The sequence below is a fragment of the Hyla sarda genome, chromosome 9 (genome assembly GCF_029499605.1).
Source record: "Hyla sarda isolate aHylSar1 chromosome 9, aHylSar1.hap1, whole genome shotgun sequence".
Lineage (NCBI taxonomy): Eukaryota > Metazoa > Chordata > Amphibia > Anura > Hylidae > Hyla > Hyla sarda.
Genome location: NC_079197.1, coordinates 11,143,183 through 11,269,606, shown reverse-complemented (window position 1 = coordinate 11,269,606; position 126,424 = coordinate 11,143,183). Strand labels below are relative to the sequence as shown.

Sequence of the window (126,424 nt, the reverse complement as noted above, 5' to 3'; positions counted from 1 at the left end):
AAGAGGAGAAGAGAACTGTCTGAGGACTTGAGAACCAAAATCCTTCTGGGAAAACGTCTTGTGGACAGATGAGACCAAGATAGAGCTTTTTGGTAAAGCAAATCATTCTCCTGTTTACCGAAAACGGAATGAGGCCTACAAAGAAAAGAGCACAGAACCTACAGTGGAATATGGTGGAGGTCAGTGATGTTTTGGGTTGTTTTGCTGCCTCTGGCACTGGGGGCCATGAATGTGTACAAGACATCATGAAATCTGAGGATTACCAGTGGATTTTGGGTCGCACTGTACAGCGACCCGAGATCTTGGGTCTTCCAGCAGGACAATGACCCCAAACATACGTCAAAAAGCCCCCAGAAATGGACGACAACAAAGCGCTGGAGAGTTCTGAAGTGTCAGCAATGAGTCCAGATCTAAATCCCATTGATCACCTGTGGAGAGATCTTATAATTACTGTTGGGAAAAGGCGCCTTCCAATAAGAGACCGGGAGCAGTTTGTAAAGGAAGAGTGGTCCAACATTCCGACTGAGAGGTGTAAGAAGCTTATTGATGGTTATAGGAAGAGTGGTCCAACATTCCGGCTGAGAGGTGTAAGAAGCTTATTGATGCTTATAGGAAGAGTGGTCCAACATTCCGGCTGAGAGGTGTAAGAAGCTTATTGATAGTTATAGGAAGAGTGGTCCAACATTCCGGCTGAGAGGTGTAAGAAGCTTATTGATGGTTATAGGAAGAGTGGTCCAACATTCCGGCTGAGAGGTGTAAGAAGCTTATTGATGCTTATAGGAAGAGTGGTCCAACATTCCGGCTGAGAGGTGTAAGAAGCTTATTGATAGTTATAGGAAGAGTGGTCCAACATTCCGGCTGAGAGGTGTAAGAAGCTTATTGATGGTTATAGGAAGAGTGGTCCAACATTCCGGCTGAGAGGTGTAAGAAGCTTATTGATGGTTATCGGAAGAGTGGTCCAACATTCCGGCTGAGAGGTGTAAGAAGCTTATTGATGTTTATAGGAAGACACTGATTTCACTTATTTTTTCCAAAGGGTGTGCAACCAAATATTAAGTTAAGGGTGACAATAATTTTGTCCGGACCATTTTTGGAGTTTGGTGACATTATGTCCAATTTGCTTTTTTTCCTCCTTTTTGGTTTAGTTCCAATATAAAGGGAATAAACATGTGTATAGGAAAACATGTGTTACTGCAATCCTTTCCTGTGAGAAATACTTCATTTTCTAGAACAATTTTCAGGGGTGCCAACATTTACGGCCATGACTGTAGATTTCGGACCTCCCCTCTCTATGTTGTACCTGGTTGCTGATCTGTGACATCTGTTTGCACAATGTGGTATTCACTGAGATTTCAGCGGTTTTCCGCCATGCTGGGCGGGGAATAAGCAGCCATGCACCTGCGAGGAATGTTTCGCTCAGTCGCTGCTTGGTCGGTCATGCGTTCCGTCTTCTACTTATTCCATAGACCACAGAAGACTTGGTGAGTCAAATGAGGCATGACACAAAGCGAGAAGATGAAGAAATCCATTTTTAGAAAAAAAAAAACTAACAAAACTGCAGTACCAATGGTGGCCAGTATGTGATGCTGTTCGAGAGTCAGACAGGAATGTTACTGCAATGTAAGTGAACAGTTTTGGTCGCTCTCTGTGGCCCTTCAGAGCAGTGTTCCCCGACCTGTAGATCTCCAGCTGTTGCAAAACTACAACTCCCAGCATGCCCGGACAGCCAACGGCTGTCCGGGCATGCTGGGAATTGTAGTTTTGCAACATCTGTAGGGCCACAGTTTGGAGACTATTAGTCTTGAGCAATTATGGAGCTCATGATATAATCCCTGGTGGTCTAGGGCAGTTGATGATATAGTTTCTGGTAGCCAAGGGCAATAAGAGACTTCATGATATAGTCCCTGGTAGTCTAGGGCAATAAGGGAGTTCATGATATAGTCCATGGTGGTCTAGGGCAATAAGGGAGTTCATAATATAGTCCCTGGTGGTCTAGGGCAGTTGATGATATAGTTCCTGGTAGCCAAGGGCAATAAGAGACTTCATGATATAGTCCCTGGTAGTCTAGGGCAATAAGAGAGTTCATGATATAGTCCCTGGTGGTCTAGGGCAATAAGGGAGTTCATGATATAGTCCCTGGTGGTCTAGGGCAATAAGGGAGTTCATGATATAGTCCCTGGTGGTCTTGGGCAGTTGATGATATAGTTCCTGGTAGCCAAGGGCAATAAGAGACTTCATGATATAGTCCCTGGTAGTCTAGGGCAATAAGAGAGTTCATGATATAGTCCCTGGTGGTCTAGGGCAATAAGGGAGTTCATGATATAGTTCGTGGTAGTCAAGGGCTATTTAAGGATCTCAGGATATAGTCCATAGTGGTCTTTGACAATAAAGGATTTCACGATATAGTCCCTGGTGGTCTAGGGTAATAAGAGATGTCATGATATAGTCCCTGGTACTCTAAGAAAATGAAGGACTTCATGATTTAGTCCCCGGTGGTCTAGGATAATAAGGGGCTTTATGATCTAGTCCCTGGTGGTCTAGGAAAATAAGGGAGTTCATGATATAGTCCCTAGTGGTCTAGGGCAATAAGGGAGTTCATGATAGAGTCTCTGGTGGTGTATGGCAAAATGGAAGTTTATGATATAGTCCCTGGCAGTCTAGGGCAATAAGGGAGTGCATTAAATAGTCCCTGGTGGTCCATGATATAGTCCCTGGCAGTCTAGGGCAATAAGGGAGTGCATTAAATAGTCCCTGGTGGTCCATGGCAATAAGGTAGTTTATGATATAGTCTCTGGCAGTCTAGGACAATAAGGTAGTGCATTATATAGTCCCTGGTGGTCCATGGCAATAAGGTAGTTTATGATATAGTCCCTGGCAGTCTAGGACAATAGGGTAGTGCATTATATAGTCCCTGGTGGTCCATGGCAGTAAGGTAGTTTATGATATAGTCTCTGGCAGTCTAGGGCAATAAGGGAGTGCATTAAATAGTCCCTGGTGGTCCATGGCAATAAGGTAGTTTATGATGTAGTCCCTGGCAGTCTAGGGCAATAAGGGAGTGCATTAAATAGTCCCTGGTGGTCCATGGCAATAAGGTAGTTTATGATATAGTCTCTGGAAGTCTAGGACAATAGGGTAGTGCATTATATAGTCCCTGGTGGGTCAGGGCAGTAAAAGTTTTAACTTCGAATGTGGAGGCCCTAATCCATCTTGGGAGCCAATACAGCCACAATTACTGATCCCAAGGAGGCTGTCACCCAGCTTTCCCAAATTCTTCCCGTCATGCAGAGATGTAGAGGTTTACAGTACATACAGATGGGGGATGGGTTCAGGACACAGTTTATAGGGGTTTCTATACTATACAATTATGTTTATGACTCGAAAGCGTAAAATCTACAAACTGATCTTGTGGCCGCCCTCCGACTGCTGTCAACAGGAAGAGCAGTGATCGGGAGACTTCCTCACCTCCATAATACCGCAGAACGTACATCACACTGTCACATGATCATTGTGCACACCCTAGAAGGTACTTTTATTCTTATTGTACTGGACAGAGGATGAACACATCATACAGGGTCCCACCAGGGGGGCCAGAGACTGTCAGGAGACTGTGGCCCTCCAGATGAATATACCATGAACTCCCTTATTGTCCTAGACGACCAGGGACTATATTATGAACTCCCTTATTGTCCTAGACCACCAGGGACTATATTATGAACTCCCTTATTGTCCTAGACCACCAGGGACTATATTATGAACTCACTTATTGTCCTAGACCACCAGGGACTATATTATGAACTCCCTTATTGTCCTAGACCACCAGGGACTATATCATTAACTCCCTTATTACCCTAGACCACGAGGGACTATATCATGCACTTTTTTTTATTACCCTAGACCACCATAGACTGTATCATGATTAGTGTTGCTCGCAATGAGAATTTTATTCGCGAATATTCGCCCTAGACCATGAGGGACTAACACCCTTTTTCACCAGACCATGAGGGACTATATCATGGACTCTCTTATTGCCCTAAACCACCATGGACAATATCATGAACTCCCTTATTGCCCTAGACCAACAGGAACTATATCACAAACTCCTTTATTGCCCTAGACCACCGGGGACTATAAAATAAACTCCCTTATCGCACTAGACCATGAGGGACTATATCATGCACTCTTTTGTTACCCTAGACCACCATAGACTGTATCATGAACTCCCTTATTGCCCTAAACCACCGGGTACTATATCATTGACTCTGTTTTCACCCTAGATCACTAGGAACTATATCATAAACTCCCTTATTACACTAGACCATGAGGGACTGTATCATGGACTCTTTTATTGCCCTAGACCACCAGGGACTATATCATGAACTCCCTTAGTGCCCTAGACCACCATGGACTACATCATGAACTCCCTTAGTACCCTAGACCACCAGGGACTATTTCATGAACTCCCTTATTACTCTAGACCACCAGGGACTATATCATGAACTTCTAATTGCCCTAAACCACCGGGAACTATATATTTGACTCCATTTTTGCTCTACACCACCAGGAACTATATAATAGACTCCCTTATTGCACTAGACCATGAGGGACTATATCATGGATTCTTTTATTGCCCTAGACCACCAGGGACTATATCATTGACTCCCTTTTTGCCCCCCCCCCCCCCAAGATTTTTTTATGAACTCCCTTATTGCCCTAGACCACCAGGAACAATATCATGAACTCACTTACTGCCCTAGATCAGTGGTCTCGACACTGCTAGCCCCCCAGCTGTTACAAAACTGCAACTTCCAGCATGCCCGGACAGCCGTTTGGGCATGCTGGGAGATGTAGTTTTGCAACAGCTGGAGGCACCCTGGTTGGGAAACACAGGTCTGAGAGACGAGGGTCTACTGTGACTCCAGGTCGTGACGGATTCAATTATTGCGCAGCCTTCGCCGCCGTCCTTTCGTCATGATATAGTGCACAGGTTGCGCCGTGTCTTCCGCCCACTGTGTCATTGACTTCTCTTTCATTGACAACAGGAACCAACAGGCTCAGAAAGAAAGGAAGCAGACGTGAGCATCGCTGGCAGCTACCGAGATCCTGGCAGCCGCCCAGGCAGCATCTCCGTCCTCAGCATCTCTACCAGGGACAAGCAAGGTCAGGCTGCACCTACACCATACAAAACCCCCAGACATCACCGGAGAGGGCAGAGCAAGCCTTGTATGATGGGTGGGCAGTAGACCCAGGTGGGCCCTCACCACTGACTATATAGCGGTACTATGCTGCATGCGACATCAAAGACACAGATGACATGGAGGCAGTATAGGGGCTCTGCTGGTGCCAATGGTTGTGATTCCCGTCACTTCCCCAGTTGCCGAGATACCGATCACTTACAAGAAGCATCTATTTCTTCCTGCGCAACTTCGCCTTCCTCGCTTTACTGCGGAAGCTTATAGCTTTAACACTTTCATTGCCATATATTTTTTTTTGTTATTTATTCTCTTACAATAATATCTCTATATCTATCTATCTATCTATCTATCTATCTATATATCTCCTGTTTCCACATTTCATCTGTTGTACGGATGTATTTTCAGTGCAAGATGAAGCATTTTATGTATTGAAAGGGTTAAGACATTACTCTTACCGAATGGGCAAGAGTATGCATAATATGCATAATATAACCACTATAATACTGCTCCTATATACAAGAATATAACCACTATAATACTGCTCCTATATACAAGAATATAACCACTATAATACTGCTCCTATATACAAGAATATAACTACTATAATACTGCTCCTGTATACAAGAATATAACTACAATACTGCCTCCCATATACAAGAATATAACTACTATAATACTGCCTCCTATATACAAGAATATAACTACTATAATACTGCTCCTATATACAAGAATATAACTACAATACTGCCTCCCATATACAAGAATATAACTACTATAATACTGCCTCCTATATACAAGAATATAACTACTATAATACTGCTCCTATATACAAGAATATAACTACTATAATACTGCCTCCTATATACAAGAATATAACTACTATAATACTGCTCATATATACAAGAATATAACTACTATAATACTGCTCCTATATACAAGAACATAACTACTATAATACTGCTCCTATATACAAGAATATAACTACTATAATACTGCTCCTATATACAAGAATATAACTACTATAATACTGCTCCTATCTACAAGAATATAACTACTATACTACTGCTCCTATATACGAGAATATAACTACTATAATACTGCCAACTATATACAGGAATATAACTACTATAATACTGCTCCTATATACAAGAATATAACTACTATAATACTGCTCCTATATACAAGAATATAACCACTATAATACTGCTCCTATATACAAGAATATAACCACTATAATACTGCTCCTATATACAAGAATATAACCACTATAATACTGCTCCTATATACAAGAATATAACCACTATAATACTGCTCCTATATACAAGAATATAACTACTATAATACTGCCAACTATATACAGGAATATAACTACTATAATACTGCTCCTATATACAAGAATATAACTACTATAATACTGCCCCTATATACAAGAATATAACTACTATAATACTGTTCCCTATATACAAGAATATATCTACTATAATACTGTTCCTATATACAAGAATATAACCACTATAATACTGCTCCTATATACAAGAATATAACTACTATAATACTGCCTCCTATATACAAGAATATAACTACTATAATACTGCCTCCTATATACAAGAATATAACTACTATAATACTGCTCCTATATACAAGAATATAACTACTATAATACTGCCTCCTATATACAAGAATATAACTACTATAATACTGTCTCCTATATACAAGAATATAACTACTATAATACTGCTCCTATGTACAAGAATATAACTACTATAATACTGCTCCTATATACAAGAATATAACTACTATAATACTGCCCCTATATACAAGAATATAACTACTATAATACTGCCTCCTATATACAAGAATATAACTACTATAATACTGCTCCTATGTACAAGAATATAACTACTATAATACTGCTCCTATGTACAAGAATATAACTACTATAATACTGCTCCTATATACAAGAATATAACTACTATAATACTGCTCCTATATACAAGAATATAACCACTACAATACTGCTCCTATATACAAGAATATAACTACTATAATACTGCTCCTATATACAAGAATATAACTACTATTATACTGCTCCTATATACAAGAATAAAACTACTATAATACTGCTCCTATATACAAGAATATAACTACTATAATACTGCTCCTATATACAAGAATATATCTACTATAATACTGCTCCTATATACAAGAATATAACTACTACAATACTATCTCCTACATACAAGAATATAACTACTATAATACTGCTCCTATATACAAGAATATAACTACTATAATACTGCTCCTATATACAAGAATATAACTACTATAATACTGCTCCAATATACAAGAATATAACTTCTATAATACTGCTCCTATATACAAGAATATAACTACTATAATACTGCTCCTATATACAAGAATATAACTACTATAATACTGCTCCTATATACAAGAATATAACTACTATAATACTGCTCCAATATACAAGAATATAACTTCTATAATACTGCTCCTATATACAAGAATATAACTTCTATAATACTGCTCCTATATACAAGAATATAACTACTATAATACTGCTCCTCTATACAAGAATATAACTACTATAATACTGCTCCTATATACAAGAATATAACTACTATAATACTGCTCCTATATACAAGAATATAACTTCTATAATACTGCTCCTATATACAGGAATATAACTACTATAATACTGCTCCAATATACAAGAATATAACTACTATAATACTGCCCCCTATGTATAAGAATATGTATACTGGTGTACATTCGCGGTCCCGGCAGACAATGGGGATTTCATGCACCTTCTCTGTATTTGGTCCACGTGATGATTCCAGGAATAGTACAGAAGGAAGGAAACATCAATACACAATGGGACACATACATAGTGCCGCCATATCTAGGGGCGGAGAGCAGGCCGTGAGTACAGCAGAGCTGTGTGTGCAGTCTATGAGGACATTATAGCCTGGACTGGGATAGTCACCTGTGGGATGAGAGTCATGGTGAGCAGCCAATGGGGTATGGAGGGACCTTATCTCTTATACAGGTCTGGGGGGGGGTCTGTATTTCCTAATATTTCTACCACCAGCAGAGAACAGACCAGAACCCTCATCTATTAGTCGGTGCGGTTACAAAGAGCGTCTCTCACTCTGGAGGACCTGTCCAGTCCTACATTACACCTGCAGCCCATTGACTTCAGTGGGCACTGTGCAATGCTTCATTTCACCTGTGGTGGCACTGCAGGGGAATTGAACACTTACCGCTGGAATTTCCTACAGCATTTAGTCCGGTGGGGAAAATAGCGACTTGGCACGATAGGACCCCTCACCGCCATAGGGGTCGTACCGCATCCAAGCTGTGTGCCTACAACTACTAGCAGGCATAAACAAGCAAAGTTCTCCTAGGGTGGTCTCCAAATGATGGACCTTCAGCTGTTGCAAAACTACAACTCCCAGCATGGCCGGACAGCCATTGGCTGTCCGGGCATGCTGGGAGTTGTAGTTTTGCAACAGCTGGAGGTCCGCAGTTTGAAGACAACTATTCTAGGGCAATAATGGAGTTCAAGATATAGTCCCTGGTGGTCTAGGGCAGTAATAGAATTCATGATATAGTCCCTGTTGGTCTAGGGCAATACAAGAGGCCATGATATGCAGTAGTTCCTGATAGCCTAGCCTAATAAGAAAGTTTATGATATAGTTCCTGGTGCTCTAGAGTAATAAAGAGTTCATTATATAGTTCCTGTAAGCCTAGGGCAATAAGGGACTTTATGATATAGTCCCTGGTGGTTTGGGAAATATAAGAGTTGATGATATAGTCCCTGGGGGTCTAGGGCATTAATAGAGTTCTTTATATAGTTTCTGGTAGCCTAGGACAATAAGGGACTTTATGATATAGTCCCTGGTGGTCTAGGGCAATATAAGAGTTGATGATATAGTCCCTGGTGGTCTAGGGCATTAATAGAGTTCATTATATAGTTTCTGGTAGCCTAGGACAATAAGGGACTTTATGATATAGTCCCTGGTGGTCTAGGGCAATATAAGAGTTGATGATATAGTCCCTGGTGGTCTAGGGCAGTAATAGAGTTCATGATATAGTCCCTGCTGGTCAATGGCAATACAATAGGCCATGATATACAGTAGTTCCTGATAGCCTAGGGCAATAAGAAAGTTTATGTATAGTTACTGGTGCTCTAGAGTAATAAAGAGTTCATTATATAGTTCCTGGTAGCCTAGGACAATAAGGGACTTTATGATAAAGTCCCTGGTGGTCTAGGGCAATATAAGAGTTGATTATATTGTCCCTGGTGGTCTAGGGCATTAATAGTGTTCATTATATAGTTTCTGGTAGCCCAGGACAATAAGTGTCTTTATGATATAGTTCCTGGTGGTCTAGGGCAATATAAGAGTCAATGATATAGTCCCTGGTGGCCTGGGGGCAATAAGGGAGTTCATTATATAGTCCCTGGTGGTCTAGGACATTAATAGAGTTCATGATATAATTCCTAGTGGTCCAGGGCAATAAAAGGGTCAACAATATAGTCCTTAGTGATCTAGGGCAATTAGGGAGTTCATAATATAATCCCTGGTGGTCTGGGGCATTAAGAGAGTTCATAATATGATTCCTAGTGTTCTGGGGCAATAAAGGAGTCAACAATATAGTCCTTAGTGATCTAGGGCAATAAGGGAGTTCATAATATAATCCCTGGTGGTCTGGGGCATTTAGAGAGTTCATAATATGATTCCTAGTGGTCTGGGGCAATAAAGGAGTCAACAATATAGTACCTGGTGGTCTAGGGCAATAATATAGTCCTTGGTGTAGTTTTGCAACAGCTGAAGGTCCACAGTTTGGAAACCACTGATCTCTGCTCATAGGCTCAGGACTGATGGCAATACAGCCAGCCTCAGTGCTGCCCCCCATTGGACAAAACGCCTCACGCAGTGCACCAGCCCGTTACGAATGTATGGGGTGTCAGTACATAGGGCACACACAGTATATACACATTGCAGCGTATACTCAGTAACATGGCATACAATAGAATAACATTTTGTATTTGTTTCCAAACCCATAACTGCGCGCAGAGATGACTAGTTGGCGTCAGGTGCCAGCGCTGCCCGGTGTACCCGCAGCTATTACCTGTGTGCGCACTACTATTACTATTGACATGTGATTGGGCGGTGTGCAGGGCGCTGTTTACATTGTGATTAGCTGCCTTGGATAAGCACAGTCCTGACCCGGTGCCACCTACCTCGCCCACCGGATAAGTCCAGAGAATGCCACGAGGGCACGCGCCATCACTCTGCAGCGCCTTCAGGGGACTTGAAAGACGTTGGCTCATACAGGTGTGCGGGAAGCATTGCAGACTACGAAACTGCGGACTGCATTGCCGTCAATGGGGATGGCGCACTTTTGCGAAATGTCCAACTGGACATTCCATCCGGAGCAGGTGCCATCTACATTGAAGGCAAAGCAGTCCGTACGAAATTCTGCAGTGTGCACGGTGTGGCGGAATCCCATTGAAAATAATGGAAGGCTGCTGCAATGGGTTTTTCTGCGTGGAAATTCCGTAGTGTGAATGGGGTCCATGTCAATTCTTTCTGTGGAAAGATCAGAATTTGAATTCCCGCAGCAGGCGTTGGCGGCACGGAAAATCTGCCGTGTGCATGGTGCAACAGAATCAATGAAATCAATGAGACTCTGCTGCGACGGAATTTCTGAGTGGAATTTTTCCGCCGGATTCCGCATTGAAATTCTGTCTTGTGAACAAGTCCTTAGAGCAGTGTTTTTCTACTAGGGGGCTTCCAGCTGTTGCAAAACTACAACTCCCAGCATGCCCGGACAGCCGTTGGCTGTCCGGACATGATGGGAGTTGTAGTTTTAGATACAGGTTTAGATACAGCAGAAGCTAGACAGTATCACAAATGATAGGCTTAGATACCCCAGCTCAGCAGACAGTATCACATATGATAGGCTTAGATACACTGGGTCAGTAAACAGTATCACATATAATAGGCCTAGATACACTGGCTTAGCAGACAATATCATTCATAAAATGCTTAGATACACCATCTCATCAGACAGTATCATATACTGTATGATAGGCTTAGAAACACTGGCTCAGCAGACAGTATCACACATAGAATGCCTAGATCCACGGCTTAGCAGACAGTATTACATATGATAGGCCAAGATACGCCATCTTAGTGTACAGTATCACATATGATAGGTCTAGATACACCATCTTAGTGGAAAGTATCACATCTGATAGGCCTAGATACACTGGTTCAGCATACAGTATCACACATAATAGGCTTAGATACACCAGCTCAGTAGACAGTATCAAATATAATAAGCCTAGATACACTGGTTCAACAGACAGTATCACACATAATAGGCTTAGATACACCAGCTCAGTAGACAGTATCACACATGATAGGTCTAGATACACTGGTTCAACAGACAGTATCAAATATGATAAACCTAGATACACTGGTTCAGCAGACAGTATCACACATAATAGGCTTAGATACACCATCTCAGCAAACAGTATCACACACATGATACACGGGTTCAACAGACAGTATCAAATATGATAAGCCTAGAAACGCTGGTTCAGCAGCCAGTATCACACATAATAGGCTTAGATACACCAGTTCAGCAGACAGCTTAGTAGCACAGCACATAATATCTCACATGACAGCCTTAGATATAGCAGAAGCTAGACCAGTGTTTTCCAAACAGTGTGGCTCCAGCTGTAGGAAAACTACAACTCCCAGCATGCCCGGACAGCCAACGGCTGTCCGGGCATGCTGGGAGTTGTAGTTTTGCAACAGCTGGAGCCACACTGTGTGGAAAACACTGAGCTAGACAGTATCACAAATGATAGGCTTAGATACAGCAGCTCGGTAGCGCAGTGGCTCACATGATTAGATACAGCAGAAGCTAGACAGTATCACAAATGATAGGCTTAGATACAGCAGCTCGGTAGCGCAGTGGCTCACATGATTAGATACAGCAGAAGCTAGACAGTATCACAAATGATAGGCTTAGATACCCCAGCAGCACTGTCCTGGAGATGATATGATAACATTATAAAGCCCAGCAGCGTTTTTGTTATCTTGGTTAATCGTATAAAAGTTTGCGGAGGACATATTTCACCTTTCACCAGCTCGGCGGCGGCGGCGGTGACTAACGCTGTGGTTACCGGAGGAAGAAGTTAGATACATGAGGACGGAGCCTAGAAAAGTGAAGCTGCCGGAACGTTCTAGATACAAGGATAAGAAAAGCAGAAGAATCTAATATTAAAACAGAATCATGACAACCCAGAGCAGGGGAGAAGTGAAAGCGTTGCCCCTAGCAACCAATCAGCCTCCATTTTGGAAAGCACTAAGAAATGAAAGCTAGAAGCTGATTGGTTGCTATGGACGACGGCTCTATTTTCCCTCCTGCTTTAGTTCTGATAAATCTCTTCATGGTGTATCTCCTCATGGTGTATCTAAGCTCCCGCCGCCTCATTTGGAGTGGAATTATCTTAATGTTCCTTTCTTTGTCTTTTAGGTCAGACATGGCGTTCAGTAGGAGATTTGCCGGCCTGCAGCTTCAAGAACAAGGTGAACAGGAGCTACTACATTCTTATGCAATGGCTGTAAAAACTACAACTCCCAGCATGCTGTGAAGGCATGCTGGGATCTGTAGTTGCAGATCGCTGGTATAAACAGATTGCATGCCGGATTTTTCCTTAAAGGGGTACTCCGGTGGAAACCTTTTTTTTATATCAACTGGTGCCAGAAAGTTAAACATATTTGTAAATGACTTCTATTAAGAAATCTTAATCCTTCCAGTACTTATTAGCTGCTGAATACTACAGAGGAAATTCTTTTCTTTTTGGAACTTGGAGCTCTCTGCTGACATCACGAGCGCAGTGCTCTCTGCTGGCATCTCTGTCCATTTTAAGAACTGTCCAGAGTAGGAGAAAATCCCCATAGAAAACATATGCTGCTCTGGACAGTTCCTAAAATGGACAGAGATGTCAGCAGAGAGCACTGTGCTCGTGATGGCAGCAGACAGCTCTGTGTTCCAAAAAGAAAAGAATTTCATCTGTAGTATTCAGCAGCTAATAAATACTGGAAGGATCAAGATTTATTAATAGAAGTCATTTACAAATCTGTTTAACTTTGTGGCACCAGTTGATAAAAATAAAAGAAAGTTTTCCACCGGAGCACCCCTTTAAAGAGGTTCTCCGGTGCTTACACATCTTATCCCCTATCCAAAGGATAGGGGATAAGATGCCTGATCGCAGGAGTCCCGCCGCTGGGGACCCCCGTGATCTTGCACGCGGCACCCCGTTTTTAATCAGTCCCCGGAGCGTGTTCGCTCCGGATCTGATTACTGACGACCACAAGGCCGGCGGCGTGTGACGTCACGCCTCCGCCCCCGTGTGACGTCACACTCCGCCCCTCAATGCAAGCCTAGGCTTGCATTGAGGGGCGGATTGTGATGTCACACGGGGGGTGATTAAAAACGGGGTGCCGCGTGCAAGATCACGGGGGTCCCCAGCTGTGGGACTCCCGCGATCAGGCATTCTTTCCCCTATCCTTTGGATAGGGGATAAGATGTCTAAGCACCGGAGTACCCCTTTAAACGGGTTGCTATTGATAGATAGGGGTCCGTTGCTGGGACCTCCAGTGACTAGCTGTAATCTGTGAGGACCAGCTGCCACAGCTCTCTCCCTGCAGCACCCCCCAAAGGAGAAATTAAAGGGGTGCTCTGGTGGAAAACTTTTTTTTTTTTTTTTAAATCAACTGGTTCCAGAAAGTTAAACAGATTTGTAAATTACTTCTATTAAAAAATCTTAATCCTTCCAGTACTTATTAGCGGCTGTACACTACAGAGAAAATGCTTTTCATTTTGAATTTCTCTTCTGTCACGACCACAGTGCTCTCTGCTGACCTCTGCTGTCCATTTTAGGAACTGTCCAGACCAGGAGAAAATCCTGATAGTAAACATATGCTGCTCTGGACAGTTCCTAAAATGGACAGCAGAGGTCAGCAGAGAGCACTGTGGTCGTGACAGAAGAGAAATCCAAAATGAAAAGCATTTCCTCTGTAGTATAAAGCCCCCAAAAATTACTGGAAGGATTAAGATTTTTTAATAGAAGTAATTTACAAATTTGTTTACTTTCTGGGAATAATTGATCTAAATAAAAAGGAAAAGTTTTTTTTAAGTATTATACAGTCCTCATTGAAAGCAATGGGCGGATTGTGGTGAGGGGCACCATTGCAGGGTGGTGCACTCCATACATTCTGGGGACAATTTTTCTCCAATCTTTGGCTCGGTGGGGGTCCCAGCAGTTGGGCCCCCACACATCAGCGTTGTACCCCCCCTTCCCCCACCATGTGAATAAGGGATAACATCTTGATATAGGAATATCTATTTAGGGCAGTGTTTTACAAGCAATGTGCCTCCAGCTGTTGCAAAACTACAGTCTTTGGCTGTCCGGGCATGCTTGTAGTTGTAGTTTTGCAACAGCTGGAGGCACACTGTTTGGGAAACACGGATTTAGGGTATGTTCATACTTAAAATACATATCTTTCAGATTTTCTGCAGCAGATTTAAGGGTGAATTCACACACACCGTAACCACTGAAAAGTTGTGGATCTGCAATTGTCAATTTTACAAGGCGATTATTGTGTATTTTTTTATGTCAATGTCAATAAAGTTATTGCCTTGCAAAATCCCCATCTGGTGGATCTGGTGTGTGTGTAAATACGCCCTAAGGATACGATCATACATTAAAGGGTAACTTTCATCAAAAAAACTTTTGATATATTATAGATTAATGTATGAAGAATAACTTTACAATTGCATGTTATTAAAAAATCTGCTTCTTTCTATTTAATTTTTCACTTTGAATAAATTACCACTAGGGGTCTCCCTGCCAGTCCTTTTTTTTTATAGATTTCAGACTCATGCTGGAGTCCTAAATCTCAGACTGCAGCCGGGACATAGACAAACTCAGCACTGCTCCCTGTCAGGGAGTTTGTCTGTGTCCCGGCTGCAGTCTGAGATTTAGGACTCCAGCATGAGTCTGAAATCTATAAAAAAAAGGACTGGTAGGGAGACCTCTAGTGGTCATTTTTTCAAAGTGGAAAATTAAATAGAAAGAAGCATATTTTTAAATAACATGCAATTGGAAAGTTATTCTGCATACAGTAATCTATAATATATCAAACTTTTTTTTGATGAAAGGTGCCCTTTATAATTCGCAGGATCTGCTGCCATTCATTTCAATGGGTCCGCATAGTCAGGGCGCAGACGGTCAGGTCCTGCATATCCTGCACCGGCCTCCATGACTTAGGTCCCACCGCTCACCCTGCATCGTGTTTGATTGGTGGCTGCTGCAGTAATCAATGCGCAGCCTGTATCCCCCTCCCCCGACTGGACTCCGGTCACTAGAGGCGGGACACTGTTAGGTTTAAATGATTTTTATTGAGGATTTTTAAGAAATTCCAACATGAAAATCAGGTCATTATAAAGTAGGACAAGGACGGTTCCGGACTCCCAGCATGCCAGTGTGGTGCAGTAACTTTTTAACGACAGGTCTTCCTGGGTTCCTCATTTACTCTATAACTACAACTCCCAGCATGCCTTATATAAGAATGTACAGACACTGAAGGGCATTTTTCTGCACCCTCATATGTGTGCAGAGCCTTGCACCCCATTATACAGTGATCCCTCAACATACAATAGGTTCAACAAACAATGGTCTTGTAACTTGAAACCAGACTCAACACACAATGCTATGGAATCTGCAAAACCTGTCAATGACTGGAAGAACTGACCAATCAGAATGGATATTTCACTGGTAAAACCCCTGTATTCCTAAAGTGCATGCACTGACTGCTGTCTGGTAACGCCCCCTACAGTACAGGGAGCACATGTTCTGTACTACTCTTTACCTGTATTACTGAAGTGTATGCACTGACTGGTGTCTGGTAGCGCCCCCTACAGTACAGGGAGGTATTACATGTTCTGTACTACTCTTTACCTGTATTACTGAAGTGTATGCACTGACTGGTGTCTGGTAGCGCCCCCTACAGTACAGGGAGGTATTACATGTTCTGTACTCTTTACCTGTATTATTGAAGTGTATGCACTGACTGGTGTCTGGTAGCGCCCCCTACAGTACAGAGAGGTATTACATGTTCTGTACTCTTTACCTGTATTACTGAAGTGTATGCACTGACTGGTGTCTGGTAGCGCCCCCTACAGTACAGGGAGGTATTACATGTTCTGTACTAATCTTTACCTTTATTTCTGAAGTGTATGCACTGACTGGTGTCTGGTAGCGCCCCCTACAGTACAGGGAGGTATTACATGTTCTGTACTCTTTACTTGTACCAGGGTTACCTGCTCCTTTGGACACCAGGTGGTGGTGGCGGCTCCATTTTCCTTTTTTTAGGACGTTGCGTGTAATGTACCGGACCCTGAAGACGCTTCTGTCCTCTACATAGAACAGTGTTTCCCAAGAGGGTGCCCCCAGCTGTTGCAAAACTACAACTCCCAGCATGCCCGGACAGCCTTTGGCTGTCCGGGCATGCTGGGAGTTGTAGTTTTGCAACAGCTGGAGGCACCCTGGTTGGGAAACACTGACATAGACCGTGATTACAGCTCCCAGCAGATCTTTATTACTTTTATATGTAAGGATTTGCTTTATCTATATTAGTTATCTACTTTAATCCTCACTTTTTCCTATTTTTGGATGACATTTTGGGGCTTCAGAACCAATTACCAAGTTTCCATAGAGTTCTGGTCTCAACATACAATGGTCGTCCCAGAACCAATTAATATTGTAACTTGAGGGACCATTGTACATTCCTATACACATGGGGGCTATGAATGGTGCATTATTGCACTACAATGCTCTGCTCATACCCCCATGTGTATAGGATGTACAGACACTATGGTGCAATGCTCTGCACTATATGCACTCTAGTGTCTGTACATTCCTATATGAGGGTGCAGAGCATTGCACTCTACTGTCTGTACATTCCTATATGAGGGTGCAGAGCATTGCACTACTTTATAGTGTCTGTACATTCCTATATGAGGGTGCAGAGCATTGTACTCTACTGTCTGTACATTCCTATATGAGGGTGCAGAGCATTGCACTACTTTATAGTGTCTGTACATTCCTATATGAGGGTGCAGAGCATTGCACTCTACTGTCTGTACATTCCCATATGAGGGTGCAGAGCATTGCACTCTACTGTCTGTACATTCCTATATGAGGGTGCAGAGCATTGCACTACTTTATAGTGTCTGTTCATTCCTATATGAGGGTGCAGAGCATTGCACTCTACTGTCTGTACATTCCTATTTGAGGGTGCAGAGCATTGCACTACTTTATAGTGTCTGTACATTCCTATATGAGGGTGCAGAGCATTGCACTCTACTGTCTGTACATTCCTATATGAGGGTGCAGAGCATTGCACTACTTTATAGTGTCTGTACATTCCTATATGAGGGTGCAGAGCATTGCACTCTACTGTCTGTACATTCCTATATGAGGGTGCAGAGCATTGCACTCTACTGTCTGTACATTCCTATATGAGGGTGCAGAGCATTGCACTCTACTGTCTGTACATTCCTATATGAGGGTGCAGAGCATTGCACTACTGTATAGTGTCTGTACATTCCTATATGAGGGTGCAGAGCATTGCACTCTACTGTCTGTACATTCCTATATGAGGGTGCAGAGCATTGCACTCTACTGTCTGTACATTCCTATATGAGGGTGCAGAGCATTGCACTCTACTGTCTGTACATTCCTATATGAGGGTGCAGAGCATTGCACTCTACTGTCTGTACATTCCTATATGAGGGTGCAGAGCATTGCACTACTGTATAGTGTCTGTACATTCCTATATGAGGGTGCAGAGCATTGCACTCTACTGTCTGTACATTCCTATATGAGGGTGCAGAGCATTGCACTCTACTGTCTGTACATTCCTATATGAGGGTGCAGAGCATTGCACTCTACTGTCTGTACATTCCTATATGAGGGTGCAGAGCATTGCACTCTACTGTCTGTACTTTCCTATATGAGGGTGCAGAGCATTGCACTACTTTAGTGTCTGTTCATTCCTATATGAGGGTGCAGAGCATTGCACTCTACTGTCTGTACATTCCTATATGAGGGTGCAGAGCATTGTACTCTACTGTCTGTACATTCCTATATGAGGGTGCAGAGCATTGTACTCTACTGTCTGTACATTCCTATATGAGGGTGCAGAGCATTGCACTACTTTATAGTGTCTGTACATTCCTATATGAGGGTGCAGAGCATTGCACTCTACTGTCTGTACATTCCTATATGAGGGTGCAGAGCATTGCACTACTGTATAGTGTCTGTACATTCCTATATGAGGGTGCAGAGCATTGCACTCTACTGTCTGTACATTCCTATATGAGGGTGCAGAGCATTGGACTCTACTGTCTGTACATTCCTATATGAGGGTGCAGAGCATTGCACTCTACTGTCTGTACATTCCTATATGAGGGTGCAGAGCATTGCACTACTGTATAGTGTCTGTACATTCCTATATGAGGGTGCAGAGCATTGCACTCTACTGTCTGTACATTCCTATATGAGGGTGCAGAGCATTGCACTCTACTGTCTGTACATTCCTATATGAGGGTGCAGAGCATTGCACTCTACTGTCTGTACATTCCTATATGAGGGTGCAGAGCATTGCACTCTACTGTCTGTACATTCCTATATGAGGGTGCAGAGCATTGCACTACTGTATAGTGTCTGTACATTCCTATATGAGGGTGCAGAGCATTGCACTCTACTGTCTGTACATTCCTATATGAGGGTGCAGAGCATTGCACTCTACTGTCTGTACATTCCTATATGAGGGTGCAGAGCATTGCACTCTACTGTCTGTACATTCCTATATGAGGGTGCAGAGCATTGCACTCTACTGTCTGTACTTTCCTATATGAGGGTGCAGAGCATTGCACTACTTTAGTGTCTGTTCATTCCTATATGAGGGTGCAGAGCATTGCACTCTACTGTCTGTACATTCCTATATGAGGGTGCAGAGCATTGTACTCTACTGTCTGTACATTCCTATATGAGGGTGCAGAGCATTGTACTCTACTGTCTGTACATTCCTATATGAGGGTGCAGAGCATTGCACTACTTTATAGTGTCTGTACATTCCTATATGAGGGTGCAGAGCATTGCACTCTACTGTCTGTACATTCCTATATGAGGGTGCAGAGCATTGCACTACTGTATAGTGTCTGTACATTCCTATATGAGGGTGCAGAGCATTGGACTCTACTGTCTGTACATTCCTATATGAGGGTGCAGAGCATTGCACTCTACTGTCTGTACATTCCTATATGAGGGTGCAGAGCATTGCACTACTGTATAGTGTCTGTACATTCCTATATGAGGGTGCAGAGCATTGCACTCTACTGTCTGTACATTCCTATATGAGGGTGCAGAGCATTGCACTCTAGTGTCTGTACATTTTTATGTTAGCCAAAGCGGGCAATGATCAAAAATGAATCGGGAGCGCGTGGAAGCGTGATCAGTAATACACTCCTGCACAGGACTCTAGTGGGAAACCGGCTGCGAGTTATGAACTTGTGAACATACCCTTAAAGGGGTTCTCTGCCCCTAGACAGGTCGCAGGGTTCTGATCGCAGGGTTCTGGCTGCAGGGACCCTCCGCAATCTCTCGGCCGGCGCTACGGTCACAGATGCCTGGGGCTTCTGTGATTGTGACCTCACGCCACGCCCCCTCCATTCATTTCTATGGGAGGGGGCGTGACGGCTGAGGTTCGCCAGTCATCTGGCTCGGAGTGGAGTTCGCTATGTGCATCGGATGACTGGGGGGCACATATCCTTTGGATAGGGGATAACATAGCAGGGGAGTACCCCTTTAAGGCGCATTCACAGACACACTGAATCCAGTGCGGATTTTACAAGGCAACCTCTTTATTGACATGCCAATCAAACATACATAAGAACCGCCTTGTAAAATCCACAAATACTATGTGTGAACACAGCCTTACGGTATGTTCACACGCGCGGATTTACAGCGTATTTTACACTGCGGATCCGCTGGTGAAGGCCCCGCTCTATGCTGGCTTTACATGTGCCTGCTCATAGTGGCAATACGCCGCTACCAGCAGGCACACTGTGATGTACGAGTCGCCGTATACTCGCACATCGCGGGAGATCTCTGCCTAGCTCAGAGCAGGGAGAGCGGCCGCGATGTGCCAGTACGCCGCGCACATCGCTGCAGTGTGTCTGCTCGTATCGGTGTATTGCCGCTACCAGCAGGCACATGTAAAGCCAACATAGAGGGGGCCTTCACCAGCGGATCCGCAGCTAAATATGCTGCGAAAATCCGCGCGTGTGAACCTACCCTTAGGGTCCGTTCACGTGCTTATTTGTGCTGCAGATTTGCTGCTGCCGACTTTGATGCCCATTGACTGTCACGGGGCAGAAAAATCTGCAGAAGATCAGCAGCAAAAATAAGCACATGTGAACAGACCCTTAGGTTACATTCATACGTGCAGATTTTGCAGCAGATTTTCTACTGCGGATTTTATCATTGACTTACCAGGCGAAAATCCGTAGCGAATTACTCGCGTGTGAACGTAATCACAGGGCCACATCACAGGGCAGGATATCCGTCTGGACATTCTATGCACAGCAGGCGCCGATGGAATAATCACCATTGGCTTCAATGCACATTTAGGGTCTATTCACACGTACAATATGCTGCGCTGCGTTCAGTCATTTAGTTTACATTGAAATCTGCAGCATCAAATCGGCGCACAATACTGTACATGTGAAGCAGGTTCCCTGAAAAAATGACCACGTGGACTGCATTACCGTCAAGAGGTGCGGCATGGTCATAGTACCGATTCGTTCGGCTGCACCACCTACGCACCGAATTCTGTAGTGTGCACGGGTTCTTTGGCTGCAAATTTGCTGCATAAAATCTGCAGCATATATAGTATGTGTGAACATACCCTTAATGAGAGGGTCTGGGTGGGATTTAGGGGTCTGGTCTAGGGTCTGAATCTACTTTGGATTGTGTTCTGGGGTTTGATGTCTCATCCCCCGTGCGTATTTCCTACGTAACTGGCTAATATCACGTGTGGCGCCATTGTTCCCCCCCCCCCCCCCCTACTGTGATCATGAATCAGGTCATGGATCTACAGTCACATAAAGTTGGTAGACATTTGGGAGGGGTAGAGCATTGAAAGTTTTGGCACGGGGCCTGGCTCTTTATAGTTACACCCCTGGTGGCAAACAAAATCTTTGCCCCAGATACAGGAAAGCCAACAACAATGCTGCTTAGAATTGAGGTCCGTAAAATTGTAATGTGGTTAGTGACCACTAGAGGGAGCTATGTATCTATAGTTAATAATAACGCTGCCGAATCTATCTTTGTCCATGTCCAATATCCGGGTGCCTCCAGCTGTTGCAAAACTACAACTCTCAGCATGCCCGGACAGCCGTTGGCTGTCCGGGCATGCTGGGAGTTGTAGTTTTGCAACAGCTGTGGGGCCAAAGTTTCGAGACCACTGATCTAGGGCAATAAGGGAGTTCATGATATTGTTCCTGGTGGTCTAGGGCAATAAGCGAGTTCATCATATTGTTCCTGGTGGTCTAGGGCAATAAGCGAGTTCATTATATTGTTCCTGGTGGTCTAGGGCAATAAGCAAGTTCATCATATTGTTCCTGGTGGTCTAGGGCAATAAGGGAGTTCATAATATTGTTCCTGGTGGTCTAGGGCAATAAGGGAGTTGATAAAAAATCCTCGGGGGTCAGGGGCAATAAGAGAGTCCATAAAATAGTCCCTCATGGTCTAGGGCAATAAGGGAGTTTATTATATAGTTCCTGGTGGTCTAGGGCAAAAACTGTGTCAATGATATAGTCTCTGGTGGTTTAGGGCAATAAGGAGTTTATGATATAGTCTATGGTGTTCTAGGGTAATAAGAGAGTCCATGATATAGTCCCTCGTGGTCCAGGGCAATAAGGGAGTTCATGATATAGTCTATGGTGGTCTAGGGCAATAAGTGAGTTTATTTTATAGTCTCTGGTGGTCTAGGGCAATAAGGGAGTTCATTATATAGTCTATGGTGGTCTAGGGTAATAAAGGAATGCATTATGGGTGCTTTGAAACAGCGGGAGATCAGGGTATGCTGAGAGTTATAAATTTGCAACAGCTGGAGGCACCTTGGTTGGGAAACACTGATCAATGTAATAACATGGTTCATCTTTACTGTCCGTCAGGTATTGATATCAAGCAGTTTGAGGATGATTTCCTGACGGCTCATAATAAATATCGGAAGCTGCACGGATCGCCTCCTCTGCAGCTGAACAGGGACCTCTGCAAGTCCGCGCAGAAGTGGGCCGACCATCTGCTCTCCATCCGGACCCTGCAACACAGCGACAGCGACCATGGAGAAAACTTATACTACAAGAGCAGCTCCAGCCCCAAAGACCTGGCAGGTATGAGGTTAATGATTAATCCACCGGCTGAGAAGATTTAAAGGGGTACTCTGGTGGAAAACATTTTTAAAAAATTTATTTTTAAATCAACTGATGCCAGAAAGTTAAACAGATTTGTAAATTACTTCTATTAAAAAATCTTAATCCTTCCAGTACTTATTAGCTGCTGAATACTACAAAGGAAATGGTTTTCTTTTTGGAACACAGAGCTCTCTGCTGACATCATGACCACAGTGCTCTCTGCTGACATCTCTGTCCATTTTAAGAACTGTCCAGAGTAGGAGAAAATCCGCATAGAAAACATATGCTGCTCTGGACAGTTCCAAAAATGGACAGAGATGTCAGCAGAGAGCACTGTGCTCGTAATGTCAGCAGAGAGCACTGTGTTCCAAAAAGAAAACCATTTCCTCTGTAGTATTAAGCAGCTAATAAATACTGGAAGGATTAAGATTTTTTTATAGAAATAATTTACAAATCTGTTTAATTTTCTTGCACTAGTTGATTAAAAAAATTTTTTTTTTTAAGTTTTCCACGGGAGTACCCCTTTAATCCTTCCAGTACTTATCAGCTGCTTTATACTACAGAGGAAGTTCTTTTCTTTTTGAATTTCCTGTCTGTCTGTCCACAGTGCTCTCTGCTGACACCTCTGCCCATTTTAGGAACTGTCCGGAGTAGGAGCAATTCCCCATAGCAAACCTCTCCTGCTCTGGACAGTTCCTGACATGGACAGAGGTGTCAGCAGAGAGCACTGTGGTTAGACAGAAAAGAAAAGTACTTCCTGTGGAGCATACAGCAGCTGATAAGTACTGGAAGGATTACGATTTTTTAATAGAAGTAATTTACAAATCTGTTTAACTTTCTGGCACCAGTTGATAAAAAAAAAAAAAAAAAAAAGTTTTCCACCAGAGTACCCCTTTAAAGGGGTACTCCTACCTCAGGCGTTCATGAAACATCCACAGGATACTCCATGAGTTTCTAATAGATGAAGGGCCACCATCCCGCCTAGTAACGCCTTAACTAGTCTCCACATCTAGGCACAGAATGCATGGACAGGGGGCTGCGCAATTTGCACGTGTGCGTGACTTTCCAACCTCCCATAGAAGTCTATGGGAGAAAAAAAAGGCACAATTCGCTGGAAAAAAAACACCATAGTCTCATGGGGCAGTTTTTCAAAATTCGCAGGGACTGAGCCAAAAAATGTCACAAAAACACCAAACGGTGGACAAAAAGAATAAAGGGAAACCCAGCCTCATACTGAGTGACATTCAGAATTAGTCACATCCACAGACTGTTATCTTCCTGGCTGCAGAACCTCATATCTCATGGCTGCAGGTTCAGTGTCTGCACCCAGAATGCTCTGCTGTAGTGCATTGTGGGAGATGTAATGTTCACTCTAGGCTGGTGTTTCCTAACAAAGGTGCCTCTAGCTGCAAAACTACAACTCCCAGCATGCCCGGACAGCCGTTGGCTGTCCGGGCATGATGGGAGTTGTAGTTTTGCAACAGTTAGAGGCAGACTAGTCAGGAAACGCTTATCTGGGCGCTGTACAGTGGTCTATGGTTAACCAAACTACATGTTTCTTAACACTATGCATCATATATCCCGTCCTCATATCCCGACCTCATATTCCTTCTTTATTGCTCGTTCTCATATCCCTTCTAGAGAGGAGCGAAGTTACAGTGATTCAATTCGTCACAAACTTCTCGGTTCGGCGGTTGCTGACTTTATCCTGCATAAATTAGTTCAGCTTTCAGGTGCTCCGGTGGCTGGAAAAGGTGGATACATTCCTAGGAGAGAGTCTCCAGCCACCGGAGCTCCTGAAAACTGAACTAATGTATGCAGGATAAAGTCAGCAACCGCCGAGCCGAGAAGTTTGTGACGAATCGAATCACTGTAAGTTCACTCATCTTTAATCCCTTCCTCATATCTTGTCCTCATATCCCGTCCTCATATCCCGTCCTCATATTCCGTCCTCATATCCCGTCCTCATATCCTGTCCTCATATCCTGTCCTCATATCCCGTCCTCATATCCCGTCCTCATATCCCGTCCTCATATCCCGACCTCATATCCTGTCCTCATATCCCGTCCTCATATCCCGTCCTCATATCCCGACCTCATATCCCGACCTCAAATCCCATCCTCATATCCCACCCTCATATCCCATCCTCATATCCTGTCCTCATATCCCGTCCTTCTATCTCGACCTCATATCTCGTCCTCATATCCCTTCATCATATCCTGACATCATATCCTGACCTCATATCTTGTCCTCATATCCCGACCTCATATCTCATTCTCATAATCCGTCCTCATATCCCGTTCTCATATCTCGTCCTCATATTCCAATCTCATATCTCATCCCTGATATCCCGTCCTCATATCCAGACCATATACATATATATATATATATATATATACACAGACACACACACACATATATGCACATATATACTGTACATACATACACATATATACTGTACATACACACATATGTTGAGTTTTCCAATTCCATATAATACGGTGTCCTCCTCTTCATCCTTAGGGAATGAGCCCGTGGACAGCTGGTACAGTGAGATTAAGAACTATGACTTCAGTAATCCCGGCTTCTCCAGTAACACAGGTAAATAAAATAATCCTCAATATTACTGGCAACAGCGCCCCTAGTGGTCAATATATACTACAAAATGCTTTTTGTCTTTGCTTATGGCAAGTCTGACCTGTTGTTATTGCTTTTATTAAGGTCACTTTACCCAGGTTGTCTGGAAGGAGTCCAAGGAGGTGGGACTGGGACTGGCTACGGATGGTAAAAAGGTCTACTTCCTGGTGGCCCAGTACAACCCAGCTGGGAACATCACCAACCCAGGCTACTACGAGAGGAACGTATTACCTTGTGCAACGGCGCCACCTACCGCCAGTGCTGGGTCTGATCCCCGACTGAAAGCAGCAAGTAACAAGGAGCCATCTGTGGCCAAGACATACCATGATACCTCACCTGTATCCAGGGCTGACCAAGGTGAGAGACAGGGCCAGATATCATATCAATTGTATGGGTTCTGGACCAATAAGTAGCCTCTTAGAGACCATGTACGAGTCAGTGTGTATCCTTCCCTGAGGTCATTAAGGAGGTCATATAGTCTGACAGTGTTGGGGTCTCATTATCACTTGACTTTATAAAGTAGGGCACAGAAAAGCAGCAAACTAGCAATGCCATAGTGCCACACAGAACAAATATAGTACTGCTATACAGTGCCAATGTAATAGTGCCACACAGAGCAAATATAATACTGCTATACAGTGCAACACTACAAAGAACCATAGAAAATCAATATAAAAGTGTCAGTAGGATAGTATCATAAGGTACAGCACCAATAGGCACTATAGAACAGTTTTTTCCAACCAGGGTGTCTCCAGCTGTTGCAAAACTACAACTCCCAGTATGCCCGGACAGCCAACGGCTGTCCGGTCATGCTGGGAGTTGTAGTTTTGCAGCATTTGATGGCGATAACACCCAGAATATTCCGTATATTTCCCAATATAAAGTGATCCTCCGCTCTTCCCGCCTGGCTCGGCCTCACTATATATATATCCGCAGTGTTGAGCGCACGTTTCTCACACACTCGCGCCGGGTGTTCGCAGCTCTCGTGAATTTTCTCGCCGAGGTTCAGATACTTCGTGTTCTCCCACCTTCTCCCGCCTGTACTGGCTGCCGCGGTGTGAAAGCTGCCAACGCCATCGCCGCAAATGATGTAACAGCGTCCTATATACCCAGATATCGCAGCGCTTCATAATCTCACCTACCAAAGTGTTTCATTTTTAGCTTTTCATATATGCTGGGAGTTGTAGTTTTGCAACAGCTGGAGGTCCACAGTTTGGAGACCACTCACATAGACCCTAGGCTTGCTGGGAGTTGTAGTGTCAAAAAATGTTGAGGTCCAAAGTTTGGAGACCACTGACCTAGACCCTGACCTAAATCCTAGGCTTGCTGGAAGTTGTTGTTTTGCAACAGCTGGAGGTCCACAGTTTGGAGACCACTGACCTAAATCTTAGGCTTGCTGGAAGTTGCAGTTTTGAAACAGCTGGAGGTCCTCCGTTTGGAGACCACTGACCAAGACCCTGGGCTTGCTGGGAGTTGTAGTGTCTCAAAATGTTGAGGTCCACAGTTTGGAGACCACTGACCTAGACCCAAGGCTTGCTGGGGGTTGTAGTTTTGCAACATTTAGAGGTCCACAGATTAGAGCCCACTGACCTAGATCTTAGGCATGCTGGGAGTTATAGTATTGCAACAACTGAAGGTCCACAGATTTGAGACCACTGACCTAGACCCTGGGCATGCTGGTAGTTGTAGTTTTTAACCAGCTAGAGGTGCTAATACAAGCTATATTCTTCAATAGAAAAAAAATAAATAAAAAACAGCACCACCCCTGTCCTCAGGTTGCATGTGGTATTACAACTTGGCTTCATTCACTTCAATGGAACTGATCTGCAATACCGCACACAACCTGAGGACAGGGGTGACGCTGGTTTTTATTGTATTTTTCTAATCCCGGATAAGGCCGGATTCACATTGCGTTTTAAGCAATACGGGACCGTATACTGCCCTGTGCTGCGGTGTCAGGGGGGTCTTTATGGTTGTCATGGAGACAATCCTCAACTGAAAACCCCTCCTGCTATCAAGGAGATAAAAGGGGTACTCCGGTCTCAGAAGATTATATTTAAATTAACTATTAACTATCACCCCACGATATAAAACTTACTAAAATAGTGTTATCACATTGTCACTGGCTTCAGCATCTTTTTTCATGATTTACATCCCCCTTGATAAGGATGTTTTGTAGTCCTCTCGTTGTCAGTGGGGTGTTGTCTCAGCAGCTCCCATGTTCCTCGCTCTCTCCTGACCAGAAGTTGTGTAGTCTTCTCATTATCAGTGTTTTATTGTCTCAGTAGCTCCCAGCTCTTCTCTCTGTCCTGACAGGATGTTGTGTAGTCCTATCATTTTTAGAGTGGTGTTGTCTCGGCAGCTCCCAGCTCCTCCCTCTTTTCTGGCAGGACTTTATTTAGTCCTCTTATTATGAGTATGATGTTGTCTCCAGCTCCCGGTTACTCCTTTTCTCCTGACAGCAAGTTGCGTAGTCCTCTCATTATCAGTGTTGTGTTGTCTCAGCAATTACCCAGCTCCTCCCTCTCTCCTGGCAGGAAGTTGTGTAGTAAACGGAATCCGGTAGTAAAAACCTATTTACCATGGAGCAGAAAATAGGATTTCCTAGAGGTAATATTTCTGAATTCTGTACTGTGAACATACTCTAAGGGCCCCCGCATGCAGCTTTATGCTTATCCATGCCACAGGCAGAGGAGCAGCCAGTGAATGCATACAGCAGGTGCTGCAGACTGTTCTGCTCTATAGAGCAATGTTTTGCAGACGGGAAATTGGCAGCAGTGCTGTTTGAGGGAAGTAGGCAGTGTTGGAGCATTGGGGAAAGCAATGCATTCTGGGAATTGTAGTTGGGGAAATGCATTCTGGGAATTGTAGTTCTGCTCAAGCAGGAAGTAATGTTCCTGACATTGTAGGGGAGAGGACTACAATGCCCAAAACAATTTTGGCAATTGGATAACAGGAATGCTATATGCTTCTGCTGCATTTGTATTTATTTTTACATGATATCTGCAATACCGGAATACCCCTTTAATGTACCCCGAATGTAGGACATGTAATACCACATTTCTCCAGCAGTGGCTGCCCACAGACCACCCTTCCAGCCATGACAACCAATCATTGGGCGTTACAGCCGATTTCCAATTTGTCCTGATGTAGAGAAGGGGTTGGGCTCTTCTTTAAAGGGGTACTCCGGTGAAAAACTATATATATATTTTTTTTTTAAATCAACTGGTGCCAGAAAGTTAAACAGATTTGTAAATTACTTCTATTAAAAAATCTTAATCCTTCCTGTACTTATTAGCTGCTGAATACTACAGCGGAAATTATTTTCTTTTTGAAACACAGAGCTCTCTGCTGACATCATGAGCACAGTGCTCTCTGCTGACATCTCTGTCCATTTTAGGAACTGTCCAGAACAGCATATGTTTGCTATGGGGATTTCCTTTTACTCTGGCAGTTCCTAAAATGGACAGAGATGTCAGCAGAGAGCACTGTGCTCATGATGTCAGCAGAGAGCTCTGTGTTTCAAAAAGAAAATAATTTCCGCTGTAGTATTCAGCAGCTAATAAGTACAGGAAGGATTAAGATTTTTTAATAGAAGTAATTTACAAATCTGTTTAACTTTCTGACACCAGTTGATTTAAAAAAAAAAAAAGTTTTTCACCGGAGTACCCCTTTAAGTATCCTTCTTTGACACCGTATGGACAGACCTATAGGGTATAGTATGTTCCCCCATAACCAAGGGGTCACGTTGCTGACTTGTGATGCCCCCTATAGATCTCGGTGTATAAACAAAACAAAAACCGTCGCCCCTCTTGGCCGGATAAGGGAACGAAAGACACAAACTGGACCTTGTCCCAGGATTCATGGGGGGTTGTGGAGGATTGGGGGGGGGGGAGAAGGATGGGGGTCTTTGTGAATAATCAGACTGAATTAAGATGCATGGAGTCTGGCTATGGATTCCCACACCGCACCACAATGACTACCCAGAAGCCCCCGCTGCAGACCCCATTCATGGAGAACACACAAGCACCAGGCCTGGTTCACTACAGACAATACAGGAACAGAACAACATGAAATCATCTCCTTATTGACTAGAATGGGAAGAGGGCGAACAATAGGGGGCGTTGTGTACAGTCTGCGGGATAACATAATGGACCCCGTGCATCCAGACGGACAGTGGTCTCCAAACTGCGGCCTCTGGCTGTTGCAAAACTACAACTCCCAGCATGCCCGGACAGCCGTTGGCTGTCCGGGCATGCTGGGAGTTGTAGTTTTGCAACAGCTGGAGGCACCCCTGGTTGGGAAACACTGAACTATACTAGATACTACTATATAGTCCAACATGCTGGGAGTTGTAGTTTTGCAACAGCAGGAGGCACCCTTGGTTGGGAAACACTGATCTATAGTACTATATCGTCCAACATGCTGGGAGTTGTAGTTTTGCCACAGTTTGGAGACCACTGACCTAGACCCTATATCTCCAAACTCTTGACCACAAGATGTTGCACGACTACAACTCCCAGCATGCCTGGACAGCCAACAGCTTGACCCAGACCCTAGGACTCCAAACAGTGGCCCTCCAGATGTTGCAAAACTACAACTCCCAGCATGCCCAGACAGCAGTTGGATGTCTGGGCATATTGGGAGTTGTAGTTTTGCAACATCTGGAAGTCCAGAGTTTGGAGACCACTGACCTTGGAGTCTAGATCTCCCAACTCTGGACCTCAAGATGTTGCAAAACTATAACTCCCAGCATGCCCAGACAGGCAATAGCTGTCTGGGCATGCTGGGAGTTGTAGTTTTGCAACATCTTGACAGATCTAGGTCAGTGGTCTCCAAACTATGACCCTCCAGATGTTGCAAAGCTACAACTCCCAGCATGCACAGACAGCTGTTGCCCGTCTGGGCATGCTGGGAGTTGTAGTTTTGCAACATCTTAAGGTCCAGAGTTGGGAGACCTAGTGTCTAAGGTCAGTGATCTCCAAACTTTGGACTTCCAGATGTTGCAAAACTACAACTCGCAGCATGCCCAGACAGGCAACAGCTGTCTGGGCATGCTGGAAGTTGTAGTTTTGCAACATCTGGAGGGTCATAGTTTGGAGACCACTAATCTAGATCTGTCAAGATGTTGCAAAACTACAACTCCCAGCATGCCCAGACAGCCAACGACTCTCCGGGCATGCTTTGAGTTGTAGTTTTTCAGTATCTGAATGGCCACAGTTTGGAGACCTAGGGTCTAGGATGACCGTTGGCTGTCTGGGCATGCTGGGAGTTGTAGTATTGGAGATCACTGACCTAGACCCTAGGTCTCCAAACACTTGACCTCAAGATGCTGAGCATGCTGAGGGTGGTAGTTTTGCAACATCTAGAGCAGTGGTCTTCAACCTGCGGACCTCCAGATGTTGCGTAACTACAACTCCCAGCATGCCCGGACAGCCAGCGGCTGTCCGGGCATGCTGGGAGTTGTAGTTTTGCAACATCTGGAGGTCCGCAGGTTGAAGACGACTGATTTAGAAGGACACTTTTTAGACACCTCTGTTATAGGACGATATTTAGGATAAATAGGATATTATTTAAAGGGCCAGTAGGGGGCGAAAAAGTAAGAGAATACAGAAAGGGGGCCCATTACATTAGGGGAGGGTCCTGATATTTATGGGGCTCATCTAACATAGTGAAACATGACTTTATCAATGGCGGGGGGTGGAGGAGGGGTGTTGGTATGTTAAGTATAGACGACTTGGGCCTCTAACTAATAATAGATAATCCAGCAAGGGTTAAAGGGACACTTTTGAGACAATCATCCAGGATGACAAAATTTGTGCCCTGAGGCTGTGTGACACCATCACCATGGGGGGGGGGGGGGGGGCAGCACTGAGAACAATTATAGACGGGACAATAGCCTGAAAAAATCAGGTAGAACAAAGGAACAAAGCCTTTAAACTTCATGGTAAAGGTACACGGAGATTAGGGCGCCATTCTGGAGATCATGGGGGTCCCAGTGGTCAGACCACCGCAATCAGACATGTATCCCTGACTGTGCGTTCAGCGCTTTCCCCCAAAAAATGTTCCTCCCTCCAAAAGAAAGGAAGAACTTACCCTACAGTGCTACCTACTAAATATCGGAAAATGGGGGCGCAATTGCATTGAAGTCTATGAGAATTTCTTTCGGTTTTAAAATGGTCAAAAGTGGTATTGCAACTGTAAATGTAAAATCTAATTAAAATTGCACAAATGAACAGGATGTTTATCCTTCTAGTGCCCTTGTGTATATATATATATATATAGCAGACACCGTGTGACACCAGATCCTATTATGCAAGCGGCCTCTCCTTACAATGTTTATTGCCCTTAGTTTTCCTTTCACTTTGTAAAAGGCCACAGAGATTAGATTCCTGGAATAGACGGCCACAGGGGCCGCGCCAGTCACAGCGAGTCCCTAATGTCGGCCGGGTATGGAGATGTTGTGACCTGTTTACTGTCTGATCGCTATCATTTTCCTCTGGTTCGTATACTAAAGCCGTCCGTATATATAGAATTAAAGGGTACCTCTCATCAAAAAAAATCTTTTGATATATTATAGATTAATGTATGCAGAATAACTTCACAATTGCATGTAATTAAAAAATCTGCTTCTTTCTATTTAATTTTCCACTTTGAAGAAATGACCACTAGGGGTCTCCCTACCAGTCCGGGCAGCAAGCATTTCAGACTCATGCTGGAGTCCTAAACACTACGAGCTGCCAGATCTGCTTTGTTCACAAAAGGAGAACACTCAGAGCCGCCAGCCTGCTTCGTTCACAGCCTGTTTGGCTGTGAACAAAGCAGGCTGGCAGCTCTGAGTGATTAGGACTCCAGCATGAGTCAGAAATGCTTGCTGATAGGACTGATCGGGAAAAATACAATAGAAAGAAGCATATTTTTCATTAACATGCTATTGGAAAGTTATTCGACATTCATTAATCTGAAATATATCAAAAGTTTATTAGATGAGAGGTCCCCTTTAATGCTTCTCACACTGGGATATTATATGATCGATATTTCTGTGGCTCCTAGTGCTTTGGAAATTCTTTTAGATTGATATCAATTTTATAGAAATACTGGGACTGCCATGGTAGGAGTTTCCTGACAAGTGTGCCTCCAGCTGTTGCAAAACTACAACTCCCAGCATGCCCGGACAGCCTTCGGCTGTCCGGGCATGCTGGGAGTTGTAGTTTTGCAACAGCTGGAGGCACACTGGATTTGCAACAGCTGGAGGCACACATGGTTCCCCTCCAGATGTTGTGTCCTGCAGGAGGGGCTCTTCATGCAGCTGTCGGGGGGTCTAGTTTCAGTGTGTTTCAGTGAATCTCTTCCCCTCCTCCTCTGGGGCTGGAGAAGTTGCAGCATCCACAGCTCAATCTTTTATCCTCTCCTAACAAGCCCGGCTCTCAGTCTGCAGGAGCCCACAGCCAAGTAATGTGACTCAGCCCTTGTCCTGGAAGCAGAAGGAGGCCGCCCCGGGGTAGAGGACTAGGAGGAGATGGGAGGCTGCTTCTCACGCCGCAGACCCAGGGGTACGTACATAGGAACCATCCGCCACCGGAGCAGCCTTAGATTGTAAGCTCTGAGGGTCCTGACTGTTCACTCTCTATAGTGTCTTAGATTGTAAGCTCTGAGGGTCCTGACTGTTCTGTCTCTATAGTGTATTAGATTGTAAGCTCTGAGGGTCCTGACTGTTCACTCTCTATAGTGTCTTAGATTGTAAGCTCTGAGGGTCCTGACTGTTCACTCTCTATAGTGTATTAGATTGTAAGCTCTGGGGGTCCTGACTGTTCTGTCTCTATAGTGTCTTAGATTGTAAGCTCTGAGGGTCCTGACTGTTCACTCTCTATAGTGTCTTAGATTGTAAGCTCTGAGGGTCCTGACTGTTCACTCTCTATAGTGTATTAGATTGTAAGCTCTGAGGGTCCTGACTGTTCACTCTCTATAGTGTCTTAGATTGTAAGCTCTGAGGGTCCTGACTGTTCACTCTCTATAGTGTCTTAGATTGTAAGCTCTGAGGGTCCGGACTCTTCACTCTCTATAGTGTCTTAGATTGTAAGCTCTGAGGGTCCTGACTGTTCAGTCTCCATAGTGTCTTAGATTGTAAGCTCTGAGGGTCCTGACTGTTCACTCTCTATAGTGTCTTAGATTGTAAGCTCTGAAGTCCTGACTGTTCACTCTCTATAGTGTCTTAGATTGTAAGCTCTGGGGGTCCTGACTGTTCACTCTCTATAGTGTCTTAGATTGTAAGCTCTGAGGGTCCTGACTGTTCACTCTCTATAGTGTCTTAGATTGTAAGCTCTGAGGGTCCTGACTGTTCACTCTCTATAGTGTCTTAGATTGTAAGCTCTGAGGGTCCTGACTGTTCAGTCTCTATAGTGTCTTAGATTGTAAGCTCTGAGGGTCCTGACTGTTCACTCTCTATAGTGTCTTAGATTGTAAGTTCTGAGGGTCCTGACTGTTCTGTCGCTATAGTGTCTTAGATTGTAAGCTCTGAGGGTCCTGACTGTTCTGTCGCTATAGTGTCTTAGATTGTAAGCTCTGAGGGTCCTGACTGTTCAGTCTCTATAGTGTCTTAGATTGTAAGCTCTGAGGGTCCTGACTGTTCACTCTCTATAGTGTCTTAGATTGTAAGTTCTGAGGGTCCTGACTGTTCACTCTCTATAGTGTCTTAGATTGTAAGCTCTGAGGGTCCTGACTGTTCACTCTCTATAGTGTCTTAGATTGTAAGCTCTGAGAGTCCTGACTGTTCACTCTCTATAGTGTCTTAGATTGTAAGCTCTGAGGGTCCTGACTGTTCACTCTCTATAGTGTTTTAGATTGTAAGCTCTGGGGGTCCTGACTGTTCACTATCTATAGTGTCTTAGATTGTAAGCTCTGAGGGTCCTGACTGTTCACTCTCTATAGTGTCTTAGATTGTAAGCTCTGAGGGTCCTGACTGTTCTGTCTCTATAGTGTCTTAGATTGTAAGCTCTGAGGGTCCTGACTGTTCACTCTCTATAGTGTCTTAGATTGTAAACTCTGGGGTTCCTGACTGTTCACTCTCTATAGTGTCTTAGATTGTAAGCTCTGAGGGTCCTGACTGTTCACTCTCTATAGTGTCTTAGATTGTAAACTCTGAGGGTCCTGACTGTTCACTCTCTATAGTGTCTTAGATTGTAAGCTCTGAGGGTCCTGACTGTTCACTCTCTATAGTGTCTTAGATTGTAAACTCTGGGGTTCCTGACTGTTCACTCTCTATAGTGTCTTAGATTGTAAGCTCTGAGGGTCCTGACTGTTCACTCTCTATATTGTCTTAGATTGTAAGCTCTGAGGGTCCTGACTGTTCTGTCTCTATAGTGTCTTAGATTGTAAGCTCTGGGGGTCCTGACTGTTCACTCTCTATAGTGTCTTAGATTGTAAGCTCTGAGGGTCCTGACTGTTCACTCTCTATAGTGTCTTAGATTGTAAACTCTGGGGTTCCTGACTGTTCACTCTCTATAGTGTCTTAGATTGTAAGCTCTGAGGGTCCGGACTCTTCACTCTCTATAGTGTCTTAGATTGTAAGCTCTGAGGGTCCTGACTGTTCTGTCTCTATAGTGTCTTAGATTGTAAGCTCTGAGGGTCCTGACTGTTCACTCTCTATAGTGTATTAGATTGTAAGCTCTGAGGGTCCTGACTGTTCACTCTCTATAGTGTCTTAGATTGTAAGCTCTGAGGGTCCTGACTGTTCACTCTCTATAGTGTCTTAGATTGTAAGCTCTGAGGGTCCTGACTGTTCACTCTCTATAGTGTATTAGATTGTAAGCTCTGAGGGTCCTGACTGTTCACTCTCTATAGTGTCTTAGATTGTAAGCTCTGAGGGTCCTGACTGTTCACTCTCTATAGTGTCTTAGATTGTAAGCTCTGAGGGTCCTGACTGTTCACTCTCTATAGTGTCTTAGATTGTAAGCTCTGAGGGTCCTGACTGTTCACTCTCTATAGTGTCTTAGATTGTAAGCTCTGAGGGTCCTGACTGTTCACTCTCTATAGTGTATTAGATTGTAAGCTCTGAGGGTCCTGACTGTTGACTCTCTATATTGTCTTAGATTGTAAGCTCTGAGGGTCCTGACTGTTCTGTCTCTATAGTGTCTTAGATTGTAAGCTCTGAGGGTCCTGACTGTTCACTCTCTATAGTGTATTAGATTGTAAGCTCTGAGGGTCCTGACTGTTCACTCTCTATAGTGTCTTAGATTGTAAGCTCTGAGGGTCCTGACTGTTCACTCTCTATAGTGTCTTAGATTGTAAGCTCTGAGGTCCTGACTGTTCAGTCTCCATAGTGTCTTAAATTGTAAGCTCTGAGGGTCCTGACTGTTCACTCTCTATAGTGTCTTAGATTGTAAGCTCTGAGGGTCCTGACTATTCTGTCTCTATAGTGTATTAGATTGTAAGCTCTGAGGTCCTGACTGTTCACTCTCTATAGTGTCTTAGATTGTAAGCTCTGAGGTCCTGACTGTTCACTCTCTATAGTGTCTTAGATTGTAAGCTCTGAGGTCCTGACTGTTCAGTCTCCATAGTGTCTTAAATTGTAAGCTCTGAGGGTCCTGACTGTTCACTCTCTATAGTGTCTTAGATTGTAAGCTCTGAGGGTCCTGACTATTCTGTCTCTATAGTGTATTAGATTGTAAGCTCTGAGGTCCTGACTGTTCACTCTCTATAGTGTCTTAGATTGTAAACTCTGAGGGTCCTGACTGTTCTGTCTCTATAGTGTCTTAGATTGTAAACTCTGAGGGTCCTGACTGTTCTGTCTCTATAGTGTCTCAGATTGTAAGCTCTGAGGGTCCTGACTGTTCTGTCTCTATAGTGTATTAGATTGTAAACTCTGAGGGTCCTGACTGTTCTGTCTCTATAGTGTCTTAGATTGTAAACTCTGAGGGTCCTGACTGTTCTGTCTCTATAGTGTCTTAGATTGTAAGCTCTGAGGGTCCTGACTGTTCACTATAGTGTCTTAGATTGTAAGTTCTGAGGGTCCTGACTGTTCACTCTTTATAGTGTATTAGATTGTAAGCTCTGGGGGTCCTGACTGTTCACTCTCTATAGTGTCTTAGATCATAAGCTCTGAGGGTCCTGACTGTTCACTCTCTATAGTGTCTTAGATTGTAAGCTCTGAGGGTCCTGACTGTTCACTCTCTATAGTGTCTTAGATTGTAAGCTCTGAGGGTCCTGACTGTTCACTCTCTATAGTGTCTTAGATTGTAAGCTCTGAGGGTCCCTACTGTTCACTCTCTATAGTGTCTTAGATTGTAAGCTCTGAGGGTCCTGATTGTGCTGTCTCTATAGTGTCTTAGATTGTAAGCTCTGAGGGTCCTGACTGTTCACTCTCTATAGTGTCTTAGATTGTAAGCTCTGAGGGTCCTGACTGTTCTGTCTCTATAGTGTCTTAGATTGTAAGTTCTGAGGGTCCTGACTGTTCACTCTCTATAATGTCTTAGATTGTAAGCTCTGGGGGTCCTGACTGTTCACTCTCGATAGTGTCTTAGATTGTAAGCTCTGAGGGTCCTGACTGTTCAGTCTCTATAGTGTCTTAGATTGTAAGCTCTGAGGGTCCTGACTGTTCACTCTCTATAGTGTCTTAGATTGTAAGCTCTGAGGGTCCTGACTGTTCACTCTCTATAGTGTCTTAGATTGTAAGCTCTGAGGGTCCTGACTGTTCACTCTCTATAGTGTCTTAGATTGTAAACTCTGAGGGTCCTGACTGTTCACTCTCTATAGTGTCTTAGATTGTAAACTCTGAGGGTCCTGACTGTTCACTCTCTATAGTGTCTTAGATTGTAAGCTCTGAGGGTCCTGACTGTTCACTCTCTATAGTGTCTTAGATTGTAAGCTCTGAGGGTCCTGACTGTTCTGTCTCTATAGTGTGTTAGAGTGTAAGCTCTGGGGGTCCTGACTGTTCACTCTCTATAGTGTATTAGATTGTAAGCTCTGAGGGTCCTTACTGTTTACTCTCTATATTGTCTTAGATTGTAAACTCTGAGGGTCCTGACTGTTCACTCTCTATAGTGTCTTAGATTGGAAGCTCTGAGGGTCCTGACTGTTCACTCTCTATAGTGTCTTAGATTGTAAGCTCTGAGGGTCCTGACTGTTCACTCTCTATAGTGTCTTAGATTGTAAGCTCTGAGAGTCCTGACTGTTCACTCTCTATAGTGTATTAGATTGTAAGCTCTGAGGGTCCTGACTGTTCACTCTCTATAGTGTCTTGGATTGTAAGTTCTGATGGTCCTGACTGTTCACTCTCTATAGTGTCTTAGATTGTAAGCTCTGAGGGTCCTGACTGTTCACTCTCTATAATGTCTTAGATTGTAAACTCTGAGGGTCCTGACTGTTCTGTCTCTATAGTGTCTTAGATTGTAAGTTCTGAGGGTCCTGACTGTTCAGTCTCCATAGTGTCTTAGATTGTAAGCTCTGAGGGTCCTGACTATTCACTCTCTATAGTGTCTTAGATTGTAAGCTCTGAGGGTCCTGACTGTTCTGTCTCTATAGCGTCTTAGATTGTAAGCTCTGAGGGTCCTGACTGTTCACTCTCTATAGTGTCTTAGATTGTAAGCTCTGAGGGTCCTGACTGTTCACTCTCTATAGTGTCTTAGATTGTAAGCTCTGAGGGTTCTGACTGTTCACTCTCTATAGTGTCTTAGATTGTAAGCTCTGAGGGTCCTGACTGTTCACTCTCTATAGTGTCTTAGATTGTAAGCTCTGAGGGTCCTGACTGTTCACTCTCTATAGTGTCTTAGATTGTAAGCTCTGAGGGTCCTGACTGTTCACTCTCTATAGTGTCTCAGTTTATAAGCTCTGAGGGTCCTGACTGTTCACTCTCTATAGTGTCTTAGATTGTAAGCTCTGAGGGTCCTGACTGTTCACTCTCTATAGTGTCTTAGATTGTAAGCTCTGAGGGTCCTGACTGTTCAGTCTCCATAGTGTCTTAGATTGTAAGCTCTGAGGGTCCTGACTGTTCACTCTCTATAGTGTCTTAGATTGTAAGCTCTGAGGTTCCTGACTGTTCACTCTCTATAGTGTCTTAGATTGTAAGCTCTGAGGTTCCTGACTGTTCACTCTCTATAGTGTCTTAGATTGTAAGCTCTGAGGTTCCTGACTGTTCACTCTCTATAGTGTCTTAGATTGTAAGCTCTGAGGTTCCTGACTGTTCACTCTCTATAGTGTCTTAGATTGTAAGCTCTGAGGTTCCTGACTGTTCACTCTCTATAGTGTCTTAGATTGTAAGCTCTGAGGGTCCATATTGTTCACTCTCTATAGTGTCTTAGATTGTAAGCTCTGAGGGTCCTGACTGTTCACTCTCTATAGTGTCTTAGATTGTAAGCTCTGAGGGTCCTGACTGTTCACTCTCTATAGTGTCTTAGATTGTAAGCTCTGGGGGTCCTGACTGTTCACTCTCTATAGTGTCTTAGATTGTAAGCTCTGAGGGTCCTGACTGTTCACTCTCTATAGTGTCTTAGATTGTAAGCTCTGAGGGTCCTGACTGTTCAGTCTCCATAGTGTCTTAGATTGTAAGCTCTGAGGGTCCTGACTGTTCACTCTCTATAGTGTCTTAGATTGTAAGCTCTGAGGGTCCTGACTGTTCACTCTCTATAGTGTCTTAGATTGTAAGCTCTGAGGGTCCTGACTGTTCACTCTCTATAGTGTCTTAGATTGTAAGCTCTGAGGGTCCTGACTGTTCACTCTCTATAGTGTCTTAGATTGTAAGCTCTAGGGGTCCTGACTGTTCACTCTCTATAGTGTCTTAGATTGTAAGCTCTGAGGGTCCTGACTGTTCACTCTCTATAGTGTATTAGATTGTAAGCTCTGAGGGTCCAGACTGTTCACTCTCTATAGTGTCTTAGATTGTAAGCTCTGAGGGTCCTGACTGTTCACTCTCTATAGTGTCTTAGATTGTAAGCTCTGAGGGTCCTGACTGTTCAGTCTCCATAGTGTCTTAGATTGTAAGCTCTGAGGGTCCTGACTGTTCACTCTCTATAGTGTCTTAGATTGTAAGCTCTGAGGGTCCTGACTGTTCACTCTCTATAGTGTCTTAGATTGTAAGCTCTGAGGGTCCAGACTGTTCACTCTCTATAGTGTCTTAGATTGTAAGCTCTGAGGGTCCTGACTGTTCACTCTCTATAGTGTCTTAGATTGTAAGCTCTGAGGGTCCTGACTGTTCTGTCTCTATAGTGTCTTAGATTGTAAGCTCTGAGGGTCCTGACTGTTCTGTCTCTATAGTGTCTTAGATTGTAAGCTCTGGGGGTCCTGACTGTTCACTCTCTATAGTGTCTTAGATTGTAAGCTCTGAGGGTCCTGACTGTTCAGTCTCCATAGTGTCTTAGATTGTAAGCTCTGAGGGTCCTGACTGTTCACTCTCTATAGTGTCTTAGATTGTAAGCTCTGAGGGTCCTGACTGTTCACTCTCTATAGTGTCTTAGATTGTAAGCTCTGAGAGTCCTGACTGTTCACTCTCTATAGTGTCTTAGATTGTAAGCTCTGAGGGTCCTGACTGTTCACTCTCTATAGTGTCTTAGATTGTAAGCTCTGAGGGTCCTGACTGTTCACTCTCTATAGTGTCTTAGATTGTAAGCTCTGAGGGTCCTGACTGTTCACTCTCTATAGTGTCTTAGATTGTAAGCTCTGAGGGTCCTGACTGTTCACTCTCTATAGTGTCTTAGATTGTAAGCTCTGAGGGTCCTGACTGTTCACTCTCTATAGTGTCTTAGATTGTAAGCTCTGGGGGACCTGACTGTTCACTCTCTATAGTGTCTTAGATTGTAAGCTCTGAGGGTCCTGACTGTTCACTCTCTATAGTGTCTTAGATTGTAAGCTCTGAGGGTCCTGACTGTTCACTCTCTATAGTGTATTAGATGTAAGCTCTGAGGGTCCTGACTGTTCACTCTCTATAGTGTCTTAGATTGTAAGCTCTGAGGGTCCTGACTGTTCACTCTCTATAGTGTCTTAGATTGTAAGCTCTGAGGGTCCTGACTGTTCACTCTCTATAGTGTCTTAGATTGTAAGCTCTGGGGGTCCTGACTGTTCACTCTCTATAGTGTCTTAGATTGTAAGCTCTGAGGGTCCTGACTGTTCACTCTCTATAGTGTCTTAGATTGTAAGCTCTGAGGGTCCTGACTGTTCACTCTCTATAGTGTCTTAGATTGTAAGCTCTGAGGGTCCAGACTGTTCACTCTCTATAGTGTCTTAGATTGTAAGCTCTGGGGGTCCTGACTGTTCACTCTCTATAGTGTCTTAGATTTTAAGCTCTGAGGGTCCAGACTGTTCACTCTCTATAGTGTCTTAGATTGTAAGCTCTGAGGTCCTGACTGTTCAGTCTCCATAGTGTCTTAGATTGTAAGCTCTGAGGGTCCTGACTGTTCACTCTCTATAGTGTCTTAGATTGTAAGCTCTGAGGGTCCTGACTGTTCAGTCTCTATAGTGTCTTAGATTGTAAGCTCTGAGGGTCCTGACTGTTCACTCTCTATAGTGTCTTAGATTGTAAGCTCTGGGGGTCCTGACTGTTCACTCTCTATAGTGTCTTAGATTGTAAGTTCTGAGGGTCCTGACTGTTCACTCTCTATAGTGTCTTAGATTGTAAGCTCTGAGGGTCCTGACTGTTCACTCTCTATAGTGTCTTAGATTGTAAGCTCTGAGGGTCCTGACTGTTCACTCTCTATAGTGTCTTAGATTGTAAGCTCTGGGGGTCCTGACTGTTCACTCTCTATAGTGTCTTAGATTGTAAGCTCTGAGGGTCCTGACTGTTCACTCTCTATAGTGTCTTAGATTGTAAGCTCTGGGGGTCCTGACTGTTCACTCTCTATAGTGTCTTAGATTGTAAGCTCTGAGGGTCCTGACTGTTCAGTCTGCAGAGGATCTTAGATTGTAAGCTCTGAGGGTCCTGACTTTCGTATAGTTCCATCCCTTCTTGTAGATTATTGCTCTCTGGTATTGAATAGGTTAAGCCTTTTTTTAAATTTTTTTATATTTTTTTATTGCTTCGAAACTATAAAAGGGTGGGGGTCTGCTGTCACTGGCTTCTTCAAGATCTTTATCCTTCCGAAAACTCCTGGAGCCTCATTCTTAATTCCTGAGTCATTTCACATTGTGAGAATAAACAAGCGCTGGAGCGGCCATGTCTACACTCTACAGGGGAAGGATCTGTCATAAATATTAGTCCAGCACTCTAGAGATAATGCAGCTGTAGTGTCTACATCAGGACAAACCGTGGCTCTCCATGGCTGCATGCTGGGACTTGTGGTTCTCCACGAACCACAGGGCCATAGAAGCCACCTATTTCAATAGCCATATCTTACTATTACCAGTCACATACCACTAGTTTTGCTCTACAGCAGTGGTAACCTTGTACCTAATCCTGATTATTTACTTTTTTTCTAGCGCCTATATTTCTCTCACAAATACCTTCTTTCTGTTGCTCACTTGGTTTGTCATTCTGTGATCTGGTGGGGGCAGGTCTTCACTCTGCAAGACTCATCTTCCTCCCTGAGTCTGCTGTGCTGGGTCTCCTCCTCCTCGTCACTGCAGGCTGCTCTGTAACCCCCTCCCCCTCTTGTTTTTACGCTAGTCTGATAGGACAGGAGTGAACACTGAGTAGTGCTAGTCCTGCCTTCACGTCGTGGACTTTGTTCCGGCCTGTGCTTCAGCTGGGACAAAGATGATACTGCAGCTGAACAAGATTAAAGTAGATCTGCAGTGTTGGGGGATAAGTGTCTGACCCCCGCAATCTCCTGTACGGGGCCCCAGCTCTGCATGTTTCTCTATGGGAGAGGAGGAGATGCAGCCCATGGTCCCATGATATGAATGGGAAAGGTGTTTTTGTAACGCTCTGTGACCATTGCAAAGGTAGATGGAGGCTGATCTGTAGAAACATCTATTGTGTATATCTCTGTTATCTATACGTTGGTGTCACCTCTTATTGTAAAGCCGGGTTCACACAACGCATGTTATAAGTAGAAATGTTGGTTGTTGGTTTCCGCGCCGAATATTAGTCTTTCTGCACGGAATGTGGGAGGATTCTCTACGGAATGTTGGGGTGGATCTTCTATGGAATGTGGGGGTGGATCTTCTTCAGAATGTGGGGGTGGATCTTTTATGGAATGTGGGGGCGGATCTTCTACGGAATGTGGGGGTGGATCTTCTACGGAATGTGGGGGTGGATCTTCTACGGAATGTGGGGGTGGATCTTCTACGGAATGTGGGGGTGGATCTTCTACGGAATGTGGGCGGATCTTCTATGGAATGTGGGCGGAGCTTCTATGGAACGTGGGCGGATTTTCTATGGAATGCTGGCAGATCTTCTATGGAATGTGGGCGGATCTTCTATGGAATGTGGGCGGATCTTCTATGGAATGTGGGCGGATTTTCTATGGAATGCTGGCGGATCTTCTATGGAATGTGGGCGGATCTTCTATGGAACGTGGACGGATTTTCTATGGAATGCTGGCAGATCTTCTATGGAATGCTGGCAGATCTTCTATGGAATGTGGGCGGATCTTCTATGGAATGTGGGCGGATCTTCTATGGAATGTGGGCGGATCTTCTATGGAACGTGGGCAGATTTTCTATGGAATGCTGGTGGATCTAATGTCGCCGGATCTTCTATGGAATGTCGGCGGATCTTCTATGGAATGTGGGCAGATCTTCCATGGAATGTGAGCGAATCTTCTACGGAATGTTGGCGGATCTTCTATGGAACGTGGGCGGATCTTCTACGGAATTTGGGCGGATCTCCTATGGAACATGGGCGGATCTTCTACGGATCTTGCACACAGATTTTGCACATGGAATTCTGTCTGTAATTCCAAGCAGACTATGTGCCCGCATTCCATGTGGAAACCAACAACCAACTTGGCGGCTAAACACATACTGGGAAAATCCCTTGTGTCAACCCAGCCTTACAGTAAGAGATGACACCATTGTATAGATAACAAAGGTATACACAATAGCTGTTGCTCACAGATCAGCGTCCCCCCTCCCTCTAAAATGTAAAAGTCACAGAGCGTGCCCAGACACCTTTCCCATTCATATCAATGGGACAGCTCCTGTCTATTGCCACAAATGTTCATCAGGGTTGCAGTAAAGCAGCTCTTAAATTCAGTGTTTTCCAAACAGGGCGTCTTCAGCTGTTGCAAAACTACAACTCCCAGCATGCTGGGAGTTGTAGTTTTGCAACAGCTGGAGACACACTGTTTGGAAAACACTGCTATAAATACTGTTAACAAGAGCTCAGGCAAGATGGCTGCCACCATTATAATATACTAATAACAAAATAAAAAAAGTTACAATCAGAAAATTGAAATATATTACAAAAAAAAACAAAAAAAAACATTCTGTATTTAGCTCTAATCAGTAACAAAAAAAAATTACAAATTCATGGCCGTGTCCAGCTGCAGCCCCCGCGCCTCCGGTATGACGTCACCAAGGTCGTAGCTATAAACAAGAAGATGCTGATGAGTGAAGTTTGGCAACCACAAGGGAAAGGGTTTGGCGCTGCTGAGGCCGGCAAACTGGTTGTGCGGTCATTGGACCTTGTTGACCGAGGTTTTTCCTTTATTAGCAAAGTTTCCGCTCGATATACAAACATCTGTAGACACAAGGCCCTAAAGCTCCTGCTCATCCGGAGCTTCCTGGTTCATGACTAGAATTCCAGAACTGCAGTGAAGACTGACACATTTACAGGCTGAATGGTAAAAAAAGATCCTACAGTATCATAGACTGGTGTTTCCCAACCAGGATGCCTCCAGCTGTTGCAAAACTACAACTCCCAGCATGCCCGGACAGCCGTTGGCTGTCCGGGAATGCTGGGAGTTGTAGTTTTACAACAGCTGGGGGCACCTTGGTTGGGAAACACCAGCCAGTCTACACAGTCTGCTGTGCAGCTTGGACGCCAAGACATGACGCATTCTTAGGCCTCCGTGTGCGCCATCAATCAGCTTCCTCCAGTCGGTGACACAGCAGTCTGGGGTATGTGTTGCCTAATACTGTACAGATGGCTACACAGTTACTGTATATATAGTACAGTGCGGGGGGTGTCAGGTGGGGGAGGGAATGTATTTCACTAGTGGAGCTTATATTCAGTCATTCTGGTGGCTGGAAGTTACAGGCCTGAGGCTGCACTACTGAGACATTCTGATACATACAATGCAATGCAAAACATTAATTATGTTAAGAACCCCCCCCAACCTAAAGCCTAAGACCCCCATCATTATACCCCATCACTGACCACACCGCTATACACACACATGACATCCCCTAAACTAGTACAGGCCCCAGACCAGACCCCCCTTGTTTCCAAGTCCAGGCCAGGTTAGGTTCCAAAACTAATACAGACCTCAGACCAGACCCCACCTCCAAACATATGCAGAATCTAGACCAGACCCCTATATCCAGACCTTGACCAGACCCCTATATCCAGACCTTGACCAGACCCAGAAATGTATGTACAGACTGAGACCAGACCCTCAAACTAATAGACTCCAGACCTGAACACTATATGCAGACCAAGACTAGATCCTCAAACCAATACAGACCCCAGACCTCCTAAACAAATACAGCCCTCAGACCAGAATAAAGACCCCAGACCAGATCCCTTATTCCAATACGACCCCAGACTCCCTAAACAAATAGAACCCTCAGATCAAAAGTTCAGACCCCTTATACCAATTCAACTCCAGACCAGACCCCTTATACCCAGGGATCAAGTCTTGGGGAAAAAAAAGTGTGGGAACTCACCAAAGATTTCCACCCAAGGGCTGGTCCTGCTAATGGAAACACTATTCCTGCTGTGGAAAAAGTGCAGGAACTCCATTCCCATGAGTTCACGCAGGACTTGAGCCCTGCTTATACCAATACAATTCCAGAGTAGAGCCATTATGCCAATATGACCCCAGACCAGACCCCTTATACCAAAACAACCTCAGTCCAGACCCCTTATACCAATATGACCTTAGACCAAACCCACTATAACAATACGACCCCAGAGTAGAGCCCTTATACCATTATGACCCCAGACCAGACCCCTTATACCAAAACAACCTTAGTCCAGACCCCTTATACCAATATGACCCTAGACCAAACCCCCTATACCAATACGACCCCAGAGTAGAGCCCTTATACCATTACGACCCCAGACCAGACCCCTTATACCATTATGACCTCAGACCAGACCCCTTATACCAATATGACCCCAGACCAGACCCTTATACCAAAATGACCCCCGACCCTTTATAACAATCTGACCCCAGACCAGACCCTTTCTACAGTTACAACCCCAGACTAAATCCCTTAAACCAATATGACCCCAGACCAGACCCCTTCTATCTATATGACCCCAGACCAGACCCCTACACAAATACAACCCTAGACCCCTTATACCAATATGACCCTAGACCAGACCCCTATACAAATACAACCCTAGACCCCTTAAACCAATATGACCCCAGACCCCTATACAAATACAACCCTAGACCCCTTATACCAATATGACCCTAGACCAGACCCCTATACAAATACAACCCTAGACCCCTTAAACCAATATGACCCCAGACCCCTATACAAATACAACCCTAGACCCCTTATACCAATATGACCCCAGACCCCTATACAAATACAACCCTAGACCCCTTATACCAATTTTACCCCAAACCAGACCCTTTATACCAATATGACTTCTCTTCCTGGAGCCAGGCCCCTAAAAACTCGAACCAGATCCCCTACTAATACAGAACCCTTATAATAATTCAGACACAGAGGAGACCTCTGCAGAAAAGGAGACTTCAGCTGAAAGGACCTAAACTAATACAGAACCCAGGCCATAATGTCAAACAAATATAGATCCCATACATCTGGACATGCTGGGAGTTGTAGTTTTGCAGGAGCTGGAGGCACCCTGGTTAGGAAACACTGTCCTGTAGACCTATAGTAGATTCCAGTCGTGTATGTGAACACTGATATAGATGCTGAATTCAGATCAGAACTCAATGCAGATGATAAATTCCCCAAACTAATAGCCTGTAAATCCCTGCGCCCCACCCTGTATTGTGCTGCGTGATCCGCCATATACCGGTGAAATCCCTGTATTACGGTGAAATCCTGCAGCACGAAAGACAAATAACAACACCGGGTCTGGATTCAAGTCAGGACAAAGACCTAGATGGGTGTATCAGTACAATTATGGTACTAGATTAACCCTTCGTATTCCTGCTGCAAAATCCTTAAAGTGCCTGAGTCTGCAGGTAGTAAAGGACCCAAGTCTGCAGGTGGTAAAGAGCCCAAGTCTGCAGGTAGTAAAGGGGGCGAGTCTGCAGGTGGTAAAGGGGCCGAGTCTGCAGGTGGTAAAGGGGCCGAGTCTGCAGGTGGTAAAGGGGCCGAGTCTGCAGGTGGTAAAGAGCCCAAGTCTGCAGGTAGTAAAGGGGGCGAGTCTGCAGGTGGTAAAGGGGGCGAGTCTGCAGGTGGTAAAGGGGCCGAGTCTGCAGGTGGTAAAGGGGCCGAGTCTGCAGGTAGTAAAGGGACCGTGTCTGCAGGTAGTAAAGGGCCCATGTCTGCAGGTGGTAAAGGGACCATGTCTGCAGGTAGTAAAGGGCCCATGTCTGCAGGTGGTAAAGGGGCCGAGTCTGCAGGTGGTAAAGGGACCAAGTCTGCAGGTAGTAAAGGGGCCGAGTCTGCAGGTGGTAAAGGGGCCATATCTGCAGGTGGTAAAGGGCCCATGTCTGCAGGTGGTAAAGGGGCCGTATCTGCAGGTGGTAATGTCCTGAGTCTGCAGGTGGTAAAGGGCCCGTGTCTGCAGGTAGTAAAGGGGGCGAGTCTGCAGGTGGTAAAGGGGCCGAGTCTGCAGGTGGTAAAGGGACCAAGTCTGCAGGTAGTAAAGGGGCCGAGTCTGCAGGTGGTAAAGGGGCCGAGTCTGCAGGTAGTAAATGTCTGGAGTCTGCAGGTGGTAAAGGGGCCGAGTCTGCAGGTGGTAAAGGGCCCATGTCTGCAGGTGGTAAAGGGGCCGTATCTGCAGGTAGTAAACGGCCAGGGGGTATGCAGGTAGTAAAGGGCCGGAGTCTGCAGGTGGTAAAGGGGCCGAGTCTGCAGGTAGTAAAGGGCCCGTGTCTGCAGGTGGTAAAGGGGCCGAGTCTGCAGGTGGTAAAGCGCCCATGTCTGCAGGTGGTAAAGGGGCCGAGTCTGCAGGTGGTAAAGCGCCCATGTCTGCAGGTGGTAAAGGGGCCGAGTCTGCAGGTGGTAAAGCGCCCATGTCTGCAGGTGGTAAAGCGCCCATGTCTGCAGGTGGTAAAGGGACGGAGTCTGCAGGTGGTAAAGGGGCTGAGTCTGCAGGTGGTAAAGGGGCGAGTCTGCAGGTGGTAAAGGGACGGAGTCTGCAGGTGGTAAAGGGACGGAGTCTGCAGGTGGTAAAGGGCCGAGTCTGCAGGTGGTAAAGGGACGGAGTCTGCAGGTGGTAAAGGGACGGAGTCTGCAGGTGGTAAAGGGCCGAGTCTGCAGGTGGTAAAGGGCCGAGTCTGCAGGTGGTAAAGGGCCGAGTCTGCAGGTGGTAAAGGGCCCGTGTCTGCAGGTAGTAAAGGGGCTGAGTCTGCAGGTGGTAAAGGGCCGAGTCTGCAGGTGGTAAAGGGCCCGTGTCTGCAGGTAGTGGCCCCCCAGTGCAGCAGCTTAAGGCCCCATTCCCACTAAAGAAATTCCATCTGGATTTTCTTAGGGAAATCTGCTGCGGACAGTAAGTACCGTCCCATTCTCTACATCAGTGTCGGGATTTCTCTTGCAGATTTCCCCGTAAGAATTAATTTGGAGTTTGCGGCAAGTATAGTCTGTGTGGAATTTCCACAAGGAAATCCCATAGTGTGAACAGGGTTTTACAGGATTATTATAGGAACGCTGTATTTGGCTCTGCTTGGCATCACAGCTACAATTGGAGGATGTCACCCAGCTTTCCCAGAATAGACCTACAAATCTGGCTTCCTGTGCAGTGCTCATGAGGATGCATTACTACTATATCCCTAGTTATATTTGTCATTCAGGATCCTGGGAAGGCTGGGTGACAGCTGTAATGGCTGTCACCCAGCTTTTCCAGGAAACAGATATTGCTCCTCACAGCTGCATAGATATACTATTATTAGGGTGGAATCTCCAGCCTTGTTCTGGTCCTGGGATTATACAGGTCCCCACCCTCCTTACAGATCATTCGTCTTCCCAGTATGGCCTGTATATATGTGGGGGAAGACTCGTCCATATGGAGCCCCCCTTGGACTTTCAGCAGTCGGATTCCTTACAGTACAATGTAGTGATTCATCCGTAGCCCATGACTGGGGGGATTGGAATGACGTGGGCCGTCTTGAGGAAAGCCCAAATGTGCCTGTAATGTTCTGCACATGGACAGTCTGCAGGGTGTGGGCCCGACTGCTGCCCCAATACTGACTTATCCCAGAATAGTGACTGTAATGTGAGGAATTCATGATGGGCAAACAGAAGCTGTGATAAGAAAGGTTAAATGGGACCATAATATAGCCGCGTAATTCTAAGATTATGGGGTGGGGCTCCCCATTGGTTCTTGCTTCGTCAGGATTGAGGGGAGGTTGGGGGGGGGGTGCGGCCATCAGGATCCTCACCGCCCTAGACTTTTCGTGACTAGACTGGACTGAGTGAAATTTGACTGAGCTAGCCTTGACTTGACTAGACTAGACTGGACTGACTGAAACTGATCTGAGCTAGCCTTGACATAACTAGACTGGACTGACTGAAACTGGACTGAGCTAGCCTTGACATGACTAGACTGGACTGACTGAAACAGGACTGAGCTAGCCTTGACATGACTAGACTGGACTGACTGAAACTGGACTGAGCTAGCCTTGACATGAATAGACTGGACTGACTGAAACTGGACTGAGCTAGTCTTGACATAACTAGACTGGACTGACTGAAACTGGACTGAGCTAGCCTTGACATGAATAGACTGGTCTGACTGAAACTGGACTGAGCTAGTCTTGACATAACTAGACTGGACTGACTGAAACTGGACTGAGCTAGCCTTGACATGAATAGACTGGACTGACTGAAACTGGACTGAGCTAGCCTTGACATGAATAGACTGGACTGACTGAAACTGGACTGAGCTAGCCTTGACATAACTAGACTGGACTGACTGAAAATTGACTAAGCTAGCCTTGACGTGACTAGACTGGACTGAGACTGGACTTGACTTGGGAGCTGACTATCACTGACTCTTGCAACTTCACTTGTGGAATCCAATGAAAAGGGCTTACCGCCAGGGTGGACTTGTATGGACCGGAGTGGCCAGAAGATCTTCACTCACATTATCCTTTTCTTTGGCTATGGGGCCCGACGGCTCTTTGGCACTTGTCCCCAAAGCGGACTGGAACTAACTAGACAGACGACTTGGTCGGCGAGATCCTGATGGAGGGTGATGTCACTCAGGATCTGGAATCTTTTCAGCAACTGGGTCTTTGTGGCCTGTCCTCATGTGGTGAGGTACAGGTCACACAGCAGAGACTGGACCTCCACTCACTCTCCTCTCCAGACCGAGGCTGGGTTCACACTACGATTTGACAATACGGGAACCAGACCAGCGCGTATCTCATTCATTTCAATGAGCCAATTGGAGTCGTATAGTGACTTCGGTTTGCTCATTTTTGCCCCGTATCCTTTTTTTGACTGGACCTAAAACCGTGGTATGACCTAAATCCTTTAGTTCTGAATGCAGGCCAGTGGAGTACCCCTTTAAGCTTGGGGTTCCACTGGTTCTTTCTTCTCCAGGATTGCCTTCATCATTGGCAACAATAGAGAATTTTTTGAATTTTTTTTTTCAAATCAACTGGTAGAAAGTTATATAGATTTGTATAATACTTCTATTAAAAAATCTTAATCCTTCCAGTACTTATCAGCTGCTGTATGCTCCACAGGAAGTTGTGTAGTTCTTTCTAGTTGGACCACAGGGCTCTCTGCTGACACCTCTGTCCATGTCAGGAACTGTCCAGAGCAGGAGAGATTTGCTATGGGGATTTGCTCCTACTCTGGACAGTTCCTGACATGGACAGAGGTGTCAGCAGAGAGCACTGTGATCAGACAGGAAAGAACTACACAACTTCAGCAGCTGATAAGTACTGGTAGGATTAAGATTTTTATTTATTGTTTTCCTCCGGAGATCCCCTTTAACACATGTAATAGAGTTGAATGAACACCATTAAAGTCATATAATAGTGCCTCAGTCTTTTATGGCCCAATAAACCTAACTCACCCCACGATCTTCTTGCCTCCATGTGGAGACTCCAGGGAAGGAGACATTAGAAATTCCTTTGGATCTCCTCGTATCATCCTGTGGCCGTGACTCACGCAACATCTGTTTCGTTTTAGGTGTTGAAGGAAACCAGTTCGAGAGAGATTTTGTGTCGGCCCATAACGTCTACAGGAAGAAACATGGAGCCGCGCCACTCCAGCTCAACCGGGACCTCTGCCGCTCAGCACAGGCATGGGCGGACCACCTGCTGTCCATCCGGACCCTCAAACACAGCGGGACGGACCATGGAGAGAACCTGTACTACAAATACAGCTCCAGCACCCGAGAGCTTCCAGGTAATTTCGGCAAATGCCGGATGATATGACACCGTCACATGACCTACAATCCACAGAAAACCCTCATTTAGGACTTTTAGGTCTTGTTGGGGTCCTTGTTTTATCATTAAAAAGTGTCTCTGGAAGACAATAGACCAGTGGTCTTCAAACTGTGGACCTCCAGCTGTTGCAAACCTACAACTCCCAGCATGTCCGGTTAGCCGTTGGCTGTCCGGGCATGCAGGGAGTTGTGGTTTTGCAACAGCTGGAGGGCCATAGTTTGGAGACCACTGGTCTAGGACAATAAGAGAGTTCATGATACAGTATAGTGATATAGTCCCTGGTGGTCTAGGGCAATAAGGAAGTCAATAATATAGTCCCTGGTGTTCTAGGACAATAATGAGCCAAAAATATAGTCCATGGTGGTCTAGAGCAATAATAGAGTTCATGATATAGTCCTTGATGGCCTAAGGAAATAAGGGACTTCGGGATATAGTCCCTGGTGGTCTAGGGCAATGAGTGAGCCAATGATATAGTCCCTGGTGGTCTAGGGCAATAAGTGAGCCAATGACATAGTCCCTGGTGTTCTAGAACAATAATGAGCCAAAGATATAGTCCCTGGTGGTCTAGAGCAATAATAGAGTTCATGATATAGTCCCTGATGGCCTAGGGCTATAAGGGACTTCAGGATATAGTCCCTGGTGGTCTAGGGCAATGAGTGAGCCAATTGTATAGTCCCTGGTGGTCTAGGGCAATAAGTGAGCCAATGATACAGTCCCTGGTGGTCTAGGGCAATAAGTGAGCCAATGATATAGTCCTGGGTGGTCTAGAGCAATAACAGAGTTTATGATATAGTCCCTGGTGATCTAGAGCAATAATGAGCCAAAGATATAGGGGGAGATTTATTAAAACCTGTTCAGAGGAAAAATTGCTGATTTGCCCAAAACAACCAATCGGATCGCTTCTTTCATTTTTGAAAAGGCCCCTGAAAAATGAAAGGAGCGATCTGATTAGTTTCTATGGGCAACCTTTCCTCTGGACAGGTTTTGATAAATCTCCCCCATAGTCCCTGGTGGAGTAGAGCAATAATAGAGTTTATGATATAGTCCCTGATGGTCTAGGGCAATAAGGGACTTCAGAATATAGTCCCTGGTGGTCAAGGGAAATAAGTGACTTCAGGATATAGTCCCTGGTGGTCTAGGGCAATAAGGTAGTTCATTATATAGTCCCTGGGGCTCTATGGCAATAAGTGAGCCAAAGATATAGTCCTTTGTGGTCTAGAGCAATAACAGAGTTCATGGTATAGTCCCTGGCGGTCTAGGGCAATATGGTCTTCATGATATAATTATCTTGAGGCCCACGGCTTTTGGCTGTCCGGGTATGCTGGAAGTTTGTAGTTTTGCAAAAGCTGGAGGTCCACAGTTTAGAGACCACTACAATAGACCTTTTAATTAAGCCATGCAATGCCTTGTTCTACCTGTGGGGGCACTGCAGGAGGACTGAACATTTAACAGGTTTCAGATGGAAAGCTTATGTTCAGTGCCTGATGGGACGGCCCCTGACTCATGGACCCTCTCACCCTCCCAGGCCGCGCACATAGCGTTTTCCAGCATTCCTCCTAATCCTTTTATAGCCCCGCTCCCTCTTTGGAGATGTATTTCTGATCATTTCCATTTGAGAATGAAGGGGAATTCCAGCCACACGACAGCTGCAGAAAATATTCACAAGTCTCATCACATTGTTTTTCTTTTATTAAAGAAGCACTCCGGGATTTATTTCTTATAGAATGCAGCCTAGGCTATTATTAGAGAATAATGCACACAGCTTCAGGGGAGGTGTATAACTACTATATATCCTGATCCCATAGAGATAGCAGCAGCAGTATACAGATAGAGCTGGAGGGGAGGTGTATAACTACTATATATCCTGATCCCATAGAGATAGCAGCAGTATACAGATAGAGCTGGAGGAGAGGTGTATAACTACTATATATCCTGATCCCATAGAGATAGCAGCAGCAGTATACAGATAGAGCTGGAGGGGAGGTGTATAACTACTATATATCCTGATCCCATAGAGATAGCAGCAGTATACAGATAGAGCTGGAGGAGACGTGTATAACTACTATATATCCTGATCCCATAGAGACAGCAGCAGCAGTATACAGATAGAGCTTGAGGGGAGGTGTATAACTACTATATATCCTGATCCCATAGAGATAGCAGCAGTATACAGATAGAGCTGGAGGGGAGGTGTATAACTACTATATATCCTGATCCCATAGAGATACCAGCAGTATACAGATAGAGCTGGAGGAGAGGTGTATAACTACTATATATCCTGATCCCATAGAGATAGCAGCAGTATACAGATAGAGCTGGAGGGGAAGTGTATAACTACTATATATCCTGATCCCATAGAGATAGCAGCAGTATACAGATAGAGCTGGAGGAGAGGTGTATAACTACTATATATCCTGATCCCATAGAGATAGCAACAGTATACAGATAGAGCTGGAGGGGAGGTGTATAGCTAGTATATATCCTGATCCCATAGAGATAGCAGCAGTATACAGATAGAGCTGGAGGGGAGGTGTATAGCTACTATATATCCTGATCCCATAGAGATAGCCACAGTATACAGATAGAGCTGGAGGGGAGGTGTATAACTACTATATATCCTGATCCCATAGAGATAGGTGCAGTATACAGATAGAGCTGGAGGGGAGGTGTATAGCTACTATATATCCTGATCCCATAGAGATAACAGCAGTATACAGATAGAGCTGGAGGAGAGGTGTATAACTACTATATATCCTGATCCCATAGAGATAGCAGCAGTATACAGATAGAGCTGGAGGGGAGGTGTATAGCTACTATATATCCTGATCCCATAGAGATAGCCACAGTATACAGATAGAGCTGGAGGGGAGGTGTATAACTACTATATATCCTGATCCCATAGAGCTAGCAGCAGTATACAGATAGAGCTGGAGAGGAGAAGTGTAACTACTATTTATTCTGATCCTATAGAGATAGCAGCAGCATACAGATAGAGCTGGAGGGGAGGTGTATAACTTCTATATATCCTGATCTCATAGAGACAGGAGCAGTATACAGACAGAGCTGAAGGGTATAACTACTAGATATCCTGATTCCATAGAGATAGCAGCAGTATACAAATAGAGCCAGAGCGGAGTCTGATAGATGATGATGTCATACTGTAGTTCACAGAAGATCAGTTGATCCAGGACTAGGATAGGCTATGACTTTATGATCGTTGGGGGATCCCATCCTAAAAATGAAGGTGCTGCTGTAGCCCAGCGTTCCCCCATGTGTGACCTTTGTGAACCCTGTGTGCTCATCTTCTCGGAGTGTGTTGGGTAATATGGAGTAATCTGCACATAATCCTGGGAGTAGAAATGAATTCACATTAAATGTCCTGGTGATGGCGCAGAGTCAACTCTGCTTCATAAAGAAGTTGGCAGCACAGTCACTAAACCGCGGCCAAGTTACATTCAACAACACGAGTGAAGGATGTAGGCGGTTACCTTATAGAGTAGATCATAACAAATAATGACCTTAGGGCAGACAAACCTGGGCAGGTGAGGGCCCACTGGGCTTCGGGGGACCCACAGGTCACTCGGAGAAGAAACCTCCTGATAAGACCTGTGGGGAAAGAGTCCGTATTACTTAAGATGTATCATTTAAACTCCTGTCATTCTGGCTTTAGGAGTCTGGTGGGCGGGGCTTACCCAGTGATTGACAATTATCTTTATGCACTTTCATACAGGGAAGGACCACCCTCCTGACTCCTTAACCCAGAAAATGTTATACTGTATCCTTTCCCAAAACAATATCTACGCCAATCGGCTCAGCTGCTCCGGTTCTATACTATGCTGCCTACAGATTGGATTAAAGGGGTACTCCGGTGGATAGCTTTTTATTTATTTATTTATTTTTTTTAACTCAACTGGTGCCACAAAGTTAAACAAATTTGTAAATGACTTCAATTAAAAAATCTTAATCCTTCCAGTACTTATTAGCTGCTGAATACTACAGAGGATTTTTTTTTTTTGGAACACAGTGCTCTCTGCTGACATCATGACCACAGTGCTCTCTGCTGATATTTCTGTCCATTTTAAGAACTATCCAGAGTAGGAGAAAATCCCCATAGCAAACATATGCTGCTCTGGACAGTTCCTAAAACAGACAGGGATGTCAGCAGAGAGCACTGTGCTCGTGATGTCGGCAGAGAGCTCTGTGTTCCAAAAAGAAAAGAATTTCCTCTGTAGTATACAGCAGCTAACAAGTACTGGAAGGATTAAGATTTCTTAAGGGTCGTGATGTCTTGGCCACACCCCTTGTGCCATCACACCACGCCCCCTCAATGCAAGTCTATGGGAGGGGCGTGGCGGCTGCCACGCCCCTCCCATAGACTTGGATTGAGAGGGCGTGGCCGTTAATTCATGACCCCCGCAGTCTACACTTAGTGTTTGGAACAAAGTGTTCCGAACGCTGGGGCAGTGGAGTACCCCTTTTAGGGGGCATGGCCAATTCTTCATTTCATAAAGCCAAGTCATAGACCTAAAAACTTGTCTTCCTATCCAACAGGTGAGGAGCCGGTTGACTCGTGGTACGATGAAATAAAGAACTATGATTTCGGTAGGCCCGGATTCCGCAGTAACACAGGTAATAGTTAGTATCCTCACCGAAATGTTTTTGGACTATCCTACCTACATACGATGTTCTCCTCCTCACCATGTCGCCTTTTGTCTTCCATGATGAAGGTCACTTCACCCAAGTTGTCTGGAAGGACTCAAAAGAAGTTGGCGTTGGTTTGGCCACAGATGGCAATGGCCTTTTCTTTGTGGTGGGACAGTACAACCCAGCGGGAAACATCACCAACCCGGGTTATTTCGAGAGGAACGTGCTGCCCTCAGGAACAGCCCCATCGGTATCGGACAGCGATGGATCCGGCTCACGGTGGAAACCAAGTGTCAACAAGTCTCCAGAACCGGACAAGACAAGTGATCGAAAGCCTATGGCATTGGTTGGCCGGCAAGGTAAGAAGCTCGGATAGGCAGGGGGGGATCTACCTGATCCCATGTTGACCATGTTACCATGGTTTCTCCAGAACCGTCTGTGGTGACCCAGAACAGAGTCATGTACTCCTCTTTACTTCTGCCTATCCTGTCTGTCAGATCCTGCTCAATGTCTGTCATGTGTCCTCTCTTTCTAGAAGTCTCTTTATTGTACTACCGAATGCACTTGTTACCTAAGAGTTAATATACTGTGTTTTATATGTTCTGTTAACTTAAATCTATGTTGCTAAGGAGCCTTTGTTGTTAAGGGGCGTATGCAAGGTGAACAGGTGACTTATCAGTGACCAATGGGATCATTCTAAACTGCCCCCCTTATATAGTGAGGTCAGGGTTCAGCTCTCTCTCTCTTGCAGCTGAGGTACAGTGAAGTGAGGACCTGAGGAGTCTGTGTGATCCAGAAGGAGGCCTGAGGCGTGGTCCAGCAACCCCGCTTCTACTTCAAGTTAACCCCTGCACCGTTGGTGGAAGTCAAAGCCAACAGTAGGACCTAAACATATTGGGGATTCTTCTGAAGTCTAGTCCTGTCCGAGTAGTTAGTCAAGTCAAGTCTGTCAATTACTAAATTCAAGCATGGCTTCACCAGTCTATACAACTGCAACTACAAGTCCCAGAAAGCTGATAAGCTTCCCTAAGTTCACCTTGCATCTCCTTAGTGCCTATCTGAGCTGTATGGACTTTAACACCTTGTCTGCCTCAGTAAAGCATACCAGTTCACCGTAACCTTGCGTCGGAGTGATTATTTGCCCCGTGCCTGGCACAGGTGAAGCTGGTCTACCTCGGGTGGTGTATAGGTCAACCATGCCCTGGCGTCACAAAGAGGTTAATACACACATTTCCCTGTCCGACACCACACTTCCATCTTCTGTTGGGTCTTCTAGTACATGATATCTTTGACCACTTACGTCTGTCTTGACCACCTCCCTCCCTTCTCTTCTACGTTGCCCTTTCCTATGAGTTGGGTCTCCATAAAATGAAGCTATATATGACCATATGTTCTTCAAGACGGAGTTATGGCTTCATTTATGGTAACACCACCATCTTCTCAGAAGTCTGTTGCAACACCAAGTCTGTGGTATTTTGGGTCTCCAGTGGACAGGACCAAGGTGGAGTATTGGGTGGAGTTTTCCCATTTTGCCAATGCAGTAAGAGGCTTAGATAGGCAAAGGAGGTCTACCGGATCCCACGTTGACCACGGTACCATGGTTTCTCCAGGACCTACCATCTTTTGTTGGGTCTTCAGACATGATATCTTTGATCCTTTACGTCTGTCTTGACCACCTCCCTCCCTTCTCTTCTACGTTGCCCTTTCTTATGAGTTGGGTCTCCATAAAATGAAGCTTTATATGGCGATATGTTCTTCAAGACGGAGTTACGGCTTTATGTACGGCAACACCACCATCTTCTGAGAAGTCTATTGCAACACCAAGTCTGTGGTGCTAGAAGACTTTTCATGTAGAATAAGTTGCCCCCATTACATGGATGGAGTATTTTGGGTCTCCAGTGGACAGTACCAAGGTGGAGTATTGGGTGGAGTTTGCCCATTTTGCCGATTCAGTAATCTTTGGGTTTTTTATTATATTTTTTTAGCTGTAAAACTCAGCAGTTTCGAGCAGGAAGCATTGGATGCCCACAATCAGTATCGCCGTCTGCACGGAGCACCCCCTCTACAGCTGACCCGGGAATTGTGTGAGTCTAGTCAGAAATGGGCCGACCACCTTCTGTCCATCAACGCACTACAGCACAGCAACACCAACCATGGGGAAAACCTCTGGTACAAGTGGAACTCCAGTGTCAGGGACGCGTCAGGTAAGGACTCGCCACCAGGGGCGTAGCTATAGAGCTAAGGGGGCCCCAAAGCACATCTTCCCCATTAGAGACCAGTATTATAATTGGCATATGGGGCCCTGTTGCAGATTTTGCATCGGGGCCCAGAAGCTACAAGCTACGCCTCTGCTCACCACCATACAGAATGTGGGGCATATTCAGACAACTTTTTGGGATTTTTTAAATTATCTTTCCATTTTTCATGCTCGGATTTTAGGCCGGCATAAGCAGTGGTCTCAAACTGTGGCCCTCCAGAAGTTGCAAAACTTCAACTCCCAGCATGCCCGGACAGCCGTTGGCTGGGACCTTTTAGGAGGGTCAGTCCGGGCCTAGGTTGTCCTATTGAATCAGTGGTCTCAAACTGTGGCCCTCCAGATGTTGCAAAACCTCAACTCCCAGCATGCCCGGACAGCCAACGGCTGTCCGGGCATGCTGGGAGTTGAAGTTTTGCAACATCTGGAGGGCCACAGTTTGAGACCACTGGCATAAAGGAATCTTCTGCAATAGCCTAGTGTAGGATGTTTTACGACATTCTTTTTGTTGTTCTTTAGGCTCGGAGGTTGTGGATACGTGGTACAACGAGATAAAGGACTACAGCTTTAGCAAGCCCGGCTTCCAGTCCAACACAGGTGGGGAGCTATGGGGATCAACCCATAGTAATTCTGCATGGAACTATCCTGTAATACACACAATCTTGTCCGTCAGTGCCTCTATATGCAGCTTTTTTTGTTACAACCCCCCCCCCAAAAAAAAAAAAACACCTGTATACTTCAATACCCAAACGATGCATCAGTCATGCATAAAACAGCATAAAAACACGAATCAAACAATGACCAATGGGTACCCCCTCTATAGCAAGACAGAACATTGTCCCCTGCAGTCAACCAGAATCAAAAACATTTTGCAGGTGGCAACTTTTCTATGTTTTTCTGTCCCTGATGAAGGTGACCATGTTCACTGAAATGCGTAGGGCCCTGTTTTGTCCTACACGGTACTCGGCCTCTATTTTCCACTGTGAAATGATAAGCTTCGACAAAAGGACTGCTCCCCAATGCTACGGTCCTGAATACTGCATTTTCCGTCCTTCTTATGTATGTGCTAGTCCTTCCTGAGTAGGTTCCTTTCTTAGTAGGTTGTGTAAATTGCTGCTTAACCAGAGTGTGCCCCAGACAATGACAACTCTCCTATACTTATCAGTGCGTTGTACAGATTCAGGTGCTAAGTGATGTCGCCAAACCGGCTACAGAATGTCATGTGGTACAAAACAGCATTCGACGCATTTCAATGAATACATTCACCTTCATCAGGGACAGCCGTACAGCACTCTAAAAACTATGAAAGAGTTGCCACTGACAAAATGTTTTTTTGATTCTAGATGTCTTGACCACAGTTGACATTGTGTCATCTCGCCATGGATACATTGTGGATACATATTGGGCATTGTTCATGTTTTTGATGCTACTTTTATCTTCATAATAACGCTGTTTTATGTTACGACTGGTCCATCATAGAAAATGTGTAGTTAAAGGGGTACACTGGTGGAAAACATTTCTTTTAAATCAACTGGTGCCAGAAAGTTATACAGATTTGTAAATTACTTCTATAGAAAAATCTTAATCCTTCCAGTACTTATCAGCTGCTGTATGCTCCACAGGAAATTGAGTTGTTCTTTTCAGTCTGACCACAGTGCTCTCTGCTGACACCTCTGTCTGTGTCCAAAACTGTCCAGAATAGGAAAAAATCCCCGTAGCAAACCTCTCCTGTTCTGGACAGTTCCTGACACAGACAGAGGTGGCAGCAGAGAGCACTGTGGTCAGACTTTAAAGGGGTACTCCGCTGCTCAGCGTTTGGAACAAACTGTTGCGAACGCTGGAGTTGGTGCTGGGAGCTCATTACATAATAGCCTCGCCCCATCATGATGTCACGCCCTGCCCCCTCAATGCAAGTCTATGGGAGGGGGCGTGACAGCCGTCACGCCCCCTCCCATAGACTTGCTTTGAGGGGGCAAGGCGTGACGTCACAAGGGGGCGGGGTTATGACGTCACGAGCTGCCAGCGCCTGTTTTTTCCGGTAAAGTGGGCCGGGTCACTGCCACAGATTCTGAGATGCAGGAGGGTTCTCTGGGGGTTTTCATGTCTATAAGTATATGAGTTTCTGGGGGACATATTATAGTGCTGCACCCTAACGTTAGGAATAATTATATTCTGCACAAATAGATGAAGGATATAAACTATAATGATCCAGTGAAGAACATTCTGCTGTATTAGAACAGTCAGCAGGTTTATCTCCCCCCACTCGGAACAACTGAGACCGTATAACATGGGGGCAACGAGACCGTGCAGACCCCAAACAATGCTGGAAGGTTTTAGTTCTGGGTTATTATACAGCCCGTAACCTATTTCTAGATTTAAAATACACTTTAATGGTGACATCATTATTGGTCTAGTACCAATAGTATTACCGATCCTACAGCGCCATCTGTTTTATTCCAGCACAGCTGCATCTATCTGTGTTCATTACGGTTACTGGGTCTTGTGATCACCAGTCTGGCCCACAGAAAATCATAGTGTTTAAAGGGGTACTCCGCTGCTCAGGGTTTGGAACAAACTGTTCCAAACACTGGAGCCGGCATCGGGAGCTCGTGATGTCATAGCCCCCTCATGATGTCACGCCCCGCCCCCTCAATGCAAGTCTATGGGAGGGCCTGACGGGTGTCACGCCCCCTCCCATAGACTTGCATTGAGGGGGAGCGGGGCGGGCGTCAATAGGGGGTTGGGGCTATGATGTCACGAGCTCCCGGCTCCGGCGTTCTGAACAGTTTATTCCAAACACTGAGCAGTGGAGTACCCCTTTAATGTGTAAGATGAAGTGGTCAGTCCTGGGTCACTACTTCCTGTAAACTACGGGATACATCATAACCTATCAGATCCCTTCTCTCTCAGCTCCATCTGTATACTGCTGCTGCTATCTCTATGGGATCAGGATATATAGTAGTTATACACCTCTCCTCCAGCTCTATCTGTATACTGCTGCTATCTCTATGGGATCAGGATATATAGTAGTTATATCCCTCCAGCTCTATCTGTATACTGCTGCTATCTCTATGGGATCAGGATATATAGTAGTTATATCCCTCCAGCTCTATCTGTATACTGCTGCTGCTATCTCTTTTTAAATCAACTGGTACCAGAAAGTTAAAATGATTTGTAAATTACTTCTATTAAAAAATCTTAATCATTCCAGTACTTATCAGCTGCTGTATGCTCCAGAGGAAGTTGTGCAGTTCTTTCCAGTCTGACTACAGTGCTCTCTACTGACACCTCTGTCCATTTTAGGAACTGTCCAGAGTAGGAGCAAATCCCCATAGCAAACCTCTCCTGCTCTGGACAGTTCCTAAAATGGACAGAGGTGTCAGCAGAGAGCACTGTGGTCAGACAGAAAGGACATTCAAAAAGAACTCCCTGTGGTGCATACAGCAGCGGATAAGTACTGGAAGGATTAAGATAAAACATTTTTGAATTTAAGTAATTTAGAAATCTGTTTAACTTTCTGGCACCAGTTGATTTAAAAAAAAAAAAATAAATAAACAAAATGTTTCCCAGCAGAGTACCCCTTTAACCCCTTAAGGACGCAGGACGTAAATGTACGTCCTGGTGAGGTGGTACTTAACGCACCAGGACGTACATTTACGTCCTAAGCATAACCGCGGGCATTGGAGCGATGCCCGTGTCATGCGCGGCTGATCCCGGCTGCTGATCGCAGCCAGGGACCCGCCGGCAATGGCCGACGCCCGAGATCTCGCGGGCGTCCGCCATTAACCCCTCAGGTGCCGGGATCAATACAGATCCCGGCATCTGCGGCAGTTCGCGATTTAAATGAACGATCGGATCGCCCGCAGCGCTGCTGCGGGGATCCGATCATTCATAACACCGCACGGAGGTCCCCTCTCCTTCCTCCGTGCGGCTCCCGGCATCTCCTGCTCTGGTCTGTGATCGAGCAGACCAGAGCAGGAGATGACCGATAATACTGATCTGTTCTATGTCCTATACATAGAACAGATCAGTATTAGCAATCATGGTATTGCTATGAATAGTCCCCTATGGGGACTATTCAAGTGTAAAAAAAAATGTAAAAAAATGTAAAAGTAAAAGTAAAAAAAAAGTAAAAAATCCCCTCCCCCAATAAAAAAGTAAAACGTCAGTTTTTTCCTATTTTACCCCCAAAAAGCGTAAAAAACATTTTTTATAGATATATTTGGTATCGCCGCGTGCGTAAATGTCCGAACTATTAAAATAAAATGTTAATGATCCCGTATGGTGAACGGCGTGAACGAAAAAAAATTAAAAAAGGCCAAAATTCCTACTTTTTTTAATACATTTTGTTAAAAAAAAAATTATAAAAAATGTATTAAAAGTTTTTTATATGCAAATGTGGTATCAAAAAAAAGTACAGATCATGGCGCAAAAAATGAGCCCCCATACCGCCATTTATACGGAAAAATAAAAAAGTTAGAGATCATCAAAATAAAGAGATTATAAACGTACTAATTTGGTTAAAAAGTTTGTGATTTTTTTTAAGCGCAACAATAATATAAAAGTATATAATAATGGGTATCATTTTAATCATATTGACCCTCAGAATAAAGAACACACGTCATTTTTACCATAAATTGTACGGCGTGAAAACAAAACCTTCCAAAATTAGCAAAATTGCGTTTTTCGTTTTAATTTCCCCACAAAAATAGTGTTTTTTGGTTGCGCCATACATTTTATGATATAATGAGTGATGTCATTACAAAGGACAACTGGTCGCGCAAAAAACAAGCCCTCATACTAGTCTGTGGATGAAAATATAAAAGAGTTATGATTTTTAGAAGGTGAGGAGGAAAAAATGAAAACGTAAAAATTAAATTGTCTGAGTCCTTAAGGCCAAAATGGGCTGAGTCCTTAAGGGGTTAAGTGGCGCTAGAACATGAACCTTGGTCTTGATGGAAGGAAACTCTTTCTCCTTTCCAGGTCACTTTACGCAGGTGGTTTGGAAGGACTCTAGAGAAGTTGGCATTGCCAAGGCTGTGGATGGTAAAGGGATGGTGATAGCAGTAGCACAATACAGTCCGGCAGGTAATATCACCAACCCCGGATACTTCCAGAAGAACGTTCTGCCCAAGGGAACCCCAGTGACAGAGTCGGCAACAAGCCCCAGCGACCGGGGGACGTCATCCACCTATTATGTGCCCGCACGCGGGGGAGACGCTTCATCGGCATCTACAGGTAACATCTTCATAGAGGGGGAGATTTATCAAAAGTTGCAGAGTTGCCCATAGCAACCAATCAGATCGCTGCTTTCATTTTTCAGAGGCCTTTTCAAAAGTGAAAGTAGTGATGTGATTGGTTGCTATGGGCAACACAGCAACTTTTCCTCTGGACCGGTCAGAATGTACAGGGAAAGTGCTGAGATTCTGGATTTTATTACAAGACGAGGAGGCGAACATTATACGTCTTATAATCATTATTGTATCATATGTGTTTTTGCATGAAATAATTCTTTATATTAAAGGGGTATTCCAGGAAAAAAATACTTTTTTTTTATATATATCAACTGGCTCCAGAAAGTTAAACAGATTTGTAAATTACTTCTATTAAAAAATCTTAATCCTTTCAGTACTTATGAGCTGAAGAAGTTGAGTTGTTCTTTTCTAAGTGCCCTCTGATGACAATTGTCCAGGGTACTGACCTGAGTAGAAGCAAATCCCCATAGCAAACCTCTTCTACTCTGTGCAGTTCCCGAGACAAGCAGAGATGTCAGCAGAGAGCACTGTTGCCAGACAGAAAAGAACAACTCAACTTCAGCAGCTGATAATTATTGGAAGGATTAAGATTTTTTTAATAGAAGTAATTTACAAATCTGTTTAACTTTCTGGAGCCAGTTGAGATAGATATAGATAGATATACAGTATAGATATATAATTTATTTTTTATTTTTTTCCTGGATAACCCCTTTAATTGTTTTAATTCATTATTTATTTATTTATTTATTTATTTAATTCATGAATTTTACCACTAATATTTATATATATATATATTTAATTATTTATTTATAAATGTATATATTTATACACATTAACTATATACATTAATAAATAATGAGTTAAATAAATTAATATAAATAATTATTTCATGTAAAAACACATATAATACAATAATGATTATAAGAAGTATAATGTTCGCCTCCTGTCTTTAATAAAATCCATATTTTCTGTCATTAAAAATAGGAAAATCTCCAATTATCAGACGTAAAAGAGATCTGTGAGGTCAAGACCTGATGGCGTGACAGGGCGCCCACTAAAATGGTCACCCATGGGTCCGGTCGTGAAGGGTCCTTGGCCATAGCTTTGGGGGGGGGGGGGATGTCCATAGCGCAATACTCCGTCACTTACCCTTTATTTCATTACCCAGTGGACCCAAGAACATTTGCGCAGGAGTTCCTGAAGGTAAACAACGCTTACCGGTCACAACACGGCGCCAGACCCCTACAGCTGAATTCTCGCATCGGCCAAGATGCCCAAAAGTGGGCGGAGCATCTCTTAACCCTAAAGACCCTGAAGCACAGTGACACCTCCTGCGGAGAGAATATTTGGGCTAAAACGGGAAGTCCGTCCATCACCGTGACAGGTGAGTTGTGGAACAGATGGAACATTCTTTCTTAGGGTTAGGGTTGCCACCTGGCCGGTACTTTGGTTGCCCTGCCGTTATTTTTATATTAAAAAAATACCGGCAATGCAATGGCCGGTATTTATCCAACCAATCCTCCAACTCCCGGAATGTTGCACCATAATTAATATCAGTGTTTCTGAACCAGAGCGCCTCCAGCTGTTGCAAAACAAAAAGATACTACAGTATCATAGACTGGTGTTTCCCTACCAGGGTGCCTCCAGCTGTTGCAAAACTACAACTCCCAGCATGTCCGGACAGCCGTTGGCTGTCCGGGCATGCTGGGAGTTGTAGTTTTGCAACAGCTGGAGACACCCCAGGTTGGGAAACACTGACCTATACTATATACTACTATATAGTCCAACATGCTGGGAGTTGTAGTTTTGCAACAGCTGGAGGCACCCCAGGTTTGGAAACACTGACCTATACTATATACTACTATATAGTCCACCATGCTGGGAGTTGTAGTTTTCGTTTGGAGCAGCTGCTGAACCACAGGCTGTATCAGGGCATGCTGGGAGTTGTAGTTAGTAACTAACCGCAACTCCCGAATTTAATAAAAAAAAAAAGCGATCAAAAAGTCCCATCAAAACAAAAATGTTACTGTTAAAAACTACAGACTGGGGCGCAAAAAATGAGCCTCATACAGGCCCCGTATAAGGAGAATAAAAAAGTTATAGGGGTCAGAATAGGACAAAATTTCCCCCGCCTATGTGTATCCTGTGATGTCACGCATATATAATTAATTATGCAAATTAGCATGGCCGGTATTTTTTTGCAGGAAAGATGGCGACCCCACTTAGGGTCTATTCACACGTAAGGTATCCTGCACATATTTGATGTTCAGTTGTTTAGTTTACATTGAATTCTGCAGCATAAAATCTGCAGCTTCAAATCGTGCGCATAAAATGTGCGCAGGATACTGTACCTGTGAGCGCACCCTTAAAGGGGAAGTTCACTTTAGACCATCACAGCCTTTTGGACTGCTGGGATGCTGATCTGTTGCTATGGCAGCCACAGACCTTCTGGAGGCATCCATGACTGCCATGGTCAGACTTCTATTACAGGTAGGATGGAATAGACACAGGGAGTCTGACAGTTCACTGCAAGAACATACGTATTGCAGTGAATTGTTGCAATATAATTTAATATATAACATACGTATTGCTGTGATTTAGTGAAAAATAAAAATATTTCAATAAATTTTATTTTTAATGAAGGTTTTTTTTTTAAATAACCTCCCCCCCCCCCAAAAAAAAAAAAAAAAAAATTATAATAATAGTTTCTAAAAACAATAATAATAATAAATGTAAAAATAAAATAAAAAATTTTGTATTGGTGTCACCCCATACAGAGATGTCAGATCTAGTTTATATAGCATCATTTATGGTAAAAACACCATGATCGGGGGGAAAGAAAAGCCCAATGCCGGAATTGTTCATTTCGTATCCCAGAAAAGATTGTATAAAAATTCAATCAAAAAGTCTAATCTACCCTAAAATGGCAAAAATAAAAAAATCACCATGCAAAAAATCCTTATAGAGTCTCAAAGACAAGACAATTAAAAAAGTTATAGTAGGTCATAATACGAAGATGCAAAGCAAAAAAAATAATTAATTTTTTTCAAACATAGTAAAACAACATAAAATAAAAACAATTTAAATTTAGAATGAAAAAATTAAAGAGACATGGCTGTTAGAAGGGAAAAAGAAAACCATTATTTTTTTTTTGTACTCTCGTACGGATCTGCCATCTGGTGGTCATCAGTGGATTTGCAGTTTTCTTGTTCAAATTTTTTACGTTTATGCATTTTTATGATTAGACTGTTTTTGCACTGCCATCTGGTGTTTATCAGTGGAATTGCAGTTTTAACATCAAAGAGATATACAGTACATATTTATATAAATATATTTATAAATATTGAATAATATTTAAATATTATTTATATATATATATATATATATATATATTAATTTTTATTTATATGTATATTTATATATTTTTTTATACACATTATATATATATATATATATATATATATATATTTTTTTTTTTTTTTTTTTTATTGTTTCTCAGGACAAGAAGTTGCTGACAGCTGGTACAAAGAAGAAAAGAACTACAATTTTTCCAAGGCCGGGCACCAGCCAGATACAGGTATAAGATGTTTTAATTAGATAATATATTATCAGCAGCGCCACCGAGCAATATTTACTATATTGGTTTATGCTGCCATCTGCTGGTCAAAGTGTGCAATGCATTTATGTTCTGCAACTACATTTTACTAGGTAAAACTGATATATATAGTAATCCTGTTACAGTGGTCTCTGAACTATGGACCCCCAGCTGTTGCAAAACTACAACCCCCAGCATGCCCGGACAGCCGTTGGCTGTCCGGGCATGCTGGGAGTTGTAGTTTTGCAACAGCTGGAGAGCTACAGTTTGGAGGCCACTGTTTGATGAGATGGTTTGCCATCTTTTTATTTATTAATTTTTTCTTTTCAGGACATTTCACCCAGATGGTATGGAAGGCATCCAAGGAAGTCGGAGTTGGTGTTGCATCTAGCGGGAAAGGAATGTACATTGTTGTAGCCCAGTACCATCCATGCGGTAACATCACAAACCCGGGGTTCTACGCCCGTAACGTCCTACCCCGGGGCTCCAGGGTAACAGACGACGATGACGATGAAGATGGTTTTGTGAAGGATTCGGCTCCTAATGGTATCATTGCTATTCCAGGTGAGAATTTGAGACCATCAGAATGATATAAGATACTTACCCATAGCCCATCCTCAATTGTCTAAATATCAATTATTAGCTATATAGAGCAGTTTCCCCGCTTTCAGTTGTCACTTACATCATGCAGGGAGTGTGGAAAATAGATCATCCAGCCATTCGCTGTGTCTTCGTCCAAGTCCCTCTCTGAAAGCAGCCCCCACCCTACTGAGAGACACAGACCATGTGGTTTCTACCCTGCACTGATGCTTCCTTTAGTGCTGAGAAGTGTGGGTGTGTGTGTGTGTGGGGGGGGGGGGGGTGTGCAGCTTCAGCCAATTAGACACTGAATCTCTCTGCTCACAGAGCAGGAGGGTGGGTGCCGCTCTCAGAGAGGGAGCTGTGAGGAGCTGATCGGGCAGCGAGGGCAGAGCTGCAATGGCTGCTGGGAAATGTATTTTTCATGATGAAGGTGGAGGGAAGGGTTGTAAAGAGTATCAAGCAGCCAGAGAAGACAACAGGGACCACAGGAGCCCTGTATATCAGGGAACATATCCAGGCAGTTAGGTCGCTTTGGAGCAAATATATATATACATGTGTATATATATATATATATATATATATATATATATATATATATATATCCTAGAGCACCCCTTAAAGGTGGCCATACATTTTCAATAACTTTTGGCCGAGAAATTTTAACCCCTTCCCAAACCCATGATGTGCATTTGCGTACAAGGGTCTGGGGGGGGAGCAGGACGCGGGCTCGGGAGCTGAGTCTGCCATATCCGGTTACCATTACCAGATGGAGAACAGATGAGAAAGTGCACAACTCCGATCAGAAAAGATGTCACCTGTGGGTCACCGTATGAAACTGCACTGTAATTACTTACATGGTATACAGATCCTGTGTCTAGCTGGTATATACAACTATATGGGGACAATGTTAATCTTGGGATAGGGATCTTATTCAGTAACCGTACGATAGGTTATTCACTTACTGTTTGTTGGTAATGGAAGTATTCTTGTTGTGGTGGTATCAGGCCATGTTCACCCGCCGAAATTTCGCACAGAAAAGCAGACTGCGGATCTTATGCAGTTTTGCGGTCTTTGAGCAGAATTTCGGCAGAAAACACAGAATTTCGCCGAAATACAAAGACCCATTGACTTTAAAGGGAATTTAGCCACGGAATTCAGCAAAATTAACGACAGGTCTTATATTTTTTCCGGAATTTGGAAATTTTGCATCGGAAATTCCGCCATGTAAATGGGACAGCGGAACACAATGTGCAGTAAAATTTTCTGCCGAATTCTGCGTGAAAATTCTGCCATGTGAACATAGCCTTATCCGCCCTTATTGGTAATAGTAGTCTTTGTATTACAATTGACTATGGTATATAACAGTTTTTCCCAACCTGTGAGCCCCCAGCTGTTGCAAAACTACAATTCCCAGCATGCCCGGGAACCCAAAAGACGTGGCCCTCCAGATAACTATATCTGCCCTAGACCACCAGGGACTATACCATGAACTCTATTATTGCACTAGACCACCAAGTACTATATCTTTGGTTCACTTACTGCCATAGACCATCAGAGACTATATCATGAACTGCCTTATTGCCCTAGACCGCCAGGGACTATATAATGGGTTCACTAATTCTTTAGGCCACCAGGGACTATATATTTGGCTCACTTATTTCTCTAGACCACCAGGGACTATACAATGAACTATTATTGCTCTAGACCATCTCAGGGACTATATCTTTGCCTCATTATTGCTCTCGATCACCCACCAGGGACTATATCATTAAGTCCCTTATTGTCCTAGACCACCAGGGACTATATCATGAACTCGGCTGTCCGGGCATGCTTGTAGTTTTGCAACAGCTGGAGGTACAATGGTTGGCAAACACTGCTATAAAGTATGTGATTGTGTTGTTGGTACAATATTTCAACATTTGGGGCCCAGGGTCAGACTTAGTCTAAAACCGGCCCTGACTAGAGCAGCATTTCTAGATCTTATTTCCCCCATTGTTATCCCTTTCTTTTTCTTTTTTCAGATAAAGACCTCAAAACATTCCGAAAAGATCTACTAAATGAGCACAACAAGTACAGGCGCCAGCACGGGGCGGGGACCCTGCAGCTCAGCACGTCACTGACCCAGGAAGCCCAGAAATGGGCGGACCACCTAGTGGGGGTGCGCGCCCTTCAGAACAGCTCTACCGAACACGGGGAGAACCTCTGGTATCGCTGGGGCACAGACACCAGCCTGCCTACTGGTATGTCTAAAGGGGAACTCCAACAAAAAGGGAGATAATATGTTACCCAGAGCAGACCCCTAAACTCATCCAGACCCCGAATTATAAGAACCCCGACCACTACATTATCACATTTGCATCAGGATGGGCAGGGACTTTAAAGATCGTGAACACAAGGACAAGGCGAAAATAAAATAAATTAATAATTTTAAAAATATATATATATTTTTTGCTTCAAACTACTAATCTATATATATATATATATATATATATATATATATAAAACAGTACCCATAAATAATACCGTCATATAGTTGCCCAATTATTCCACTGTAGAAGGATCAAATATTATCACACAATATACATTACCATCATACTGGTACTGAACAATATACTGAGGCCAATGTAACTAATAATACCGCCACACCATGACCACTACCATTATCAATACACTGTAACTGAACAACAATCATTATACACTATAATACCCCCATACAGTGCCAAAATACCAGCTGTACACAGGCTCTAAGTGATTACAGTGCACCTTCATCCAGTGACCACAGATGACGACTTCTTTGGTTTTTACTTTTATTCTCCGTCTGGCCCAGACTGCCATGATTGCTTGTTTTAGCCATAACTCATCTCTGCACACCCCCACACCTCTACACCATCTCCCCATCCAGATGGTAATAGTGCCCTTTATGATAATAGTGCCAAGATGGCAGCTCCCTTAGTGTTGCACAGTAGAACAGCGCCCCCCCCCCCCCTATATGTCCCACATAGTAAGTTCTGCTTTTAGTCCCTTCTTATAGTAATAATGTCCCTTTTGTGCCCCTGCTTAGTAATAGTGTCCCTTTTGTGCCCCTGCTTAGTAATAGTGTCCCTTTTGTTCCCCTGCTTAGTAATAGTGCCCCTTTTGTGCCCCTTTTGTGCCCCTGCTTAGTAATAGTGCCCCTTTTGTGTCCCTGCTTAGTAATAGTGCCCCTTTTGTGCCCCTGCTTAGTAATAGTGCTCTTTTTGTGTCCCTGCTTAGTGATAGTGCTCCTTTTGTGTCCTTCTTAGTAATAGTGCCCCTTTTGTGCCCCTGCTTAGTAATGATGCCCCTTTTGTGTCCCTGCTTAGTAATAGTGCCCCTTTTGTGTCCCTGCTTAGTAATAGTGTCCTTTTTGTGCCCTGCTTAGTAATAGTGTCCCTTTTGTGCCCTGCTTAGTAATAGTGTCCCTTTTGTGCCCTGCTTAGTAATAGTGCCCCTTTTGTGCCCTGCTTAGTAATATTGCCCCTTTTGTGCCCTGCTTAGTAATAGTGCCCCTTTTGTGTCCCTGCTTAGTAATAGTGCCCCTTTTGTGTCCCTGCTTAGTAATAGTGCCCCTTTTGTGTCCCTGCTTAGTAATAGAGCCCCTTTTGTGCCCCTGCTTAGTAATAATGCCCCTTTTGTGCCCTGCTTAGTAATAATGCCCCTTTTGTGCCCTGCTTAGTAATAGTGTCCCTTTTTTGCCCCTGAGAGGAAAAAACTGCTTATAACCACCACTCTTTCCCATGACAAGTGTTAGTGTCCTGTTTAGCCGCCAGCTGGTCTAGGTCTGTGGCCTATGAGGCCCAGGAAGGATTGAGGATGTGGGGCTACGGGACAAGCCATTCACTGGGCCCCTGATGTCTGCCACAAGTTTATGGTGTCCTATAAGCCAGTGGTCTTCAACCTGCGGACCTCCAGATGTTGCAAAACTACAACTCCCAGCATGCACGGACAGCCAACGGCTGTCCGGGCATGCTGGGAGTTGTAGTCTTGCAACATCTGGAGGTCCGCAGGTTGGAGACCACTGCTATAAACCATGGGCCTCAATGTCTTATCAGAGTACATGGAATGGTGCGGGGCAGGGAGCCAATATCTCACCGCTCGGCCATAGTTTTCAACCGTATGCACATCCATCATTGTACGGACTCTTTACATCATTCGTCGTTTCCTTATCACAGGGAAAGAAGTGGGAGAATCCTGGTACAACGAGATTACAAAGTACAACTTCAGCTCCCCCGGATTCCAGAGCGGATCAGGTGAGTGGATCCCAAATTCCCAAAACCAAATAGTCATGGAATATCAGAGAATAACTCACCAGCACCGGGTGATTGGACATTCAGAGGGGAGGAGCCTAACTATCAGTTATTCATGATGGCAGTGCGCCAATGACTTTTTGGGGTAAAAAAAAAACTAAAACTGTGCCTATGTTGTCCATGGGCTGTGGAGTGCAAGTGCCTAGGGTCCTTACTTCCTAAGGGTGCGTTCACACGATGGAATTCTCGCGGATGAATTCCGCGAGTGAAGCTTCCGCCTGGCGGCCGCCGCCGTAGGTGCTTCGGCGCTAGGGCCGTGGGGCACTGAGCCGTCACCATTGACGGCTATGCAGTGCTCGCGGAATCCACGCAAAGAATGAACATGTTCTTTCTTTGCGCGGAATTCCGCAGTGTGAACGGGTCTCGCGGAAACCCGTTCACACTAATGTTAAAGTTCACACCGCGGAATTCCGCGGGAATTCCGTAGTGTGAATGGGGCCTAAGGGGGTGTTTTAAGGATGGGAACGCAAAGAACAGCCAGACAGTAATCAATTTACTAAAATGATATGGATACTGTATGGCAATATTATTTGGGCGCTATATGGCTATAATATGTGGGGCACAATGTGGAAGTATTATTGGGCAGCATTGGGTCAGCATCTCGCCAGGGGCACAAGGGGCACTAGGGACACCTCTGCATATCACGTTGTATGTCTTAGAACAGTGGTCTTCAACCTGCGGACCTCAAGATGTTGCAAAACTACAACTCCCAGCATGCCCGGACAGCCGTTGGCTGTCCGGGCATGCTGGCAGTTGTAGTTATGCAACATCTGGAGGTCCGCAGGTTGAAGACCACTGTCCTACAACGTATGATGTGATACCAGTATTAGCATTACACATGTGGCTGCTATTGCCTGTGCTACGTCATCACCCCCTTTATCATTCCTGTCTAGGGGGGGGGGCGACATTAGGGGCGTCACTTGTCAGAAGTCCCGGCAGCCACAGTTCAGGATCGGGCAGTACGGGTCGTGGCCACTATATAACAGGGACCAGCGGCTGCTGCTGTGGGACGGTCCTGCGACACTCCTGAGGACTGCCGCCGACTAAGGAAACCCGTTAAGACTAAGGAAACCCATTATGAAAACCCTTAAAAAGGGCTGTTAAAAAATCCCATTCAAGTCTATGGGATTTTTTGATTATCCGTTATCACCCGTTATAGCTCGTTATGAAAAACGGACGTTATTTGTGACGGGAGAAAAATATGCGCATTTCTTTGCGCATTTTTTTCTCCAGTCACAAATAACGTCCGGATGATAACGGATAAACAAAAAATCCCATAGACTTGAATAGGATTTTGTAATGGCCTTTTAACGGCCGTTTTTGTAAAGGGGCACTCCGGTGGAAAACTTTTTATTTATTGATTGATTTATTTATTTATTTTAAATCGTCTGGTGCCAGAAAGTTAAACAGATTTGTAAATTACTTCTGATAAAAAAAAATCTTAATCCTTCCAGTACTTATTAGCTGCGGAATACTACAGAGGAAATTCTTTTCTTTTTTGAGCACAGTGCTCTCTGCTGACATCTCTGTCCATTTTAAAGGGGTATTCCAGGAAAAACTACTTTTTTTTTTCTTATATCAACTGGCTCCAGAAAGTTAAACAGATTTGTAAATGACTTCTATTAAAAAAATCTTAATCCTTTCAATAATTATCAGCTGCTGAAGTTGAGTTGTTGTTTTCTGTCTGGAAACGGTGCTCTCTGCTGACATCTCTGCTTGTCTCGGGAACTGCACGGAGTAGAAGAGGTTTGCTATGGGGATTTGCTTCTACTCTGAACAGTTCCCGAGACAGGTGTCATCAGAGAGCACTTACACAGAAAAGAACAACTCAACTTCAGCAGCTCATAAGTACTGAAAGGATTAAGATTTTTTAATAGAAGTCATTTACAAATCTGCTTAACTTTCTGGAGCCAGTTGAGATATATATATATATATATATATATATATATATATATATATATATATATATATATAAAGTTTTTTTCCTGGAAAATCCCCATAGCAAAAATATGCTGCTCTGGACAGTTCCAAAAATGGACAGAGATGTCAGCAGAGAGCACTGTGCTCCTGATGTCAGCAGAGAGCTCTGTGTTCCAAAAAGAAAATAATTTCCTCTGTAGTATTCAGCAGCTAATAAGTACTGGAAGGATCAAGATCTTGCAATAGAAGTCATTTACAAATCTGTTTAACTTTCTGGCACCAGTTGATTTTAAAAAAAAAAAGTTTTCCACCGGAGTACCCCTTTAAGGGTTTTCTTAACAGGACATTGTAACGGGTCTTTAAAATGGAGCAACATATAGTGTGAAGGGAGCCTAATGTGTCTTGACACCCAGTTTGGAAAGCTCTGCACTAAGGAGTTCAGTTGCAATACCAGATACCACCTGGGGAGAAAAGAGGCGCTGTTTCTGGAATGGATGTTTTTCTATCTATCTCATGACCCATTCTGTGCATCTTTTCTCCAGGTAACTTCACCCAGATGATCTGGAAAGCGTCTTCCCAGGTCGGGTTCGGACTGAGCACAGACAATAAAGGGATGTACATCGCCGTCGGCTTCTACGACCCCGCCGGTAACATCGCCAATAAAGGATACTTCGAGGATAACGTGCTGCCCAAAAAGAAGTGACCTGGAACTATCACCCCTAACGTCAAGCACTCACCAACACTTGACTTTATTGAATGGTTCAGTGCGCCCTCTAGTGGCAGGGCCCCTTACTACAAGTGTCAGGGATTAGAAATGTATGAACAATTGAAAGAAAAACCCCACTTATGGCTAAATGAAGGGCATATTTATTAAGTGGAAGGTGTGGGCCTCCAGCTGTTTACGCTCCACTTACTTACGCATTCAATACATGTCAAGATTTACACGTCTGCAAATCCATAAAAGGTTTGGGATACCCCTTCCCCCCCCCCCCCTCCATTCTAGTACGCTCTTTTCTTAGGGGGACGGCTATTGCCTAAGGGGTGTGGCTTTTATGGTGGAATTTTTGGGATGCATGATCTGTACATAGTTCGCATTATGAAGGAAGTTTAGATTGTATGGTGATCTATAACAGTGTTTCCCAACCAGGGTGCCTCCAGCTGTTGCAAAACTACAACTCCCAGCAAAACTGGTATGTAGTTATTTAATGACAGTGGTCTCCAAGCAATGGACCTCCAGCTGTTGCAAAACTACAACTCCCAGCATGCCCGGACAGCCTACGGCTGTCCGGGCATGCTGGGAGTTGTAGTTTTGCAACAGCTGGAGGCACCCTGGTTGGGAAACACTGATCTATAACTTGAAATGCACTAGGAGGCCTATAGGGGGTGCCACCAGAGGTCTTGGCAGTTACTTCATAAACCGGGATGGCGGGGTTCACCCCTTTTTAACTCAAGAACTGCCCCAAGCCCCACCCCAACTCGTGTCACTTTAAAGGGTTACTCCGCTCCCCAGCGTCCGGAACTCAACGACCGTCACGCCCCCTCCCATAGGCTTGCATTGAGGGAGCGGGACGTGACGTCACGGGGCGGGGGTGAACACGGAAGTCCGCAACCTGCGTTCGGAACATTGAGTTCCGGACCCTGGGGAGCAGAGTAAACCCTTTTTTTAGGCCAAAGCCGACATGGCGGCCTCAGAGTGAATGACGTCTATTAACCACTATTTACAAGGGACTGTCTTAAAGGAATTTTCCACTTTTATGGGCAAAATACCATTGTCGAAAATGATGCCGCTTGGGATCTGTTGGCTCCATGGAGTAACGTACTTGAAAGGTCACAATAGTCAGATGGGTGAGGAGGGGCCCTGCTACGACTGCTACCTCTGCGCCCCCTACAGCTACTGTAGAGGGCGCAGAGGTAGCAGTCGTAGCGGGGCCCCAAAGCCCATGTCTTATCAGAATAAGATTTTGCATCGGGGCTCAGTAGCTACAAATTCCACCTCTGTCAGTGAAGGTCCATTAATATTGAGAACAAGGAGGCTCTGCCCCCATTTTCATTTAATAGGGGGGTCCCAACTTTACCAAAACCAATCCATCCAAAGCCACAACATACAAAGAGAAGGGGCCACCCCAATACAAGGGCTTGTTCTCCCCTCCACACCCTTTCCGTGACCCTTGGGCCTCTTCCTTCTAGTGGAGAGAGTCCTTCCGGGGACCAACCAGGACTGGGCTCCCCATCTCCAAGGGCCCCATAGTCCTTCTCTTTTGGTACTTATAACCTTGATCCGAAACGCTCACACGGTTTAACCATTTCTGCCAAGGATCAAGAATTTGAATCTATCAATCTTTATTTTTGAAATTTTTGTTGTTGTTGTTGTTGTTGTTTACGCCGCTCTCTGGACAAGGTACGAAGATCCTGTCTGTCCGACCACTAATACTCCGGTCTTAATTTGTTACCATGGTAACTACAGTCCTTGCTTTTTCTATTAAAATTTTTTTTTCGTTCCACCGGTTTCTTGGATTTTTTTCCCCCTGAAATTTGTCGTTTCTAGTTTTTACCTATAGATGAAAGATGATGATTTTTTTTTTCCAAATATTTTTTTTTATTCACGATTATTTATTTCCTCCCTTGTCACTTGTAGCCTTGAACTGGACGACGCCAGAACTCATCATATGTGGACCCAGGACCGGCGCCACCTATAGGCAAGGAAGTGCAGAGCGCGCTTCTCATGAAGGTGCCGCCCACGGCCACAGTATTTCTGTAAAGCCGCAAGTGACGCTCTTAGCCGATATATTTTGAAAAAAAAAGCTTTATAGAGAACCAAATATTGATTTATTAAATTATTTTTTTAAGTTTTTTATTTTATTTATTTTTTATTAAAGGGGTTATCCAGGAATAGAAAAAAAACAGAGCTAATTTCTTTCAAAAACAGCTCCCCGTCTGTCCCCAGGTTGGGTGTGGTATTACAACATGGCTCCATTCAATTCAATGGAACTGAGCTGCAGAACGACACCCAACCTAGAGACAGACTGGGAGCGGTGTTTGAAAGAAATTAGCTCTGTTTTTCTATTCCTGGATAACCCCTTTAAGGATTTAGTTCTTAGATTTGGTGCCTTTGTGCACCATGGGACTCGGTGTTGTCCAATCACAGATCACTGATGATAAGAAAGGAAAGATCTAAACCAGTGGTCTCCAAAATGTAGGCCTCCTGCTGTTGCAAAACTACAACTCCCAGCATGCCCGGACAGCCAACGGCTGTCCGGGCATGCTGGGAGTTGTAGTTTTGCAACAGCTGGAGGTCCATTGATTGGAGACCACTGTAATAAGATAACGATATATATACCAGTTTTGCCTGGCAAAACTGCATTGCACACCTTGACCTGCAGATGGCAGTATAAACCAATAAAGTAAATATTGCTTTGTGGCGCTGCTGAAAAATGCATTCAATGAAAATATCCTATACCTGGTGTCCTGCCTTGGAGAAATTGTAGTTCTTTTCTTCTTTTTACCAGCTGTCAGGAACTTCTTGTCCTAAGGAAAAAATTTAAAAAAGATATCACTATGCAGTGAAAACTGCAATTCCACCGATAAACACCGGATGGCAGTGCAGAAACAGTATATCCTAAAAATACAAAAGCATCAAAAATTATAATAAGACAACTGCAAATCCACCGATGACCACCGGGTGTCTTATTTTAAGCTCACTGAGTACACATCCACAGTGCAGAGAGAAAAAAAAACGATTAAGTGAATTTAATGACATAGAGTTAAAGAAGCAATCCTACTTTTCATTTTTGTATACATCATGCACACATCATCACTAGTCCTACACTACTATGCCATCTATTTCATTCCAGCACAGCTGCATCCATGTGTTTTTTTATTACTGTAAATGGGTCATGTTATTACAAGTCTGACCCACAAAAAAATCACAGTGCTTAATGTGTAAGAGGAAATGGTCTGTTCTGGGTCAGCTGACTTCCTAGGGTGTCATTATCACTGATTAGATCTCCCTTGGTTGTTCACAGACCCCTCCCAGCTCTATCTGTATACTGCTGCTGCTATCTCTATGGGAATCAGATATATAGTAGTTATACACTTCCCCTGCAGCTCTATCTGTATACTGCTGCTGCCTTATTTATGGAATCAGGTTATATAGTAGTAATACCCCTCCCCTTCAGCTCTATCTGTATACTGCTGATATCTCTATGGGATCAGGATCTATAGAAATTATACACCTCCCCTTCAACTCTATATATCTACTGCTACTATCTCTATGAGATCAGAATATATAGTAGTTATACACCTCCCCTCCAGCTCAATCTGTATACTGCTGCTATCTCTAAGGGATCAGGATATATAGTAGTTATACACCTCCCCTCCAGTTCTATCTGTATACTGCTGCTATATCTATGGGATCAGGATATAGAGAAGCTATACACCTCCCCTCCAGCTCTATCTGTATACTGCTGCTATCTCCATGGAAATCAGATATATAGTAGTTATACACCTCCCCTCCAGCTCTATCTATATACTGCTGCTGCTATATTTATGGAATCAGGTTATATAGTAGTAATACCCCCCCCCCCCCTCTCCAGCTCTATCTTTATACTGCTGATATCTCTATGGGATCAGGATCTATAGAAATTATACACCTCCCCTTCAGCTCTATCTGTATACTGCTACTATCTCTATGAGATCAGACTATATAGTAGTTATACACCTCTCCTCCAGCTCGATCCGTATACTGCTATCTTTAAAGGATCAGGATATATAGTAGTTATACACCTCCCCTCCAGCTCTATCTGTATACTGCTGCTATCTCTATGGGATCAGGATATATAGAAGTTATACACCTCCCCTCAAGCTCTTTCTGTATACTGCTGCTATCTCTAAAGGATCAGGATATATAGTAGATATAAACCTCCCCTCCAGCTCTATCTGTATACTGCTGCTATCTATATGGGATTAGGATATATAGAAGTTATACACCTCCCCTCAAGCTCTATCTGTATACTGCTGCTATCTCTATTGGATCAGGATATATAGAAGGTATACACCTCCCCTCCAGCTCTATCTGTATACTGCTGCTATCTCTATGGGATCAGGATATATAGAAGTTATACACCTCCCCTCCAGCTCTATCTAAAGGCTGTCCAGACATGCTGGGAGTTGTAGTTTTGCACAGCTGGATACACTGGGTTAAGATAACAATCAGATAACTTTTTATTGGAGGTGAATACATAATAAGCTGAATGTATACGATAAAGTCCTTTGCTATGGACTCCGGTGCTGGATATGGTTCTTTGCTGCAGGGAGTCCAGATAGGATGTACCACAAATCTGAACTGCGGACTATCCGTGGTTCCTGTCTTTCTGGTGTTGGTCTGTAGAGGGCAGCACTCGCACACATTTCCAGTCTGCGGCTCTGACCTTTCCCTCCATCCCCACATGACAGGCGAGGCTTCTCACTTTCGGTAGCTGTTTTATCAGTGAATGGCGCCTTATAGGACGGATTATTCCTATTGACAAGTGGCATTAGTCTCTATTACTGAGATAATTCTGCCTCTGCCCAGACCGATGACAGACTATGTGCTCCCAGTCATCACCCTGCGATCAGCCGTCACGGTGCGGAGAATCCATCAGTAGGCTTGGTGCCCATTGTGGTGCCCATTGTGGTGCCCATTGTGGTGCCCATTGGTGCTTTGTCCACCTCGGTTAGAAGTTACTTTTCCCCCCTGCTCAACTGACCTCCAGTGATCGGCAGCAATCTGATTACATTAGCAAGTAGTGAGATTCCCTGCAGCGCCCCCACAGGGGAAATAAAGTATTACACTGTTCTAGTTGAAATCAATGTGTAGGGTCCTCCAGACCAAGAGATGAGGGTCCTGAAGGGAAACCCCTCCACTAATAACCCAGAAGCGCCAATTGACAAGAGGATCTATCGACAGCAGTGTTTTACAAACAGTGTGTCTCCAGCTGTTGAAAAACTACAACTCCCAGCATGCCCGGACAGCCTTTGGCTATGCTGGGAGTTGTAGTTTTGCAACAGCTGGAGGCACACTGTTCTACAGGAGCCCATTACGGATATACAGTGCCAACCAATGATATATCTGAAGACCATGATTGTAGATTGGTCAGTATATAGACCCACCACGGTTTTGGGTCTTCTGCTGACAAACCCAAGATGGACGGAGGGGCGGGTTATTGTGTTTGCCCCACTTTTTCAAGTGGGAAGAGGATGTGACCCCCTTATCATGATATGGCACCCATAGAGAGGACGACCATGACCCCCAGAGGCCCCAACCCCCACCCCCCCCCCCCCCCCATAGGAGAAGCAGTTGTGATCCATTTACCTGATATTTTAGGATGTGACCCCTTGTATTGATATGGCACCCATATAGAGGAGGACCATGACCCCCTGAGGCCCTGGGAGAAGCTGTTGTGATCCATTTGCCTGGTATATTAGGATGTCCGACCCGTAGAATAACATAATAATGTGGTGGCGGGGTGTGAGGTACAGGGCAGATGTTGTTTCCCTAGGGGCAGATGGTATTAACCCCTTGTGTTTGTGACGCCAGGGTGTGGTTTAGCCTAAAATCACCCGAAGGTATACCGCTGGATCCTGGGCTAGGCACGGGGGCAATGAAGACTCCAACGCCAAGTTACAGATAACGGCAGCTTTACTGAGGGTAGACAGGGGGAAAAGTCTATACAGTTCAGCCAGGGCCCAAGGAGGTGACCAGTGACACAAAGACCTCGCAGGCTTGCTGGGACTTGTGGTTGGACGGGAGAATTTAGTGCAGGCCACGCTGGGTAGACAGATGACTTGACTGACTTGTGACTGACAGGACGGTGACTTTATCTTACTTGCTTTTGACTTGTGGCTGCAGGACTTGACTTTGCGGCCTCCATTACTCTGGACACACACACTGGGCGACTGCACTGGACCTCAGCAAGAGCTAAGAGAGAGAAGCTCCACCCAGGGCTTATATGGGGGAGACTAGCAGGGAGCCCATAGGTCACCTTTGGGGTCAGCTGGTCACTGGTACCTCCTGGATAACATAGTTACATAGTTAGTATGGTTGAAAAAAGACATACGTCCATCAAGTCCAACCAGGGACTTGAAGGGAAGGATGTAAGGGGATAAGGGGAAGGGATGTAGTTTTATAATTCTGCATAAGCATTAATGTTATTTTGTTTCAGGAATGTATCTAATCCTGTTTTAAAGCTGTTAATTGTTCCTGCTGTGACCAGTTCCTGAGGTAGACCGTTCCATAAATTCACAGTCCTCACGGTAAAGAAGGCGTGTCGCCCCTTTAGACTAAACCTTTTCTTCTCCGGAAGGAGGGAGTGCCCCCTTGTCCTTTGGGGGGGTTTAACCTGGAACAGTTTTTCTCCATATTTTTTGTATGGGCCATTTATATACTTATATACGTTTATCATATCCCCCCTTAAACATCTCTTCTCAAGACTAAACAATTGTAACTCCTTTAATTGCTCCTCATAGCTAACAATCACATGGTGCATTTTATTAAGGGCATAACACATCTTTTAATATACAACATATATACAAATAGGGAAACAACTACAGGGGGCCCTGGGACACTGAGAGACACTGCCTGACAGGGCAGGAAAGGTACGGGGCGACAGCATCCCGTACTGGGCCACTGGGGTCCCTTGGTTTTACACACTTCCCCCCAGGACTCTGTACATATTAATCTAGACATAAGTATTACTTTGACATTATATAATCTCTGTCACTGTACGTGTTTTGTATGGCTATCAGGAATACCTTCTGGCCAGTAAAGTATCCTGCACACTTGGACATGAGAAAACATTAGACATATTTACTATAGACATGGGTGGACTGGGTGTTCAAATAATGTTACAGTCCTAACTGATATATTTACATGTATGTGGACTACTTTTACCATATAACTGGACTATGTGTGGTACATAACTTTTACATGTTTTTGGGTCAATCAATCTTTGTATCTTGCTGGGAGTTGTCCTTGGGTTGACCGTTGGGACATATGCAGCACCACTTCTGGAGAGTCTGGAACACCGGTGTCTTCTGGAGCTCTTGGCACAGCTGGAACTGTGACTGGGTCTTCCTCAGTGAATTTGAGATTTGGTACAGGGTCCGTACTGGCAGGACTCAGAGTCTCTGACTGTAGTGCTGGAGAGACTGGTGACAGAGTTGGCGCTCTGCAAACTGGTGTATAGACTGGAGCCAACGGTGACAGGACTGGAGCTGGAGTAGAAATTAATGTTGGTAGAACAGACCCCGAGACTGTTGAGACACAGAAGACCGCAGGCTGATTTGGGGAAAACATAGGGAAGTCCATAGATGGATGAATTCCCTCACCTGGGATGGCAAGGTCTGACAGCTGGAAGAGATGGTGCTGGGAGCACTGGCAGATCTTCTTTTCAACATTGTTTTTATTCAGTTGTGATGAACAACTTGTGGCTCATACCCAGGCTTTTGTACTTCGTACACGTCAGAGTCTTTGCTGAGCCTTGCCCATCTTCTTACTGACAATTTCTTTGGCTTCATGGATTCTTCTCTGGTGGTCTGAGATCCACTCCAGGGATGCTTGCAAAGAGTTTTAGAACGGGGCTTGGAGCCCAAATGTCCGGTCTTTAGGCAGCTGCAAATGTCGCCCCATCATCAAGTAGAAAGTGGTGTACCCCGTAGAACAATGGACCCTGTTATTTTAGATCTCGGGCAGCAGTTGGGGCCACTCTTCTTGTCTTGACAGAGGCTGCTCACAAAATGTGGAAAAAGACTTGATTGATGCGCTCTCAAAGCCCGTTCCCCTGGGGGTGGTACGCAGTCACCCGGATTTTCTTGCAGGCATGGAATTGACACAGCTCTTGGAAGAGTTGGGCCTCGAAGGCCGTTCCACAGTCTGTTAGGAGAGACTCAGGACACCCAAGGGTTTGCACCCAATTGGAGTAGAACATATGGGCCGCTGTCTTGGCTGTGAGATCTTTAACGGGGACAACGATAACCTATTTGGAGTAGTGATCCACCATGGTGAGAGCATAAGTATACCCAGACCGGGTAGGAGACAACTTGACATGGTCTAGCGCAACCATTTGGTTAGGCCTTTCACTCTGGATGGAATGGAGGGGTGCTCTTGCTTCCTTGTGCACATTCTTGGTGACATTACAGACTGCACATTCACTGCACCATTTCTCAATGTCACTCCGCATTCCTCTAAAGTGTCCCAACTGATCATGGTATGCATTGAGGACCATCGCCGCATCTCTTCGGGGAACCAGAATCTGATGAAGTCAATCACCAGAGACCGGATCCAAAAAATGTCAGTAAAACAGTCCCTTGTGTACAAACAGTCGCTTCCTCTGTCGCCACAGACGTTTCAGCTCATAATCACACCGGGTTCGGTGTAGATTGGTTGGTACCTGTTTGACCAGCAGTAGTCCAACAGATCCCCCATGACTCGACTTTCGTCTTGAAGAGTCTTCCAGGTGTATAGGTCTTCTCGAACCTTTTCGGACCTGGGTTCCCCGTCCCTGAGGGCGGTCAGAACATTTTGGTTCACAAACCATTGATAAAATTGGGGCATCTCCACGTCTCCCCACACACCTTCGACAGGGGGTCATCCGAGACAGTACACCTGTATTGACATTCAACTTACCGCTTCTGTACTTGATGGGGAAACAATAATTGGCTAATCTTGAAGCCCAACTTTGTTCGATGGCACCCAGCATGGCTGTGTTCAGGTAGGCCAATTGGTTATTATCTGTGTAGACAGTAAATGGCATGGCAGACAACTATTCCTTGAACTTTTCGGTTACGGCCCATACCAAAGCGAGAAGTTCTAATTTGAATGAGCTGTAGTTTGCATCATTCTTCTCGGCTCCTCGCAGGTTACGACTGGCATAGGCAACTACCCGCTCCTGTCCTTCTTGGACTTGGGACAGGACGGCTCCCAGACCTTCGAAAATGGCATCAGTATATAGCCGGAACGGCTGATTGTAGTCTGGATACGACAGGATGGGTGGTTCTTTCATTAGACGTTTAAGAGCTCGAAATGCTGTATTTTGCTTTTCAGCCCATTGAACAGGTAGTCTTCCATTGTAGTTCTCGTTCGCCATACCCCGTATGAGAGCTGTGAGGGGTTCTGTAATCTGGGCAAAGTGGGGGATGAAGCGGCGATAGAAGCCGGCAAATCTCAGGAAGCTCCTTACATGTTTCACCGTGCGTGGGGTTGGCCAGTTCTTGACAACTTCCACCTTTTCAGAATTAGGCTGGACTCCCTCGGCGCTTACAACATGACCCAAGTAGTGTTCCTGAGGTTTAAGCAAGTGACACTTTGATGGTTTGATCTTCAGCCAATGCTTGATCAGGACTTGGAAGACGTCTGACAGATGACTGTGGTGCATCTGGTAAGACTTGGAATACACAATTACATAGTCCAGGTACAATAGGACACTTTGAAAATTTAGATGGCCCAGGCACCTTTCCATCAAATGCTGGAACATAGCAGGGGCATTGCACAGCCCAAAAAGACATACTTTTAAACTCGAAAAGTATTATGGGTGTCACGAAGGTGGTCTTCTCCCAATCCTCCACGGCCATGGGCACTTGCCAATATCCACTTGTTAAGTCCAGGGTGGAGAAGTAAGCAGCCGACCCAAGGGCGGAGAGTGACTCCTCGATCCTTGGCAATAGATAAGTGTCCTTATGTGTGAAATTGTTCAATTTCCTGTAGTTGACACAGAAGCGGAAGGTTCCATCCTTTTTCTTGACTAGGACAAGTGGCGCCACCCTGGGGCTCTGGCTTTCTAGGATGACGTCTGCCTCTTTCATGTCGGCCAGCATCTTGTTTACAGGCTGATACGTGCCTGGCTTGACCGGGCGGTGTCTTTCTTTGATTGGTGGGCTATCACCTGTGAGGATCCGGTGTTGGATCATGGACGTATGCCCGAAATCTGTGGGGTGCTTGCTGAAAGCTTCATGGTATCTTTTGGTGACATTGATGACTCCCTTGACTTGGTCCCTTGTCATCTCCAACTTGGAGTTGTGCCCACCAGGGCTCGGGAGGACTCGTACTGGATCCTTCAGCCATTTGGGCTGCACACTGTCGGGGCACCATTCATTCTATTAAAATGTCCTTTGACTCTACAAGATACAAGTGGGCTACTGGGGTGTATTTGGGTAACACAGTAGCAGCATCAGACAGGTTGACTAACCGGACTTAAACTCTCCCATTGGTAACGGTGACAAGGTTTCTCGTAGTTTGGACAAGAGGGTTGTCTTCTAGTTGGAGAGGCTCCAACAGGGCTTGATAGTCTCTATTCTTGACTCCGGGATGTGCACAACACCAGATGATGGTCTCCGTATTGGGTTGTAAGGTCACCGACCAGATGTCTTGTACTCGAACTAAACAGATTTCACCTCCGCTGGCCTGAAGGAGATATATGGGGAAGAGAGGCATGCAAGGCATCTACTATTTCAACAAAACAGTTTTTCATAATATTCATCCCCAGTAGAAATTCAGCAGACCCCTTATCTGTCACATTAGTCACAATCACTCCCTGCCCCCTAATTACATGCTCTCCCAACTGAATGGTTGTCTCCCAGTTCCATGTCTGGGGACTGGTTGCCCATTACTCGCAACTACTCTGAAGTTAACATCATCAGGCTCACACAATAAACTAGCATCCCAATGTCGATAACACTTATAGTAGACACTTGTGATCCGGTATCTATCAACGCCTCCAACCGTACACTGTCTACAATAATTTTTTACATAGGGGCAGGAGGCGACATAAAGTGAGAGTCCTGACTCAGGTCATTCTGGGATTGGAACTGATGACTGTTTTCCCGAGGGACGGTCCGTGGCCTCAGGGGAAATCCATTTAAATCCCAACACTGCTTTTTTTCAATGTCCTGGTTTATTACAATGGGTACAAAATGGTCTTTGTGTCCATGGAGGTCTACTAGGTGGAGGATTGCGGAGGTTGAAATTGGGGGTAGCAGGGGCAGGTTTTCTGGGTAGGGGCGGTTTAGGTCAGGTGGAGCGGCCGGATGGCAAGCTCCTTCACAGCCTTAGTCAGTTGTTCAATGTCCTGACTAACACTCAGTAAATCTGAAGCTGCAGTGCCTGGCAAAGTAGATGACACTGGGGCGGGGGCTGGTGACGGAGGTGGTATAGATCTGGCTACCGCCCCTAGTATAGATCTGGCTATCGCCCCTAGTATCTGGCTATCACCCCCTCTGCAACAGGTGGACAAGCTTCCTCTAAATCAGTCCCGGTGCATTGCCGTGGAATGAGATTTGCCATAGAATGAGATGGTCCGCCTCCATCACATCCTATTGGCTCTCTCTTGTCACGTGACATATTTAAACGTCACGCATCGATGCGCACAGCAGTGTCAGTTTGGCTATCACAGGGAGAGGATCTCCTCACCCTGTGATTGCTGAAGGTGTACGGAGCTCTCGTGGCCCGACAGAAGTTCACACATGTACGCAGCTCATGCGGCTGCCTCATATACATTTACTGTTGATCCACAGCGCTATCGGGAGCCCGATGGCGCTGTCATCAGGATCCCCACGCCCGCAGCTCTACACCCCGTCCCCCGCATCTCTACTCCCCGTCCCCCGCATCTCTACTCCCCGTCCCCCGCATCTCTACTCCCCCTCTCCTGCATCTCTACTCCCCGTCCCCCGCATCTCTACTCCCCGTCCCCCGCAGCTGTACTCCCCGTCCTACGCATCTCTACTCCCCGTCCCCGGCATCTCTACTCCCCGTCCCCCGCAGCTCTACTCCCCGTCCCCTGTGAACGCTCAGGGAGCGATCCACAGCGCTATGGGGATTCCTACGCCCGATGGCGCTGTCATCAGTGTGCGTCCCCGCGAGCGCCCCATGCCCGCAGCTGTACTCCCCGTCCCCCGCATCTCTACTCCCCATCCCGTTAACGCTCAGGGAGCGGGGAACAGAAAGTAGAGCATCGGGCGCAGGTAAAGTAGTACTGCGCATGCGCAGCACTACGCGAATAACTTAACCTGCGCCCGATGCTCTACTTTCTGTCCCCCGCTCCCTGAGTGTTAACGGGATGGGGAGTAGAGCTGCGGGGGACGGGGAGTGGAGCTGCGGGCGTGGGGTGCTCGCGGGGACGCACACTGATGACAGCGCCATCGGGCGTAGGAATCCCCATAGCGCTGTGGATCAACAGTAAATGTATATGAGGCAGCCGTATGAGCTGCTTACATGTGTGAACTTCTGTCGGGCCACAGAGGCCATGAGAACTCCGTACAGCTTCAGCTATCACAGGGTGAGGAGATCCTCTCCCTGTGATAGCCAAATTGACACTGCTGTGCGCATCGATGCGTGACGTTTAAATATGTCACGTGACAAGAGAGAGCCAATAGGATGTGATGGAGGCGGACCATCTCATTCTATGGCAAATCTCATTCCACGGCAATGCACCGGACTCAATCACTTGGATAGCCAGTCTTTTGAAAGCGGGGAATGACATTTTGGGGTTTTGGACCGCTAACATTCTCAGCTGGGCTTTGTCCCACTTATTATGAGCCCCATCAGTAAATCTGTCCATTAACACCTTGTTGCCCTGCTTGGGAGTTATACCATCTAGTTTTTGGACAGTCTCTAGGGAATTCTGTAGGGCTACGGCATATGCTCTCAAGGTCTCACTTGGCTTTTGACGCCTTTCAACAGCCAGAGATGTACCTCTGATACCTGGTACAATCCTTCAAAGATCTGCTCTACAGTCGCCCTCTTGAAGGCTGGCCAGGTGTGGACTTCCTCTAATACTGGTCCCTGAAGTTGTCCTGTGAGCAATTGCACCTGTTGATTAGGAGGGAAAGAGTAAAAGGCAAACAAACTCTGGATCCTTTCTTTGAAATCCCTCAAGGTGAAGGGGTCTCCATTGTAGGTAGGGAGGACAGGGTTCCCCATGAATACCGGTGCAGACACTGGAACACCAGGGTTGTTGATGTAGACTGCAGGCAAAACTGGCAACATTCCGGCTGCTGGGGCAGGTGATGACCTCGCTGCTGGAGACGGAGGGGCACTGTCGTCTGGTTGATCTGGAGAGCTGGGTTCTGACATCTGGTCGGATTTTGATTGTGCTTTTGCTTTAAGAAGAATAAGGTGCTGCAGCGGCTTGGATTTGGCTGGTGGGGGTACTGTAATGGATGCTCCCCCTCTATTTTGCAGGCACCCGTTAGTAATTTGTCTTATGACCAGACTTATGGACACTAGTGGGTTAATGCTGAAAGCTACCGCTTGCGCACGAGGGCGAGGGCTGAAAGCGACCGCGCGCGTGAGGGAAACACCAGACCAAATTAACCCTTACAGGTACCGACTCTTTATACTCCACAGAGGCAAACAACAGTCTTTTCTTCACCTCCCCCTCTATTTCGGGTAAAATACTTTCCACGGACAAAGTCCTGTACACTTTCTGGCGCAAACTTTATTCGCATCGGCATGCAATTTATGCAGACAATACTGGACACAGTTCAGACTAGTGGGGAAAACTTGTGGCATAAGGCGCACACCCGTATCCTGTTCGTGATGCCAAAAGTTGTGGTATAGCGGGGTGTGATGAGGGCAGATATTGTTACCCTAGGGGCAGAAGGTATTAACCCCTTGTGTTCATGACGCCAGGGTGTGGTTTAGCCTTAACCACCCGAAGGTATACCGCTGGATCCTGGGCTAGGCACGGGGGGGGCTATAAAGACTCTGAGGCCAAGTTGCGGACAACGGTAGCTTTACTGAGGGTAGACAGATGGTAAAGTTTATACAGTTCAGCCAGGGCCCAAGGGGGTGACCAGTGACACAGAGGCCTCGCAGGCTTGCTGAGATTTGTAGTTGGACGGGAGAATTTAGTGTAGGCCACACTGGGTAGACAGATGATTTGACTTGACTGACTTGTGACTGACAGGACGATGACTTTATCTTTCTCGCACTTGACTTGAGGCCCCTATTCTGGACACAGACACTGGGCGACTGCACTGGACCTCAGCAGGAAGAGAGAGAAGCTCCACCCAGGGCTTATATGGGGAGACTAGCAGGGGCCCATAGGTCACCTTTGGGGTCAGCTGGTCACTGGTACCTCCTGGGTAACAATCACATGGTACATTTTATTAAAGGCATAAAACATCTTTTATTATGCAACATACATACAAATGGGGAAACAACTACAGGGGGCCCTGGGACACGGAGGGACACTGCCTGACAGGGCAGGAAAGATACGGGGCAGCACCATCCCGTACTGGGCCACCTCAATAATAAGTCTGCTTGTCTTGCGCTAGTTCTGGCTCATATCCTCAAGATCAAAGTCCACAAATAACATTGTCCCTGGGCCCCTGGTCCTATGTCAGGGGCCGAGGAGGTAAATAAACAGGAGGCTTCTCCCTGCTCGGTGGACGGGAACAGGGGGGATTTTCCACTACACCCACCAAGAAACCTCCTGCCGGGTGGTCAGGATCTCCCCGCACCGACTCTGTTTGTTATGGAAAACTCCAGGGCAGAACCGAATCTAAAATAATCTCCGAATTCCTGCCCGGTGTTACCTTACACGAAGAAATAAATATTAGACCCCGCGGCTGAAAGAGATTCCTAAACACAACGTCTAATATAGTCCTGTTATCTGTCACCAAATGGTTGTATCTACAGGATATATCTATCTCATATCTATCTATCTCATATCTATCTATCTATCTCATATCTATCTATCTCATATCTATCTATCTATCTCATATCTATCTATCTATCTATCTCATATATATCTATCTCATATCTATCTATCTATCTCATATCTATCTATCTATCTATCTCATATCTATCTCATATCTATCTATCTCTATCTCAGATCTATCTCATATCTATCTATCTATCTATCTATCTCATATCTATCTATCTATCTCATATCTATCTATCTATCTTATATCTATCTATCTATCTATCTCATATCTATCTATCTATCTATCTCATATCTATCTCTCTCATATCTATCTATCTATCTCATATCTATCTATCTATCTCATATCTATTTATCTATCTCATATCTATCTATCTATCTATCTCATATCTATCCATCTCATATCTATCTCTTTCATATCTATCTCCTATCTATCTCATATCTATCTATCTATCTATCTATCTATCTCATATCTATCTCTCTATCTATCTCATATCTATCTATCTATCTATCTATCTATCTCATATCTATCTATCTCATATCTATCTATCTCATATCTATCTCTCTCATATCTATCTGTCTATCTCATATCTATCTATCTCATATCTATCTATCTATCTATCTATCTCATATCTATCTCATATATATCTATCTCATATCTATTTATCTATCTCATATCTATCTATCTATCTATCTCATATCTATCTATCTCATATCTGTCTCATATCTATCTATCTCATATCTATCTATCTCATATCTATCTATCTATCTATCTCATATCTATCTATCTCATATCTATCTCATATCTATCTATCTCATATCTATTTATCTATCTCATATCTATCTATCTATCTATCTATCTATCTCATATCTATCTATCTCATATCTACCTATCTATCTATCTCCTATCTATCTATCTATCTATCTATCTATCTCATATCTATCTATCTCATATCTATCTATCTCATATCTATCAGGGGAGAACATAGGGAAGGGCACATCCTGGCAGAGGTTTAAAGGGGTACTCCCCTGGAAAACATTTTTTTTTTATTAATTAACTGTTGCCAGAAAGTTAAACAGATTTGTAAATGACTTCTTTTTAAAAATCTTTATCCTTCCAGTACTTATTAGCTGCTGTATGCTCCACAGGAAGTTCGTTTCTTTTTGAATTTCTTTTCTGTCTGACCACAGTGCTCTCTGCTGACACCTCTGTCCATTTTAGGAACTGTCCAGAGTACAAGAAAATGCCCATAGCAAACCTCTCCTGCTCTGGACAGTTCCTAATACGGAGCTGATAAGTACTGGAAGGATTAAGATTTTTATATAGAAGTAATTTACAAATCTGTTTAACTTTCTGGCACCAATTGATTAAAAAACAATGTTTTCCAGTGGAGTACCCCTTTAACTAGTAGCATATGGGCCCCAATGGCTTACTTGTAGACTTGTAGCTTTTGGCTGCAGACTTAACTTGAGACTTCTATGACTCCAGACACACTCCTAGACTTGACTATATACTATATACCAGTGGTCTCCAACCTGCGGACCTCCAGATGTTGTAAAACTACAACTCCCAGCATGCCCGGACAGCCAACGGCTGTCCGGGCATGCTGGGAGTTGTAGTTTTGCAACATCTGGAGGTCCGCAGGTTGAAGACTAGAGATGAGCGAACTTACAGTAAATTCGATTCGTCACGAACTTCTCGGCTCGGTAGTTGATGACTTTTCCTGCATAAATTAGTTCAGCTTTCAGGTCCTCCCGTGGGCTGGAAAAGGTGGATACAGTCCTAGGAGACTCTTTCCTAGGACTGTATCCACCTTTTCCAGCCCCCCGGAGCACCGGAAAGCTGAACTAATTTATGCAGGAAAAGTCATCAACCGCCGAGCCGAGAAGTTCGTGACGAATCGAATTTACTGTAAGTTCGCTCATCTCTATTGAAGACCACTGCTATATGCTACTATATGGTCCAACATGCCGGGAGTTGTAGTTTTCGTTTGGGGCAGCTGCTGAGCCACAGGCTGTATCAGGGCATGCTGGGAGTTGTAGTCGGTAACTAACTGCAACTCCCGAATTTAACAAAAAAAGCATTAGCAAATTAGCATGACCGGTATTTTCTTGCTAGAAAAGGTGGCACCCCCACGTGTGACGTTGTTGTGACCCCCCCGGCTGCGCGCTGGCTATTTCTGCAATGTTTCGCTGCAGTCAGCAGGATATTCCGGTCCATCTGTTTCTATGTTCGCAGATGTCATTGTTGCGTTACCTGTCACTATCTCCATGGAGCCGCGGACATCACCCCCTTGTATTAGATCCAGCATAATATTTGACTGGCACGTTGGTCAATGCTGCTGCCAGCTGTAAATGTGGTGCCCGAACCTGTGCCAGATATCAAAAAAAGCCTCTGTCACCGGGCACAGAATTAGATTTTCTATTTAAATGAATAGCAGCAGATCTGTCGCAACACGAAGAGACTGAAATATCTTCACCCAGAGGACGCGCTCGCACCCCAGCCCTGAAGAGGAAACTCACGCCAAGAGACTGGCACTACCAACCCCGAATGACTATACATATGTATTCCCAAATACTACAGTACGTATGTGTGGGGAATGGCGCGACCACGGGTGTTGCGGTGTGAGTGGTGGGATCAGATGTTATTAACCCCGGGGGTCGGATGGTATTCGCCCCTATGTGTTCGTGACGCCAGTGTGGTTTTTGGGTTCCGGAACACCACACACCCAGATTCTCCGCTATCCCTTGGGCCAGTAGTGAATAAAGAGTCCACAACCAGTTTTGGGTAAACGGAGGCTTTACTGAATAGAAGACGGGTGGAATTATCTTCACAGCTAAGGCCAGATTTCCCAGAGAGGTGACCAGGACCCAGAGGACCTCGCAGCTTGATGGACCAATACTTGTAATTAGACTTGACTTGTACTATGAGCAGGACTTGACTTGTACTATGAGCAGGACTTGACTTGTACTATGTGCAGGACTTGACTTGTACTATGTGCAGGACTTGACTTGTACTATGTGCAGGACTTGACTTGTACTATGAGCAGGACTTGACTTGTACTATGTGCAGGACTTGACTTGTACTATGTGCAGGACTTGACTTGTACTATGTGCAGGACTTGACTTGTACTATGTGCAGGACTTGACTTGTACTATGTGCAGGACTTGACTTGTACTATGTGCAGGACTTGACTTGTACTATGTGCAGGACTTGACTTGTACTATGTGCAGGACTTGACTTGTACTATGTGCAGGACTTGACTTGTACTATGTGCAGGACTTGACTTGTACTATGTGCAGGACTTGACTTGTACTATGTGCAGGACTTGACTTGTACTATGTGCAGGACCTGACCTGTACTATGTGCAGGACTTGACTTGTACTATGTGCAGGACTTGACCTGTACTATGTGCAGGACTTGACTTGTACTATGTGCAGGACTTGACTTGTACTATGTGCAGGACTTGACTTGTACTATGTGCAGGACTTGACTTGTACTATGTGCAGGACTTGACTTGTACTATGTGCAGGACTTGACTTGTACTATGTGCAGGACTTGACTTGTACTATGTGCAGGACTTGACTTGTACTATGTGCAGGACTTGACCTGTACTATGTGCAGGACTTGACCTGTACTATGTGCAGGACTTGACTTGTACTATGTGCAGGACTTGACCTGTACTATGTGCAGGACTTGACTTGTACTATGTGCAGGACTTGACTTGTACTATGTGCAGGACTTGACTTGTACTATGTGCAGGACTTGACCTGTGCTATGTGCAGGACTTGACCTGTGCTATGTGCAGGACTTGACTTGTACTATGTGCAGGACTTGACTTGTATTATGTGCAGGACTTGACTTGTACTATGTGCAGGACTTGACTAACTTCAGTGACAGCAGGCATAGACTTGTAGACTTACTGGAGAGTTGTAGCTTTTGGGGTACTCCAGATGCTAATCACTGGTCTCTAAGGCCTCTGGTAGCTGCTTCAGCAAATACTTCTTCACAGATCAGATGGTAGGGTCTAATAGAGCTAATTACAAATGGCCGCCCCTTTATATAGTGGGGGGCAGAACTAAATACCATTGGTCAAGCTGTGGGTCATAGGTTAAAGCTGGCGCTCTCTGGGAGAACATGTTGCAACAAATCATATAACTGTATAACATAACATGGGGCCAACAGGTCCCTGAGTCCTCCACAGGCCCGGTATACTATCTAGACATAAGGATCCTGTCTATGACACTACATTTAGTGAATTAACAGGAGAACAAGGGGAGTCCCTGCAGGGGACTGAGGGACTCAACCTAACAAGGCCTACAGGTAGTACAGGAACGAGTACCTGTACTGGGACATCACATATGTATCATATACCTTATACTAATCTTGTATTATACTCCAGACCTGTACTCCCTATTCTGCTGGTGGGGTCACTGTGTACATACATTACATTACTTATCCTGTACTGATCCTGAGTTATATCCTGTATTATACTCCAGAGCTGCACTCACTATTCTGCTGGTGAGGTCACTGTGTACATTACATTACATTACTTATCCTGTACTGATCCTGAGTTATATCCTGTATTATACTCCAGAGCTGCACTCACTATTCTGCTGGTGAGGTCACTGTGTACATTACATTACTTATCCTGTACTGATCCTGAGTTATATCCTGTATTATACTCCAGAGCTGCACTCACTATTCTGCTGGTGAGGTCACTGTGTACATACATTACATTACTTATCCTGTACTGATCCTGAGTTATATCCTGTATTATACTCCAGAGCTGTACTCACTATTCTGCTGGTGAGGTCACTGTGTACATACATTACATTACTTATCCTGTACTGATCCTGAGTTATATCCTGTATTATACCCCACAGCTGTACTCACTATTCTGCTGGTGAGGTCACTGTGTACATACATTACATTACTTATCCTGTACTGATCCGGAGTTATATCCTGTATTATACTCCAGAGCTGTACTCACTATTCTGCTGGTGAGGTCACTGTGTACATACATTACATTACTTATCCTGTACTGATCCTGAGTTATATTCTGTATTATACTCCAGAGCTGTACTCCCTATTCTGCTGGTGAGATCACTGTGTACATACATTACATTACTGATCCTGAGTTATATCCTGTATTATACTCCAGAGCTGTACTCACTATTCTGCTGGTGGGGTCACTGTGTACATACATTACATTACTTATCCTGTACTGATCCTGAGTTATATCCTGTATTATACTCCAGAGCTGCACTCACTATTCTGCTGGTGGGGTCACTGTGTACATACATTACATTACTTATCCTGTACTGATCCTGAGTTATATATCAGACAGGAGGCTCATATCTTATGCATTAATCTTTCTTTATTAATGCCCATAGCAGAAAACTATCTTTCTTTATATAATTCAAACAGAAAAAACTTTTCTTCTTTGAAAACGATGAAACAGACTACATATCCCAGCAGTCCTTGCAATCCTGATAGCCACTCCTATCCCAGTGACTCTATATAAAGGACTGCCTTAGTAACACTCCTCCTCTTTCTTTCTGCTCATGGCAGAGATAAGATAAGTACTACTTCAGTTCATGTATAAATTACTTCTTAAATTGTTCATACCTGTGCAGTGTATTCAGAATTGTTTTGTGTTTACACTTAACAATATTTTACTACTCTCTCTTTAAAATATTTAATTCTTTTCTATTCATTCTCTTTTTCCTCTGGGCTTCTGCCCCTGTTATATCATTGGGAGAAGAGAGCCGCTGTCCGCACGTTCGGGCGCTCTTCTTCTCCCTCCTAATCCTGTTTTCTTTTCCCCCTTTTTGCCTCATACTCTTACCTTTAGACGCCATCTTGTGAGCGTCCTTTACCCTTCCCCCTTCTTCTTCTCCTTTTTCCCGCCGCGGCTCCGACTCGCGCGCGCGGTCAGGGAAGGGGGCGGGCCCTCCGTGAGGCGCGGTCATTTACTGACCAATCATTGGGTTTTTCAGCCGTAACATCGCGAGATTACGGCCGAGAACACCCTAGCTCTGTACCTCCTCTTCACCGCATCGCCAGTCTACTGCGAGCGGTGAGGAGAGCGGTACCTACAGATTTGTCCCTGTATAGTGAGTTCAGCCTTGTTCTGTGCTGCCCTGAGAACTTAGTTTACTCAGTGCAGGGCGCTTAATAGTTACTTGGTTACTCTAGATTGTAGTACATTTACATTACTATAGCCCTAATTAGTACTAGTATAGATTGGATTATCATGGCAGAAGGAGCTAATACCTTACCCAGGGAGGTGACAGTGGATGATTTTCCATCTGATTCACCACAGCTTCTCACAGCTGCTCAAATTCAGGACCTCATCAACAGGTCTGTGCAGGCTGCACTGTCCTCTGCTGTTAACCCTTCCACCTCCCAGGTTACAGTGAGTAATGTTAAGAAAGGGAAAGTTCCTTTCAAACGCAGACACCTTACTGCGTATTCCGACTCCCCGGCAGGGGAAGTAGAATTAATGCATAAGACCGGACCCAACACGGCCGGTCAACCCAGCCTTCCTGAACAGAATCCTCAACGACCCTTGACTCACAAGGAGATACCACATAAACGCCTTAAATCCCTTAGGCGAGCAAAGCCGAACTCCTTTAATGATACGTCTAATGACGAATCTTCAGAAGGATCCGAGGCGACAGTGACCACAGATTCTGATTCGGAGATTGAGGAAGCTGGGCTGATGTCTGACTTAAAAGAAGTCGACCCTGACTTGCCTTCTGAGGCCATCTTAGACTCCCTAGGGGAACCATTCTTCAGCCCGGATGCAATATCGCATCCGCGGTCAGGTGACTGGGCACCCCTACCGCAAGTATCACAATATGTAGAATACTGGACAAGGAGGACCCTGGACAGGGTCAATAGGAACAAACTGAGGGCAGAATGCCCCAGGCCATTTGTCCCCAAAAAGGTGGCCCATACACCTGAAATTGATCCAGTACTGTTAAAGTACCTACTAAAAAATGGCAAGTATACCAAAAAAGGTATCGAGCGCTCATTTAAGGCGATACAAGATCGCATTTTAGACTTGTTGGGCCCTCTGACAAAAATATTAAATTTATCAGAACAAGCGGCTTCCACAGATGACCCAGTGGACTTGACCCAATTAAGAGGTTGGGCTCAGAGGGCCATCTGCCTCCTGGGTTCGGCCAATACTACATGCTCTACTGAGCGACGCAGGTCGATATTAATGAGACTCGACCCCCAGTTGTCTCATTTGGCTGAGACTGAGCCGGGACCTTCAGCTGAAGGCCTCCTATTTGGAGAGGATTTGATCAAAAACATAAACAAATTTGTTAGTCTGTTCACCAGCCTTGACAAGGCTCAATCCTCTCTTAAAAAGCCTGGTACTGGGACTAAGGTTTTTCACAAGGCCGGCAGAGGTAGGGGTCGCTCTGCCGGCCGTAACAATTATTACAGAGCTTATTCCAGACCCCCCGCTCAACCTTACGCTACCGCTCAACAGCAATATCCAATCCCTGTGGCACAACCGGCCCCTTTCTTTCCCCCACGAGGACGCCCCTGGAGGGGACGCGGAGGCAGAGGATTCCCTAGATCTCGTCCGCCCACTGGTGAGTATGATGCCACATTACCACACACACATACCTGTGGGGGGCAGGCTGCAGTATTTTACCCACGTCTGGTCCACGATTACAGCAGACGCGTGGATACTGGCAGCGGTAACGGGTTATCACATAGATTTCCTCTCTCAACCGGTCATGAACATCAGACCGCACCCCATTCATTTTTCTCCTCCAAATGTACGCCTCATAGACTTGGAACTAGAAGAACTCATATCAAAACAGGCGGTAGTAGAAGTCGATCCCTGGTCACCCGGGTTCGTAAGCACTCTCTTCTTAGTCAAGAAGAAAGACGGAGGTTATCGACCGGTGATAAACTTAAGACAGTTAAACCAACATGTGACGTATCGTCACTTCAAAATGGAGGGGATACACTTACTGCGAGACCTCCTGATCCCAGGAGATTGGATGGTCAAGATAGACCTAAAGGATGCATATCTAACAATTCCCATGCATCCTGCCTCTCAGCAATTTCTAAGATTTCTATGGAGGGACAGAATGTGGCAATTTACTTGCCTACCCTTCGGTCTTTCATCAGCCCCATGGTGCTTCACCAAGATAATGAAGCCCGTCGTAGCCGCATTGCGATGCAGAGGCGTACGCCTTATAATATATCTGGACGACTTACTAATAATGGCACGTTCCAGAGAGCAAGCCAGTCTGCACAAAATGTGGACAGTGACATTACTGGAGGACCTAGGTTTCCTCATCAACCACAAAAAGTCAGTACTCTCTCCAGGTCAGGAGATAGAGTTTTTGGGGTTCTTAGTGGACACCAGACAGGCGGTACTACGTTTACCCAAGTCCAAACTGGCCTTGATTCGCAAGGAAATCAGGGCAGTCTTGCGAAAAGGCCGAGTATCGTTGAGAGTGATCTCACGTATAGTCGGTCTGCTAGCGGCCTCCATTCAGGCCATTTTTCCGGCCCCGCTTCATTATCGGGCTCTGCAACGCCTCAAGACCCTACACTTACGGCAGGGTCTACGTTATGCGGACGAGGTCACTCTTTGTCCAGAATCGGAGGAAGAGTTACGGTGGTGGCTTCGGCATGCCGTCGAATGGAACGGCAAGACGATCTTCAATTCCAGCCCAGACGTCGTTTTGGAGTCGGATGCGAGCCGACAAGGCTGGGGGGCCCGGTGTGGCCACTCCTCCACAGGAGGGACATGGTCCGTCGAAGAATCTTCCCTCCATATCAATGCATTGGAACTCCTGGCGGCCTTTTTCGCCCTCAGGAGCTTCCTCTCTCAGAGGTCCAACTGTTGCGTATTACTACGCATGGACAATGTGGCGGCGGTGCAATACATCAACCGCCTAGGGGGCACGAAATCCAAACTGTTAGCGGACATCGCGTCCGAATTTTGGCATTTCTGCCTTTCTCGCAACATTATTCCGATAGCGGAGTATATTCCAGGTGTGTCCAACTCCGTGGCAGACTGGAATTCCCGATACCTTACAGATTCCAGCGACTGGACGCTGGAACGTTCTGTGTTTCTAACGCTTCAGGGTCTCTGGGGTCCGTTCCACACGGATCTTTTCGCCTCACGCCTCAACCGACAGTTATTCCGCTTTTACAGCTGGAGACCGGATCCAGAGGCAGTAGCAGTGGATGCATTTCGCCAGACTTGGCCGACAGGGACGCATTATGCGTTTCCCCCCTTTCCGCTGATCACCAGACTTCTCCTTCAAATAGTCAACCAGAAGGCGAGGGTTGTTCTGGTCACTCCTTGGTGGCCGACGCAACCGTGGTTCCCTCTGATTCTGGGGATTTCGATGGACTATCCCAGACTACTTCCCCACTTTCCACATCTTTTGACGAATCCAACCAAGGGTCAACACCCGTTGGTGCTGGAGGGCAAACTACCTCTCCTGGCGTGGTTGGTTTCGGGGTGCCAGACCCAAGTGGAGTCCTTTCACAATCGGCTAGAGATCTCCTCGCCTTGGCCTGGGCCCCAGGGACTAGATCGGCATATCGATCTGCCTGGGGATTGTGGGTTCGTTGGTGTGATCAACGACAAGTTGATCCCGTTCAGGCACCTGTTTCATTAGTAGTGAACTACCTGGCGGAATCGTGTGAATCGGGAAAATCATATAGTTCCCTCAATGTATACAGGTCCGCCATCTCGGCATACCATTCTCCGGTGGACTCTTTGCCTGTAGGCAAACATCCTTTGGTGTGCCGTCTCCTACGCGGCGTAAAATTTAAACGTCCTCCGCGACCGCGTTATCAGACCACTTGGGACGTTGCCAAAGTGTTACAGATGTTTTCCTCGTGGGAAGACAATGATTCTCTTTCCTTGAAGGTTTTATCCTTCAAGCTCACGACTCTATTATGTCTGGTTTCCATTAAAAGGCTATCAGATGTGAGAGCCCTCGATATTTCCAGGCGACAATTTTCGCCAGAAGGAGTTAATTTCTCAGTGGTTCGTAGAACCAAAACCAGATTGCACTCGGTTTTCTACCCCTTTTTTCCGTCGCATCCACGACTTTGTGTCGTCCGATGCCTGCAGGCATACGAGAGGCGCACGGCACCTTTGCGTTCCCCCGACTATTCCCAATTACTTGTTTCATATGTCCAACCACACCATCCAGTCTCCTCGGCCACTCTGGCCAGATGGGTGAGATCAGTGATGGAAATGTCAGGGATTGATATTTCCCTTTTTGGCGCCCACTCTACTAGGGGAGCTATGGCCACTAAAGTGGTTACTTCAGGGGGTTCGCTGTCAGACCTTCTATTGGCAGCAGATTGGTCTTCAGAATCGACCTTTCGTCAATTTTACTTTAGACCGGAGGATCATGTCTCTATGTCTGTCCTTTGATCGGAATCATTCTTATATTTGATGTCTATTTTATGATGCAGCTTTAAACTTGCATAAGATATGAGCCTCCTGTCTGATATATAAATCGAGATTTTCCTAGCTTGTGACGGAAAATATTAGTTATATGAAGACAGGAGGCGAGTATCTTCCCTCCCAACCCACCCTGTTACGAGTTTTCTTCTCTTTTCTACAGGGTATTGAACTACGGTGGAGAATTCCTGTTTGCGGGTAATCTATTGGTTCCTGAGTCCCCGTTGGGACGAAGTTCGATTTCAGGACATCCCTGTTGGAGTGTCGTTGGTGGCAAGGTTCCACAAGTCCATGTTATGGCTCCAGAGTCGGAAGGTGTTGGCCGGCTGGCCGAAGAATCGAGTTGCGGTACCGAGTTCTACATGGAGTTCGTGATTCTTAGGAGTCTGCACTTCGCTTCAAGAAAGAGGAGGAGTGTTACTAAGGCAGTCCTTTATATAGAGTCACTGGGATAGGAGTGGCTATCAGGATTGCAAGGACTGCTGGGATATGTAGTCTGTTTCATCGTTTTCAAAGAAGAAAAGTTTTTTCTGTTTGAATTATATAAAGAAAGATAGTTTTCTGCTATGGGCATTAATAAAGAAAGATTAATGCATAAGATACTCGCCTCCTGTCTTCATATAACTAATATTTTCCGTCACAAGCTAGGAAAATCTCGATTTATATCCTGTATTATACCCCAGAGCTGTACTCACTATTCTGCTGGTGAGGTCACTGTGTACATACATTACTTATCCTGTACTGATCCTGAGTTATATCCTGTATTATACTCCAGAGCTGCACTCACTATTCTGCTGGTGAGGTCACTGTGTACATACATTACATTACTTATCCTGTACTGATCCTGAGTTATATCCTGTATTATACTCCAGAGCTGCACTCACTATTATTACAATTAGGGAAGGGGCACAGCAGGTGTATGAAGGGTTAACTCTAGGTAGACCACTGTCTGATAGGTGAGATCAGACCAGATGGCCCATAAAGCCCAAACTAGGAAATAAACCTATAAGAACGGCGCACCCAACCCTAGCAACATGGCCAATGTTTGGTGGTACACTTCCAGCCATACGATTGTAACGTGGACCCCAAAGGGTCGTAAAAACTTCTGCTGCCCTCCCAAAACAAATAACTGGCCAGGAAGAGCCGCAGAGGGTTCCTAATACATTATGGCATTTATAGTAGTGATATGGAGGACTATTTACTTGTAGGTCCTATGTCTCCAAACTGTGGACCTCTAGGTGATGCAAAACTGCAACTCCCAGCATGCCCGGACAGCCAACGGCTGTCCGGGCATGCTGGGAGTTGTAGTTTTGCAACATCTGGAAGTCCACAGTGTGGTCAGAACTTTTACAGGTGGGTCCAACATTCCGCCATGGGGAATTTAGGGCCCCGAGTGATGTAGTCAGGTCAGAGCCCGTGTTATTATATTACTTTATAACCAACATCAAACAAGCTTCTCCACATGAAGAGCAAGTGACCGACCGCGGCAGAGGTTACACACCGCGGGAACACCGAGAGTTTACTAATCTAATTGCTATGGGGAACAATGACAATTCACGGCTTAAAGGGCAACACCATTTAGAATACTGCCTCCTATATACAAGAATATAACTACTATAATACTGCCCCTATATACAAGAATATAACTACTATAATACTGCCCCTATATACAAGAATATAACTACTATAATACTGCCTCCTATATACAAGAATATAACTACTATAATACTGCCTCCTATATACAAGAATATAACTACTATAATACTGCTCCTATATACAGGAATATAACTACTATAATACTGCTCCTATATACAAGAATATAACTACTATAATACTGCCTCCTATATACAAGAATATAACTACTATAATACTGCCTCTATATACAAGAATATAACTACTATAATACTGCTCCTATATACAAGAATATAACTACTATAATACTGCCTCCTATATACAAGAATATAACTACTATAATACTGCTCCTATATACAAGAATATAACTACTATAATACTGCCTCCTATATATAAGAATATAACTACTATAATACTGCCTCCTATATACAAGAATATAACTACTATAATACTGCTCCTATATACAAGAATATAACAACTACAATACTGCTCCTATATACAAGAATATAACTACTATAATACTGCCTCCTATATACAAGAATATAACTACTATAATACTGCCCCTATATACAAGAATATAACTACTATAATACTGCCTCCTATATACAAGAATATAACTACTATAATACTGCTCCTATATACAAGAATATAACTACTATAATACTGCTCCTATATACAGGAATATAACTACTATAATAATGCCCCTATATACAAGAATATAACTACTATAATACTGCTCCTATATACAAGAATATAACTACTATAATACTGCTCCTATATACAAGAATATAACTACTATAATACTGCTCCTATATACAAGAATATAACTACTATAATACTGCTCCTATATAGAAGAATATAACTACAATAATACTGCTTCTATATACAAGAATATAACCACTATAATACTGCCTCCTATATACAAGAATATAACTACTATAATACTGCCTCCTATATACAAGAATATAACTACTATAATACTGCTCCTATATACAAGAATATAACTACTATAATACTGCTCCTATATACAAGAATATAACTACTATAATACTGCTCCTATATACAAGAATATAACCACTATAATACTGCCTCCTATATACAAGAATATAACTACTATAATACTGCCTTCTATATACAAGAATATAACTACTATAATACTGTTCATATATACAAGAATATAACTACTATAATACTGTTCCTATATACAAGAATATAACTACTATAATACTGCTCCTATATACAAGAATATACTACTATAATACTGCTCCTATATACAAGAATATAACTACTATAGTACTGCTCCTATATTCAAGAATATAACTACTATAATACTGCTCCTATATACAAGAATATAACTACTATAATACTGCTCCTATATACAAGAATATAACTACTATAATACTGCTCCTATATATAAGAATATAACTACTATAATACTGCTCCTATATACAAGAATATAACTACTATAATACTGCCTCCTATATACAAGAATATAACTACTATAATACTGCCTCCTATATACAAGAATATAACTACTATAATACTGTCTCCTATATACAAGAATATAACTACTATAATACTGCTCCTATATACAAGAATATAACTAATACTATAATACTGCCCCCTATATACAAGAATATAACTACTATAATACTGCTCCTATATACAAGAATATAACTACTATAATACTGCTCCTATATACAAGAATATAACTACTATAATACTGCTCCTATATACAAGAATATAACTACTATAATACTGCTCCTATATACAAGAATATAACTACTATAATACTGCTTCTATATACAAGAATATAACTACTATAATACTGCTCCTATATACAAGAATATAACTACTATAATACTGCTTCTATATACAAGAATGTAACTACTATAATACTGCCTCCTATATACAAGAATATACTATATATATATATATATATATATATATATATATATATGGCTTATAGAGTCCAGTACAGCACTATAACGGGGAGGATATAATGCATTAACCCCTTGTCAGCCCTGTCCGCTGTGACATCTCTCCTCTATTTCCTGATATGGGGGGTGATTACATTGTATCATCCATAATCCATAATAAACACTGGGGAGATCTAACTAACCGAGTATAAGAGCAGCAGGTAACCATAGCAACCAATCAGATTTCAGCTTCAGAGGCCTTTTTGAAAATGAAAGCTGTAAACTGATTGGTTGCTGTGAGCAAATGATCCTCTGCACAAAGTTTGATAGATCTCCCCAATAAGTCATCAGGTTATATAAGTCCGAGCTACAGCGGGACAGGAGCCGAAAAAACCAGACGGACCCCATTATAAGTCAATGGGACCCATCAGGATCTGAGGTTGTCTATCTATCTATCTATCTATCTCATATCTACTATCTCATATCTATCTATCTCATATCTATCTATATTTATCTCATATCTATCTATCTCATATCTATCTATCTCATATCTATCTATCTATCTCATATATATCTCATATCTATCTATCTCATATCTATCTATCTATCTATCTCATATCTATCTATCTATCTATCTCATATCTATCTATCTCATATCTACTATCTCATATCTATATATATATATATATATATCTCATATCTATCTATCTCATATCTATCTATCTCATATCTATCTATCTATCTCATATCTATCTATCTCATATCTATCTATCTCATATCTATCTATCTATCTCATCTATCTATCTCATATCTATCTATCTCATATCTATCTATCTCATATCTATCTATCTATTTCATATCTATCTATCTCATATCTATCTATCTCATATCTATCTATCTCATATCTATCTATCTATCTATCTCATCTATCTATCTCATATCTATCTATCTCATATCTATCTATCTCATATCTATCTCATATCTATCTATCTATCTCATATCTATCTATCTCATATCTATCTATCTCATATCTATCTATCTCATATCTATCTCATCTCATATCTATCTATCTATTTCATATCTATCTATCTCATATCTATCTATCTCATATCTTTCTATCTCACATCTATCTATCTATCTATCTCATATCTATCTATCTCATATCTATCTATCTCATATCTATCTATCTATCTATCTCATATCTATCTATCTACATATATATATATATATATACATATATATACCTTCTTTACCTACCCCTGACTTTTCTCTATGAAGTGGTAGTAAACAGTTAACCCTGGAGTGACGCAGGTCCCCGGTAGGGCCCATGCTGTGCGGGCACACTGGGGTCAGGTCGGCCCTCACAGCTGATTACGTTGTCGGAGGAATGACACAGCAGAGCCAGCGCCAATTTTCCTGTTTGTGAAGGATGATTGACAGCGCCCCGGGAGATGGCTCACGGCTCCAACAGAGGTGAAGCAACCCCGCCACCAACAAAGTGCCCTCTGTCACCACCGGGAGGGTGTTGTTAGCTACACACACAAACAGAGGTGCGGGGCGGATGACTGGTCCAGAAATCATCCACACATCTGTGGTGTCCCGGCACCAATGGCTGTCCTGTGGCTTCGGACTGCTTCGGGCACACAGCAGCTCCAGTGTTGGGCCCGGTGAAGGTCTTCTTGCCACATTAATTACGTTTTGCACTTTATTGTGAATTAATATATTTTTATATGTCTTTCGTTGCTGTTATGCTTATGTATGTTGTGTTACTGTCAGTGTAAACCCCATGTGACCCTGCCAGCCAATTAGAACCCCTAAATACTAGCCCATATCGAGTAGTGGAGTTGCCCCAGTTCAGTGCTAGTCATGTGGAGAGCTCCATTGTGGTAAAGGTGTAAGGTGAGTGGAGAAGCCACAAGGGAAGGTCCAGATCGAATCTACTTTACCTGGTCATTCTGCAAGGATCACCGCACGGTGGAAGTTCATGTCCAGGCGAAGGAGGCTACAAGACTTTGACAGAACCCTATTTACCAGGATAAATCTATAAGTCTTTCAAGTCAGTATCACTTCATTTGGTGAAAGCACCACAAGTCCCAGTGAGGCAGCAGGGCTCCCAGGAGGTTACGCTTCATCCTCTCCCTCTGCACCAGACTGTATGTGTAATACCATCTGCACCTGCTCAGTAAAGACAGTTATCCGTAACCTGGCGTCGGTGTGTTCATTTACTCCCCGTGTCTGGCCCAGAAGAAGCCGTCTCCAACCTCGGACCATGTATAGGATAACTGTGCCCTGGCGTCACAAAGTGATAAGGTATTTCCTAGCACCCCTGTGGCTTCCACATCCAGCGCAGGTTGAAAATATCTGTCATTCTACTTCTCAGTCTATCCATGTAGGCCAAATCTATCTTTCTTTCTATCTCATATCTATCTTCTATCCATCTGTCTATCTGTCTGTCCGTCTATCTATCTGATATCTATCCATCTATTCATCCAGGGGCCTAGCTATAGAGGTTGCAGAGATAGCAGTTGCACCGGGGCCCTGGTGCCTTAGGGGGCCCCAAAACACATCTGTGCCATAAGAGACCAGTATTTTAATTGGCATATGGGGCCCTGCTGCAGATTTTTCATCAGGGCCAAGAAGCTACGAGCTACGCCTCTGTATTCATCCATCTATCTCATTTCGATCCCACAAGCTCTAAGTGTTATCCATGAGTTATACAGACTGACACCGAGCTGTAAGAAAGAAGGGCATGTAAATCACATTGACAAAGACACGTTGTATGCCCCTATGACAACCCCTATGTGCACTGTATTGTCAGCTATCACCAAAAACGCTCAGAAACCCATCGGTAGAACATAAGGGATCATAACGTAACATAATAATAATAATATAATTCTTATTTCTTTATGGTAGGAGACTCTCCACATACCAGGGCACCAGCCGTAATCCTATGTTGTTATTGGAAGCCCGAACAGAACAAAACATTATGTTTTACGACCTCTAAGAAATGCGCAGCCAAAACCAAAAAATATTCAACGTTGACCAAAACATCATTGGATTCTGAGCTGTGATGCCGCACCAGCCCTAGACGGGTGAAGCCGCAGAATCCTCTCACATATACAGATGACCAATATATTGACCTCATATGGATCCTTCCCTGGAAACAGATGCCCGGCGCCGTGGCAAAGGCTTTCACTAAATGGCCTTTCCAGACGCACGAATTGGCAGCGCCCGCCCGCAGGAAGCTCTGTATGTATTTGTGATCATTGCGTTCTCATTCCGCCGCGGTTAATTCAACCACAAGAACAATATGGGGCTATAAATAGGAGTGTTCCCAAATTAGAAGCCTACGTCGTGGTTTCTGGGCCCCCCATAGATCCGAGCTGGATTTAGAAATGGGCCGGGACTTCTTAAGAACGCTAGAATTTTTTTTTTTGCCTATTTCGGGGGAAGAATAACACTGGTGTTCCACTTCTATCCCAAAAATAGCAGTACGAACAAAAGTTTATCCAAATATTTGAGACTGGATGACAATGTAGCTGCCACAGGTTATAGGTCCAGCGCCCCCTGTATGTTTAGTGTCTGTATTGACAATGGGACACATAGTGTAACCCATTTTTGTATAACCTATTAGAGAATTCTAAGTTAACAAAAGAGGGGTCCCCTATTCTGGATCATCATAGGACACATACAAAGAGTTCCTGTTGCTCTGAAGGACCTGAACTGTCCTGCATTATGCAAACAAACCATTCATTTCGATGGGCACTGTGTAATACCTTATGTTGCCTGTGGTGGCACTGCAGGGAAATTGAACACTTAAAAGGGTTTTCCAGAAAAACAAACAACTTGTGTATGGTGTCAAAAAGTATAATAAAGCAACTTACTAATATAATGCTATTAGCCATAATGCAGAGATCTTTTATATTAGCTGTGCTGCTCTCTTGTAAGATGTGACTTCATGTCACAGGCTATGAAAGCAGTCTGCTCCTTCCCTCCTACCCCTTTATGTTCTGTCAGCATGGAAATTTCATCTGTGATATAAAGTGGGGAGGACTTAGTATAACTGGTTAATAGATTTATGGCAATTTTGATAAGGCAGCAGGGGACCCGTTCTTAGTCACAGTAGTTTCTGCTAAAACCGCTTCCTGCTGCCTTATCTGATAAATCATAAATCTAATAAGGAGTAATATGAGCTTCCCCTTTTCGCATCACTGGTCATGTCCAGTGCTGACAGGAGGGGAGAGAAGGAACTGAGGACGTTACAGCTTACAAGGAAAAGAGCAGCGCTGATATGGAAGATCTCAGCACTAGGGCTAATAACATTATATTAGTAAATTGCTTTATTATACCTTTTGACATCACACACAGTAATTAAAGGGGACAAAGTAAAAGAGACAACCCCTTTAACTGATAGATTTCCCCACAGATTACATTTGATCCCTGGGTCTCCCATTGTGACCAGCTTATTAACCGATCAAACAAGTAGAGATTGCCTAAACCGTAAAACTCTTTTAAAGGGGTCATTCACTTTTGGTTATTCCATTTTCTTGTTAGAAATGTCTCCCGAATAAGCTGATCACATCATGGGACTCCCACTAAGCAATAATCTGCAAGAGAACCTGGCAGAAGGTGTTTGGTTTCCCTGCAGCACCCCCATAGGTCAAATTAAGTATTACATGTTGCCCATTGAAATCAATAAGCTGGGTCCTCCAGTAACAGAGATGCTCTTTATAGCCATTCCTACCACTTTGCTAACAGAACGTAGAATGTCCTGATAGTAGTAGGTTTGCCCATTATTTTCCGCAGAATGCAGTATGTTTTAGGTTGCCCTATGGCTGATGACCTACTAATCTAGTCTCTAAGACATTATTATATAAAGTGTATATAGATTGCATGTATGATGTATATCTGGGGTGTCTAACTCCCAGCATGCCAGGACACCTTTGGGGTAATAGTTATAGTTGTAGAGTTTATGCTCAATAACTTTAATAAACAAAATATTAACATTTCTAATATTTGCTGTATTTCTGTTAACTCTCAGGTCGCAAGATCTCACATCTCACTGCTGCCACCTGCTGGTTCCAAGCCTGTACAGGAAAAGGTCTGCTGTTATGAGCTGTAGGTATTGCTTCACGACGGTTGCAAAACAACATCTTTCAGTTTGCCCTGACAACATCTTTCAGTTTGCCCTGACAACATCTTTCAGTTTGCCCTGACAACATCTTTCAGTTTGCCCTGACAACATCTTTCAGTTTGCCCTGACAACATCTTTCAGTTTGCCCTGACAACATCTTTCAGGGTAAAAGCTGTAGATGTAGCTGTATTTGACCAGCAGGGGACCACTGGTTAAGGCAGTGTTCCCCAACCAGGGTGCCTCCAGCAGTTGCAAATCTACAACTCCCAGCATGCCCGGACAGCCTTGGGCTGTCCGGGCATGTTGGGAGTTGTAGTTTTGCAGCAGCTTGGGGTACCCTGGTTGGGAAACACTGGGCTAAGAACAACTCTCCCAACTATGATCCCACAACTAGCATTTTCCTTGCCTCTTTGGTTGTGACCGGAGCATCAGCTTCCCTGACATGTTATCTCTTCCTATATCCTCTAACATAGAGTATGAATAGAGCAGTCAGGTCCATGATCTCATGTCCATCTGCTGTTGTGCTCTTTAGGAGACCCTCCTGGTAGGGAAGAGACATGGGACACCATCCGATGACATCAGACCCCAGGACCCTCTTTGATTTTCTGCAGGTGATGCGATCACATGTGCAGGCACTTGGCACGCTCGCATCACAACAATGCCGGTTGCTAGTTACGCCAGCAGAGCCCTGACATCTGGCTTTCACGTGTTGAGACAACATCTTCTCGGCCAAGTTTTTTTTTTTTTTTTACAAATGGAAAAGTCATAAACATTTGGGAAGGACTATATCGCAGAGATCAGGAGGATGTAGCCTATGCGTTGCCTTGGAAATTCACAGCTTGAAAATCCCATAAGTTCCCGCCCAGAAAACATACAGTTAGTGTAAACCAAAGTTGTTTTTCAATTCCAGAAAGAGACAAAAAAAAATATTTTTTGTATTTTTTTCTTCATTATTAAAGCGTACCTGTCATAGCCCACCAAAAATAAGTTATATTGACTCAGAACCTAATCCTGATCATGTACATATATTTTGTATGTTTCTAGCACCTATATTTCTCTTACAAATACCTTCTATCTGTTTCTTACTTGGTTTTTCATCCTGTGCTCTGGAGGGGGCGTGTCCTCACTCTGCATGACTCATCTTCCTCCCTGAGTCTGCAGTGATGCGCTTGGTCTCTTAATCCAGTCACTGCAGGCTGCTCTGTAACCTCCCCCTCTCTGTTTTCATTCTGCAGTCTGATAGGACAGGCGTGAGCACAGAGGAATGCTAGTCCTGCCCTCACTTCCTGGACTTTGTCCCTGCCTGTGCTTCAGCTGGGACAAATATGATGCTGCAGCCGGACAGGATTATGTTCTGGATGTTATTGGGACTCCTAATGGTCTTTTTAAAGGAAATAACATCTTTCTCTGGAGTTTATTAGAAAGGTTAATGTTTTGCTAAGATGTACAACATATAAAGAGTTTTTGTATCTGCTAGTGCCCATGTAAACTGAGGATTACTAAGGCTGGAGCCATCTTAATGCTTAAGATTAGAATAATGTCCTGGAGGTCAGAGTGGACCTGGCCCAACCATTTGGCTGTTAACAATTCTAAAATTAGTAAAGAAAAAGAAACGAATGTGCAGCGCAAGGCTCGGGGGAACGTTGGTTTATTCAACAACCAAGGGAGACAGACATCAGGACTTCCCAAATGTGCAGGTGGCACGTTTCGGCCTTAGTAGAATGGCCTTAGTCATAGTATGCCTTAGGCCATTGCCGTGACTAAGGCCATTCTGCTAAGCGAAGTCCTAATGTCTGTCTACCTTGGTTGTTGAGTAAACCTACGTTCCCCCGAGGCTTGCGCTGGACATTCGTTTCATTTTCTGCATTATTGAGGGGAGGTCCACACCTGGTCAGTGCAGCAAGAATATCATAGAGGGTGAGCTGACACAGCTATATCATTGTTTCTAAAATTACTAAAATATAGAGGAAAAGAAAGTGAAGATGATGAGAGGCGCTAGAAAGGAAGAGGAAGAGAAGAGGGAAAAGGAGACAATAGACGTCAAAGGAAGAAAAGAAGAGGAAGAAGATAAAAAGAAAGAAGAGACGAAGATGAGAAGAGGATCAAGAGGAAGGGAAGATGATGAAAAGGAAAGGAAGAAAGAAAATAGTAGAAGAAAACAAAGTGGAAAGATATGGAGAAAAGAGAAGAAAAGAGGATGGAGGATAGAAGAAGAGGATAAAGGGAAAAAAAGAAGAAGAAGAAGGAGTTAGGAGATGAAAAAGATTTATAAAGAAAAATTGGAAATGAAGAAAAGGAGGAGGAGGAAGAAGAGAGTAAAGGGAAGAAATGAGAAGGAGAGAAAGTTACAGGGGAGAAGGAAACAGAAGATGGAGAGAAGCCAAAGAGAAAGGAAAGATAAGAAAGGGAAAAGAGGAGTCAGGAGAGAAATGGGAGAGGAGGAGGTAAGAGGTGAAATAAAGAGGAGAGAAGGAAAAAGATAATAGAGAAGAGGGGAAGAATGATAAAGAAGCAAAGGGATGAAATAGGAAGACAAATAAAGAAGAGATATAGAGGAAAACAGGACAATAATAAGAAGAGGAGAACAAAAGACGAAGAGAAGACAAAGAGGAAGAATAGAAGAGAAAGTCGGAAAAACAGACTAGATAAGAAAATTGAGGAGATTGAGGAGAAACATTAAAAAAAGAGATGAGGAGGGAAAAGAAAACCAGTAGATGAAAGGAAAAGGTAGAACAAAAAGGAAAGGAGAAACAACTAGACACCAAATTAAAAAAGAGAAGAGGTGATACGGAGGAAGAACAGGTAAAGACAAAACAGAAGAAGAGAGAGAGAAAGAACAGGTAAAGACAAAACAGAAGAAGAGAGAGAGAAAGAACAGATGGAGACAAAACAGAAGAAGAAGAGAGAAAGAACAGGTAAAGACAAAACAGAAGAAGAGAGAGAGAAAGAACAGGTAAAGACAAAACAGAAGAAGAGAGAGAGAAAGAACAGATGGAGACAAAACAGAAGAAGAGAGAGAGAAAGAACAGGTAAAGACAAAACAGAAGAAGAGAGAGAGAAAGAACAGGTAAAGACAAAACAGAAGAAGAGAGAGAGAAAGAACAGGTAAAGACAAAACAGAAGAAGAGAGAGAGAGAAACAACTAGACACCAAATTAAAAAAGAGAAGAGGTGATACGGAGGAAGAACAGGTAAAGACAAAACAGAAGAAGAGAGAGAGAAAGAACAGGTAAAGACAAAACAGAAGAAGAGAGAGAGAAAGAACAGATGGAGACAAAACAGAAGAAGAGAGAGAGAAAGAACAGGTAAAGACAAAACAGAAGAAGAGAGAGAGAAAGAACAGGTAAAGACAAAACAGAAGAAGAGAGAGAGAAAGAACAGGTAAAGACAAAACAGAAGAAGAGAGAGAGAGAAAGAACAGGTAGAGATAAAACAGAAGAAGAGGAGAGAGAAAGAACAGGTAGAGATAAAACAGAAGAAGAGGAGAGAGAAAGAACAGATAGAGACAAAACAAAATAAGAAGAGAGAAAGAACAGGTAGAGACAAAACAAAAGAAGAAGAGAGAAAGAACAGGTAGAGATAAAACAGAAGAAGAGGAGAGAGAAAGAACAGGTAGAGATAAAACAGAAGAAGAGGAGAGAAAGAACAGGTGGAGACAAAACAAAATAAGAAGAGAGGAAGAACAGGTAGAGACAAAACAAAAGAAGAAGAGAGAAAGAACAGGTAGAGACAAAACAAAAGAAGAAGAGAGAAAGCACAGGTAGAGATAAAACAGAAGAAGAGGAAAGAAAGAACAGGTAGAGATAAAACAGAAGAAGAGGAAAGAAAGAACAGGTAGAGATAAAACAGAAGAAGAAGAGGAAAGAAAGAACAGGTACAGACGAAACAGAAGAAGAGGAGAGAAAGAACAGGTAGAGACGAAACAGAAGAAGAGGAGAGAAGAGAGAGAAAGAACAGGTAGAGATAAAACAGAAGAAGAGGAGAGAAAGAACAGGTAGAGACAAAACAGAAGAAGAGGAGAGAAAGAACAGGTAGAGACAAAACAAAAGAAGAAGAGAGAAAGAACAGGTAGAGACAAAACAAAAGAAGAAGAGAGAAAGAACAGGCAGAGATAAAACAGAAGAAGAGGAGAGAAAGAACAGGTAGAGACAAAACAGAAGAAGGGGAAAGAAGAGAGAGAAAGAACAGGTAGAGACGAAACAGAAGAGTAGAGGAAAAAGAGGAAGCAATAGGATTAAAGAAGAAGTTGAAGGAAGAGAAAGGAACAGACAGATCCACCAAATTCAATCCAAAGATATACATGTGACTCATCTAATATTCAGGTAATATGTAGGGGGCGCTGTGTCTAAACTGTCCAGATTGGATTAATTTAGATACATCTCCATATAGGAGGTTGAGTTATTACAGCAGAGAACATCATTATAACATCCCATAAATGTTGAGTTTTCTGGGTTCCTCTTTTTGTTCTCTTATTACTTTACATTTTTCATGCGTCCTGTGGGCAGCCAGTGAAAATAGTGACATGTAAGAATGTGTGGGTCACCGGGACGAGGCCTTTGAGCGGCATTGATGGGCTGATCTACCAGTGCCAACGTCACATGCCTCCCAATCCGTTTGAAGTAGAGACTGGAGAGGAAATCAAGATGGCACAATGTGCCCTCTCTGCTGCCAAGGCTAGCCTTTGATTTATTAGTAGCTTTTGGGCAATTAGAAATTGGACACAATTAAAAGTGACAATTAGTTTTTCCACGGCACACGTCCATGTGTGGACAGCATGGCAGTGTGTGGGAGCACCGGCTGGGCGCAGACATTAAAGGCATCAAGGGCTTTTTAGGACAATACATAAACAGTCATGACAGAGCCCAGGAGATGAATGCAGGGACGCAGCTTCTAATAGCTCTGTTTTGCTAAAACACAATTATTCCATCAATAAGTAAGTGAGAGAGAAAACAGCCCCGGGCACCTTGCCTGGAAGGACAATAGACCCAATGAAACATTCTTCTGTCCCCCTTTTTTTTCCACCGGTGGCATCTCATGAATGGGGCCGAGCTTGACTTTGATGTCCAGAGGGAAGAACATTGAGGGCCTCGTTCCAATGACGCTAAACTGAGCTTTGAACTTAGATGATGCAGGGCACAATCTGGTGGGAATACCTTAAACCCAGCTATGCATGGGGCAGAGCCAAGGAACGCAAGGTTGGCAGCACAATATGGGACCACTGATGGCTCAGTTCTTGTGACTCCAGGCTGTTTTACCTCATATTGGTCAAATATGTGTAAAATCGGTTAATATGCTCCTGGTACAAACACTATGGACGTCAACTGGATGAAATGGGGTCTATATAGGTGCACATCAGGGTCCACAGCTCTCAAACTAGTAAAGACACTAAATATCTTCACAGGGGGTAAAAGGGTCTGTGATGTGTATTATGTGTTGCATTCCACAAATAGTCACATATAATATGAGCATTGAAAAAAAAAAATCCCAAAACAACCTAAAAAAATTATAGAGAATCGTAAAATTCTTCCTTTCTTTAATTCACCAATTCATTTAGTGTACTGTGAGTAATGTTCCTCCTAGTTGTATATGTCCAAATTGTAGTTTTCCATATTGGCTTGAACCCAATTTGTCAAGATGCCCAAATTCCGTCAGTCTGACTGATGTCATAATGTATTTCCTGTACATGGTGATGACACATGCGACCTTCTCCCCCCCCCCCCCCATCCCAACGCCTTGTGCCAGGGTGGAGACCTTTCCTCGTAACTTTACAGTCCTTTGGTGGAATAAAATACTCAGGTATCTGGATTGGCCAAGAAGTGAGTGTGTAGAGACCTGCAGTGAGACTATGTTACAAAAATGGAAAATGTGAGGATTTACGAAGAGAAAAACACTCTTGACTTCTAATGAATTTCTATATCATGGGGGTGGACCACCCTTGTCCTTCATGTATACCCCAAAAATTCTAATTTTTTTTGCAAACAATGTCTTAGGAAAGGTACCATAGGCACTAGACAACTGTTTCTGACACTTGCTTATAGTGAACAGACTAATAGACTTCTTATAATGAATAGACAGCGGAGGGATCTCAAAGACCACACATTCTTGGTCCAACTCTCGTAGATATTAATGCATTACCTTCCTATCTGTGCCCACTCTAATGCCTCTATAAGCGCCTGTTTTTACAATATCTAGTAGCCAAGTTCAGCCAAGTCAGAACATCCCAAGCCGCCATGTTTATCGTCTATACTACCAAAGATTTGGGCCAAAAGTCATGAGGGCCCAATATGATAATAATCCCAATGTGGGTCAACTCTTTATCTATAGACTAATCTGCTGTAGGACCTGTACTTAGGGGGACTTGTAATGGACACTTTCTTTGATGCACCTCACATTTGAAGGATCTCTAGTTTGATGAACCTCTGCTTTGACGTTAACCCGATGTGAATTCTAGTTTGAAGAAACTCCTAGTATGAACGACTTCTACTTTGAAGGACCACTGGTTTGAAGAACCCCTTTAGGGAAGGACTTCTTCTTTGAATGTCCTCGAATTTATTAAAGGACTTCTACTATAAGGAATCTCTACTCTAAAAAGAACCCCCCCCTACTTTGAGGCACCTCTAGTAGAAAGAGTTGCTGAGGACGCCTTATTTGATGGACCTCTAGTTTGAAGGACCTCTAAATTGTAGCAACTCTAGTATGAATGCAGGACCACTTATCTGAAAGACTTCTTCTTATTTGGAAAGCCTTTAATTTAAAGTATCTCAGAACCTTAATGGGGAACTCCACCCCTAGACATTTTATTCCCTATCCACAGGATAGGGGATAAGATGTCTGATCGCTGAGGACTCCCGCGATCTCGACTGCGGCACCCCAGACATCCGGTGCACGGAGCGATCTTCGCTCAGGGCTGGATAACTGGCCATACGGGGCAGACGCATGTGGCGTGACGTCCCCTCCCATAGACTTGCATTGAGGGGGCGTGGCCGTGACGTCTCGAGCCTCCGGCGCTGCACCTGATGCTCTAAACGAATGATGGGTGCAGCAGGGAGATTGCGAGGTCCCCAGCAGAGGGTCCCCAGAAATCAGACATTTTATCCCTTATCATTTGGATAGGGGATAAGAAGTCTTGGGGCGGAGTACCCCTTTAAGTTTGGACACTGAAGTACCTCAGAACCTCAAGGTATGAAGCATCCCACTTTGAAGGAACTTTGAAGGACCACTAATTTAAAAGATGTCTGGTTTGAAGATCCTTTAATTCGAAAGACCTATAATATAAAGAGCCTTTAGCTTGAAGGACCTCTTCTTTGAGGGAACTCTAGTTTGTAGGACTGTTATTATGGAGAACTACTTATCTGAGGGCCCATGAGCTTGAAGGACCTCTAATGTAAAACACAGCTCCTTTGTAGGATCTCCACTTGGTGGAACTACTAAGGACTACTCTTTAAGGGACTTTTTAATATTTCTTATTACATAAAATTTTAGGACTATGCTAAAGGTTCTAGGCAACATTATTTCTCAGACCAGATACCTTGTTGATGGCCTGTGAACTCATGAGTCACCTTCCTAATGTCTACACATGCTAGAAGCATATGTATAAGAAGTCCATTCATCACTACTGGGAATTTTTAGAGTTTTTGGTGCCAAGTTTTCGCTAGACAATCAGCATTTCACACATTTGTGCCTTTCTGCCTTAATCCAGTCCATTGAGTTCCCGCTTTTGGACAGGTCCACCCCAACAACCACATATCAACAGATATCGAATTATTTTACCTATGGACATTCCTCCTGCCACTTTGAAAGGTACAAATGACCGAAGAACGTTCCGGCAGACTCTGTATATCAACAAACATTTCTCCATCATCCCTCCCATGACTGGAAACCAGTCACTTTGCAAAAATAAAAGAAAACTTACAAACTCTTAATGGTTTGCCAAAAAATTGGGGCTTAGATGGAGTCACGTTCACCTCTCCCACCCTTTAATGACAGACCTGCTCCTTCTGCTCACCCTTCCAGTAAATGTGTGTTCTGAGGTCACAGTGTTTTCACTTCCGTAATTGGTGAGGATGTAATTGAAGAGTTCTCAAGCGTTTTACAGCTGGAATTCTTCCGTTCTGTAAAGATTCCGAAAATCCATCTCGTAAAAATCCATCTGTCAATGGCGCAATCATATTACGTGGTATTTTTTCACGGTAATTTTCAAAGAAATTTACTCCAGAATTTTATGTTGTCTCCTTCAATAAACTGTGAAAAAGAGTTTTTTTATCACGAACATTTGACAATATAAGCAGAATGTCCAGTCAAAAGTGCTCTGCCTTATTTAAGAATATAACTACTATAACACTACCTTCTATGTACAAGAATATACCTTCTATAATACTGCCCTCTATGTGCAAGAATATAACAACTATAATACTGCTCCTATATGCAAGAATATAACTACTATAATACTGCTCCTATATACAAGAATATAACTACTATAATACTGCTCCTATATACAAGAATATAACTACTATAATATTGCCTCCTATATACAAGAATATAACTACTATAATACTGTTCCTATATACAAGAATATAACTACTATAATACTGCTCCTATATACAAGAATATAACTACTATAATACTGTTCCTATATACAAGAATATAACTACTATAATACTGCTCCTATATACAAGAATATAACTACTATAATACTGCTCCTATATACAAGAATATAACTACTATAATATTGCCTCCTATATACAAGAATATAACTACTATAATACTGTTCCTATATACAAGAATATAACTACTATAATACTGCTCCTATATACAAGAATATAACTACTATAATACTGTTCCTATATACAAGAATATAACTACTATAATACTGCTCCTATATACAAGAATATAACTACTATAATACTGCTCCTATATACAAGAATATAACAACTATATTACTGCTCCTATCTACAAGAATATAACAACTATATTACTGCTCCTATCTACAAGAATTTAACTACTATAATACTACCTCCTATATACAAGAATATAACTACTATAATACTGCTTCTATATACAAGAATATAACTACTATAATACTGCTCCTATATACAAGAATATAACTACTATAATATTGCCTCCTATATACAAGAATATAACTACTATAATACTGTTCCTATATACAAGAATATAACTACTATAATACTGCTCCTATATACAAGAATATAACTACTATAATACTGCTCCTATATACAAGAATATAACTACTATAATACTGTTCCTATATACAAGAATATAACTACTATAATACTGCTCCTATATACAAGAATATAACTACTATAATACTGCTCCTATATACAAGAATATAACAACTATATTACTGCTCCTATCTACAAGAATATAACAACTATATTACTGCTCCTATCTACAAGAATTTAACTACTATAATACTACCTCCTATATACAAGAATATAACTACTATAATACTGCTCCTATATACAGGAATATAACTACTATAACACTGCTCCTATATTTATAAGAATTTAACTACTATAATACTGCTCCTATATACAAGAATATAACTACTATAATACTGCTCCTATATATAAGAACATAACTACTATAATACTGCTCCTATATACAAGAATATAACTACTATAATACTGCTCCTATATACAAGAATATAACTACTATAATACTGCCTCCTATATACAAGAATATAACCACTATAATACTGCTCCTATATGCAAGAATATAACTACTATAATACTGCCTCCTATATACAGGAATATATCTACTATAATACTGCTCCTATATATAAGAATATAACTACTATAATACTGCTCCTATATACAAGAATATAACTACTATAATACTGCTCCTATATACAAGAATATAACTACTATAATACTGCCTCCTATATACAAGAATATAACCACTATAATACTGCTCATATATGCAAGAATATAACTACTATAATACTGCCTCCTATATACAAGAATATATCTACTATAATACTGCTCCTATATATAAGAATATCACTACTATAATACTGCTCCTATATACAAGAATATAACTACTATAATACTGCTCCTATATACAAGAATATAACTACTATAATACTGCCTCCTATATACAAGAATATAACCACTATAATACTGCTCCTATATGCAAGAATATAACTACTATAATACTGCCTCCTATAAACAGGAATATAACTACTATAATACTGCTCCTATATACAAGAATATAACTACTATAATACTGCCTCCTATATACAAGAATATAACTACTATAATACTGCTCCTATATACAAGAATATAACTACTATAATACTGCCTCCTATATACAAGAATATAACCACTATAATACTGCTCCTATATGCAAGAATATAACCACTATAATACTGCTCCTATATGCAAGAATATAACTACTATAATACTGCCTCCTATAAACAGGAATATAACTACTATAATACTGCCCCTATATACAAGAATATAACTACTATAATACTGCCCCCTATGTACAAGTTGGCTGTAACTTTCTTTAGTTTTTTTTATTGTGTTTGTGTTCCAGATTACATTGGACTTCGAGAAATCACACACTTGACTACGTCTCTAGCTGTTTCCTAGATAGTACACGCACACAGTACAGAGTTTGGTACCTACACGTTACACAGTCTTTACATGTTCCATCCTAAACCTATAAAACTGTCAAACCCCCATAATTCTCCACACCCCACTGGCAGCTCAGGGCCACAGAGGTTTCTAGCTCTCCCGAGCTTCTCCTTCAAGAAACCTGAAATATTTCATGACATCACTTCACACTTGTCAAAGCATTTTTTTCCTTCAGCGTAAAAGATCTCGGACCATGTGCAACCAATTACACGTCTCCTGGTTCTCGGTGGAAGAGGAGGGTGTGGTCACACAATGCGCCGAGATATCGGGTCCCTCAAAATAAACAGAATTCCTTACAAGTTACAGGATTCGTATCCTGGAATGTGGTGACCGATAAACTATGTTTCATAAAATGCTACCAGAAGAACAAGCCGAGTACCGACAACCGTGACAGTTTTTGTAAACTTTTTGGGGGTCGTTGTAATACTGCCCCATCTGTATCATCCCATTGGGTGGCAAGGTCATTTTATGTGATGGACTACACCTCTCATGTCAGTTTCTCTCCAGTTTTGAGATTACAACAAATTTGGCAAGACCTTTGATCATAGACTAAGCTTGAAACTAAGCTAAGCCCCTAATGCAAAATCGGTAACAGGGCCCCCAACCAATCATGTGCTGTTGTTTACAACACTGATTTCTTTGGGCACCCTTAGGCACCAGGACCTGGGTGCAACTGCTGCTGAATCCCCCTTCCTAATTAGGTATCAGGATAAGTGCATGCACGAGAAAAGAAAATTACCCTGACACAAAGTTCAGCAAATGATACTTCCTGTATTTAGAAAAGTTACATGAGTTTTTATAGTCTGTAACAATGTGCCGTGTGCAAAGCTATATGTCATGAATAACTGTCCTTGTGATTGGTTTCTTCCATCTGCAGGTGTTCCTCATCCAGCACGTGGGTCTTATCCTCTTGGGTGTAGCTCTCTCTGGAGGTGCCATCTTATACACATGGTTTCAAATGCAATGGGAGGGGGAGGGAGTTAGTGAGTGGCCATTTTAGCAAGCATATTCTGAAATAGACATTTTACCTCATCCATTACACTACCCCTTATACCAAAGCCTTGATACATCATCAGACCAGCTATGCAGCATCGTCTTATCGATGACATAATTCCATAGTGGTTTATATAGCTTGTCTGAAGGGATTGCCCATTTGCCTCCTATACTACCCACCCATTGTTTTAACAGTATGCCAGGCCTAATGCCCTTCCTGCTACAACTGGATCCTTTTCCAAAATGGAAACTTTCCAGGACTTCCTTGTGTTGGGTATGGGTGGTCTTGGCATGAAACCAGATTATAAGCCATGTAGACATTTAGAAGATCCTGTTCCTTTTTGCTCTAGGATGGTAAGGTGGCCTATCAGATGGGCGGTATTAGCCTTTTAAATGGTTTACAACTTTGGGGTAAAACGTTGCCCCCCCCCCCCAGATGTTGCAAAACTTCAACTCCCAGCATGCCTGGACAGCCAACAGCTGTCCGGGCATGCTGGGAGTTGAAGTTTTGCAACACCTGGAGGGCCATAGTTTGACACCACTGGTTTACAAGGAGTCTGTAAACCATAAAGACTGTAAGATATATCTGCATACAACAATAAGAAGGAATTTTAGGCATCTGTAGACATTGTTTATTACTGTTTTTGACTTTTGCCCATAGACTTTTTCTCAATATATGTCCTCAAATATATACAGACCAACAGCACCATGGACACTTATAGACATGTACAGCAGGTGGCACTGGTGACTGTAATACTATTGTTATAAGGGGTTATACTAGTTTACGCTGGAGACTTCGTTCATCGTCCTTTGAAGGCACCTTATAAATCAAAATCAGAGACTCTATAGAACCCTCCAGAGATGTGCCCTAGAAAGAAGAAAGTCCATTTTGGTTTGTTTTATTAAAAAAGTAATAGATATATAGATGACGTTTTTTTCACCAGCTGCAGGATATTATCCTATATACTCACCCTGTCGGATTCTATTATATATAACGGGGTCCGACTTGATTCAGATGAGGACAGCAACTTCTGGAATCAGGAGTGACAGCTTGAATATGTTCATTTTGGCAAAGAACTGGTAAAATAAAATTATCAACGTAATGCAATAAAAACCCAAAATCTGAATTCCACATTTTCATTCTACCTCAGGACACCCTAGTATCTAGGATCAAGGCTTTGAACGACTGAAGATCACATCCTACCAAACAAAAACAAAAAAACATAGGTATAAGTATAGGTCTTGAGGAAATCCACTGCTGCCATAGAGAGCCTTACAGGTTAGTCAATGGATGGTCCTTGGGAAAAGGTCATGCAAACTGGCTCTCCTTCAGAGCGAAGTGTTGGTCCTTGTGGACATCCCTAGCTGGCATACAGAGGCTAGGCAATGCTCCTTGGGAAAAAGAAATGCTAATTGGCCCACCTCCAGATTGAAGTATAGGTCCTTGTAGAGACCCTCAGCTGGCATAGTCTTATAGGCTAGTCAATGCTCCTTGACTTGGGAAAAAAGGCATGTAAATTAGTTTTCCTCTAGAGGGAAGTATAGGTCCTTGTGGAGGACCACAGCTAGCATAGAGAGTCTTATATGTAAGTCAGTGGCATCTGGGGGAAAATGTATGCAAATTAGCTCTCCTCCAAAGGGAAGTATAGGCCTTTGGGGGGTATTGTTTCTCCTTGGGTTTACCTTGTGGAGAGAGTCTTACAGGCCAGCCTTCTCCCGGGGAAATAGGAATGCAAAGTGATGCTCCTAGAGAAGGAATAAAGCTGACTCTCTAGTGCCATCTGTTGGATGTAGCTACCCTGACAATGTCTGACCCGTAAAAGAGCCTTGAAACATGACTGGTCAGCCTAAAAGGCACAGTCACCTAGCTGTAATAGCAGCCATATTGGTAGTCAGTTTTCCCAGAAACAAGTTGACATTTTTTAAACTTAAAGGGGACCTGCTCTTTATTTGTTGCCATTACATATCTTGTTTATGTTCTTCCTTGGGACACCCCAGGGTCTATTTCAAGGCTTTCGGGAAGGTCTCCCGTACGGCCATCTGTCAGCTTGACAAGCTATTGACGAAATGAGCTCTGGGAATGAGGATGCACTGATATTCTGCTGACCATGTGTGTAAGGAAACCGAGGGGGGGACATTTACACAAGCCGCGGAAACACTGTACGAGACCCTGGGTACATGGCGGAATCCTTCACCATTGTTAGCCCCAGTTTTTGGCAAGTTGAGCTGTCATTGTCTAGATTCAAATGTTTATTTCCTGAAGGGAAAACTATACGGCTTGTACAATTGCAGTCAGATATCCAGGCTGGAGCATATTGAAGACCTGCACTAATGGTATCCATGTCTGTCAGGCTGTAATACTTATGCAACAGTTTTATTACCTTAGTGCGTATAAAATAAAATAAATGAAAACAATTTTGTAAATAGTCTTAAAAACATCCTACCATTTTGTGTTCACAGCTCCTATGTGTGGTGAGGGTGTGATGAGGGCAAATGGAATTACCCTAGGGGCAGATGGCCTTAACCCCTTGTGTTCGTGATGCCAGGGTGTGGTTTATCCTCTACACCAACCGAAGGTAAACCGCTGGATTCTGGGCTAGGCATGGGGGCAAATAATGACTCCGATGCCAAGTTTCGGAACAACGGCAGCTTTACTGAGTCAAACGTCATTTTGCCGTCTCCAGATAGCGTCATGTCTCCATGACAATATGCCTCCATCTACGTTACACACACTGACGCCAGAGAGAACGTTCCGGATCACGTAATACACTGTGATCACGTGCTCCGGCTCAATTCCGGGTTACGCCGCAGATGACATTGCGCTTGCGCCGCAGCTCTGTGAACATCACAGGGCTAGCGGGGCGCATCAGGAGTGACGTCTTTCACGTCACTATTACATTGTACCATGTGACAGCACTTGATCACGTGCCTGCTCTCAGTTCCGGGCCGCGCCGAGAACGCCTCCACACCAGCAGCATTCATACCTTTATCTCCATACTAAGTAGGTGGCCTTACTCAGGTGTTTATTATTTATGTGATTATATGTGCTGAGTTGTTGGTTGTGTGAGATGTCAGTCAAACACTAGCAAACTCGGGATTGGTTCTCCTAGACTATTTAACAGGTAGTCAGAGTCAGTTTTAGCCACACCCTGTGACGAAGCGCACTAGCGCGAAACGTACGTTGGGGTAAGTGCAGGTGGCATATGGCTCTACATTGGTGACTATTTTCTTTATGGTATTTTGTTTGCTTTCCCCATTACAATCATTTTGTGTCAGGGTTCTTATTTACCCTTTTCAATGTATTCCATGTCAGTGTTTTTGTGCATTATGTATCTGTCTTCATTCAGTTCTCCAATGCATTAGTTATATCTCTGCCCTTCATTCAGTTCTGTGCACTGTGTCCACATACTGTTTTTAAATATATGTATTTTTGTATTTTCAATAAAGCTTTATATACTTTTGCATACTTTTTGTGTCACTGAGTATTGTTTTTGGGTGTTTAACTATTTGGTTGTCTCAGCAACCTATAACCATTTTGGTTTAATCTTTTGGTGACCTGAGTCAGACAGGTGTAACAGTCTATACAGCTTGGCTAGGCCCACAGAGGTGACCAGTGACTTCAGAGACCACATGGCTTGCTGGGACTTATGGTGGACTTGGACAATTTGATGCAGGGCCACACTGACTTGAGACAGATTGACTTGGACTGACCTGACTGAGACTGACTATGACAGATTTTATCCCGTTTGTAGCTTACCAGGTTTTGACTTGGACCTGGGGGGTAGTGGACTTGTGTATCCGTGGCTGCGTGGTAGACGTTAGGCCTCTTTAGGACACCAGACACACTCTCCAGACTTGACTTCACTGTAGCTCAACAAAGACTCAAAAAGAAAGAGGAAGCTCCACCCAGGGTTTATATGGGGGGAGACTCTGGAGGTCACATGGTCACTGATAACTTCCTTGGTTACAATCACATAACAACAGTACTTAAAGGCATAGAACAATTATGTACATTGCATTGGATAACACATACATTATTGACCTATTCAGGGCACACAGGTGAAGGGGGGGCCCAGGGGTCACGGAATGGAGTCTGCCTGACAGGGCAACAATGGTACAGGGGTGCAACTCCTGTACTGGGCCACCACAAACTCCCCCTCTTATCAACAGCCGTCCTCGGTGCCCAGTCCTGGAGGGCGGACGACATGATGTGGCCACTGAGGCCTGTTGGTAGCAATAACAGTTCCTGGGGCATTTTAAGACAATGTCCTTCTCAGGGCTGGGGAATAAACAACTGGGGAAAGAGTCCATGTGGCATTGCTCTTAATGTCCCTACATGCTCAATTGATGAGGATATGAATAACTGGGACAATGATATAAACATGTGAGATTTTTAGGACTTGCAACTGCATGCTGGAGAATAAGGATAAACTCGGAACGGGCTGCCGGAGGCTCTCTACCTGAATGCCTTTTGCTGTTGGGGCCCTTTGACTATAGCTACTTCTCCCCAGAGCATTATACAAACAGCAAATACACATTTTCTGAAAAAAACATGACAATATTACCTATACACACAGTAGCTCTGTCACTGTACGTGTTCATCTGTTCATGAAATGACATTAGAATCATGTATTCTATGCTGACTATGGGTAGACTATTATTCTCTGTACCTGGCTGGTAACTGTCCTTGTGTAGTGAGGTAGTGGATACGCTGCACCTGACAGGGTTAGGATACCTTCGTCCTATATTTGCTAAATTCGCATATTCGATATATTCGCGGTTATTTTCGCTTTGCATAAATGCGCATAAGCATATGCGCATGCGGAACTGCGTCACGTGATATTCGTATTAAAATACGACTATACCTATCTACCTATTTATCTATATTATCTATCTATCTCGTATTTATCTATCTATCCATCCATATTCACCCTATTTGCGAATATAGCGAATATGCAAAATTTTCAATAAATATTCGAATTGCGAATATTCGCCCTCAACACTAATAAACACGTTATATATACACTTTATAACAATGTGCTAGGAACTTGGAACTAGCAAGAGTGCTTTTGTAGGGGAGCAGCCAGGGTTTGGAGGACTGAGATAAAGAGAAACCATTGCATTCTGGGAATTGTTGTACTGAGCAACTGCTCTGCCAGGAAGCACAGTTCTTATCTTACATAGGAAGAGACCCGCAGACGCTAGGGGTGGCATGACATAATGGCGCAGGATGTCCGTTGTTCGAGGGGGGGAAAGGGGAGTAGGGGTGTGCTATTACCGACTAACCTCTGAACCCTCTAGATCAGTGTTTCCCAACCAGGGTGCCTCCAGCTGTTGTAAAACTACAACTCCCAGCATGCGTCTGGACACTTATTGGGATCTAGAGCAGTGTTTCCCAACCAGGGTGCCTCCAGCTGTTGTAAAACTACAACTCCCAGCATGCCCGGACAGCCGTTGGCTGTCCGGGCATGCTGGGAGTTGCAGTTTTGCAACAGCTGGAGGCTCCTTGGTTGGAAAACACTGCTCTAGATCCCAATAATCATTATTTGGCATAGTATAGAACAAATTAGCAAAGTGTCCAGACGCCACCACCAATAGTCATACAGAAATATCCTAAGAAATTTTTGGGCTTTTTCTTATTTTTATTGTTCTGTCGTTTTATGTACACAGCTCCTATGTAGACGGTGAGGATGCGATCATCTGCTGGGCACCATTAAGCGGTTAAACCCCCGGCTCAGGAATCCTCCCAGGTCCCAGCACACTGTTTCCTTGTTGTCCACCGCAGACGGCACATTCTGTTCCTAGACTTCGCAGGAGCGACCCGTATTATCGCCAGCGCTCGGCCTCGGACGCGGAGGGGTTAAAGATCTCAGGAAGGAACCATTGGAAATGAATGAAAATTCTTCTGGTGACATTGGTGCGGGAGAGCAGAATTAATTGCGTAGGTGACACGCCACCATCCCGGCAAGTGGGAACATTTCCCAGACTCACGGGAAGCTGGAGCTGCGTTGTCTGGGTTGTCATGGAGGGAATATAAACTGCGGCATGTCAGTGAATAGAGCAAGATGGAGAGAATTAGAGGGGATGTCCATGACTATGTGTGAGGAGATGTCAATGAGATGGGTCAGGAGAGGCAGGAACTGAGGCAGGACGCTACTGGGGGGGAGTATAATACAGGCGAACACTAATGGGGGGAAATCATCAACTGGCGCACCCCAGTTAGACTACATGTCCAGTGAGGGGGGTCATTTATTTCCACTTGCGACTTTTGTTTGTCTTTTTT

At 43.9% G+C, this 126,424-nt stretch overlaps 1 protein-coding gene and 2 long non-coding RNA genes across 4 annotated transcripts; 2 read left to right on the top strand and 1 right to left on the bottom strand.

The window, feature by feature from the left end:
• The first annotated feature begins 4,965 nt into the window (after positions 1–4,965).
• On the top strand, positions 4,966–76,149 carry LOC130290645 (uncharacterized). The gene is made up of 17 exons (XM_056538551.1): positions 4,966–5,157; positions 12,768–12,820; positions 22,542–22,760; positions 25,305–25,382; positions 25,503–25,775; positions 50,802–51,020; positions 55,613–55,690; positions 55,789–56,064; positions 57,691–57,909; positions 58,479–58,556; positions 62,943–63,197; positions 64,383–64,598; positions 66,714–66,791; positions 67,140–67,373; positions 69,413–69,631; positions 71,582–71,659; positions 74,179–76,149. Exons 2-17 carry the CDS (start codon positions 12,775–12,777, stop codon positions 74,337–74,339), a joined length of 2,727 nt encoding a protein of 908 aa, XP_056394526.1. The 5' UTR covers positions 4,966–5,157; positions 12,768–12,774; the 3' UTR covers positions 74,340–76,149.
• A 27,514-nt stretch (positions 76,150–103,663) lies between these two features.
• Positions 103,664–109,463, top strand: LOC130291376 (uncharacterized). 2 transcript variants are annotated; one of them, XR_008847912.1, is made up of 4 exons: positions 103,664–103,796; positions 106,271–106,606; positions 108,399–108,475; positions 109,024–109,463. It is a non-coding gene; the product is annotated as an uncharacterized LOC130291376 (long non-coding RNA). The 2 variants fall into 2 exon arrangements; XR_008847911.1 differs by lacking the exon at positions 103,664–103,796 and adding an exon at positions 104,769–105,667.
• Positions 109,464–120,677: 11,214 nt separating this feature from the next.
• Positions 120,678–124,007, bottom strand: LOC130291377 (uncharacterized). Its single transcript, XR_008847913.1, has 3 exons — positions 123,899–124,007; positions 121,113–121,218; positions 120,678–121,009 (listed from the first exon to the last, which is right to left on the bottom strand). It is a non-coding gene; the product is annotated as an uncharacterized LOC130291377 (long non-coding RNA).
• Positions 124,008–126,424: the final 2,417 nt, after the last annotated feature.

What these genes read in the sequence shown, in the direction of transcription:
- LOC130290645 (XM_056538551.1), top strand. Translation starts at nt 12,775, where the DNA reads ATGGCGTTCAGTAGGAGATTTGCCGGCCTGCAGCTTCAAGAACAAG. An exon ending in CAGCACCCGAGAGCTTCCAG is followed by an intron (nt 51,021 to 55,612) that starts GTAATTTCGGCA and finishes CCTATCCAACAG; the next exon opens with GTGAGGAGCCGGTTGACTCG. An exon ending in CGGATTCCAGAGCGGATCAG is followed by an intron (nt 71,660 to 74,178) that starts GTGAGTGGATCC and finishes TCTTTTCTCCAG; the next exon opens with GTAACTTCACCCAGATGATC.